At 43.3% G+C, this 144,179-nt stretch overlaps 3 protein-coding genes, 1 non-coding gene and 8 pseudogenes across 4 annotated transcripts; 9 read left to right on the top strand and 3 right to left on the bottom strand.

Moving 5' to 3' along the window:
* The first annotated feature begins 21,098 nt into the window (after window positions 1-21,098).
* On the top strand, window positions 21,099-21,527 carry LOC142451212 (small ribosomal subunit protein uS10-like). The gene has a single exon (XM_075553119.1). The coding sequence runs from the start codon at window positions 21,114-21,116 to the stop codon at window positions 21,471-21,473; it is 360 nt and encodes a 119-aa protein (XP_075409234.1). The 5' UTR covers window positions 21,099-21,113; the 3' UTR covers window positions 21,474-21,527.
* A 14,041-nt stretch (window positions 21,528-35,568) lies between these two features.
* On the top strand, window positions 35,569-46,774 carry C3AR1 (complement C3a receptor 1). Its single transcript, XM_075553118.1, has 3 exons — window positions 35,569-35,780; window positions 36,054-36,141; window positions 44,871-46,774. The coding sequence occupies exon 3, from the start codon at window positions 44,881-44,883 to the stop codon at window positions 46,273-46,275; it is 1,395 nt and encodes a 464-aa protein (XP_075409233.1). The 5' UTR covers window positions 35,569-35,780; window positions 36,054-36,141; window positions 44,871-44,880; the 3' UTR covers window positions 46,276-46,774.
* On the top strand, window positions 40,116-40,306 carry LOC142451973 (U2 spliceosomal RNA). The gene has a single exon (XR_012785065.1). It is a non-coding gene; the product is annotated as a U2 spliceosomal RNA (small nuclear RNA).
* Window positions 46,775-51,644: 4,870 nt separating the features above from the next.
* Window positions 51,645-52,205, bottom strand: LOC142451210 (translocon-associated protein subunit gamma pseudogene; annotated as a pseudogene).
* An 814-nt stretch (window positions 52,206-53,019) lies between these two features.
* On the top strand, window positions 53,020-53,335 carry LOC142451653 (HIG1 domain family member 1A, mitochondrial pseudogene; annotated as a pseudogene).
* A 1,242-nt stretch (window positions 53,336-54,577) lies between these two features.
* Window positions 54,578-75,510, bottom strand: FOXJ2 (forkhead box J2). Its single transcript, XM_075552095.1, has 11 exons — window positions 74,364-75,510; window positions 66,836-67,182; window positions 64,626-64,700; window positions 63,832-63,900; window positions 63,505-63,645; window positions 62,846-63,044; window positions 61,615-62,001; window positions 60,585-60,686; window positions 59,068-59,277; window positions 58,404-58,487; window positions 54,578-57,249 (listed from the first exon to the last, which is right to left on the bottom strand). The coding sequence occupies exons 2-11, from the start codon at window positions 67,166-67,168 to the stop codon at window positions 57,161-57,163; spliced, it is 1,689 nt and encodes a 562-aa protein (XP_075408210.1). The 5' UTR covers window positions 67,169-67,182; window positions 74,364-75,510; the 3' UTR covers window positions 54,578-57,160.
* LOC142451652 (transcription initiation factor IIA subunit 2 pseudogene) lies at window positions 74,917-78,328 on the top strand (annotated as a pseudogene).
* Window positions 78,329-88,131: 9,803 nt separating this feature from the next.
* On the top strand, window positions 88,132-89,241 carry LOC142451209 (mitochondrial glutathione transporter SLC25A39 pseudogene; annotated as a pseudogene).
* A 17,113-nt stretch (window positions 89,242-106,354) lies between these two features.
* LOC142451208 (eukaryotic translation initiation factor 3 subunit F pseudogene) lies at window positions 106,355-107,467 on the top strand (annotated as a pseudogene).
* Window positions 107,468-115,537: 8,070 nt separating this feature from the next.
* Window positions 115,538-115,944, top strand: LOC142451207 (large ribosomal subunit protein eL32-like; annotated as a pseudogene).
* A 15,070-nt stretch (window positions 115,945-131,014) lies between these two features.
* LOC142451651 (peptidyl-prolyl cis-trans isomerase FKBP3-like) lies at window positions 131,015-132,407 on the bottom strand (annotated as a pseudogene).
* Window positions 132,408-142,799: 10,392 nt separating this feature from the next.
* On the top strand, window positions 142,800-143,212 carry LOC142451206 (small ribosomal subunit protein eS17-like; annotated as a pseudogene).
* The last annotated feature ends 967 nt before the right edge of the window (window positions 143,213-144,179 follow it).

Here is a 144,179-nt window from a genome sequence, read left to right as displayed (position 1 = left end):
TTTTGTTCTTTACTATTTCTGTTGGGTTTACCAGTTTGTGAAGCACAAATGGAGTGGATGCATGTGTGGATGCATAACTGAGGCAAGGGTTTGTATGGGATGTAGGGGTTGGGGTCTGAGTTGGGGAGGGTGAGGGGACTTTGAGAGTAAACAGTGAAGGCAGGAGGGGTAGGGAGCAATAGAACTGAATGTGATTACACAATTCATTTTCAAGGTGATTTAATCATGGAGTGGGAAGGGAGAGAAAATGTTCTAAAGAAAAAATTCTGAGACTAGGGGGAAAAAATGGTTGTGAGGGACAGGATTGACTCTTCCATCTCAAAAGCTTGCCAACCTCTGGACTAGAGGGTGGGTGCTAACTTGCAAGAAAGGGAAGCTAGTATTCTGCAAGAGAGACTGATAAGGTAGGAGTTGGAGCAGGCTGGGAGTGGGCAGAAGGGGGTGATGTAGCTTGACAAGTGGTTAAATTGTTGAATACAAAATTGATATGATTCTAAACTCCTAACTAATTCACAATGTTTTTTTATTAAACGATACCCTCACACTTTTGAAAGCCACACTTTTAGACTTAGCCTCAAAGAGCAATAAAATGTCTAACCCTAAAAAAAAAAAAAAAAAGGAAGAATTGAGACCCTTGTTGAGGAAGATCAAGGATTGTAGCCTGTAACCTGGATTATGACTCAAAGTAAAATAAATCAATCTTCATAACTGAACCAATAGGTCACATCATGATGGAAAGAGAAAATATTGGGGCTGTTGGGGATGTTATCTTGCTTGGACCCACAGTGAATGCTCATGGAAGCTGAAGTCAAGAGATCAAAAGGAGGACAAATTGCATTTGGGTGTATCTGCTGTGCAAGACCTCTTTAGAGCATCGAAAGGCAGGGATGTTACTCTGAGAACGAAGTAACCTGACCCAGGTTATGGTATTTTCGATGGCCTTATATGCATGTGAAAGTTGGATGTGAAAGAAGGAAGACTAAAGTTGGACTGCCAAAGGACCAACCAATCTGTCTTGGAAGAAGTCTGCCTAGAGCGCTCCTAAGTGGCAAGGGTGGCAAGACTCTCACATACTATGCACATGTTGTCAGGAGAAACCAGTGCCTGGAAAAGGCCATCGTGCTTGGTATAACGTACAGAGGCAGTGAAAGAGAGGAAGAACCTCAATGAGCTGGACTGACAGAGCAGCTGCAACAATAGGCTCAGACATAGGAATAATTGTGAGGATGGAGTAGGACCAGGCAGTGTTTCATTCGGTTGCTGTGGGTCATAAATGATTCAAAGGCACCTAACAACAACAGTTTTAATAAGCATAATAATAATAATAATAAAATCCAACCATGATATATACCTTTCCTGATATTTAACTACGCAAGTATTCCCTTGTTCTGTTCAAACCATTGCATTTGGTCTATATTTTCCCAAGTTTGCCTTACTCTAGAAAGAAGCTCTGCTGAAACCTGTTCACCACGGGCTACACTGTTGGTCTTTGAAATACCTATGCCACTGTTAAACTTCATTGTAATAAAATGAAAGAAAAAAAAAGAAATACCTATGCCATAGTTTCCAACATCCACCGCAGAACAATAAACTGACAGGGAAGTGGTGGAAGGAGTCTCTCAGTGGTACAGATATTTAGTAAACTCAGCTGCTAAGAAAAGATTGGTATTCCAAATCTACCTCGACGCACCTCAAATAAGTAAAGAAGCATAAGCAACAACAACAAAACAACCATTGAAAGTCATATGGAGTGTAGTTCTATTCTGACACACATGAGTCACCATGAGTTGGAATTGACTCAGCAGCAACTGGTTAAGAAAGGTAAGCATAGCTGTACCTTATAATTCAGCAATTCCCACCCCTCATAGAGCAACTCTTGTAAATATGCACTAGGAAAAATGCTCCAGGATTTTCATTGCAACATGTTTATCATTTTTTTGTTTTTTTAATGTTTTATTAGGAGCTCATACAACTCTTTTTTTTTTTTACATTTTATTAGGGGCTCATACAACTCTCATCACAATCCACACATATACATACATCAATTGTATAAAGCACATCCGTACATTCTTTGCCCTCATCATTTTCTTTTTTTTTTATATTACATTTTATTAGGGGCTCATACAACTCTTATCACAATCCATACATAATGTTTATCATTCATAATTACAAGATACTCAAAACAGCTCAAATGTCTTTCAACATTAGAAAGAATAAATGGTGGTAGAGTCATATAATCTACCACTCATCTGTCATGAGTCAACAAGAGAAGAAACAGTTGCAAATGCCCATTAATAATGTGGATGTGCACAAAGAACTATTAGGAAACTAGATGCTTTCAAAAATGAAATGAAACCCAAAGACTGATCTCCTAGCTGTGTGGGATACAGAAGGTTTTTCCCCAGGTTGTGTCACCTGCTTGCTAGCGCATTGTGAGGTCAGCTGATTAGAAGTTTTCTCTCTGAGGGAATCAGCCATCCAGAGTAATCAGACTATGGTCTGTAGGTGGGGCCCACACCCTGCTGATAAGGATAATGAATTGCTTTCCTGAAGGAGAACTCAGAACAGATCAAGCCAACTCAAAGAGGACCAAGGTTAGGCTGCCATCTTGAGTCTAGAATCCCCCCTTCTTGTCATATGTGTACCCCTAGTCCCTCCCATCCCTATTATGTGTACACTCCTAGCTCATCCTGTGATGTGTATGCCTATTGTACAGCCCCTTCCTGTGACATCCGTGGTTACCTGTAATCAGCATATAGGCCTTGGTCAGAAACAAAGGGTCTCTCTCCTTCTCCCTCTCTCTGTGGGGACGTGGCTGTTGAGATCATGGCTGTTCCGGAGATGAGCACGCTACCATAAAATGTGTCTGACTCCTTTATTTCACTTTCTCTCCTATATCTCCTATCGTCTATGATTGTACTCTGATCTTTATATATTATCGCAGTCCAGTTGCACCTACGAACCCCATAAATGTTAGAGACTGGTTTACTCTAACATAGGTGAGCGAAAATGGAATCAGATGATCATTGGGTCTAATATGCTGGGAATGACTAACTGAAGAAGAATGACATACCAGTCATCGTGAAATGGACCATTTCAAGATCTATCGACAATATCTTGAAAGGTAGCCTGAATTATCCTTTGCTGAGAGCAATTTATTTATCTATTTTAACTGAGAGTAATTTAAAAGTGGTTGCAACAGGATGTTTAAGAAATGTAAGATGGGAAAGGGGAGTGGGGAACTAAGTGATATCAAGGGCTCAAGTAGAAAGAAAATGCTTTGAAAATGATGATGGCAACATACATACAAATTTGCTTGACACAATGGATGGATGGATGGATGGATGGATGGATGGATGGATGGATGGATGGACGGACGGACGGACGGACGGACGGACGGATGGATGGTGATAAGAGCTGTAAGAAGCCCCAAGAAAATGATTTTAAAAATTGAAAAAGAAATGTAAGCCAGATTCAGAAGAGGAAGGGCATGGAACAAAGACTATCATTGCCAATGTCAGATGGATCTTGGCTGAAAGAAAACACCAGAAAGATGTTTGCTTGTGCTTTATTGGCTACACAAAGACCTTTGATTGTGTGGATAATAACAAACTATGGGTAACACTGAGAAATGGGAATGCCACAATACTTCATTGTGCTCATTCAGAATGTGTAGAGCAAAAAACAGCCACGCAAATAGAACAAGAGAATACCGAGTTGCTTAAAGTCAGAGAAGGTCTGTGTCAAGTAGGCTTCCCCACAATTATTCAATCCGTGTACTGAACAAATAATCTGAGAAGCTAGACTATATGCAGAAGAATGTGGTGTCAGGATTGGAGGAAGGTTCCTTTACAACTAGTGATATGCAGGTGATTCAAACCTTGCTTGCTGAAAGCAAAGAGGATTTGAACCACCTGCTCTTGAAAATCAAAGACTCTGAATTTCTGCATATATTGCAGCTCAATGTAAAACACCAAAATCCTCACAATTGAAACATCAAGCCACATCATGACAAATGGAGAAAAGATTGATTGGAAAGGATTTCATTATGCTTGCAGCAATAAAAAAAACAAACAACATATTGCATTAGGCAAATTATAAGACTTTTTTTTAAGCAAAAGGGAAGAAATTTATTGGAGCCCATATGGGAAACCCTATATAGCCCCAGCATCCCCTACTCTGTAGGCATGCCCAGCAAAGGGTCACACCACTCAATGTACCTCCATGTCCCAGAGGGACTCTCCTTGAGAGGGGCCCCAAAGTCCCAGGACTGGCCAGGGGTGGGGATGCACAAGACATCTCTAAAGTGTACCTGAGCCAAGCCATGGTGTTTTCAGCAGCCTCAAACGCATATGAAAGTTGGACAATAAGTAAGGAAGGCTGCAAATGAATTGATCCATTTGGGTTATGATGTTGACAAATAATATTAAAAGTAGTGTTGAGTGACACGCAATTAATATGGCCCCTCTGATCATAATCCCTTATATAATAACGTTAGGTTCCCTACAGCTGTAGCTGTAGTCTCATTGAGGAGGGAATGATGTGCCAGCAGACAGGAATAGGATGAGATTAAGATCTGACCATAGTAGAGGGTATGAATCGGACCACACTCCGATGTTTACCTTGGTTACTGTTACTTATAATGGATGTAAGGAACTATATGCTTCAACTGAGAGGAAAAATAAACGTGTTTCTGAAGTAACCTGGGAAAAAGCCTGACAGATGAAGATCAGTTGGAGGCCAATGCCTATTGGAAACATCTTCCCAGAAATCACAGTCATATGAGCATAAATAAGACACAGTCCAGGAGTGGAGAACAGATTATTACATTGAGTGAAATCTGATTGCATCATGTAATACCCACCAAATGACCTTTCCCTGTATGGGTCTGGTAAGCTGGGGAAAGATACTGATTGGATTTACCTGTGAATAACTATGAGCAAGGTTCCCTGCAATGCTGTGCTGCCACATACAAAATGAGCCCACCAAGAAGCAGGGGGTATGATGATGTCATCAGCAAGCGCCAGGAGTGAATGGTATCCTGGGGCCCCAGCAACTGGTTGACCATGACTTGACTTTGAACTTTGGACTGAACTTTGGACTCATCATTGCATGAGACATTTCCTCAAACTTTCTTTTCGTTTTTAAAATCATTTTATTGGGGGCTCTCACAGCTCTACTAACAATCCATATATCCATGGTGTCAAGCACATTTGTACATACGTTGCCATCATCCTTTTCAAAACATTTTCTTTCTACTTGAGTCCTCATTTCTTTCCTCCCTCTACTACCCTCCCACCCTCATGACCCCTTGATAAATTATAAATTATTATTATTTTCAAATCTTACACCATCTGCTGTCAACCTTCACCCATGTTTCTTTTCTTTGTCACCTGGTTGGTGGTGGGGTGGTGGGTTATATGTTGATCATTGATATCAGTTCCCCCTTACTCCCTGGACCTTCTGCATACCCTCATGGTATCACTACTCCCATAATTGTTCCTGAGGAGTTTATCTGTCCTGGATTCTGTGTGTCAAGAGCTATCTGTACCAGTGTACATGCTCTGGTGTAACTACATGTGTAAGGTAGAACTAGGTATAAAGTTGAAGCTGAGGGACAGGGAGAGGGACAGACATAACTGACAGGACAAGGGAGAGTAGAAACAGAGATAGTTTTATTAGGGGGAGCTCTCGGACAAGGTTCCATGACCTAGGCCAACAGGTCAGGTGCTTAGCAGTTGAGGGCGTGGGGTTTTAAAGGGGTGGTGAGGAATGTATGGCAATTAGAATCTGGAGTGTGAGCACTCCAAGAATTGCTTGTTGACTTCTTGCGGCTTTCTTTCAACCTGGAGCATCTGGTTTCACTGGTTATCTTATCTGGGGACGTGCAGGGAAGCAGGTGCAGGGTCCTGACCTGCTTCAGCTCAGCCCAATCACTGGGGTCATGATAACATGGCGGGGGCAGGGGGTGGAAGAGGGGAGGAAACATTAAAGAACTAGAGCAGTGGTTCTCAACCTTCCTAATGCCGCGATCCTTTAATACAGTTCCTCATGTTGTGGTGACCTCCAAGCATAAACTTATTGTCGTTGCTACTTCTTAACTGTACTTTTGCTACTGTTATGAATTGGGTGGCCCCTGTGAAAGGGTCATTCAACCCACAAAGGGTCGCAACCCACAGGTTGAGAACCGCTGAACTAGAGGAATGTTTTATGTTTCACTGGTGTTATATTGCACTCTGGCTAACTCATCCCTTCCTTGTGACCCTTTTGTGAGGGTATGTCCAATTGTCTACAGATGGGCTTTAGATCTCTACTCTGCCCCCCACTTCTTTTGCATTACTATGATTGTTTGTTTTGGATCTTCTGATGCCTAATACCTGATCCTGTCGACACCTCATGATCACACAGGCCAGTGTGCTTCTTTCATGTGGGCTTTTTCGCTTCCCAGCTAGATGTCCATTTGTTTATCTTCAAGCCTTTAAGACCCCGGATGCTATATCTTTTAACACTGGCACCATCAGCTTTCTTCACCACATTTGCTTATGTACCCATTTTGCCTTCAGCGATCATGTTGGCAAGGTGAGCATCACAGAATGCCAGGTTATTAGAACAAAGTGTTCTTGCATTAAGGGAGTACTTGAGTAGAGGCCCAATGTCCACCTGCTACCTTAATACTTAACATATAAATATATATGACATAGATCTATGTGCCTATCATTATACATAAATATATTTACATATGCTCATGGCTATGTTTATACTTCTATAAATGTCCTTTGCCTCTTAGTTCTGTCCTCTATTTCCTTTTACTTTCCTCTTGTCCCACTATCATGCTCCACCTTCATTCTACTTCCAGTAATTCTTCTCAGCTACAATGCATCTGATCAAACTCCACCAGGCATTCTCCTCCCTCCTCGACATCGATTTTAGTTCACTTGTTGTTCCTTTGTCCCTGGGTTTGTTGGTGTCCCCCACCTCCCATTAGTCCCATTGTTTTCTCCTCTTCGAGATTGTTTATCTTGCCTATATTATATAGATAGATAGATATAGATATAGGGGGAAAAAGAAAGAAAGAAATGCCTATAAATAGTCCCAGGTCTGTTTGTTGACCTTAATGAACGTTTTCTGATTGAATCTGATGAGGTGCCAACCCTGCCCCCAAAGTCTATTTTTAGTATTCTTCTGGGACTTCTTTGCTTTGCTCCTCTTACTACTCCGTTGCACTCTCTCCATGTTTCGCCCTGGTGTGGGGGGATCAGACTTGACACAATTCCTACACTGTGTCTTCAGTGTTGTCCCCTGTAGCACTATGAGTCAGTGAGGGGATGCCATGCCTCATGGTGGGTCCAGCCCTACAGTCCTCTCTGTGCTATTGGCTGCTCTAAACAGGAATATTGTCCTTAGGGCTTGTTGGGCCAGGATATGGTCCACTCTCTCCCTCTCTTGCTCCCCTGTGTTCTGAGCAGACCCGTCCTCTCCCTGAGCTATATCTTCAGTCTTGTCCTCTGTAGTGCATTCTTCTGGGAAGGGGGCCCAAGTAACTGGGATTGGGGCCAACCCCACCGACCTCTGTGTTGTTTCACTGCTTCATGCCGGTATGTTGCCTTCAAGTCTTAGTGCACCAGGTTGAGGTCTGGTCTCTCTCTCCCTTTCATGTGGAAACAGAAACAATACCCTCCCTGTGGGTGTGTTAATGCACTGTTGCCCCCCTACCTATGTCCTCTTTGTTTTTTCTTTTCCCCTCCCTTTTAGTTGGCTACCATATGTAGCCCTGAGTTGGGTCTGACCCGTGCCAGAATGCCTGGATTTTGTCCTGGGAATATATGAATTTAGTAGCTCCTCAAACTTTCATGAGTTTGGGACACTACAATGATTCGCAGAACCCAGAGACTTGAGGCAATATTCTCCAGGGAGGAATCCACATGGAAATGGAAAAGGTTATCATCTTGTATGAGCTGGTCTTTTGAGACTTTTCTTCTTGGTTGGAAGTACAGCCTAACTGCTTCCTAGAAGAAAGGCTAGGAGAGTCTATCTCACTCACTTTGAACATGTTATGAGGAGAGAGCCGTCCTGCTTGGTAAAGTAGAGGGTTAGCAAAAAGAGGAACACCCTGGACAAGATGGATTGACACAGTTGCTCAGCACTGGGCTCAAACATTCTTTTTTGTTTTTTAACCAGCTGGTGGCAGAGAGGGCTTCACAGAGAAGAAAAAGGAGGTGCCGGTTGTTCCAAAGCCCTTAAGAAAAAGCAAAGGAATTTAGCCGAATTAAAGATAGAAACACTACTGATGTAGTGATTACACATTGGGCTTCTATCAGAAAGGTCAGCAATTCAAAACTACCAGCAGCTCTATGGAAGAAAGACTAGACCAGTAGTTCTCAACCTGTGGGTCATGACCCTTTCACAGGGTTTGCCTAAGACCATCAGAAAACACATATTTCCAATGGTTTTAAGAACTGAGACACCACTCCTCTATCCGTCTCCAGGAAGGTCAACCCACATGCAGAGACGCCCAGATACGTGTACCTGGCATGAAGACTGTTACCCATGCAGCACTGTGCTTCAAGACAAAATGTCATTGATTTATAATTAGAAATAAATATTTCACAATATATATTACATATTATTTTTGTGACTAATCACGATGCTTTGCTTATGTTCAATGTGTAACAATGAAAATACATCCTGCATATCAGATATTTACATGATGATTCATAACAATAGCAAAATGACAGTGATGAAGTAGCAAGAAAAATAATTTTATGATTGGAACTGTCTTAAATGGTCGTGGCATTAAAAAGGTTGAGAACCACTGGACTAGACTTTCTATTCCCGTGGACAGTTTCAGTCCTGGAAACTTGCAGGGGGTTACTATGAGTCAGCAATGACTCAATGGCATTGAGTAAGAATGATCAGGCACCAAAGAAAGAAGTTTGCTCCCCCCACTATCATGAGCACAATTCTACCTTACAAATCTGACTAGACCAGAGGATGTACATTGGTACAGATAGGAACTGGAAACACCAGGAATTCAGGACAGATAATCCCTTCAGGACCAATGGTGAAAGTGTCCATACCTGGAGGATGGGGTGGAAAGGGGGAACCGATTACAAGGATCTACATATAACCTCCTCCCTGGGGGGACAGACAACAGAAAAGTGGGTGAAGGGAGACGTCGAATAGTGTAAGATATGACAAAATAAAAATTTATAAATTATCAAGGGTTCGTGGGGGAGTAGGGAGGGGGAACCATGGAGGGATTGTGATAAGCATTGTGATAAGTATGGATTGTGATAAGAATTGTATGAGCCTCTTACATACATTGTGTCAAGCAAATGTGTAAGTTTGTTGCCATCATCATTCTCAAAACGTTTTCTTTCTGCTTGAGGCCCTGGCATCAGCTCCTCATTTTCAACCCTCCCTCCCTACTCCCCACTTCTCACTCCCTCATGAAGCCTTGATAATTTATAAATTATTATTTTGTCATGTCTTACACTGTCTCCCTTCACCCACTTATCTGTTGTCTGTCACCCAGGAAGGAGTTTATATGTAGATCCTTGTAATCGGTTCCCCCTTTCCATCCCACTCTCCCTCTACCTTCCCGGTATCACCACTCTCACCAATGGTCCTGAAGGGATCATCTGCCCTGGATTCCCTGAGTTTCCAGTTCCTATCTGTTCCAGTGTACATCCTCTGTTCTAGCATGACTTGTAAGGCAGAATTGGGATCATGATAGTGGGGGAAGCATTTAGGAGGAAAGCAACTAGAGGAAAGTTGTATGTTTCATCATTGCTTACACTGCGCCCTGACTGGCTCGTCTCCTCCCTGCGACCCTTCTGTAAGGGGATGTCCAATTGCATACAGATGGACTTTGGGTTTTCACTCTACACTCCCCCGCATTCACAATGATATGATTTTTTTGTTCTGATGATGCCTGATACCTGATCCCGTCGACACCTTGTGATCACACAGGCTGGTGTCCTTGCATGTGGGCTTTGTTGCTTCTCAGTTAGATGGACGTTTGTTTAGCTTTCTTCACCACATTTGCTTATGCACCCATTTGTCTTCAGCGATCTTATCAGGGAGGAGAGCACACAATGATATGATTTTTTGTTCTTTGATGCCTGATAACTGATCCTTTCAGCACCTGATAACTGATCCTTTCAGTACAGGCTGGTGTGCTTCTTCCATGTGGACTTTGTTGCTTCTGAGCTAGATGGCCCTTTGTTTACCTTCAAGCCATAAAGACCCCAGACACTATATCTTTTGATAGCCGGGCACCATCAGCTCTCTTCACCACATTTGCTTATGCACCTGTTTTGTCTTCAGCAATTGCGTCGGGAAGGTGAGCATCATGGAATGCCAGTTTAGTAGAACAAAGTATTCTTACATTGAGGGAGTACTTGAGTGGAGGCCCAATGACCATCTGCTACTGTAATACTAAATCTATACATATATGCACACAGACCTATTTCCACATCCTCATATATAAATATACTTGCATATGTACATGCCTTTATTTAGACCTCTGTAAATGCCCTTTACCTCCTAGCTCTTTCCTCTATTTCCTTTTACTTTCCTCTTGTCCCACTATCATGTTCAGCCTTCATTTGTGTTACAGTAATTCCTCTTGGTTACATTGCCCTTGGTCATGCCCTACCAGGCCTCCTACACCCTCCTTACCACTGATTTGGATCACTTGTTGTTCCCTTGTCCCTGGGTTTGTTATCAACATTTCATTTCTCCCCACCTCTGCCTCTCCCATGTCCCCCAGGAACTGTCAGTCCTGTTGTTTTCTCCTCCAGATTGTTCATCCAGCCTATCTTATTTAGACAGACCTGTGGAGGTAATAACATGCACAAAAACAAGACAGAGCAAAACTAAGCAATAAATTTAAAAAATAACAAAAACAACAAGCTAATGACCAAAAAAAAAAAAAAACAACAACAAGAAAGAAAAGCATGTAGTTAGTTCAAGGACTGTTTGTTGGTTTTTATGAGTGTTTTCCAGTCGAGTTTGTTGGGGCACAAAGCCCAGGACCCAAAGTCTATTTTTGGTATCCCCTGGAGACTTCATTGCTCTGCTCCCTTTGCTGTTCTGTTGCATGCCCTTAGTGTTTTGCCTTGGTGTGGTGGAATCAGATCGGGCAGAATTCCCACACTGTGTCTCTAGAGTTGTCCCTGGTAGGGCTATGGGTCAGTGAGGGATGTCCTGTCTCATAGTGGGGCTGGTCATGTGGTCTTCTTTATTGATTGGCTTCTCTGAGCAGGAATATCGTCCACAAGGCTTGGTGGGCCAGGAAGTGCTCCACTCTCTTATTCCCCCTTCATTTTCTCCCATGTGTTCTAATCAGATATGTCCCTCTCTCGGAGTTGCAGATTCAGTTCTATCCTCTGAAATAAATTCTTCTGGGGGGAGGGGCTGGTGTCCACGTAATTGGGATTGGGGACAGCTCCTCAGACCTCTCCGCTGGTTCCCTACTCCACACCGGTATGCTGCATTCACATCTTAGAGCACTAGGTTGCTGTCTGGTCCCTCTTTCCCTATGGAGATATAAACAATACCCTCCCCTTGGGTGGGTTAGTGCCCGGTGCCCCCCTACCCATTTTATTTCTGCCCCCCCCCTCCTTTTTAGTTGGCTCCCATATGTATCCCTGGATTTGGTCTATCTCCTGCCATACTACCTGGTCCTCACCCCAGGAATGTTTGTATACAGTAGCTTTTTCCGTATGCCCCTTTTGCATTTTTTTTAAAGCTTACCTCAGCAGACTCATGTTATACTTGTCCTTTTGTACTTGGCCTACTTTGCTTAGCAAGATTTCCTCCAGTTCTTCCCATGCTGCTATGTGCTTCATACGTTCATCACTGCCTTTAGTTATGCGTGGTGCTCCATTGTATGTATTACCACAGTTTTTTAATCCACTCGTCAGTTGATGGAAATTTGGGTTGTTTCTAACTCCTTGCAACTGTGCTGTGATGAACATTGGAGCACAGATGTGTGGCCTTGGTTTGTTTCTTGCCTTTTCTGGGTATATGGCCAGTAGGGGGATTGCTGGGTCATATGGTAACTCCATTTCCATCTGTTTTAGATATAGCCAAATCAATTTCCATAGTGGCTGTACATACTTACAGGTCCACCGGCAGTGAATGAGAGTTCCTGTCTCCCTACAGCCCCTCCAACAATTGTTGCTTTCTGATTTTTTAAATTGGGCTAACTTTGAGGGTGTCAGGTGGTACCTCATTGTTGTTTTAATTTGCATTTCTCTTATGGCTAAAGATCGGGAGCATTTTCTCATCTGTACATTGGCCATTCGGATGTATGTCCATGTTAAACTTCTCTTCAGGTCCTTTGCCCATCTCCTCAATGGCCAATTAGTTTTTTTAATTTTTGGAAGCTAGCAGAATATTGTAGATTTTAGTAATTAGATCTTTGTCTGATGTGTCATTGCTAAAGATGTTTTCCCAGTCCATGGTGTTTCTTATTACTCTCTTGGTGAATTCTTTCAATATACACAGGTGTTTTATCTTCAGTATATCCCACTTGTCAATTTGTGCCTCCTCTGTGTTTGTGTCTTTCCCTATTTCTGATAGTCTATGTATTCCCTGTGCCAAAGTTCTCAAATTGGTCCCAATTCCCTCATTGATGGCTCTAATAGTTTGGGGTTTAACTTGAAGGTCTGTGATCCACCTTGAGCTTATTCTTTTGCATGGAGTGGGATAAGGGTCTTGTTTCATATTTCTGCAGGTAGATATCAATTTTTCCCACACCACTTGTTAAAGAGGGCATCTGTTTTCCATTGGATATTTTTTGGGCCCTTACCAAAGATCAGTTGTCTGTATGCTGATGATTTTATTTCTGGGTTTTCAGTTCTTTTTCATTGATCTGAGTATCTGTCATTGCACCAATACCATGCTGTTTTGACAACTGTGGCTGTATAATACGTGCTAAAGTCAGGTAAAGCAAGCCCTCCCACTGTGTCCCTCTTCTTGAGGAGTTCTCTGCCAATTCTGGGCTTGTTCCCTCTCCATATGAAGTTGGTTATTGGTTTTTCCATTTCTTTGAAGAAAGATGAGGGTAATTGTATCCAGATTGCATTAAACTTACATATTGCCTTAGGCAGAACTGACATCTTTACTATATTGAGTCTTCTATTCCACGAGCATGGAATATTCTTCCATTTGTTGAGGTCACTCTTGGTTTCTTGTAATAGTGTTCTGTAGTTTTCCTCATATAAATTTTTTGTTCTTTTAGTCAGTATATCCTTAAATATTTCAATTTATGCTTGGTTATTTTGAAGGGTACCACTTTTTTGATATCCTCTTCTGTGGTCTTATCTGATGTGTATAACAGACCGATGGACTTCTGTTTGTTGATCTTGTATCCTGCCACCCTGCCAAGCTCCTCTATTGCTTCCAGTACTCCCTTTGTGGAGCTTTTGAGATTTCCATATATAAAATCATATCATCTGGAAGTAATGATAGTTTCACCTCTTCCTTCCCCAGATGAATACTTTTGATGTATTTTCTTTGCCTTATGCTGTTAGTTAAACCCTCCAGCACGATATTAAATAAGAGTGGGGACAAGGGAAATCCCTGTTTGGTCCCCTTTTTCAGTGGGATTGTATTGGGGACAAGGGACATCCTTGGTTGGTTCCCTTTTTCAGTGGGATTGTGTTGTCTTTTCTCCATTGACTAGCACATTGACTATTGGTTTTTCATATATAGCTTGTATTGTCTTGAGGAATTTTCCTTCTATTCCTATCTTCTCAAGTGTCTTAAACCGTAATTGGCATTGGATGTTGTCAAATGCTTTTTCTGAATCTATCAACATTATCATGTGGTTCTTATAGTTTTTCATGTCAATGTGACAAATGATACTAATGGTCTTTCGTATTCCTGGTATGAATCCCACTTGGTCATGGTGAATTATTTGTTTTATATACTTTTATATTTGATTGGCCGGTATTTTGTTAAGGATCTTTGCATCGATGTTCATTAGGGATATTGGTCTGTAGTTCTTGGTTCTTCCAGGATCCTTGCCAGGTTTTTGGTATCAGAGTTATACTAGCTTCATAGAAGGAGTTTGGGAGTTTGCCATCTTTTTCTATGTTCTGGAAGAGTTTGTGTAGGAGTGGTGCTTTGTAGAAATCTTCTGTGAAGTCATCTGTTCAGGGGATTTTTTTTTGTTGGTAATCCCTTAATAACCTCATCTATTTCTTCTGTTGCTATGGCTCTATTGAGATTCTTGACATCTTTTGGGGATAGTCTAGGCGGGGATTGTTGTCAAAGGATTTGTCCACGTCTTCAAAGTTGTTGAATTCCTTGGAGTACAATCCTTCATAGTACTGTGTAATTATCCTTTTGATTTCATTAGGGTCTGTTGTAATGTCCCCTCTTTCATCCCTCATTCTTGCTGTTGAAATGTGTTCCCTTTTTTCTTTGGTTGGGTTTTCCAGTGGTCTGTCAATTCTGTTTATTCTTTCAAAGAACCAAATTTTAGCAGCATTAATTTTTCCATAGTTTTCTTATTTTCCCTCTCCTGAATCTCAGTCCTGAATTTTATTATTTCTTTTCTTTTGCTATTAGTGGGATGATCCTGCTGTCTCTGCTCTAGTTACTGTACATTTTTTTGCCAGCATATCAATCATGACACTGTTTTTCTTTTTCAGGTGTGCATATATTGCTGTGAAATTTCCTCGGATAACTGCCTTTGCTGTGCCCCATAAGTTTTAATACATCGTGTTCTCATTTTCGTTGGTTTCTAGAAATTTCCTAATTTCATCTCTGATCTGTGCCAGTACACACTCCTTTTGCAGTAGAAAGTTATTCATCCTCCAATTGTTTGCTCTTGTTTTCTTTGTCTTCCTTGTGTTGATTTCCAGCCTTATGTCACAGTGGTCAGAGAGATCTGTATATCAATGTACTTAAATTTATGTAAATTCCCCTTATGCCCCTGCACGTGTCTATCTTCGAATATGTGCCATGTGGGCTTGAAAAGAATGTGAATTTCTTGTATTTGGATGAAAAGTTCTGTAAATAGCTATCAGGTCAAATTGGATCATTGTAGTATTTAGATCTCTAGCTTCCTTGTTGAGTTTCTTTCCCTGTGATCTATCTTTCTCAGAGAGCAGTGTATTGAAGTCACCCACTATAATTATTGAGGCTGTGATTTCTTTTTTCATCTTTTGGAGTGTTCGGTTTATGTATTCAACAGGTCTCTCATTCAGGGAATATATGTTTACAACGCTTAGTGGTTCTTTGTCTATTGCTCCCTTGAGCTTTATATAGTTTCACTCCTTATCTCTTTTTATGGTTTGCACTTTGAGGTCAATTTTATCCGAGATTAGGATTGCAACCCCTGCTTTTTTTTGGATTGCTCTTTCCCTGGTATGCCTTTCTCCAGCCTTTTTCCTCAGCCTATTTTTGTCTGTAGCATTGAGATATGTCTCCTGTAGGCAGCAGATTGATGGATTGTGTTTTCTAAGCCAGTGTGCAAGCCTCAATTTTTTAATGCCTGAGTTCAGGCCCTTGATATTCAGGGTTATTATCTCCATCTGCAGACTCTGTGATGTCATCGTGTGTTGTGTGTTTTCCTACCTTCCTTTCTTATTAGTGTGTTGTGCATGTGCGTATATCATTCTTGACTTATTTCCATCCTTAAACAAATGCTATCTTGGGGTCCATTTTCTCTTTGTTGGTCTCTGGGTAAGGTTGCTCTATGTGGTGGTCTCTTATTTATGCCTGGTGAGTGCTGTTCTTCATCCCATACTGGATCAGCAAGGATCTTTTGTAGGGCTGGGTTTCTTCTAATGTATCCTTTGAGTTTTCCCTTGTCTGGGAAGACTCTTACTTCTCCATCTATCTTGAATGATAATTTGACTAGGTAGAGCATTCTTAAGGTTTGTGTTGTTTTCCTTCAATTTTTGGTATATGTTACTCCACTCTCTCCTCCTCTTCATAGTTTCTGCTGATAGGTCTGAGCATATACTTATTTGGGAACCTTTATATGTGATTGCTTGTTTTTCCCTAGCTGCTCTCATGATTTTCACCTTTTCCTCAAATTTGGATAGTTTAACTATTATGTGCCTTGGTGACTTCTTCTTGGGATTCAGTCTAGCTGGTGTTGTTTGAGCCTCCTGAATGGTTGCCTGGTTTCCATTCATTAATCTGGGGAAGTTTTCCTCCAAGAATTCTCTTACTATTGTTGCAGATGACTACTTTGTTATGCCTTCCTCTGGTAATCCAATAATTCTAATGTTGTTCCCCTTCATAGCATCAGACATAGCTCTTTGGTTTTCTTCACCTTCTCTAATTATCTTATTAGGTTTTTGTTCACGTTTGTTAAAATATGCTTGGCTGTCCTCCAAGTCACTGGTGTGGTTCTCTCCTTCCTCCAGTCGATTCTAGAGGTCCGTGTATCTGCTACTGGTTTTTGTTATCTCCTCCCTAAACTCTTGTATTTCGCTTTGGTGTATGGACTTCATCTCTATAATTTCATCCTTTTCCTGTATTGTTTTCCTCATATCATGTATGACTCCAAGCAACATTCTGAAAATTTCTCTCTGTGGCAGCTCAATGTCTGCTTCGTCTATGCATGTCATTATGTTCAGGACATCTTCTGCCATTACCTTTTGTTTCTCCTGTTTTTTCATTGAGGTTGTTGGGGCTTATGGCTGTTTGTGTTGCGTTATTTTAGAGAAGCCAGGTGCCATTTTCCAGGGAGTCGTAGAGCACTGGCTCTATCTGGCAGACTTGTAGGAATGCTTCTTTGAACTGCCTACAGATAATTTCACTGTGGAATTACCACTTTATCCTCCCGTGGCTTCCCTTTCAGGGGAGTGTCCCAGAAGACTGGTGGGTTGCCTGATTTGGTGTAGAACACAGCAAATGGTGGGCAGAATTGCCCTGGCCAGGTAGAGCACTGCGGATGTTGGGCAGAGGTTGCTGCAGCTGCTTGGAATGTTGGTGAGTGTTGGCAGAGCTTCCTTAGCATGTGTGAGGCACTATGGCAGGTGGGAGGAAGCTTCCTCTGTCACATGGGACAACAGAGGAAAAATAGCGACTCCCCCAGGCACACAGGCAGGAATTCCCAAGTAAGAAGTTGGGTGGAGTATCACCTGATGGAAGTTAGCTGGGCTTTCTCCAGCCTTGGGCTACAGTGCATAGGGTGGAGCTCACCTAACTGGGTGAGGGGCAGGCATAATGCCCTAGGCTAAGAGGAGTGGCCTGGAGGTCAGCAGTGGAGTGTGAGAGAACAGGAAAGAAACAAAGTGGAGAAAAAAAATTTAAGACTGGTGAGACTGTGCGGGGATATAGAGAAGAGAAGGAAATAAAAGTAACAATATAGCTGAGCCCTGTTCCCTGCCCATGGAGCTACAAGGGTTTAATCCCTGCCTCAAGGCAGGAGGTGGTAAGCTATGGTTGTTTTGAGATAAAGCCCCTGTGCAGGCTCCAAATGGTCCCAGCTCCCGCCAAGACAGTGGCAGGGCTAAGGTCACACCCTAGCCGGCCTCCACTGTGGTAAGCCAAAAGCCCCCAGCCCCTCAAATCCTTGTGGATCTGTGCCTTCTTATCTTTATGATTCTCCTCCTGCGGTCCAGCAGTGTTGAGTTCCCTCTTAGTAACTCTCCTGGGCTGATATCTGCGGAGTCCTTCTGGTATGTGTTACTCAGTCGCCCCCAGTAAAATGATTTTTTTAAATAAATTTAAAAAAATTTTTTTAAAGAAGACGTTTTCTCAAAAAAATACTTGAAAAAGAAAGGAGGAAGCTTAGCCATGAAGAAGCTAAGCACTATCACAAAGAATATAGGTAGATGTACAGGACTGAAATTTGACTGGCTAGGATGGCAAGAAAAGCTGGAAACTTCTACGTACCTGGAGAACCTGTTGTGCATAGGGTCACTATGGGTTGGAACTGACTAGATAACACCTAACAACAGCAACAGAGACCCCAAGCTGGCATTTGTTATCAGGATCAGAAGTGTGAGCCCAAAGGTTTGAAATTAGTTGCAGCTTCTCTGCCTTCACCAGATGTTCAATGGCGCCTTTGTTCAGCTTAATAAGGCTTCAATTAACATGCTGAGGATTGTGGAACTGTACAATGCATGGGAGGGGGAGGGTGGGGAACCATATATTGCATGGGGTAGGGGGGGGGGAATGATACCCAAACTTGAAGTCAGTGAATAAACTGATCTATAAGCATGGTTATGGCAACATCAATAAGAAGTGAATTATCCTGACAGATACTACTTTGAATGCATGATACTTGGTAAATATGACATCATCATCATAGAGGATCTGATTCATGAGCTCTATACTATTGGGAAATGCTTCAAAGAACTAAAGAACTTCCTATGACCATTCAAATTATCTTTTCCACCAGGTGGAATTACAAAAAAGTCTGCCTATTGTGTCAAAGTCAGAGATGCTCGCAACCAGGAAGGCTAGAGCAACAGGGTTATTAGAAGGATGAACTAAGACGTCTACCATGATTATATTTCAAATCTGGCCAGTTAATAAAACAGTAACATAGGATTGCTATGAATTGGAGCCAACATGATGGCACCCAAGAATGATAAGAAAGACGAGCCAGGAGTGGAGCATGTCCTTTGAATGTGGGATCCTTGCACGGAGAAGCTCTTAAATCCAGAAGGAAGGACCTGTGACACCAGAGACAATGTGAAGCAGTGGAAGAGAAAAGATGGCAAAAGAGGCAAGGGTCTTCTGCATCCATGGAGGAGGAAAGCTAAGTGTGATGTCTCTGGACACTTATTATCAGAGTCAAAGAGCTTTATAACACATGGTCAAGCTTGAAAAAGATCAAGGTGTGGGGAACCGAAGAGGATGAAACCCAGAGAAAGCATATCTGCAAGCACTACTGAAAAGGGGCTGTCCTGTTTGAAGAACTGAATTGAACCTGTTGCTTTCTTAGGGAACTCCATAAGCATAAATATCTTCCATGCATTCTGTGTAGCCATTGCAATGAATTATTGAACCCAGCAAAGACGTAGAGCGTGCCATGAAAGGGACAGTTGGTATCAAGATTGGTAAAAAGTTTGGAGGGTAAAGACATGTCTGACCTGTGCCTCATAGGAACCAGCCATGGGCTGTTCACTGTGATCTTCCCTACTCTTGTGAAGTTAAAGGAGGTCAGATACCTCCTCCACTGTGTCATTTTTACATGGATAAGCAACAGCAGGAGAAACAAAAAAAAGATTGATGTTGTGAAGGATTTCATTTTATTTAGATCCACCATCAATACTCATGGAAGTAGCAATCAAGAAATAAAATAATGTATTGCATTGGGTAGGTATGCTGAAAGAGACCTCTATAAAGGGTTAAGAAGCCAAAATTCCACTTTCATGACTAAGGTGTGCCTGACCAAATCCATGTTTCCACTGCCTCATGTGCATGTGAAAGCCTGACAGTGAATAAAGATCATTGAAGAAGAACTAATGCATTTGAACTAGGATGTTGATGGAGACTATTAAATACACCATGGATTACCAGAAGAATTGACAAATTTATCTGAGAAGAAGGATAGCCAAAATGCTCCTTAGAAGAGATGATGATGAGACTTTGACTCAAATACTTTGGACCAGAGGGACCCGTTTCTGGAGAAGGCTATCATGCTTGGAAAAGTAACAGGTTAGTGAAAAAGAGGAGAGACTTAAATGAGATAGGTTGACACAGTAACTGAAACAATGGACTTAAACACAGGAATGGTTTTAAGCATGACACAGAGCCGGGCAGTGGTTCTCTCTTTGCATACAGGACTGTTATGGTTCAGAATTGACTTGATGGAATCTAATAACAACACGAATACAGTCCTTGAGTGGTGCAAATAGTTAAACACTGGACTACTGACCTTAAGGTTGGTGGTTCAAACTCATCCACAATTACTTTGAAAGCAATCTGCTTCTGAAAGGACACAACCTTGTAGTTCTATCCTGTCATTCTGGGTTAAGTCAACAGCAACTAACAACAAGATTTATAAAATAAGATTGTGTTCATAGGTCTTGCTGTGAATCAATGATTGCTGTGTGCATCTACCTGGACAGATCACAATGAAGCATAATGCTGAGCTAAGGCCAAAGCAGTAAATAAAAGATAAAACAAAATTCAATTTGCACAGTGTTCAAAACCAGATAAATCTAAAACTGAATATGTTGAAAAATAGGAGAAAAAATTTAAGTAAAAAAATGACCAAAGCAAAATTTATCATTGTAGCTACTTGTGGGGTAAGGCTGGAAGGTTCAGTCGCTAACTTTTATATGCCCTATCTAGCAATGATCTTGTAACCCCTGCCAAATAACTGGGTAGGACCATGCAAGCAAGGTACTTGTGGTCCACCAAGTGGATTGTACAGCTTATTAATAATGCAAATAAAGTACACGCTACCCTTGTGGGGGTGGGACCATGCAAACAAGGCATATAAAACCCTAACCAAGGGTTTTGCTGTTGCAATAAGCTTCAAATGAGTCTCAAAAAGCAAAATGGGGGGGGGGGGTCACCACCACCAAGAAGAGCCAGGAGTGGAGCATGTCCTTTGGACCTGGGGGCTCTGTGCTAAGAACCTCCTAGAGTCAGGAGCCAGAGAGAGCCCCAACAGCAGCTCCAGCATGGAATGGAGAGAAGCTATGTCAGAAATATGGCAGCAAGAGAGCCAAAAGATGCAAGTTGATATGGTGGGCTTCACAGCCCACAGAACCGAGTAAGTTCCAGTAGGTCCACTGACCCACAGAATGAGAGAGCTGAGCACTTTCAAGCTGACAGCTTCCTGGTGGAGTGGGTGCCTCCAGGCACTTTTCAGAGGAGTTCAAGGGTTTTTGTAATACTTGCAGAATGAGGCAGAGGCCATTCCAGAGGCTCCGGGCCTGAGGGTGGGGCCTGCCTGTGAGCAGGACTTGTGGAACTGATCTGAACTTGTAAGATAAGTAAAGGCTGCGGTATCGGGAAGGCTGGTGTCAGATTGGTACAAAAGATTGGAGCGCTCTCTTTGAGGAAGACTCGGCCGTCGTCCTGCCATGCTCCGTCCCCTGCTCCCATTCCTGATGACTCACCGCTGTTCGCTCTCACCGAGGAACAAGTCGGTCAAGAAGCGCCCCGCCGCCATGGCATTTAAGGACACGGGAAAGACACCTGTGGAACCAGAGGTGGCCATTCACCGAATTAGAATTACTCTGACCAGCCGCAACGTGAAATCCTTGGAGAAAGTGTGTGCTGACTTGATCAGAGGGGCTAAGGAGAAGAACCTGAACGTGAAGGGACCAGTTAGGATGCCCACCAAGACTCTGAGAATTACGACCAGGAAAACTCCCTGTGGGGAAGATTCTAAGACCTGGGATCGATTCCAGATGAGCATCCACAAGCGTCTCATTGACTTGCACAGTCCGTCTGAGATAGTGAAGCAGATCACTTCCATCAGTATTGAGCCTGGAGTAGAGGTTGAAGTCACCATTGCAGATGCTTAAATCAACTATTTTAATAAATTGATTTATCTGTTGGTAAAAAAAAAAAAAAAAAAAGATTGGAGCAAGGAGATAGGTCTGACCTCAGCTTAACAGGAATCAGCCTTAGCAGCTAACCCCTGAGTTGACCACATCACCATTTTCCCTGGCATTGGAGGGGCTTGAGAAACCCTGGTAGCGTTAGACTTCAAGCTGGGTGTGGAGTCAGGTGGGGAGGTTTATCCTTGTGTAAACGGGACATTTTCTTCTCAGCAGAACAGGACTCAAGTCCTCGGTTTGAGTGGTACGCCGCCTATATCTCAACATCCTTAACGGTAGAAAGAGCTTTCGAAACGGAGAGCAAGATGCACATTCTTTATGTGTGCACAGCGACATCAATGTAATGTTGGGTCAGGTACCAGTTGGAGGACCTTAGAGGAAGCCTGCCTGGCCCTACGGATAATTCCAATCCCAAAGGACAGCAAATCAAAGAGCTCTCTGCACTAAACAGAACGATCAAAACACCACCCTGCTTCGGAATTTTTACGGACCCATTTAGAGATCCCCGAAGCTGAGAATCCTCTCCCCTTCCTCTTTATTTGCCTACCTACGGTTTCTACCCACTCGCTTTATTGCTTTACCCTCTTTCCTGACCGGCTTTAAACTTGCTCTCCACCACAGATAAGTGCAACTTCTCGGGTACCCCCAATGGGGGCCGTCGAGTTCACCCAGGAGTTCAGGGCTCCCATCTCTTGCTCACCAATTCCCCTCTCGCCTCTCTCTCCCCCCGGCAGCTCAGATCCTCTGACTTCCCCAGGAAGCGCAGAATAAACTTCCCCTTTTCTTTCTTGTGGCCCTGGCCTCAGTTGATATATGCGGCAAACTGATTAAGCAACACATTTGTATTCTTCTTATTTCTTTCTCCCGTTTGTAGACATTACAGAGGATCCTTACAAGTTTTGGATTTCAAGGGCTTTTTGTTGTGTTTTTAATAAATCATTTTATTTGGGGTTCTTACAGTTCTTATAACAATCCATACATCCATTGGATCAAACACATGTGTACATCATCATTTCCAAAACATTTTCTTTCTACTTGAGCGCTTGGTATCAGCTCCTCTTTTTTCCCTCCCTGCCCCACATGCTCACCTTTGTGTGGGATTATAAAGAGACTTTTCCCCAGCTTTGTCTCCCCCAAAGACATGCCAAACATTAGAGGCTGTGTGCCAGCATCTGGTGGGAAAGCTTAGAGACATCCTCCTGAAGGCATTCAGTGGCCAGACCACTGTCTGGTCCCACCACAAGAGGCGCCCACTCCCTGCCATTAAGGACAATGGGCTACTTCTCCCTAAAGGCTTGGTCCCTGTAGGTGGGGTTTATACCCTACTGATAATGGTTTCTATGGAGATCCAAAGAACAGGTTAAACCTGCTTAGTAACATCCAAAGTCAGGCTGCTATTCTGAGTAGTCCAGGATCCACCCATCTTGTCACATGTGTGCCTCCAGTCCCTCTCCTTCCTACTGTGTGTATATATCCCTAGATTGCCCCCCTCTCATTGCTGTATAACCTATAGTGCAACCCCTTCCTGTGACGTATGTCTTTACCTGTAATTGGTGGGCTTGCATGCCCCTCAAAGATATACAAGCCTTGGTTAGCAATAAAGATTCTCTCCCACCCCCCTACTGTCCTCCCTCCCCTGTCCCCTTTCCCCTTGTCCTTCTTCCCCTCTCCTCACCTGCCCTCCAGTCTCCCATCTCCACGTGGACCACCAAGCGGGGCTGAGGTGAGCATGTTACCATGAAATGTGTCTGACTCCATTATTTCAATCTCTCTTTTATCTCTCATGCTCACTGTGACTTTATTGTAATCTTTATACATCTCAACCGTACAATTACACCTATCGAACCCACGATTAGTTGTGGGCGGCTGGCCTTTCCCCCACACTTCGTGAACCCTTGATAAATGATAAATTATTTTTATTTTCATATCTTATACCATCTGCTGTCTCCCTTCACCCACGTTTCTGTTGTTCATCCCCCTGTTGGGGGGAGGGTAATTATACTTGGATCATTGGAATCAGTTCCCCATTTCTCCCCTTTCTCCGCTCCCCCCACCTCTCCCCCCCCCCCCCGCTGCCCCAACCCTCATGATATCACTACTCCCATTACTGTTCCTGAGGTATTCATCTGTCCTAGAGTCCATGTGTCCAGAGCTCTTATCTGGATCACTGTGCATGTTTTGGGGGTGTTTTTTGTTGTTGTAGGGCTTTACTAATGACATTTTCTATTGGGAAGATAATCCAGAACTGGACAATGTTTTACTCTGTTATAACATAAGATCACCATTACTTAATGGCCACTGACAACAATGAAGACAGTTTAAAAGACTGTTGATGGTTCTGTGTTATGCTCGCCTTCGTGAAGAGATCACTGAAGATATGGGTACTACAGCAAAGTGTGGTGAAGAAAGTAGATGGTGCCCAGCTATCATAGATAGATACATACATGCATACATACATACATACATATGGCATCTGAGATCTTAAAGGCTTTCTTCAAACATGCCCCACTACATTCCCTGGAGGAAAAGACTGGTTCGAGACGGACAGGAAGTCTGCTGTCCTCCTTTGCTGGGTGCTGGGTGCAGGCCATGCTTTCTCTCCCAGTCACTGTAAGACTCAGCACTCCGGGAGCAAACAGAATGGATCAGACCAGGATCATAGCCCAAGCTTAACCTCACAGCAGGCAGTTTTAAACCACCAGCAGTTCTCGGGAGAAAGAACTGGACTTTCTACTCCTGTAAACAACTACAATCTCAGAAACCCACAGTGGGGGTGGTGTGTGTGTGGGGGGGTAGATATATAATCGTTTGTCAATTTGAGGATTAAGAGTGTAAGGGTGCAGTCTAGCTTGTCAATCTGGAGATAGCATATGAGACTTCTGTAGGCATGGCCTTCTCCTGAGAATTCTGGGAAATCTGGTACTTCCTCCTTGGAGGCAGAAGACACCTCTGTCTCTCTGCTACACCCTGGGAGACATTGCAGAAGACAAGCCACATGGATGCAACCAGACTTCTGAAGCCAGAGAAGCCACAGAGAGACCCCTGCCAGCACTGAGATGCTTACAGTATCACTGGAGCCAAAGACTTTCTACCCACTGGCTTGTGATCGTCCTACATCTGGCTTCACTGCATGTGTATCATGAGTCTGAAGAGGACTTTAGAGATTGGTATTGAACATGTAGACTAATATCAGACTTATGACCTTGGGCTGGCCTGGGCTGAGATGTTTTCTCAATGTTCAATTGCTCTTGTATAAAACCTCTTCCTTATGTGTGTGTCCATGGATTTCTCTAGTCTACCCAGACTAACACAGTGTGCGTCACTATGAGTCAACATTGACTCAACAGCAGTGAGTTTGCGAAGGAGACCTCGGGGGGGCCCAGTGGTTACACATTAGGCTGCTAATCACAGGTCAGCAGTTTGAAACCACCAGACATTCTGTGAGAAAAAGATGAGGCCTTTTTTTAAATATTCCCCTGAACAGTCAGGGAACTTTCACCTCTTTTATTTAGGTTTTCATTTTTTCAAATTCCAACTCCTGTAAAGAGTACCGTTTAGGAAACTCACATAAGCAGTTCTACCCTGCCCTATAAAGGTGCTATGAGATAGAATGGCAATGAATTTGGTTTGGGTTTTTTTTGGAAGAATTGTTCTACTTGCTTAGGTGCATTGTAGCATGAATCCATTCAGTGGATAAATAATATTACTATTATTATTTTTATGCCCACTTCACAGGTAAAGAAACTAACTGCTTAAGGTGTGATCAAACAAAGTGCCCATGATCACATTGGCAGACATAAATCTAATTATCGTCCAAGTCTTGCTCCTTAACTAATATGCAATACTGCCTCAGTAATTTGTTGCTCCCCCTAATCTGTCCACTTAGAAAATGGACAGAACATATCAAAGCCGTATCAATTATTTGCATTTTCAGAGCAGCATCGTAACTGACCATAAGCTCTGGAGGCCAGCGTTCTGGTCCGAATTCTTCTCTTTACATAGAGATGTGAGCTAAGGCAACTCATTAGCCTTTTTGTACTTTGGGGTCCTTGCTGACAAAAATAGACTCAAATGTTCTCAAAAAATGGGCTCAAACAAAGAAAAAATGTGAGGAGGCTGCAAGTCCAGGTGGTGCCCCGTTCCGTTGAGCATGGGATTACTGTGTGTCAGAAGCTTCTCCACGACCAATAGCAACAGTCACAAACAGGAGACTCGGCTACGAGGTAGTGAGTTGAGAGACATGGCCACTAAGGAGCTCTGTTTGTACTCAACTGACAGGCTGCTATGTCGCAAATCAAAGAAGCCTCGGAGCTTATCTAACCCAACTCTTTCATTTCAGCGTTGCTGTAGTTTCAGAGACATCTCTAGTCCCAGGTCAAGCTGTGCTTAGACAAACTGGAGCTCAAATCCGTGTCTCCTGATTCCTAGCCTAGCATTCCTGTCACCTGACTAATCTATTCTCCTTGAAAAACTCCCCTCCTAATTCTCACCGCCATCCGCCTGCCCTCTGCTGCCGACCCATAGCATCTGTCAGCCATTCATAGTTTTGTGAGCACGTAAATATATATGTTAGGGTACAACTCATAAAAATGTATCTAATAGGACTGAGAATTTCTCCTTGAGACAGCTTATGGACAGAGGAGGAGCAGCTTCATGGCAGGACAGGCATTTAAAAGTTTCTTCCCCTCTCTGCCTGAGCGTTGGTGGAAAGGAGCGCAGCCGAGACTGTACCCCAAAGGAGGCATTCGGCTTCCAGAAAAATCTTCAGGGAAAACCCATAAGCAACAGTAGTAGTTGTTGTTGAGTCTGGCGCTCATGGAAAGGGTGGAAAGACCCAACCAGTGAGTGTAAAAGTAGGGGATAAAGTTCTTCTGACCAAGAGTATTTCTTATCTAAAGATGGTGATATTCTTGGGGAGTATGTAGACGGGTATCAGTCACTGTAGACATGGCATCGTGTGGAACTGCCCATTCCATTAAAATCTTTTGTCATGTAGGTAATCCCCAAGTCTCTCTTTTATAACAAGCTAATGAAGCTCAGTGTCTCCAAAATTTGGTTTCACTGGATTAAAACATTTACAAATAAAACCTAGGATGAATCAGGGACTCCTAACACTCTTTAGAATGGCAGCACAGTGGGCGAATTCTTGGACCGCTAACTTATAAAAATCAGTAGTTCTAAGGAGCAGAGGTAAGGCAGCCTGTGTCTGTAAAGAATTACCAACTCACCTTCCCTCCGTTCCTCCGCCAATCCTGAACGTGGAGATGTCTTGACTTCACAGTGTCGTCTCTTAAGATTTTCAGGATCAAGAGATTGCTGGTCAAGAAACAAAAACAGAATTCCAATGGATTCGAATGAAAAGTGGTAATAAGATCAGGTACAACTCCAAGAGACGACATTGGAGAAGAAGCCAGCTGGGTCTGTGAGGAGCCCTCAGAGTGGTGGCTCGCACTTTACCAAGCTTCACTAGCCGGCTGGCATGCGGAGTGTAAGACTTGTCCACCATCTGATCAACTGAATTTGTATTGGAAATATCTGGTTTCTTCCTTGGTGTTTATGCTTCTGCATCAACAGTTTAACACTAAATGTGAGGACATTGGTTTGAAAAAAAAAATTTTTTTTAAGTCCTGCTTGGTCCTGTAGAATTTCTAAAAGCAAGAACAGATTTGAGGGCATGGGGATCTTTGTAATATACATTTACATTTTTACTTTTTCAAAGGTGTCCAATCTCTGGCTAGAAATTATATCTAGGTATATAAAAAGGAATAAAATAGAAATGAACTGCATACATTTCCTCAGCATGTTCCACAGTGTGCAGACCACAAAATAACTAGTATTTTGTAAGAAGTCACCCAGAAAGGGCAGTACTGTTCACGTATTAGATGATTTCCTTCTGGGACTGACGGTCCAAGGAAAATCACTGGCAGGACTCAGGCCGATTTTAATGGTTTCACTATCTTTAAAAGCAAATGAACAAGTGAAACGAAAGCCATATCAGAAGCCATTTTAAAGACAGATTCAAATGAATTGTTTTAATTACCGTATATTTAAAAGTTAACTTCTTTCCATGAAATAGGTGTTCATTCAGTCATTAATGACGCAAATATCCGGAATGATAGCAAGCATTGGGAGATAGGTGTTTAGCTAGCTGGGCCTCTAGAGAAGCAAAGCTAGGTGTGTGTGTGTGTGTCTGTGTGTGTCTGTGTGTATGTGTGTGTGTGTGTGTGTGTGTGTGTGAAATGTTTACCAAGAAATGGCTCACACAGTTGTAGAAATAAGTAAGACCAATTTGGTTCAAGTTCATGGGTCAGATGTTAAACTAGAGGCTCCTTATCACTGGCATAGCTTTGAGGGCAGATGAGCCAGGGAGCAAGAATACTGGTAGTGAAGTCTAAACAATCCTAGGACACAGACCTCTGATGGCTTCTGAGACTGGCAGACAATAGGGCAGGAGGTTGACAAATTAAGTTCAGGATCTAGACTCAGCAGAAGTAATAAGCTTTTCCACACAGTCTGCTTAGAAATGAGCAGGTCACACCCTGAGGAGTATTTCTTTCAATTGAATAAAGGATGTAACCTTGATTCAACACCTGGCTGCTCACAGAGTTCATTACATTAAGTTAGAGCAGTGATTCTCAATGTTGCCAATGCCATGACCCTCTCATACAGTTCCTCATATTGTGGCGACCCCCAACCATAAAATTATTTTCGCTGCTAATTCATAATTGTAATTTTGCTACTGTTGTGAATCATAATGTAAATATCTGATATGCAGGATGTATTGTCATTGTTACAAATTGAAAATAATGAAAGCATAGTGATTAATCACAAAAACAATATGTCATTATATATGGTGAAATATTTTTCTAATGACAAATAAATGAAATTTTGTCTTGAAGCATGGTGTAGTATGGGTAACAGGCTTCACACCGAGTACTCATATCTGGGTGTATCTGCATGTGGACGGACCCGCCTGGAGACAGATAGAGGAGTGGTGTCTTGGTTCCTAAGACCATCGGAAAAAAATGTATTTTCTGATGGTCTGAGGCAACCCCTGTGAAAGGGTCATTTGAACACCCCCCCCAAAGGGGTCGCAACTCACAGGTTGAGAACCTCTGGGTTAGAGCCTATCATGTAACTGATCACAATTGTACCAGATCACATCATGGGGGATTATTGTCAAACTACTGAGCACTCTGGCTCAGCCAAAGTGGAAATGAAACTATCACAGATATCAAGAGATTCACAGTGTAGTAGGACAAATAAACTAATTATTAGTTTACCACATCATCAGTGCCCATCAAAAGTAAGTCCATCTAACCCCCTCCCCGGGGGACAGCTGAAAAATGGGTGAAGGGAGACCCCTGTCAGTGTAAGAGATGAAAAAATAATATTTATAAATTACCAAAGTTTCATGAGGAAGGGAGGGAGGAGGAGGGAAAATGAGGAGCTGATACCAAGGACTCAAGTAGAAGGAAAATGTTTTGAAAATGATGATGGCAACAGATGAACAAATGTGCTTGACCCAATAGATGTATGGATGGATTGCGATAAGAGCTGTATGAACTCCTAATAAAATGATTTAAAAAACAAAACAGTGAATCCATACCTAAAACCCAGCTCAGTGCATCATCATCCTATTTGCCTCAGTGAGAACTAGTATTTACTCTTTCCTCTTCTGTGGTCTCCATGTAGACCGTGCCTTTTTAGCAGACAACTCATGGATGGTTATGTTGTGAAAAATAGCCATTCAAGAGCAGTTATTTGTGCTCCTCTACACCTGTACAGAAACCAAGAGACAGTCAATCAAATAGTACAAGGAGAAGGGGTGTTGTTTAAAAATCAGAAAAGATACATGTCAGGATTGTATCCTTTCACCATACTTATTCATTCAATATGGTGAGCAAATAATGCGAGAAGCTGGGCTTCGTGAAGAAGAACGTGGCATTGGCTTTGGAGAAAGACTCATTAACAGACTTCGATGTGCAGACGCCATCTCTGCTCTTGCTTACCGCAAGTGAAGAGGGCTTGAAGCCCTTGCTGATGAAGATCGAAGACTACCACATTCCATATGGATTACAACCTAACATCAAGAGAGCAAAATTCTAATGGGACCAATAAGGAACCTGATAAACAGAGGTAAGCTTTACAATGCCAAGGCTTTCATTTTCGTGGGAGCCACCATCAGTGACCAAGGAAACAGCAGTTGAGAAATCAAACTCCACAACGCATTGGGTAAATCTATGGCAGAAGATCTCTTTCGTGGGTTAGAAGCAAAATTGTCATTCTGAAGACAACAGTATGCCTGACCTAACTCCTGGTGTTTCAAGTAGCTTCATATGCATGTGAGAGCTAGACAATGAATAAGACGGCAAAAGATGCATCTGAATTATGGTGCTGGTTATGATAGTGGAAGGACCATTGAGGACCAGAGGAACAAAGGATCTGTTCCTCTATTCCTTTGGAGGGAGACTTCCTCTCACATACTTGGGACTTGTAATCAGGAGATATCAATCCCTGGGGGTGGTGGGGAGAGATCATACTTCATAAAATAGAGGATCAGAGTAACAGAGACCCATCAACAAGATGGATTGAGGCAATGTCTGCCACACTGGTGTGGCAGTTACATAATTTCACATCAACTTGATTTATAAAAGTGTAGGGGTGGAGTCCAGCCTGTCAATCAAGTCACAACCTGATGATACCTCCTTGTGGGCATGGCCCTGGGAACTCCACCCACCCACCCACCCTCTCTCTCTGCCTTCACCTTCCTGCTGGATGACCCTGATGTCTGGAGATGCGTCCTCCACCATTAGATCCACTAGACTTTGCACCACAGGTCTGTGACATTCCTGCATTCTGCATCATTGCTTGTGACTGCATGAATCTGAGCAGGGATTTATGGAGTAGTATTGGACTTATGGACTTGAGTTGGACTTAAGTTGGGATCGTTTCCTGGTATATAAAATTTGTTGATATAAAGCTCTTTCTCTTACTCACATATGAGTGTCACTGATTTGTTTCTCTGGTCAACCCAGCCTAACACAGTTGGACACAAACATAACAGTTGAGGATGGCACAGGACGGGAAAGTGCTTCCTTGTGTTGCACACAGATAGGGTCCCTGTGAGTTGAAACTGGCTAGATGACACCTACAACCACAACCACATGTACACTAAACTGCCTTTCACCTCCTTGTGCCTGTGGAGATCTTATTATCCTTTAAGGACTTGCTCAAAGCTTCTTTCGACCATAAGAATTTCCTAGATATCCCAAGGCTAAGTCTACTGCTATTTCTATTATATATCTTTAATTTTATTCTATAAAAATGGTGTTTATTATGTCATGTTTATTTCACTTGCCTCATATGCATGTGAAAGTTGGACATTTTATAAAGCAGACCAGAGAATTGACGCATTTGAATGGTGGGGCTGGTGAAGAATATTACCAGTATCATTTGCAGCCCAAAACCCCAACAAAAGAAATCTGTCTTTTTCTTTTAACTATATGCTTTTTTTCCCAATCATTTTACTGGGGGCTCGTACAACTCTTATCACAATCTATATATAATACATCTATGTATCAAGCAAATTTGTACATTTGTTCCCATCATCATTCTCAAAGTATTTGCTTTCTACTTGAGCCCTTGGTATCCACTCCTCATTTTTTAAAATAATTTTATTAGGGGCTCATACAACTCCTATCACAATTCATACATACATCAATTGTGTAAAGCACATTTGTACATTCGTTGCCCTCATCATTCTCAAAACATTTGCTCTCTACCCAAGCCCCTGGCATCAGGTCCTCATTTTTCCCCTCCCTTCTCCCTCCCCCCTCCCTCATGAACCCTTGATAATTTATAATTTATTATTTTGTCATATCTTGCTCTGTCCCATGTCTCCCTTCCTCTACTTTTCTGTTGTCTGTCCCCCAGGGAGGAGGTCACAGGTAGATCCTGGAAATCGGTTCCCCCTTTCCAACCCATCTTCCCTATCCCCTCCCAGTATCGCCACTCTCACCACTGGTCCTGAGGGGATCATCCACCCTGGCTTCCCTGTGTTTCTAGTTCCCATCTGTACCAGTGTACGTCCTCTGGTCTAGTTAGAAGAAGCACAGCCAGAAAATTTGTTAGAAGCAAGGATGAGAGGACTTCATCTCCCTTGCTTCGGAGATAATCTCAGGAGAGATCATTTCCTGATAAAGGATGTTATGCTTAGAAAAGTAGAGGGGCCTCAAAAAACAGGACGACCCTGGACAAAATGGATCGACACTGTGCTTTCAACAATGAAACAAACAGAAGAACAATTGTGAGGAAAATGCAGAGCCGGGTTTTTCTTTCAACCACTATGGGTCAGAACCGACTGGACAGTACCTGAGGACAAGTTCATTTCTAGTATTAGAGTCTGGCCTGTATTTCAAGTTTTTGTGTGTGAGTGCATCTTTCCAGCAGATGTGTATCTTTAGAGATGAGAACATAGTGCAAGTCATTTGATTTAGGCATGGCATAGTTCTTTATACACATTGAACATTTAAACCCACTCAACGCCATTGAGGCGATGTTGACTCATAGCGACCCCCATAGGATGGGACTGCCTCTGTGAGTTTCCAAGACTGTAACTCATTTTTTTATTGTTTTATTAGGGGCTCATACAACTCTGATGACAATTCAGACATACATCAATGTGTAAAGCACATTTGTACATTCATTGCCCTCATGATTCTCAAAATATTTGCTCTCCACTTAAGCCCCGGGCATCAGCTCCTCATTTTCCCCTCGCTCCCCGCCCCCCCCATTCCTCATGAGCCCATGAAAATTTATAATTTATTATTTTGTCTTATCTTGCCCTGTCCGACGTCTCCCTTAACCCACTTTTCTGTTGTCCATCCCCCAGGGAGAAGTTCACATGTATACTCGGTTCCCCCTTTCCAACCCACCCTCCTTCTACCCTCCCAGTATCACCACTCACACCACTGGTCCTGAAGAGCTCATCTGCCCTGGCTTCCCTATGTTTCCAGTTTCTATCTGTACCAGTGTACATCCTCTGGTCTAGCCAGACTTGCAAGGTGGAATTGGGATCATGATAGTGGGGGGTGGAAGAAGCATTTAGGAACTAGAAGTTGTATTTTTCATCATTGCTACATCGAACCCTGACTTGCTCATCTCCTCCCCGAAACTCTTCTGTAAGGGGATGTCCAGTAGCATACAAATGGACTTTGGGTCTCAGCTCCGCACTCCCCACCTCATTCACTATGGTAAGATTTTTTGTTCTGATGATGCTTGATACCTGATCCCATCGACACTTCATGATCACACAGGCTGTTGTGCTTCTCCCATGTGGGCTTTGTTACTTCTCAGCTAGATGGCCACTTGTTTACCTTCAAGCCTTTAAGACCCCAGACGATATATCTTTTGATAGCCAGGCACCATCAGTTTTCTTCACCACATTTTCTTTAAAAAAACAAACAAAACATTTTATTAGGGACTCATACAACTCTTATCACAATTCATACATACATCAATTGTGTAAAGCACATCAGTACATTCTTTGCCCTAATCATTTTCAAAGCATTTGCTCTCCACTTAAGCCCTTTGCATCAGGTCCTCTTTTTTTCCCCTCCCTCCCCTCTCTCCCCTCCCTCATGATACCTTGATAATTTATAAATTATTATTTTGTAATATCTTGCCCTGTACGACATCTCCCTTCACCCCCTTTTCTGTTGTCAGTCCCCCAGGGAGGAGGTCACATGTAGATTCTTGTAATCGGTTCCCTTTTTCCAACCCACTCACCTTTTACCCTCCCAGTATTGCCCCTCACAACCCTGGTCCTGAAGGTATCATCCGCCCTGGATTCCCTGTGCCTCCAGCTCCTATCTGCACCAGTGTACAACTTCTGCTCTATCCAGACTTGCAAGGTAGAATTCAGATCATGATAGTTGGGGGGGAAGAAGCATTTAGGAACTGGAGGAAAGCTGTATTCTTCAGCGGTGCTGCATTGCACCCTGACTGACTCATCTCCTCCCCTAGACCTCTCTACAAGGGGATCTCCAGTGGCCGATAAATGGGCTTTGGGTCTCCACTCTGCACTTCCCCCTTCATTGACTATGGTAAGATTTTTTTTTCTGATGATGCCTTATACCTGATCCCTTTGACACCTCGTGATCACACAGGCTGGTGAGCTTCTTCCATGTGGGCTTTATTGCTTCTGAGCTAGATGGCCGCTTGTTCACCTTCAAGCCTTTAAGACCCCAGACACTATCTCTTTTGATAGCCGGGCACCATCAGCTTTCTTCACCACATTTGCTTGTTCACCCGCTTTTCGCCACATTTACTTATGCACCCATTTGTCTTCAACGAGCGTGTCCTGGAAGTGAGCACACAATGATATGATTTTTTTGTTCTTTAATGCCTGATAACTGATCCCTTCGGATCCATGTGATCACACAGGCTGGTGTGTTCTTCCATCTTCTGAGCTAGATGGCCGCTTCTGAGCTAGATGGCTGCTTGTTTACCTTCAAGCCTTTAAGACCCCAGACACTATATCTTTTGATAGCCGGGCACCATCAGCTTTCTTCACCACATTTGCTTATTCACCCGCTTTGTCTTCAGTGGTTGTGTTGGAAAAGTGAGTATCATAGAATGTCAATTTAATAGAAGAAAGTATTCATGCATTGAGGGAGTACTTGAATGGAGGCCCAATGTCCTTCTGCTACTTTAATACTAAACCTATAAATATGCGCACATAGATCTATTTCCCCATCCTCATATAGAAATACGTTTGCATATGTACATGTTTTTATCTAGACCTCTATAAATGCCCTTTGCCTCCCAGCTCTTTCCTCTATTTCCCTTGACTTTCCTCCTGTCCTACTATCATGCTCAGTCTCCACCAGGGTTTCAGCAATTCCTCTTGGTTCCATTACTCTTGATCTGCCCTACCAGGCCTCCCACACCCTCCTCACCACCGATTTGGATCACTTGTTGTTCCCTTGTCCCTGGGTTTGTTAACACTACTACCTTTTCCCCCACCACCTCCTCTCCCATGTCCCCTGGAACTGTCAGTCCCGTTGTTTTCTCCTCCAGATTGTTCATCCAGCCTATCTTATTTAGACAGACCTGCGGAGATAATACCATGCACAAAAACAAGACAGAGCAAAACCAAGCAACAATATACAACAAAAAAACAAACCAATGACAAAAAAAACCAACAAGAAAGAAAAGCATGTAGTTAGTTCAAGGATTGTTTGTTGGCCTTTAGGAATGTTTTCCAGTCTGGTCTGTTCAGGCACCATGCCTTGGCCCCATGTCCACCTTCAGCATTCCCTGGGGAACCTCACTGCTCCATTCCCTTGCTGTTCTGTTGCACCCCCTTAGTGGTTTGCCTTGGTGTGGCAGGATCAGATCGGGTGCAATTCCCACACTGTGTCTCCGGTGTTGTCCCCTGTAGGGCTATGGGTCAGTGAGGAGCGTCATGTCTCATAGTTGGGCCGGCCATGTGGTCCTCTCTGAACTTTTTAAAATATTATTTAATTTATTTTTAATCATTTTATTGGGCACTCATACTACACTTCTCACAATCCAGCCATTCATCCATTGTGTCCAGCACATTTGCACATTTGTTGCCATGATCATTCTCAAAGCATTTGCTTTCTACTTCAGCCCTTGGTTCTAAGACTGTAACTCTTTAGAGAAATAGAAACTCCTGTCTTTCCCCCACTGATGGTGTTTATGAACTGCTGACCTCGCAGTTAGCAGCCCGAAGCGTAACCACTACATCACGAGGGCTCCTATAAAAAATTTCAGAGCTACTGTTTAAGATTAATTCAGTGAATTGTGTGCAGGTCAATTCCTCCCCTGAGCTACTCACTACTGCCATCCTCTTATCCCATAGAGCTGTTGTTTGGCATTTTTAAAAGCAAAACAAGACTCTGAGAAGTGAGAGTCTTTGTACAGTACCAGTCTCTCTATTGCCATACTCTGTGTCTCACAGAAAACCTCCCAACTTCTGCTTTCTTACTTTCCTTATCTAAGCATTATCTGGAAGCTTACAATGACTCATTTCCAAATTCTTCCGGTCAAATCAGACAGCGGTCAGTAGCATAGACTTAGTTAAGCCACCAAAACTAAGAGAGAGAGAGGAAAAAGAGGGATAGCTTAGCAGATTTCCTAAGTACACCTCAGGACTTGGCTTGTAGTGCAGTGAGGGCTAGCCAGGACTCTGCTGAGGACATCCAGGTTGGTGCTGCAGCCTTGAACTACGGCCTGTTTGGGGTAAGAAAGTCGATATTGACTAGCCTGTTTTGTTCATTAACTACAGACAATGGCTTGGAAGTGATTCTCTTCAACTTACTCCTAATATTCCTCCAATGTTTATTTATTTTCATTTCATCACCATATCCTTGTATATTTTTTCAAAATCTCCCACCATCTACTTATCTGTATGTTTGAATTTTTCATTCTGGAACTAATAATGAATTCTTCGTGTCATTTCTCCTTCTCAGACTGGTTTTGATTCCAACTTTCCCCATTACTTTTATTTTGTAGGAGTTCTGGTGGTGTTCTGGATTACACACTGGACTGGTAACCGGAGAGTCAGCATTTCATACCCATCAGCCACCTCCAGGGGGAAACGGTGAGGCTCGCTGTTTCCATAAAGCTTTGCTGAATTGGAAAGGCAACGGGGCAGATCTACCCGGGAGGGTCACTATGCGTTAGAATTGACGCAAGGCAGTGAGTGTGATTTGTTTGGTTTTGCAGACCCCCGCCTGTTTTTTCAATACATAGCTCTCCTGCTCATTCCTCATTGCTCGTCCATTCTTTTGCACAGTTCACATTGTTACTCATTCCAGCGTTCTCCAGTTAGCATTTGAACCTGGGATTTTCTTTTCCTTCCCTCTTATAGTTGAATTTTAGCTTCCAGATTTTACCTACCTTTTTAATTACTGTAGGTCAACTCAGTATTGAAAATAAAAATCCTTCATAATCTGAAACACAGAGATATTTTTTTCAACGGGAGGCACTGGCTTAATACAGATAACATGTAGTATTTCAAATACAGCTCGTTTTCAAATGTTCCCATTTTTTTCACATGGATATTCTGCTGTTTTTTTAGAATACTTACTTAAATCTGTGAATTCTTCCGTGTCTTCCCCTTTCTTAGCAATGCTGATGTTGCGAGTTGTCGTGGAGTCGGTTCGGACCACAGGAGACTGATCCCTGTGTACAGAGTATACCGCTCTAAGTCATCTTGAGGCTGTGAGCTTCCGGAAGCAGATCAGGCTTATCTTCCCAGACATCTCTGGGGGCTTTGAAGCACCAGCCATGCAGCTAGTAGTCCAGTGTTTAAGTCTTAGTGTCCCACAGATGCCCTTTGATTATCTATACCATGGGTTTTTTGGTAAAAGTATGTGATTCTTTATAATGAAAATAATTCACTCGGTTTGAGTTTTGTGAAAATTAATTTACTGAGTTCCTATGTCAAAACAATGACAGGCAGATGCAGTCCTGACATTGTCTGACTGTCTTTCGACTCTTTAGGGCTTTATGGACCTGTCGGATATGTGTTGGGGTGGGACGATTCATCAGGTAGCTGCCGAGTGCAGCAGGGAAAGAAAGATTTAGATGCTGTTAGCTAAATTCACTGAAAGGAAATAGAAATAAATCATCTGTTCTTCTTTTTTTTTCTTAGTACTTTGATGATTCATTTATTTAACTTCCACTAATAGCCCTGTGGCAATATTTGGTCAACTAAGCAGAACTATTTTTGAGTCACACAAATATCTGAGGCCTCCATAAATAAATATTGGGTGCCTCTATAAAAACAAGAAGCACACCCAAAATACTCCTTAAAAGTGAGGATGGCTAGACTTTCTCTCATGTACCTTGGACATGGTATCGGGAGAGATGGGCCCCTGGGAAAGGGCATCAGGCTTGGTAAAGCAGAGGGTCAGAGAAAATGAGGAAGGCCTTCGAGAGATAGACTGACACAGTGGCTGCAACAATGGACGCAAACAGCAGCAGTGGAAGGATGCTAGGCTCGGGCACTGTTTCGTTAGGTTGTGTGTGTCAGATTGCTGTGAGTTAGACAACATGATATAATAAAAACAAAAACAAATGTGTAAGTGGGGTGATGCCTGATAAAAACTAAAAACTGAAAAGGAAAAAACCATTTATAAAGGTCAGCATAGAGCTTGATGAAGCTACATAAACAAGAATTAAATTAATAAGGATTTTTAATTTACTGGGAAAAGAAAAAAACCAACTCTAAATACGATCCTAAATCCCGTGCAAGCAATTTTTAACCTTATGTCATATAAGGTGCTGTGTTAAACCCTGCTGAGCAAGTATTTATGAATACGACTCTTAAAAAACTATCCTGAAATTAAAGCTAGAATGGTAAAGAAAATTGCTATAATAATAATATAACATATAATAATAATATAACATGGTATTGTATGAAAACAAAGCTCACTGCCATCAAACTGATGTGACTCGTAGCAACCCTATTTGACAGGGTAATAATGCCCCTGTGAGCTTCTGAGACTAACTTCTTTATTTATTTCTTGGATCATTTTATTGGGGAATCCTATAGCTCTTATAACATTCCATACATCAATTGTATCAAGCATATTTGTATTTATGTTGCCATCATCATTTCCAAAGCATTTCTACTTGTGCTCTTGGTGAAACTAACTTTTTTTTTAAGGGATTAATAAGCTCTGTGTTTCTCCCTCAGAGCAGCTAGTGGTTTCCAACTGCTGACCTTGCGATTCGCAGTCCAACATGTAACATAAAAGCTGCCAGGACTCCTTGAGTATGAGAATATAAATCGAGGTTCGACCGCACACACAATTAAGAAGCCGAAGAGGTCATTTCTGATTGGAGTTATTGGACAGATTTCAAGGAAGACATAATCTTAAGAGTGGGTATGATTTCAACAGGTGGGAATTATGGATAGAGTGAAGAAGAGGTTCACATGAAGGACATATTCTGGATAAAAATAAACAAGGCATGAGTAATGCATAGCATTATTTGGAATATTAAGTTATTCAGGATAGCTATAAAACTCAAAAAACAAAAGTCATTGCCATTAGGTCTGTTTCAACTCATAGCAACCCTGTACGACAGAGTAGAACTGCCCCACAGGCTTTCCAAGGCCATAAATCTTTACAGAAGCAGACTGCAACATCTTTCTCTTGCAGACCAGCAGCAGGAAATGACTACTAATCTAAAGGTGAGTGGTTCAAATCCATCCAGCAATGCCTGGAAAGATGTCTCTAGTCATCTACTTCTGTAAAGATTCTAGTCAACAACACCCTATGAAGCAGTTCTACTCTGTCACACATGGGAAATAACTCGTGTGTGTGTGTGTGTGTGTGTGTGTGTTGTCACAGAAACCAAAAGAAGAGTGTTAATGAGTCAATGTATTAAACAATGACTATTGAGGAAGATGAGGCCAGGGAAAAGATGGTTGGGTTTGCTCATTAGAAATCATTTTGGCAGAAGCATAAGAACAGAAGACATAAGAAATTACACAAAGTTACAAAGTGAGTGATGGTGATAAGCCAGCCAATGTCCTTGAAACAGAAGAACTAGGCTAACCTTGAAAGAGGCTTAACCCCACGTGCCCCGAGGGGCACGGACATCGAAACGTGAGTAAAGGAAGACGGTGGTCAGTGTAAGATATAAAAATAATAATAATTTCTAATTTATCAAGAGTTCACGAGGGTAGAAGACAGAGAAAGAAGGGGGAAAACAGGAGCTGAGACCAAAGACTCAAATAGAAAGTAAATGCTTACAAAATGATGATGGCAACCTGTGTACAAATATGCTTGATACAATTGATGTATGGATTGTTATAAGACCTGGAAGAGCCCCAATAAAATGAGCTTTAAAAAGGGGGCATAACATGATAATGCAAGTGCAGTCCTAGATTGGTTATTGCTGTGGATGAACCTAGATTGGTTATTGCTGTGGATGAACCTAGATTGGTTATTGCTGTGGATGAACCTAGATTGGTTATTGCTGTGGATGAAGGCGTTGTCAGGGTTGTTTTGGACAGTGGGGGATAAATGGGGTAAAGACCGGGTATTTGTTGAGGTGCTGTCTTAGTGTGTAATGGGGAAACTGCTAGCAGAAAAATAGAGAAGATTTTATAAAGCAAGATGTGCGTGGCGATCTAATTTTGCCTAACAAGAAAGAAAATCTGTATATTCATTACTTACCCTTGCAAGTGCAAAAGCAGTGCTACAAAATCATTTAAAACTTTTTTACACAAAAAATATCAAAATGTGAAGCTCTTGTGTCTCAGTGTATCCTCTACCTAGGTCTGTGCACTTCTGAAAATGGTATTTCCAGCTCCCTACCTATCCTCAGGGAACTATGTGCTCTGCACGTAAACCACAATGGAGAGAGCCAGTTCTGCTTGCTTGAGGGACATACATTTTGTTCCTTTCAAATGTACTTTGAGTTTAGGGAACAAAAAAGGGTAGGAAGGGGAAAGGTTAAGGTTGTAGAAAGGTTTCTCAACAAAATTCCCATAGGACAACCCTTACTGTCTTCAAAGATTGGGTAGGTGGGCTGTCATGATGGGGGGAAAACAATGCTATCGCTTCTCAGCCTTTTGGCTAAGATCAAGTGTAGTATCTGTTCTGATCAGTTTATATCTGATACGTCCCCTATCTGAGGACAATGTATCAAATGGATTTGGGGGAGCAATGAGAGGGAATCAGAGCTTGCTCCATCCACTCCACATATTGATCTGGTATTGTGGTACCTCCAGGAATGGGGTGCACCTCCTCTAGAGAAATCTCAAAAAAAATTTTTTTAATTAAAAAAATGTCTCAGTGCAATTTTCCTAACCTTTTGTTCACCAATATGGTTTTCCATTTTCCTAAAACTTCTTCAGAGTAAGTCCCTTTGATTGTTCTGTGCCCTTCAAAAATTCTATCAAGATGACCCCTTTGCTGCCCCCCAAAACTCTTGCCATAACCTTCTGAGCTGGCCTCTCTGCCTTGAACTTAACTGGCCCAGCAGATCCCCACAGAAGCCATGGTCTCAATGGGACCTTCTTTGGAAGGTCCCATAACAAGACTAAAACAAGTGTCTTACTGAGAGATCTTGTCTGTAGCCATCTGCTGATCACAGACATGGTTAACTGTGTTTTCTTTGGAATAAATCTATGTATGAACTGGAAACTTAGAAGCAATAATTTTTCTTTCTTTCCTTCGGGCATCCGCATAAGAACTCCAGACTCATTGTAGTCAATTCTGACTCACAGCGACTCATGGCAACCCTAGAGATCTGCCCCTGTAGGTTTCTGAGACTAGAAATCTTAATAGAAGTAGAAAAATCTCTTGTGGAACAGCTGGTGGTTTTAAACTGCTGAGCTTGTGGTTGGTAGCCAAACACATAGTCGGTATGTCACCAGGGGTCCTGTATATCCATATGTATTTATATATATAAATATAGCTCTCTGTATATGCATGTGTGTATATGTGTGTCTATCTATCTATCAACCTATTTATCTATATGGAAAATCTTTTGAGGGATACACAAGTAAATTATTATGTTAAAAGTAATAATTCTTGACTGGTAGATATATTTTTATTTTCTTAATTTTGCCTATATTTTACCATTTTCTTTATGCATATATAATGCTTCTATAATAATAAAATTATTCTCCACAAGTTATATTCCTAAAATACAAGCAAGAGGTGAGGGTTTGATGCTGTTATCCGTCTTACTGTCTGGAAGATGCTTTCATTCCTTCCTATCCTATTTGGGCAAAACCTTTTGTGAAATGAACAAGGCTCCATGTGCACAAAATCGCTTTACAGGATAAAGTATACATTTTTTAAAAACTCATTTTGAGAAGCAACTTGACATGCCATACATTTCTGTCATCAGGAATCTGACTGTGACTGTAAAGTTCAGACATGCCTCTTTTCTTAAGAGAAAAAAAATCAAAGTACAACACACAATGAATTTATAGGGTGGGTATTTATGGTTTACAGTGTGATGTGTATTATATTAGCGTTGGATATGTTTGCAGAAGAGTAGGCGGTGCTTTAGAAGTAAGATTCCTAGTGCAGTTAGAAATGTTTTAGGGCAAAGACTGTACAGATGTGCTTTATACAATTGATGTATGTATATGTATGAACTGTGAAAAGAATTGTATGAGCCCCAATAAATTGTTAAAATAAAAAAATAAAAAATAAAAAAAGAAATGTAAGGCCATTTGGGGCTCCCTAGAGCTCCCCGGACTTCACCCCCCCACCACCACTAGTCCTGGGTATTCGTTTGTATCCGTTTCCAATGTGGCTCTGCCACAGCAGAAGTGAAGCACCCCACCGCCGCCCCTGCAAAGAAAAGGAGGCGGTGGAGAGACGTGGTGAAGGAGACTACCCTTCTGAAACTTGACAGAACCGAAATGAGATTTTTTTCTCAGGGATATTGGGGTTGCTGTAACTTCAAGTGAAGCGGACCCCAACTCCCGAGCGCCCCAGTGCGTTGAGTAAAACTGCCCCGTGGGAGGTTCGAGAAGCAGATCCCCAGACCTGTTTTCCAAGGTGCCTCTGGTGGGTTCGGCCCACCCACCTTCCAGCTCTGGGTGCTTCATCGCGGCGGTCCTTGCAGAGACCCCGTGGTCTGAGCACTTTCTCTGTGGCCAGTGCCTTCAAAACTCGGGTGAGGTGCGGGATGGACCTGTTGCATCCCAAACCATGACAATATGTACAGATGACATATACGTATCCTTTCAAATGGTTCTGACCCTTCCTCTAGCCCGCTCATGGACTAGCGCGGGGAATTTGTCCTCTAAGTCCCTGTTCGTTTAGCGTGTTTGTTCCTTGTTCACAGGGAACCTTCGTGTTAGCTGAGGAAAGGAACCAGTGGAGAATGCAAGATAGGAAAGGCAATACTGAGCAGAAAGTTACATTGATACGACTTCCAGATCGAGCTAGTCCTTGGATACAGACAAATCGATACAGTAGATTTCGATCTATCCGAGAATTTTTTTTTCAGTCATTGAAATTTTGAAGTGAAAGTTTCCACAGCAAATTTGGTTCTCAACCTAGCTGGTTCAGTGGCAGCGGTTACCTTCTTCACAGCATGTCCGCTTTCTCGTGCTTTCCATCCTGGATGCTCTGTTTCCGGTCATCTCGTTTCCCTGATCCTTGCCTTCTTGTCTTTGCTTGTGAGTAAATATCAACTATTGATATAACCGAAACCAAACGCGAACTGGCCACTGGGTCAAGGCTGACGCACAGCGTCCCGCTGTGGATTTCTGAGACTGTCCCTGTTGACGGGAGTGGAAAGCCCGGTCTTTCTCCCACGGAGCTGATGGTGGTCGCCGACTGCCGACCGCTCAACCCCTATGCCAGCAGGGCTCCTTATCTGGGATCTCGACCATTGCTAAAGGAGCGCAAACTTCACAACGTTAGATTGTTTATTTGGATAATTAAGTGGGCTCATCTGTTGTCTAACAGAAAAATGACCTCGGGGGCTAGTTTGGGGGTCACGATTTAAAGACTATCTCAAGGTTTAAAGAGTGTCTCCAGCAGTTCAGTCTCAACTCGTCCAGTAAGTCGGAACTTTATGAAAAACATTTTCCTTCCATCCTCTTAAAGCTCCTCCATTGTGTTCCTGATCAAAACTATCTGCGTTGGTAGCAGGCAGCGTTTCCTTCTTCTCGTCTCAGGAGCGATGCTCATGTCGACTCTTAGTCCATTAGTGGACTGGTTACTTCTTCGAATCTCTGTTTTTCTTCTATTTTACTCCTGACACACAGAGAGTTATGTCCTAGACAACCACTCAGAAGCTTTGAAGACTCCAGACACGACTGCCCAGACCAAAAATGTACATTTTTTTTAATGCTATGCCACTTAACTGAGTGGTCCTAAGCTTCCAGACCCTATACTCCAATTTTGTGAGGTATTTGGTTATGTCTAAGAAGTACCAAGAGAGACGGTGGTATAGTGGGTTGCATGTTGGGCTGTTAGCCACAAAGTAAGCAGTTTGAGACCACCAGCCAATCAGTGAAGCTCTCTAGGCCTGTCAAGAGTTACAGTCTAAGGAAGCCAAAGGACAGTCCTGCCCTGCACTATAGGATAGAATTGACTCAATGACAGTGAAGTTGGTTTCTTGGTTTAAGAAGTACACAAATACAGGTTTGTATTTTGATGTGCTTTGATTGTATGTATAGATGTTTGAATATATACTGATGCATATAATTACATATATAGACCTGCATATAGCTACCTTTATATATGCCCACATGTATACACATATACATACCCATACACTTATAGGCATACAAACATATAAATGCAACCATATTTTTTATGGTTTTCCTACAGCATTCATTGACAATGTCCTTTCATCTTGGGCAGTTGTAAATGTTATAGTATTTGTCCAACATGTCCTTTTTCTTGCATATTTTTAGGGAAACCATTTACCTTCACCAAGCTGTGCACACTGCGCCATCATTTGGTACTATCTTTCCCAACCTCAGAATAGCATCTACTATCTAGAACAGTGGCTCTCAACCTTCCTCATACCGCAACCCTTTCATACAGTTCCTTATGTTGTGGTGACCCCCCCCCAACCATAAAATGATTTTTGTTGCTACTTCATAACTGTAATTTTTCTATTGTTATGAATCGGGAGACCCCGGAGAAAGGGTCGTTCGACCCCAAAGGGGTCACGGCCCGCAGGTTGAGAACTGCTGATCTAGAGGGTATCTGCTGGCATAGTGGGCTCTGAGTTGGCCTGCTAGCCACAAGGTCATCAGGTGGTTCAAATCCACCCGATGCTCTGCAGGATGAAGATGAGGCTTTCTGCTCCCATGGATATGCATAGCCTCAGAAACTCAAAGAGGCAGTTCTACCCAATGCCAATGAGTTTGGTGTGGTCATTTTGCTATCTAGAGAGCAAGCTCCCATTTACCCCATTCTCAGCCCCATCTCTCACTGGTAACATCCACTGATCACTGGTTTCAATGTGTACCCCTATTCTTGTCTTTTTATAATAGTGAGATAATATAGTATTTATCCTGTTGTGTTTGACTTACTTCACTCAGCATAATGTTCTCCAGATTCATAAGCATTACAATTTAAGAATTGTTCTTTTTGATGGCTGTGTAGTATTCCATTGTGTGTACACAACCACAGTTTATTACCAGAGAATGTTTTTGTGTGGTCCAACATGCAGTAGAAAAATGCAAACTAAAATGATGTAAGATCTTTCTTGTTTCATAATTCTACATCATTGCATAGAGAGAAAGAAAAAATTAAGACTCTAAGAATATGCTTATCTTAAGAGATACTGATAGATTTAACATTTCCTTTTCTTATTTTTCAGAAGCTTGGCAATGGAGTCTTTCTCTAATGAGACCATTTCAATTGACCTGCTCTCCCCACTCTCAGAAAAACCCCACATCATTCTCTCCTTGATCATGATGGGCTTCACTTTCCTCTTGGGAGTACCAGGCAATGCACTGGTCTTGTGGGTGATGGGCCTAAAGATGAAGCAAACAGCAAACACGGTTTGGTTTCTCAACCTCACGGCTGCAGACTTTGTCTGCTGCCTGTCCCTACCCTTCTCCATGGCTCACTTGGTTCTTCAAGGATACTGGCCCTACGGCTGGCTCCTTTGCAAGCTCATCCCCTCCATCATCATCCTTAACATGTTTGCCAGCGTCTTCCTGCTTACTGCCATCAGTCTGGACCGCTGCCTTTTGGTAATCAAGCCAATCTGGTGCCAGAATCACCGCAATGTGAGGACATCCTACCTCTTTTGTGGGTGTATCTGGGTAGTGGCTCTCGCGATGTGTATGCCTGTGTTCATATACCGGGAAATGTCCACCGTGAACAACTATGATATGTGTGGCTACAGTTTTGACATCCACAGTTCACTAGATTACTCAGACTTCATCAATGTTCCACCGGAAGAGAGATTTCTTGATAACTTCACTGCTCAACTGCCTGGGAAAACAGATGATAAGTTCAATTCTTCTTTCCAAACAAATGACTCTCTTTGGCGGAGCGCTTCCACGATGAATTCGTTTACAACTCCCACTGGTCCCCATGCCCACACATCTCCAGTGGTCTCCCCTGGCCTTCCTAGGGGTCTGCCTGGGTTTCCCAGTGAGGATCGCAGGACCGACTTTCTGAATATCTCTAATGTTCTTCCCTCTACTGATTCCCCCAGTACTGCTAGCACCTTCTTAGACCTAGATGAGCTTTATTACTATTTCCAAAGTGGTAATTTTAGCCAATTCTCCTATTACGATCTAGTGCCAAAACCCTTAGTAGTAATAACCATAACTAGGCTAGCAGTGGGTTTCTTGTTGCCCTTTACTATCATCGTGGCCTGTTACACCCTCATTATCTGCCAAATGCAACAAAGACGCACCTCCACGTCTCGGGGCAAGACTTTGCATGTGGCCACATTGGTGGTGGTTGTCTTTCTTGTCTGCTGGACTCCATACCACGTTTTTGGAGTCCTGCATTTGTTTATTGATCCAGAAACTCCCGTTGGGGAAGCTCTGGTATCTTGGGACCATGTGTCTCTGGCTCTAGCATCTGCCAATAGCTGTTTCAATCCATTCCTCTATGCATTTCTGGGGAAAGATTTCAGAACGAAAGCAAAGCAGTCCATGCAGGGCATTCTGGAGGCAGCCTTCAGTGAGGAGCTCACACACTCCACCAGCTGCCACCAAAACAAAATCTCTCTAGAACGAAGTAGTGTCAATACAGCTGTGTAAAAATACGGAGTGGCCAACTGCAGCAGAGATTCTTAGTGAATGCATTCAGGGTCTGAGAGCATGAGACAGAAAGTGAACAGGGGAATTCAGGAACCATTAAAGAATCACAAGCAACACGTCAGTCCAACGATTCGCAAAGTGTGGTGCCCTGACTTGTGATACCAGCATCCCCCGAACACTTGTTAGCTCGGCAAACTCAAGCCTCCTGCCAGACTCGCAGAAATCAGGCTCTCGGAGATGTGGCTCGGCAAACCCTCTTGTTTTAACACACCCTCTTGCTTCTGATGCCTAATAACATTGAGACTTATGGTGGAAGTTGATCATAAGATAAATAAGAAGCTAAACTTTTTTTTCATTGTCATTCTTTTGACTGTTTTTGTACTTTGTCTTGTTTGTTCATATTGCATTATTTTATTTTTAAATAATTTTATTGACGTATGCCTCATAACACACACTTTAATTGTTCAACCATATTAAGAGCTGTGCGGTCATTATAATAAATTTCATGACATTTTCTTCTCGGACTCATTGTCTTTGTTTTGTTTATTTTTTTAATCATTTTTCTATCATTCTATTAGGGGCTTGTACAGTTCTTATGACAATCCATACACCCATCCATTGCATCAAGCACATAGAAACAAAACTTTTAAAAGTGTGTTTCTCCCATTATTTTTATTATTATTATTATCTAAGTCCCCTGCTAGAGTCCATGCAAACTCCTCTCTCCTAGTCCTACCTGTATGAGAAGTGGTGACTAATTTTTGTTTTGATGTGATGGTGATTTTTAAATGAAAAGAAAGTGCCCCCCACCCTCCTCAGCGCACACACACGTGTACACAGAATCCATAAAAATAACGCGCTCTTATGAGCCTGAAAAGGAGTCCTGGGGATGCAAGGGCTGAGAGCTCAGCTGAGAACTGAAAGGCTCAAACCCATCAGCAAGCTCTCTAGAGAAGACTTGAAGAGCTGATCCCATGAAGAATCCAGCCCAGGAAACCCTCTGGGGAAAATCCTACCCTGTCTTAGAGCATCGCTCTGAATTGTCATAGACTCAACGTTCTACGACACGAGCTGGAGTCTGGCGCAAAGGAAGATGCCAGCTGCCTGCTACCTGCAGCGTTCTTGGGAACAGGACATAGGGATACCAAGCTTCCATTCTTGCAACTAGGACAACATTGATTGGGTGAAGACAGACTACTCATGCATCTACACGCTTACTCATAAAATAGTATGCAAACTGCATTGTGGGGCGTTCTCAGGGCACCAGGCCAGTGGTAGAACCATCGACCTGCCTTCCTTTACTTGCTCTCTTGGGCTCCTTTATTCCTCCCATGCCTCGAAATATTCTCCCATGACATTTTGGCTCAAATAACCTCTCATTTAATAATATTTGAATTATTCCCTTCCTCTTGCTTCAAAATAACTTTCCAAAGACTACAAGGCAAGTGAAAGGAAGGGAGGAAAAGGTAGAAGGAACAGCGGTTATTGAAGCCACCGTAGAATGACTGACTCCCACAGCAGAAATACCACCAAACGTTTAAAAACCTGACGATCCTCATGCAAAAGTACGCATGCGTCTATCATGCCCAAGGTATTACATATGTATTGGGGGCTTTTTAATATTTGGTCTTACCAAAATTGCAAACAATATGCATAGTTTTAAAAGAATCACACGGAGCTAAAACACTTGTAATGAAATGTGAGCTCTCTGACGGCTGACAACTCTCCTCAAGCCCATGTCCCAGAGACAAGCCACCCTTGTCATCCTTGGAGCTGTTTCTAAATGATGTGTGGATGCTATTTTTTTTTTTTGGTATTTATTTATTTTTAAATTTTTAAAATCATTTTATTAGGGGCTCATACAACTCTTATCACAATCCATCCATCCATTGTGTCAAGCACATTTGTACATTTGTTGCATTAACATTTTCAAAACATTTGCTGTCTGCTTGAGCATTGGGATCAGCTCCTCATCCCCCCCACCACCCTTCCTGCTCACCAACCTCCCTCATGAACCCTTGATAATTTGTAAATTATTATTTCATCATATCTTACACTGTCCGACGTCACCCTTCACCCACTTTTCTGTTGTCCATCCCCCAGGGAGGAGGTCATATGTAGATCCTTATGATCGGTTCCCCCTTTCCACCCCACTCTCCCTCCACCCTCCGGGTGATGCTATTTTTTAAGACATGACAAAATGACTCTTGTTCTAGAAGATAAAGACTGTTATTTGAGCATCTTTGAATTTTTTTACTGTTGCTTGTCTACCATATACAACATTTATTAGTAATAACCATTATATCTTTTTTTACGTTTTATTAGGGGCTCATACAACTCTTATCACAATCCATACATATACATACATCAATTGTATAAAGCACATCTGTACATTCTTTGCCCTAATCACTCTCAAAGCATTTGCTCTCCACTTAAGCCCTTTGCATCAGGTCCTCTTTTTTTTTCCCCTCCCTCCCCGCTCCCCCCTCCCTCATGAGCCCTTGATAATTTATAGATTGTTATTTTGTCATATCTTGCCCTATCCGGAGTCTCCCTTCCCCCTCTTCTCTGCGGTCCATCTCCCAGGAAGGAGGTCACATGTGAATCCTTGTAATCAGTTCCCCCTTTCCAACCCACTCACCCTTCACTCTCCCAGTATCACCCCTCACACCCCTGGTCCTGAAGGTATCATCCACCCTGGATTCCCTGTGCCTCCAGCTCCCATATGCACCAGTGTACAACCTCTGCCCTATCCAGTCCTGCAAGGTAGAATTCGGATCATGGTAGTTGGGGGGAGGAAGCATCCAGGATCTGGGGGAAAGCTGTGTTCTTCATCGGTACTACATCACACCCTGATTGACCCATCTCCTCTCCTAAACCCCTCTGTGAGGGGATCTCCAGTGGCCGACACTTGGGCCTTGGGTCTCCACTCTGCACTTCCCCCTTCATTTACTATGGTATATATATATATATATATATATATATATATATATATATATATATATATATATATATATATATATATATATATACATACATACATATACAAACATATTAATATATACACATATATACACATACACATATATATTCTTTTTTTTTTTTGCATGATGCCTTATACCTGGTCCCTTTGGCACCTTGTGATCACACAGGCTGGTGTGCTTCTTCCATGTGGGTTTTATTGCTTCTGAGCTAAATGGCCGCTTGTTCACCTTCAAGCCTTTAAGACCCCAGTCACTATCTCTTTTGATAGCCGGGTACCATCAGCTTTCTTCACCACATTTACTTGTTTACACGCTTTGGCTTCAGCAGTAGTGTCGGGAGGGTGAGCATCGTAGAGTGCCAATTTAATAAAAGAAAGTATTCATGCATTGATGGAGTGCTTGAGTAGAGGCCCAAGGTCCTTCCACCACCTTAATACTAAACCTATAAATATAGACACATAAATCTATTTCCCCATCCTTATATATATATTTGCATGTACATGTCTTTGTCTAGACCTCCATAAATTCCCCTTGACTCCTAGCTCTTTCCTCCATCTCCCTTGACTTTCCTCCTGCCCTACTTCCATGCTCTGTCCCCACCTGGGCTACAGCTATACCTCTTCTCTACACAACCTTACCCTTGATCATTCTCCACCAGGCCTGCCACTACCCCCTCACTACCATTTTGGGTCCCATGTTGTTCCCTTGTCCCTGGGTTTGTTAACACCACTTCCTTACCCCTCTACCTCCCCCCACCCCAAGATCCCCCAGAACTGTTGGTCCCATTATTTTTCCTCCAGATAGTTCATCCAGCCTGTCCTATTCAGACAGACCTGTGGAGATAATAACATGCACAAAAACAAGACAGAGGAAAACAAAGCAATAGTATACAACCAGACAACAAAACAACAAAAATAAAGCACTGACAAAGAACAAAACAAAACACTTCATGAAAGAAAAGCTTGTAGTTAGTTCAAGGATCGTTTGTTGGCCCTTAGGAGTGTTTTCCAGTTCAGTCTGTTGGGGCACCACGCCCTGGCCCCAAAGTCCACTTTCAGCATTCCCTGGGGACCTTGCCGCTCCATTCCCTTGCTGTTCCGCTGCACTCCCCCAGTGCTTTGCCTCGGTGTGGTGGGATCAGGTCAGGTGCAATTCCCACACTGTGTCTCCAGTGCTGTCCCCTGTATCGCCCTTAGTCACTGAGGGGCATCATGTCTCATAGTAGGGCCAGCCATGTTGTTCTCTCTGTGGACTGGCTGTTCTACTCAGGAACATCATCCTCACGGCCTGGTGGGCCAGGCTGTGTTCCACTCTCTCCTCCTCCTCCTTCATCTGCTCCCGTGTGCTCTGATCAGATATGTCCCTCAATGTCGTCCTTTGAAACAAATTCTTCTCGGGGGAGATTACCATTATATCTTATATTTTTCTCTCTCCCTTGAACTACCCTTTTTTCTTGAATTTTTTCTATTTCATATCATTTTTCTTCATTTATACAGTTTCCCTCTGATCTCTTTTATTTTTTTTAAAAAAAGCATTACCCAACTCCTTACCACCTGCTCATTTTTCTGTGACAACTTTGTAAATATGATCTTATCTAAACTATGTACAATGACTTGATCTAAAAATCTAAAAGGAGATGTTCTGGACCTCCAAGGCAGGATGATTTCATCAGGACTTGAGGTGCGAGTCTGGACTACAAATCCATTGCAAGATTCTAAGCAGAAACATTCCAAAATCACGAAGAATTCCATCAGTTGTAAGATATTCTCTGGCCTGGCCGAGACTTTACATTGCTCTCATTCCAAGTTCATTTGCTATGTAGCCGATGTAAATAAACGCTTTTATCTCAGGGTTCTTGGAAAGGCTCAGAGATTCGTGGATCCTTGTTATTGGTTGATGTGGCAGTTAGATTTTATGTCAACGTGAGGAGAGCTGTGGGAGGAGCTGGGAACTCAGCGTCAGCCTCCAGGGATGGACCTGGAGAGCTGTGGGCACTCTGGCACTTACCACCATCCTTGGGTCCACACGACTGTGCACCCATCGGCCTGTGATCTCCCTGCTTCCACTATGGCTTTCTGGGTCATCGGCCTGCAGCCACATGAGGCTGGAGGGCCCGGCTAGGGTGAGGCCCATGCACTTGAGTTGGACTGGGCTGGGATGCCTCTTTGATACAAACTTCCTTCTTTCTTTCTTTTCTTTTTTTTTTTTTTCTTTCAAATCGTTTCATGTCAACAATTTGTCAAAAAGTAATCAATACACAAACACTGAGTTACATTTGGCTGGGTTTTGCAAACCCTCCCACTCCAGGACACGGTAATACCTGGGCCTGCTTCTCCATTCACAGTAGACCAGCCATCGAGAGCAAGCCGAGGGGGCCTGGGGGCCCTACTTGGAGCCGGTGGACAGCAGGGCAATGAGCCCCGATGAAGCACTGATGGACAAGATGGAGTTGACAGTGGGGTTGAAGTTCTTCAGGATGAAGAAGGAGGCAACAATGACCAGGAACAGGAACAGCGTGTTGTTATAGAAGACAAAAAAGGTGGTCGCTGCATAATCAGCAACTTCATTCTTCTTCCCCAGGATCCTTTCCTCGTTCTCCTTCCGAGACAGCTTCCTGTTGTCTGCCTCAGACAGTCCCCAAGTCACTTCTTTGGAAATGGCGTCCTCCCTCTTTTGTGCCATGTTGTGCTTGAGAACAAAGTTTACTTTCTTGTGTGCAAAGGCTACCAAATAAGTACTTACTAGGGCCCTCACACTATACGGAACAGCAGACCGGATAGGCTCCATCTGCCATATCCGCCAGTACAGCCAGGTGGGGATGGCCGACACGAGAAAGACGTTTCTGAAGAAAAGCGTGGAGGACTTGGCCGCCGACAGGTTTCGGCTGAAATCTTGCAGGAGCAGATCCTCCATGGACTGCTGCTTAGAGGCACCCTTGGGAGCCATGGCGGAGCGGAGCGGAGGACGCGGACCAAACTTACTTCTTGATATAAAGTTCCTCCTTATACATAAATGAGTGTCACTGGTTTGGGTTCTCTAGAGTCTAGACAATCCAGCGTAACACAGTTGATATTCAGAATATATCACAACCTATATGTAGTCAGTAAATACCCTTTAGTAGGCTTTCAGAGACCCTCCCAACACATCCCCAAAGACCGTGGGTGTTAACCCCAAATGACTGAGGTTCGGCTCTCAGAGTGAATAAACACTGAAATAGCACTGTTATAAAGACACAATGAGGAGCAAATTGTTGGCAAGTCATTGTCCGGCCTCCTTTTGAGAGTTTCGCTAATCTTGGAAATGCATTCTGAAGAAATCCTTTATTTCTGATGAAAAACTCTCATATGTATGATGGCTATTTTGTACCGTCTCATCTCCAGGATGTCCCCAAAGTGTAGTATCTCACATCTTGAAAATAGCCTGAGACTCAAGCAAAGTGCCCCCCCCCCCCATCTATACACAATACTGCAAGGGCTGACTATATTTGATAGCATTGGGAAGGTGAGATGTTAAAGGGGTGCTCTTACTTCTATCAATCCCACAAAAAAATTTCAAGTCTAACCCATTACTCTCAATAGCAGAGGAGGGACTAAAGGCCAATTAAAACATCTCTTCCTGCTTCCTACCAAGGCAAGGAGAAATTTGACACCAGTACCAGTAACATTGAAAAAAAAAAAAAGACAAGCCAGTGGGAGTTTAAGGTGGTCCTGTGCCTTGTGGAGAATTCTTCAATCTCAGAAAGATTCTTCAACCAATAACTATGTCATCCAACACAGCTATTTCTCTTTCTTCATATGATGAAGAGCAGAGATCCAAACGTATCAGAAAAGCTAGAGTCTTCATTTGTCCACATTGGAATTGTGGGCTTTACAGCCATCGTGGCCTATGGCTTATACAAACTGGGGAGCCGGGGAGACACTAAGCTGTCCATCCACCTGATCCACATGCGAGTGGCAGCACAAGGCTTTGTTGTGGGAGCCATGACTGTTGGGAAGATCTATTCCATGTATCAGGAATACTGGGTACAACCTAAGCCATTGAAGAGGTGCTGTTTCCAACTTGTTGGTGTCGCTTAATGAGACACATCCTAAGAAGCCCTGGTGGTGTAGTGGTTATGAACAGGCCTGCAATCCACCTGGTTGGCAGTGTGAAACCAACAGTGGCTCCAAGGGAGAAAGACTGGACTTTGTACTACTGAGATACCCCCTTTTGAGGTTCTGTTTATGTTGAAGATAAATGATTGACATGAGTTCACTGTTTTGATGACAGGCTTCTCTTTTGCAGGCTTGACTTCCCTGGTGACCAATAGCGTCTAGATCAGGCATCCTAAAACTATGGGCCCATTGCGGCCGGCCGAGGACATTTATCTGGCCCGCCGGGTGTTTTTGCCCCTTTTTTTTACTTCAAAATAAGGTATGTGCAGTGTGCATAGGGATTTGTTCATAGTTTTTTTTTTAAAACTATAGTCCGGCCCTCCAACAGGTCTTAGGCACAGTTAACTGGCCCCGTTTAAAAAGTTTGAGGACCCCTGGTCTAGCTCATAAACTAGGTCATTCCAGGGGATCCAGGCTGCAAAAAGAGGCAGGCCACCCAAATTCACTGGATGGTGACAAGATGGAATGCGGTTAGTTCTAAAACAGGTGGCGGGCCAAAGCTGCAGAACGTCCAGCTGCTGCAGAAGGCCACCCTCTTTGAGTACCATGCAGCGTGTTGTGGGCCCCAATGGACTGGCTCTTCTTTCTGCTTGCCTCATGGGCCGGTTGGATACCTCCCTTCCTAGGGCAAGTCTGTGCTCGAAGAACTCCTTCAGAAAAATGGGTGGAATGTAACCTACAGCTAAAAACGTGTGTTCAAATTAAACCTGAAAAATGAACAACAGCTGCTTAGCTAATTTATTTTAGAATCATACTTGTCTGCATGAGAATAACCTAATGATGAATTCGTTTAGCCCCTTTTGTAATTGCAGAGTTATATTTTTGCTGCTGTCATGTTAGGATAATTTCTAATTGTCATCCTCAAGTAAGAATTGTGCGTTTTAATTGCTAATCCAAGAGTAAAGAGCACTTTTAAAATGTGTACAGTGTCTTATTTTTTCTTTGTAAAAGCATACGGGTTGAAGTAAACACATTGCCTGTATTGGAAGTGATGTGATTAAGAGCTAACTGGTTTGGTCAGACATCATACACAGATTTTGAAATCCTATACAATATACTTGTGAAATTCTCTTGTCTAACCTAAATTTACATTCCATGGTAATAACATGGTTCGTGTATTCTTATTAAAAGTAAATGAAACACAAACACGCGCAAAACAAGTCATAAGCGTTCTTTTTTTTTAATTTTATTAAGAAAGCATGCAAAAAACAACTTGTGAGACCATACACCCCCTCCCCAGCCTGCACCAATGCAAAGCATTATGGGTGGTATGAAGAACTCACCAAACCAGAAACATGAGGGTTGAGGAAGACAGGGAGGGTGGATCTACACCACAGGGCTGCTCCTTCTTTCCCTCTCCTACACTTTCTCCCTTGTTTCCTCCTGAAGGCAGTGAGCTCCTGCAATTTTGTACACGTCACCCGATACAACAACAATGACTATACTTCAAGCCCAGCAAGGCCGGACCAACAAGAAAAAGTAGTATTCTTCCCACTTCGTGGGGGCGGGGGTGGGGTGGGGGGACTGAAGCCCAAGGAGGGCCAGGTTTGTCCTACGCCATTTAACAAGGCTGAGCTTAGCAAAGGGGAGCAGGAATCCCAAGAGGCCTGATGACCAATCTCCAGATCCAGCCCCAAACTTCAATTACTCTGGCTGCCCACCAGGCTTCTCAATGATACTGGTTTTCAGAAGACACTGGTGAATTATCCACAAAGGATATCTGCACGTATGATGTAGTCTGCCCTAGCCAATGTTGTATGGATCTGAGCAGGAGAGACGTTTAGAACGAGGAGTGATAATCTGCAGAGAGGGGAGTCGTGAGAAGAAATGACTGAAGTTATGTGTAGGAGGAACAGGGAAGAGATGCCTAAAACAGAAACATGTACAAAGGCATTTTGCCACCCTCTAAGAGAAATTCTCCTTTCCCCAGTGGGAAATGCATGTCAGACTTCAGTTGCACTAACTGCCCTCGAGGCAACGGGGGATTCGAGTCATCCACCCCATTGCTTTCCTGCAAAGGCTTCAAAGAAATAAAGTGCTCTTTAGCTCACTGTCCCTTGCTGCCCCTGACTTCAGAGTCACTGGACTTCAACAAACTCTCACATACAAGTGGTGGATGAAGGGAGAAAAACAGCAGAAAGCCAAATTTCCTAGAAACCATGGGTAAATAAAAGAATAGGAACAGAAATCCCCAAAGAGAAATCACGGAGTGCCTTGTCCATTCCACCCAGTTTGTCCCGCAGCTCCTAAAAAGTGAGAATGTCACGAAATGCAAACAGAAGTGACGCAGTTCCTCTTCCCCGAATACCCGATGTTAAATGTACATTGAGTACATTGTGGCAATACATCATGGCCACTTCTCGTTCAAGGAAATAAGTTACCCGGGAGTCCCCGTGACCTTCATGGAACTCTTGCCTTTACCCCAAAGCCTAATTACACAAGCTTCCATTCTAGTCAACTGGCTTGCTAGACAAGCACTGCCTAGAGAGTTAAGTAACTGAAACGCCCCTCACTCATCTCTCTGCCAGCTCCCTTCTCCTTCCCCCTCATCTGCCTGCCACCAACACCCTGGGGTTTGACTCAGCTAGGAGAGGTGAGAAAGACATTCCCATGTGTCTAAGGATCTGATGAAACGCAAGAGTGACAAAAAGATTACTCTGTCTTTCTGGAGAACCCTAGGAAAGAGAGAAAGAAAAACAGTTGTGTAGGCTATTTATCCCAAACAAGTAAGGAAAGAAAAAACAAATTGCTGGGTGGGGAAGAGGGTGGAAGATCGTAAATGCCACGGTGGGAGCTACAGTTCAGGGTACGGGAAAATGGCTCTTAAAAAAACCAAAATGGCTACGTTGAAATTGTCTCCAGGAAGGTACACCTTTGTACCTATGCTGACGTTGTCCTCATGCCCTCTGCCAGAGAAACAGAGTTCTGGCTAAAATCCACTCCATCCCCTCACACGCCCTCCCCCCACCCAAAAAAAAAAAAAGGCTAGGACAAATCCCGTGGCAGCTTGTTTCCTGTGGCAGTATCCATCCCACTTCAGATGGACTCGCATTCCGTCCACCACTCCACAGTGCTCTACCGGGGGGACCGGCCTGGGCCTCTCATTCCACTCTCCTCCACAACCTCTAGTGGGGAATGAGGATTGTCAGAAGTAAGGGTCGAAGGTAGGAAGGGACAAGGGAGAGGCCAGAGGGCAGAATTAGCACCACTGAGTAAAACCGGCAAACTCATGACTGCTAAGCAGTGTTTTAGACCCTGTCTACTTGAAAAAAGTGGCCTCTCCAGTCCTGGGTCGAAACTGATACGAATAAGAAACAATTTAGGGCCAGAAGGTGAGATCAGAATTGAAGTCTTCAAAGAGAAAGACAAATCAGAATTTATAATGGCCACATTTTCCAGCCTGGTAATTTTGAAATTAGCAAAGAGTGGACACGGTCCAAGGTGTAGGGACAGGAAACTGGGGACAGTACACAGCCCATAATAACAATAACAACAATAATATAATAATAAGAATAATGGAAGAATTCGGAAAGAACAGGAGGGAAGAGAGAAGAATGAGGCAGAAAAGAGGGGTATCTTCGGCAGCATCTTGCAGGTGGCTTCTCTGACAGAGAAAGAAAGGAGAGAGAGAGAGAGAATACATATCTCTATGCAGGCAGGGGAAGGGATGGGCTGGGGCTGCTGCTCCCCCGCCAGGCTTCACCACCCTGATCAAGCCCTGGGCTGACGTCCACACACTAGGAAGCACTAAGTGATCAAGTCCCAGTCGAAGTCATCAGGGATCTCCTCAGTGGCGCCCGGAGGTGGGCCTGGCGGCCGAGGGACCATGTGGGGTGCTGTAGGGAGAGAGGGGGTGTGAAAGGAGCGTGGCTGGGAGGCTAGCCTATCAGCCCAGATAGACTGTGCTAGGGTCTAAAGGAGAAGGCGAAACGGGCTTGCAGAGGATGGTCCCTACCAGCCCAGAGTCACTTTGGTGGCAGGTTATCATTCCCGGGAGTTCTCGGGGGGGGGGGGGGGGGGGGTAAACTAGGAGTCAGTGGTCACGTGGCAGTCAAATACTATACAGCCACAGTGGCATTTATGAAGACTGTGACAAATTTTAAACGCGATATTTAGGAAGACTCTGTAATTATGATAGGAAACATACAGAGGTCCAGCCATATGAAAAAGGACCTAATCCGTATGTTTTCATTTATAGTACATGGACCTTGAATGTGCAGACAAGGAGTCAGCTATTTCCCCCCAAAATGGAAAGTGCCTGTAGTTAGGTAAGCTTATACACAAACAAACAAATAAACAAAAACAGATTCCGTTGCCATGCAGGCAATTCGGACTCCCAGCAACCTATAGAACAAAGTGGAACTGCTCCCCAGGGAGCACGAGGCTGTAATCTTTATGGAAGCCGGCTGTCACCCCTTTCCCCTCACAGTGGCTGGCTGGCTTGAACTGCCGACCCCTTGATTAGCAGCCGAGTGCTTTAACAACTACTCCAATGTGACATTTCTAAAAAGAATTTAAATATAAAGGATCTTCTCATGTTAGACTGACTATCCGTGGCCACTTGGGTCCCCCACTTCCGCTAAAAGAGAGAGCTGCTTCCCAGGCTCCTGATACTGACTGCCAAGCGACCAGCGTGTAGACCCTGGCCCCAGGGAAGCTGGTCTGAGTAACACATTCATTTTCTTTCCCTCAGTTCATCATCATCTATATTCCAAGCTAGGCAAAAATGTACTCCACTATTTTTCTTTTCCTTATAATGATGCTTTTACTTCCTTTCCGTATCACAGAGATAAATTCATTTTCATGGAAATCTGCCTCTTTTACTTCGCTGGCATCCGCCTCCCTAGCAAGTGGCTCCCAGCCGGCCTTGGGAATCATGGAGTTCCGCCCATCCCTAGCAGGTGCAGGCACGGAGCCAGGAGAAAGTAAAACAACCCGTCTGGGAAGAAGGTGCTGTGGCTGGTGGTGAAGCAAGCTTCCTGGCTCTTACCTGGGCGATTGTACGCTGATGGCTCCTGGGTGGGGATCGGGTACATTGGGGATGGGCCAGGATAGAGGTGTCCATAGGAGTTCACTGCGGAAGCAAGAGAAGGGTTACTTGAGTGAGTCCCAACAGAGAGGGGGGAAATGCACCCTTCTATCCCTTAATATCCCTCCGTTGTCCTGGAGGCTTTCTGCACAGGCTCTCAGCCCTTACCACTTAGGGTATGAAGTGACTAGATACTAGAATTGCAAAATGACAAAGCAGACAGATGACAGACACAGGAACATGATCGTTGAGTGCCTCTCATTCCACCAGTTAGAAGATCATATAAACGCAGGGAATCACCACCCCACCTGATCCCATCCAGGTGCGGCTACTTAGACACAAATCCCAAACAGGGCATTTTTCCCTAACAAAGCACTCTCCGTTTCTTAAATAATTTTGATCTTCCAAATCCAGTTCTGAAAGGAATCTTATGGTCCATTTCTTTTGTGCTTTTTCCCGATATTATTATAGATGTTCAACCAATGTGGCTGAACAAACTATCCCCACCACTCAATGTGGGCCACTGCCCATGAAATGATTTCTCTTGATTCTCTTTAGCCCGCTCCTACCTGCCTCCCATCTCATCACCGTTGCTAGCTCCTGGATGACTTGCTCTGTGCAATACCTTGGTTCATGGTGGACTCCTGTTTCCCACTGGTGAGGGCGCAGGAGTCAGCAATTCGGGCAGAGGTTGGGGGCCGGTGGGAGCCACCTTGCGGGGGTACGTGACCAGTCTGGGTAAGGAAGTGGTTGAGGGAGTCGCAGAGATTGGCAATGTGATGCTGGTCCAGGCTCCAGTTCTTCTGCTCCGCCTGTCGCAGGCTCTCCATCAGTTCTACAACAGGAGGGCAGTCAGTCAACACTGGCCTTGTTGAGGCCCCCCAATCCCTAGCAGACGTCTCCCAAAAATGCGGCACAAACCAACACCACTAGCCACTCGGATTCGCACTAATCATTTACATGTTTTAAAGCCCTTTAGAGTGCTGCCACACTCCTTCTATCTGTTCCTTACTAAAGGCTTATGGTTTATTTCCATTTCCTTGATGAATACACTCCACTTGAAAGAAAAGGAACGAATCAGCCATCGTCACACTGGTCCGTAAAGAGTGGAAAATAATGTCCTGACATGGAAGTCCAGGGGCAGTGGTTTCAATTCTGGTGTAGGATTCTGATTTCCCAGGAAACTGCGGTTCGACGCCTAGGGAGTATACCTCAAGCATAGCAATCTCTGGCTGTCATGGGAAACGTGTATGTGTGTGGCTGCCGAAGTGATTTCAGCAGGGTTTTCAGACTAAAAGAGATTAGGAAGAAAGCCCTGGTGATCTACTTCCTCAAAACCAGGCAAGGAAACCCCTGTGGACCACAGCAGTCCCATCCTGTCATATAGCCGTGTGGTCGTGAGATACATGTATGTCGGTGGATCTACTCCTGGCTAGGGATGGAGCCAAACCTGTCAACCAAGTCACAGCCTGATGCCTCCTGGGTGGTAGAAGAGTGTGAGACACTGGGGACAGCTCGCTCTCTCCCTTCATCTTCCTGCTGGATGACCTCCCTGAGAGCTGCCCAAGCCCTTCCATGTTCACCTCAACCTGTACTCTGAATCACTGCTTGTGGCTGCATGAATCTGAAGCGGGACTAGTTTTGGACTTATGGGCTAGTATTGGATTTACGGACTTGAGTTGGGCTAGGCGGGGATGTTTTCTCCACATATAATGACTTCTTGATATGAAGCTTTCTTATCCATATATGAATGTCACTGGATATGTTTCTCTCCTCAGTCCGGCCTAACGTTGTGCTAACACAATGAGGTGACCATGAGTTGGAGGCTGGCTCTACGGCAGCAAACACCACCCCAAGGGTTTCCACATTCTGGAGAGCATTCCCGCTCTTAAAGATCACCATGACAAGGATAAAGCACGGCTGGATTGTAAGTTAAGGCAAAGGTAATGTATAAATAGCATGAAGATTGCCCATCTTATATAATCTGGAGGGGAAACCATGAAAGCCTCGCTCTCCGAGCTTCACACAGCCATGCCTCTGGCTGCTGTGCGTCTTCCATGCGTCCCTCCTTCCCTGCCTCTGGCTGCTGTGCGTCTTCCATGCATCCCTCCTTCCCTCCATTCATCGTCTTTGAGCACTGACCTGAGAACTGTGACTGCTCAATGCTGGACCAATTGAGCCGATTCACCATCTTGAAGCTTTCTTTCAAGGAGTCGATATTGGAGCACCAGTCGGAAGGAAATGCTGGAGGAGAGGATAACAAGATACAGTGTGGACACAGGCCAGCGGAGCATATGCAAGGCCTTTGCAGCCTTTGTACAGCCCTCTCTTCAAGATCCTCAAACCACTGCACTGTTCCGGGACGTGAAAGATGATGTGTCAATAAAACTGCTAGGGAAAAAAAATAGGCTTGCATCTACCCATTGCACGATGAAAGTAATTGTAGGATCTCCCTTCCTGGGTGGTCTAAATGGTTAATGTGCTTGGCTGCTAACCCGAAAAGTCAGAGGCTTGAGTGCGCACAGAGGCACCTCAAAAGAAAGGTCTGGTGATCAAACTTCCCCCAAAATCAGCGAGTGAAAATCCTTTAGAGATGTTCTCAGTGAGAGCACACATCATATAAATTACTTAAAAAGGAAAACAGGAAACCCTATGAAGTGCTCTGAAGCATATGGGGTCACCAGGAATCAGGATTTGCTTGACAGCAACTGAGAGCGACTTAGGTAGATGAAGCTACCCATGGTTGGCACCAATAGCTCAGTGTTCAACCCCCAACCAAAAGGTTGGCAGTTCGAACCCACCCAGAGACTCCTTGGAGACAAGCCTAGCAACCTGCTTCTTAAATGTTCCAGCCTTGACAACTTGGTAGAGCAGATCTGCACAGCGCACAGCGGTCGCACTGAATTGGAATCGCAATGGCAACTAACGACAGCATTTGTTAGGTACAGTTCAGCTTAGACGCAGGAGAATAGATCCGTATAAATTGTTTTTTTTTAAATCCCAATTTGGCCAGGGATTCTATAATATAGAGCTAGCTCTACAGAACAACTTTCTTCCTCTGCTGTAAGCTCTGACAGGAGGGTGAGGCAAAAACAGACCCTTCTAATCCAGGACGCCCATATCTAGATGCCCACTCCAGAGAGCCATGTCATTGCACGCCCATCCCACTCACCAAAGCCAGCAGTGTTCATGGGGGCCTGGCCTTGAGCCTGTTGCTGCGGTGGGGGTGGCTGCTGGGCAGCGTGGGAGTGGGGGTGGTGCTGGTGAGGGTGGTAGCCTCCATGCCGCAGTGGGGGTGGGTGCATGGCCATCACCGGGGGAGGCCCATAGCCTTCAGCCACAGCTTGCTTCCCCCCTGGGGGAGTACAACCATCTGGGCTTGGGGTGTGCAGTGGAGGAGCACCCCCCACGCTCGCGGGGCCCTGGGCTGGCGGCGGCGGCGGCTGTGACTGCTGGGGCGACGGCTGGGGCGGTGGCTGCTGCTGCTGCTGGGGCGGCGGCGGCTGGTACATGTAGTAGTTGTTGGATGGCGTCATGTCTCCCAGCAGAGTCGAAAAGCCTGTCGGGTAAAGCACACAAGTGACTGGTGGCAAATATTTTTCGCTGGACGGGATTTTCCCCGGGTTGAGATGGGAGGCCTCCGACAGACACTGCCGAGGGACAAAGGTCAAGTTGTGTGATACATGGAAAAATAAAGGAACAGAAACCAACAATAATGGTCATTAGGGAAAGGTGACTGTAGATACCATAGTAACTGACAGCAAAGTCATACAATTACTTGTGTTAGGCATACTACCGGCAAGGTGGGTAGCTGAAAGTCTTCATCGTTTCCGGATGCATACTGAAATAGTGTTTGTGGGTGGAACGACATGCTGTCTGGGAACTGCTTGTAAGTATTCAGATTTTTTAAGTGTTGATGAGTAAATGAAAAAATTAAATAAATTATTGGTAACTGTTAAAGTTAAGTGATAGGCACTCGGGGGTTATTATACTACTTCCTCTCTTTTTGCATCTCTTTTAAATCTTTCAGAAGAAATAGTAACATAACATACACTAAAAAGGAAAAGTCTAACACTGAAAGAGAGGGGTTCTTGGGGAGAGAAGACCGCTGCTGTCCCCTAGTGGCCATCTTATAAGTTGCTTGCTTGAAGTCAGAAAGGTCTGCCCTCAGTTCCGGAAGGGGGATTCCTCTAACTGACTTCCCGAAGCAAGTAACCCAGAGCAGGGCTCCTGAAACAGCTGCTCTCCGGAACTCACCCAGGAGAGCTCAGAGACTTGTTTCTCTGAGCAGAAAGTAACCCCTCCTTGCACCAAATATAAGAAAGCAGGTAGAGAAGAGACAGTCATCATCTGCCACCCCCACCCCAAGGCAAGGGCATCCCTGCTCCAGGCTCCAGCCTCACCATGCTGTGAGGAGGAAGACGACTTTTCCAGCATGGATTTGTAGAGGTTGCGGAAGGACCAGCTGAGGTCCTGAAAGTTGATCTCCGAGTAGGAGAATTTGAAGTCGTTGTTGGTGTTGTAGAGCGGAGGAGGGCCTTCGGCACTCTCTCGGCCAGGAGCCCCGGCTGCCACTGCTCCGCCATCCACAGACCCTGTGCCCTGCAAAAAGAGGCAAGGAGGACCAGATTCAGGGCCTTACTGAGGGACCAGTGCAAGCCCCTGCTGGCCGTCCCGCTCCCCCGCCTGCCCCTCTTCACCATTCCCCATTGGACTTCAAAGGCCCTGCATGATTTCCTCTTTAAGGATCCTTCTCTCCTCGCTCTCCATTTCTTCTTTCAAGGCCTTTTCTCTGTGATACATTCATGCCCTTCTTACACTTTTTAGCTCCCATTCTTTTTAAACTACTTTTCCCCTTCTTCTTTTTGATCTTTCTCAAAGTTCTGTTATGGCCTCTCTCCACGTGCGCGCCCTTTTTCTCTTTTGATGTCCACTTCTTTCTCAACGTAACCTGCCTGCTGTATCGCCCGTCATCAATAAAAAAAATTTTGAACAGGGAGATACACGCATCTACCCAAGCATCCACCCAAGCACCCATCTTTAGGCCACCTCTGCTTCCTACCTGGCTATAACTGGCGAGGGATGCAGGGCTCTGAAGGGACATCTGGGGATTGCCCTCTGGAGGCAGGGAGGCTTCGCCACTCCCAGGCATGCCTCCCCGTGGGCTTTTGCTTGCCTCCTGCTCGGGTGAGTCTTGGGAGAGCTGAAGGTTGTGAAGAAAAAGAAATCTATCAACAGAGGCTCAGAATCCTCCCAGTAGCCATGGGCGCACCTGTACCGGCATTCTGTCTGTACTCAAAATAGGAGAAAGGATTGAAAATGCAGGACAGGAGGTAGGGGAACAACTGGTTCAGAAATGGCAGCTCCCTGGGAAGTGGGAACAACTTACATCATCATCTGGAGGATGCCTTCTCTTCCGGGAAATGTCAGGGCAGGTGTCAATTGTCCAATAGGAGCCCTGGAAAGAGAACCCAACCCACAGAGAACATAATCACTATGTGCGGAAGTGCCTAGCTTGTGGCGAGTAGACAGTTTTGATTCCCACAAAAAAATAAGTCTTGATAAGAAGGTCAATTCCTGGAAAATTGCACAGACTCCTTGAAATGCTGGCTAATGCTGAGGAGAAGATGTGTCTCCAAAGCTCCGGGAGAAGCACAGGCAGACCTGCGGTCCATCCAACACAGGCCTCAACTGTCCCTGCTCAAAGAGCTGGAAAAGCCTAGCCTTGACCCTTGTCCTCCTTCATGACTTAGGAACGACCCCTTGGACTTGGACTTTAGCATCCACAACTGTCAAATGAAGACAATGATCCTGCTCATCACCCTTCTGACAGTTGTGAAGTAAAAATCACGGGGAGTTTAGAGATAACCATTTCCACAAAGGTTACTACAGAGGAGTGAGGGGGCAGCACAGGCCAACTTTAACAGAAATATGCCTATTAAAAACACAAAACAATTTCCCAAGAGTGTTTTTTTTTTAGTCACTTATTTCTAAGTGGCCACAGTTTGTCAACAAGCTCTTCCTAAAAAAAAAAACAAGCTCTTCCTTTAAGATAATATAGAGCTGCTTCCCTCATTAACAGGATTTCCTCTTTGGGTAGGTAATTAAAACCACCTCTGGGTTGATTACATTCAACTCTCTCCCTTTCCTGCTTCTCCCTCCAACATGGAAGCCACGTCTCACCTTCCCAGGGTCATCTCGAGGTCTGGGCACCTTCCGGAAACACTTGTTGAGGGAAAGGTTGTGCCGAATTGAATTCTGGAGAAGCAGAGAAGCAAGTTAGATCTGAGCATTATGGAAAGCAGAAAAATTCCCAATGGCACACCAAACAAACTTACTGTCACCCAGTGGATACCAACTCACAGAGACCCTATAGGACAGGGTAGAACTGCCTGCCCCTTGGTGTTTCCCAGGCAGTAGCTCTACTCTTTCCATGAGTAGAAAGCCCATCATTCTCCCTCAGGGCGGGCAGCGAGTGGTTTCAAACTGCCGAAGCTTGTGGCTACTAGCTCAACGTGCAACCACTGCGCCACCAGGTCTCGTCAGTGGAACGAGGGAGTCTAAAATACACGACGCGCTGACAACAAGCAGTATGAGAAAGGCGAAAATGCTCTGAAATGGACCGGTGGTGACTGCCCAGTTCTTCTTAATGTGTTTGAACCATTGCATTGTATGAGATGTGAATTATATGCCAAGAAAACTTGTAAAAACACACTACACGCTAAAGCAGCGGCTCTCAACCTGTGGGTCGCGACCCCCTCGGGGGTCTAACGACCCTTTCACAGGGGTCGCCCCATTCAGAACAGTAGCAAGATTACAGTGATGAAGTAGCAACGAAAATAACTATGGTTGGGGGTCACCATTTAAAGGGTCACAGCATTAGGGAGGTTGAGAACCACTGCTCCAAAGCCTAGTAAAGTAAGTTTTTAGCACCTTTTAACTATACTGATGGAGAACATTACCTTATCAGATAGTGTGCTCTGGACTGAACTCTGTCCTCCAGAAATATGCATTGTAAAGCATGCCATGACCCCTGCGCGCGTGGTTAGGATCCCATTTCAGAACGAGTTGCGTGTGTTACGCTAAGAAGGCACGCAGGGTGTAACTTGAATCGATCTCCTTTGAGCTACAGGTCTCAAAAGCAAGGGAAGCCCAGATGAGGGCAGCGAGGTGCCACACCACATGAGGCCGGTCCAGAAGCCGAAGCTCAGGAGAGACCAGGGCCAACAGAGAATACCTTCCCCCCGGAGTCAGCACTCCGAATTCAGACTTCCTCTGGCTTTCTGAACTGTGAGAAACCAAATTTCTGCTTGCGAAAGCCACGCTCTAGTATTTCAATTATAGCAGCTCCGGAGCTTGAAGGCCAGTGACAAGTGCAGTGATATAAGAAACATGTAGAAATTCAACTGTGGCCAGGTAATGGCTATGGATTTGATAACCAGGGGCTCCTGGAATGCTGATTATAGTGCTTCAACCTTCCCACCCAGCTGACAGCAGGGAAATAAATACCTTAACATCATACCTGCGTGGTTCCCCCGCTCATCCACAGCAAAGAAAGACCAATGTTTTAAGGTTCTTAGAAATTAGGAGGGGAACAGGGGCACAGATCACCTCTGTTACCTTCCCGGGCCCCACACATTAGGAGGGAAGAAGCATTGCCATGTGTATGCAGGGGTTGTGGTAGCTGAGGAGCAAAGTGACACAGGGAAAGCTGCATGCTCTCAGGAGTCTCTGGGTCGTCAGCTGGTTAATATGTCAACTGGTGATTTTCAGGATGAGCGTCTACATTAAATCCCCAAGCCTGCTCAACAACGGGCAAACGTGGGGCTGCTTCAAGGACTGACAGCATCAGTCTTCCTTCTCTGATGGAAGAAGAGCCCCTTCTTCCTTCACCTGTGGCCAAGCAGTGCGTCCTATCATTACTGGCACGGTGGATGAGCTGTGGCTGAAGGGCCTAATTAAATCTTTATGTTTTCTCAGGCGATGATGACTATGCTCAACGAGGCTATGCAAATCTGATGAGATTCCTACCACTTGGTAGGAAAGAGTAACATCATGCCTCGGAGAGTGGCTTGAAGCCAGCAGAGTGGCAATAGATCTCTGTGAAATGAATGTCCCTTCTGAGGAATTGGAAGCTTCGAGGGCCTATGACGAGGATGAGGGCCTGCCATCCCCACAGCCCTGCCCAGCATGTGGCATCACCAGAGTTTTCCCTGGTGCTGTTTCTGAAAATTGTTCATCTCTGGGAAAAACATTGGACCCGGGAGATTTTAAGAAGGTCACCTGTCTGTGAGACAGGTCAGAGTAAAGTGAACTGTCATAGGAAGGGACAAAAGTAGAGAAAAAGATGATCAAATGTTAAAAATAACCCCAAGTAATGGCAATAACCGCACCTTCCAGCCAATGCCAGCATTCTTGTAGTAGGGGAAGTTATCACAGATCCAGCGGTAAATCTCACTGAGGGTCATCTTCTTGGCTGGAGAGGAGTTGATGGCGTAAGTGATGAGGGTCGCATAGCTGTATCTCGGCTTGCCATCCTGGTGGACTGCTGCCTCGTCTTTGCTCAGGGTGGCATTGGGATCCGTGGGTGAACCCGGTGGACACTTGCGGCTGCCCCCTGGAGGCCCAGCCTGCGAGGCACTTCCAAGCTTCTCAATGGTCGCCCGGAGGGTTAGCTGAGGGAGCCAGTCTATGGAGGTGAGGCTACTCTCTAGGTCAGAAGCCATGGTACTTCTGGGTTCTGTAGAGAAGAAGAGGACAAAGGGGAGAGGGAAACAGAATAGTTAAGTGTGATCTCAGATTCTAGAGACAAGCAATATTCACATCCTAGTCCTTTAAAGGAAGTAGACTTTCTTCCCAGCATAGTTTCTGTAGGAGACTCCTTTCCCGGGACAACGCTGAGCAAGATGTTCCCTGACCCACCTCCACCCAATCTGATACACTGTCAATCATCTACCAGGCAACAAGCTAGTTCAACTTTTCTAGTGTTGAGGCTAAAGGGCTTCTTCCTTCAAATAAGATGAACGGCGCCTGGTGGCATAGTGGGAATCTATGGCAGGTTGGGTTGCTCACCCCAAGGTCTGCAATTCAAACTCACCAGTCGCTCTGCAAGAGAAAGATGAGGCTGTCTGCTCCCCTTAAGACTAACCATCGTGGAAGCCCAAAGAGGCGGCCCTACTCCGTCCTCCAAGGCTGTTGAAGGGTCAGAATCAACTGGATGGCAGTGGGTTTGTTTGGGAGGTATAGCCCTACACCATAATATTTTATAACTGTATCTTTTACAGAATATATGTATTCTATATCATACTTATGAATGGGACTTCACAAAGTTTGTGGCAAAATTCCATTATCTTCATATTACATTTTTCCACAAACTTCTTGAACCAAGCCCCAAGCAAACGCACTGCCCTCGATGAATTCTGACTCGTGACAGTTCTATAGGGCAGGGTAGAACTGCCCCTGTGGATTTCCCAGACTGCAACTCTTTCTGGGAATAGAAAGCCTAGTCTTTTTCCCAAACTTCTTGAAGATACATAAAATCAAACCAATTCCCGTCAAGTGGTCTCTGACTCATGGTGAACCTCTGTGTTATAGAGTAGACGCTCACTCGAGTTCTCGAGACTGTGACAGCTCACAGGCAGATCACCACCACTGTCTTTGGAGGTGCTTCAGGTGGGTTCAAATAACTGACCTTTCAGTTAGTTGGCAAGCACTAAACCATATGGGCCACCCACGGGTCCCCTGTAGAAACATGGTTATAACTGTGTGTGCATAATACAATATATATAATCCATATATCTATATAATGAGCCCTGGTGGTGTAGTAGTTACGAGTTGAGCTGTGATCCACATGGTTAGCAGTTCAAAACCACCAGCAGCTCCGAGAGAGAAAGACTAGGCTTTCTACTCCTGTAAACAGTTACAGTCTCAAGCCCACGGGGCCTCCCTATGAGTCAGCACACACACAGAGTACAATAAAATAAAAGATACTTAGATACCAGGTACAATTAGCCAAGACCTATTTTCCAATTATTTGAAGATTATCCGATTTACATCCATCCATAGCAATATGCCACAAGCGGACTCTTAAGAGAAACCGTCTGAGTAAACACAGTGTATACTAACGCAGCACATGCCAACCCTTGGGGGGGGGGGGGAGCCACTGCCATGGAGTGGGTCCTGACTCAGCGACAACAGGGCAGAACTGCCCATGGGGCTTCAGGCAATCTTGAGGGCAGCTGACTGCCGCATCTTTCGCCCGCGGCGCAGCTGGTGCCTTCTAAATCAGAAGCACACACTCTTCTTAGCGCATGCACATGTGCACACGAGGTACGGCAGCGGCAGCCCAGGTAGACATTCTGTAAGGCAACCAGCCAAGGGCAGGTACAAGACCGACCCAGAAGCAGTGGGCCACACAGGATCACAATCGAGATCTATAGCATACATGACCAACAGAGCACAATGTCACACCCAGACATAACAGATCCTGAGCACGCGGAGGCCCTCGCACCTTAGAGCTTCCCCCTTTGCTCCCGCCCACAGACGCCCACACCAGGAAGAAGTCATCAGAAAGGGCCACCCCCCTCCCAGCCTGCTGGGCTTCACCGACAGGGGAGGGGGGAGACACCCAGCTGTGTGAGCACGGTAACAATCCGATAGCCTGGCTAAAAATAGCCACTCCAGGCGAAACGCTGACTCCCTTCGCCCGCCCTCCTCCTCCCTCCTTCCTTCCCAGCCTGGCACGCACGCTCGCTGCACCTCCATGCAAACTCCTGGCGCTGCCAGACCGCCCACGCCTGATGTTTGCACGCCCTGCCACCACCCACACAGCCCGGGCGCTCTTGCTGGCGGAGAGGTGTGGCTAGAGTGACATCTTGGTGGGAGAAGGTGCCGACTGATGGATGGTATCTGTATGGCAGGGGCCGGAAAGGCTGGCAGGAACCACTTGGTAGCCACTGACACTCCCCTGCAGCTGATGCCAGCAACCCCCTGAGCCTCTGCTGCCTAACAGGTTGGTGCCTGCTGCAGCCTCGGGATTCCAGCTAGCAGTTCTTCGGTGCGGCTGTGGACCATCCCATCCCGCCAGGGCATTTCTCTGGCAGAGTCAGGGATAAGATGGCTTGCAGCTCACTGTCTTGGGCAGGAACACATGTGGGTCTGTGCTCGCTAATCCAAACCCAGAGATACACACACATGCACACTTTGCGGTCCAGAGCTCGGGTCCAGCTTTGGAGCTGCCTCCCTCTTTCTCCTGATCCCAACAAATCCTTCGGGCTGTCGCTCTGCCCACGTTTCTGTCCTCGCTCAGTCTACTCCCATGACACTTAACCCATCCTCCTGAAGGGTGAACATCGACCCGACTTTCCGACTTCGCATGTACACACATGTGCGCCTGCCCTGCACCACCAACACACCCACTCCACACCACACTGAAGGAAACACCTTAGTGCCCGAGAGGCGAGGGCAGCAAGATAGCCAGTTGCAACCCAAGATTGTTTGACAAGAGAAAGGAAAAGGGGTGGGGGGACATCTTAAAAATAGATGCACGAAGGGGTTTTCTCTTACTCCTCAGCTCCTCTCCCCACCTAAACCACGGAAACTTGGAAACGAATAGGGACATTAAATCATCCTAAGATACTCCAGAGCTTCAAGCGCTTATACTAAGTCACAACCTCTGGGATCTAGCTGGGATCCTGGCCCTATAGCTGGCTTATCCCAGAGAACTCTTACATGCCAACGAACGGGTTTTTCGTGGTGAGAGAGTTCGGCTGGATCCCCTCCGGAAGAGAATCCCCAAACCCGCTGTCACGGAATCAATCCCCACTCACAGCAGCCCTCTGGGGAGGACTAGAACTGGTCCCTGGGGTTCCTGAGGCTGCCCATCTTCACAGCTCAGCAAGCACCCAACTGGCGCTGTTCTGCGACCTGTGGTTAGCAGCCCACGCCATCAACAGGGCTCCGGTCCCCAAAAGAAGCCTATCCAAAAGTTTTAAACGATTTCCTTCTGACCTCCCTTGGAAAACTCATCTGAGAAGCGCAGAAGCTACCAGGACTCTTTCCTTTGAAACTTCCCTACGTGGGACAAGGATAGTAGAATTTCAAGTGTTGAGTGCTCCTAAGAAGGGGCTTCGAAAAGTTGATGGGGGAAATTCCATTATCTTTTAACTCTATTTTCCCACAAATCTCTTGACGCTCCCTTGTGGAACCTATGTGGCACACCAATCGGCATGAATTCCTGAAAGGAAAGCCCTCTCAGCTTTTTGCTAATTGCTCGATGCCCATACCTACTCTAACACCAGGTTAGGGACAAAACCAACCAACCCAAAACCCACTGCCACCAAGTGGATCCTGGCTCAGGGGACAGAGTGGAACTGCTCCTGCGGGTTTCAAACCTTTACAGAGAGTAGCTGGTGGCTTCAGACCCTAACCTGTGGCAGTCTACTTAACTGCTGTGCCCCCACCCACCCAGGGCCCTTTCTGGGTCTTCTCCAGCACCCTCCCTGTCAGCCCTCCAGTTACCTGCCCGCGGAGCACTAAACAAATCTTCCTATCTCACCAGGTCCGAGAAGCTTGTGGAAGCCTGATCCTTCAGACCTTTCAGCGCCACTCTCTTTAACCCATCCCACTTCCTCAGCCCCTTCACTTCCCCATTCTTGAAGGGCAGCCCAGGTGTCAGAGCCCTCACCGCAACCCTCCCACTGAGTCACTAAGCATCCCTAACCAGCCCTTGCTCCCTCTGAATGCCTCAGTTTCCCCTTCAGTACAAGGGATACAGTCCCAAGCCCTGCCAAAGCTTCATCCCCAGAGGGCAGTGATTGGAGCTTAATGAGCTCTCTGCTGCCACACATTCCACGCTCCCCAAAATAATGGTGCGGGGCTAAAGCTCATGGCTATTATTAGAAGGACAAGTAAGAGGTACCTCCAGTTCTCAGTTCCAAGCAACCTAGTTACCCAGACCTCTCTGCAGGTGGGCCTCATGCCACTGGGCTCGGCAGAACCTGAGTCAGGCCACATTCTCCACGCGCTGGAAGACTGAAAGGAAATACCCATAAGAAACTGGGAAAGGCAGCCAAAGGGCAGGCTCCATCACATCCACAGGACGTCTACAAAGACTGCAGCCCGGGGAGGAAGACAGAGAAACAGAGGGTAAGCCTTCTGTGGAGGGGAAGGCAGACCCTGGATAAGACATGCAAGATTCAAAATAACAAGCACAGCTTTCTTCCTGTTTTATCTGAAAAGCTAGTAATTGTTTTCTCTCGGGTGCCAAGGTCAGGTATTAAGGAGTGAAAACTTCCTGACCTGTATCCAATGCCAAGACCAATATGGCTGTGGCTAAGTCAACCACATGAGGAATCGAGAGGCCTGCATTTCAATCCTGGCTCCACAACCTCAGGCAAGTTACTTAACCTCTTGGTGCCTTCGTTTCTTCACCTGTAAAGTACAGATGTCTAGACTCCACCATAAGCCTGTTAGGAGGATTGCCCTGTGAGTTCATATTTGTAAAGTGCCAAGTAAGTGCAGCTATGACTGTTCTTGGGTTAAGGAAAAAAGATCCAAAGTTTGGACATGAAACTTTAGAAAAGTGACAGACATTAGCGATAAGAAAGGAAGCAGCAAGTACCAGAGTTTGCTTTACAAAGCCAGCAGGGAGCCTGAAACTGTTTTCAGGCCATCAGCATCTCAAACTTTTCCTTTGGAGATAGTATCACCCCAGGATAGGCCAACCCGGAAAATCTCCAAGTATGTAGGAGTGGAGGAATATCACTTCTTATCTTCCAGAGGGAACTGTGCCTAGTCATAGGACATGGCTTGGAAAATAGCATTTTCTAAGTCACACTTAGCCCAACCCCAAAACCACTTGCTTCTGACTGATTCCATAAAAGGTGGGTTGGGGGAACTCAGGCTGAGCAGGACACCTGCAGCCCTTGGAGTTGGTATACCTGTAGGTGTCGTGAGATAGTTCAACCTGAGCCATGCAAGAAGTTGCTTTTCTGCATCTGATAAAGAATTTTTTAACAAGTCGGCTGCTGTTTCATTAAGGTTGGGTATTAAAAAAAAAAAAAAAGCAGGGGAGGAGACTTTTGGGGAAAACTAGACCAGTGTTTCCCAAAGTGGGGACATTAAAGGACACTGGAATGATCCAGGGGGACAGGTGTGGCAAAAGCAGATACCTACACTTTAGGCTAGATGATAGGCTATCGTAAAAATATTTTTAATTGCCAGGAAGATGCTGAGTAATTTGTTTTTTCTGAAAGGGGTGGTAAGCCAAATGAGTTTGGGAACTTGTATCTACAGTGAAAAGACTTTTGAGACCAAAGGCATCTGAAGTAAAGCTCTCTCGGTAGCCCTAGAAGAAGTGGGCCTCCCTGCCAGAGGGGGCCAAGCCTTTGCCCAAACTGGACATCCTTACTGGCAACTTCTCCAGGCCGTTGCACAGAGGCAGCTGCTTGTAGAGAAAGCTCCCCTCCCCCTCCAAAACCATACAATTCTAGACAGGTGGAGACTTCGCCGAAGAGCACACATATACCTATCTCTGCTCACATACCCTCTCCAAACATCGAGATAGAGCTACAGACACTTAACCTGAGAAACACATGCACACTGTTCTGTAACCTAGCCCCACTAACCTGTGGATTATTACCCTATCTTGTATACCACTACCAACAAGTAGATTCCAGGACCAAGTCGATGCACTTGGAGGCTATGGCAGGAAGCCACACACACAGAGGAGGAGGAAACAAAAAAGCCAGAGTAAGGGGAAACCTCCCACTTGGCCTTGCAGAAGAGAAGGTGTTTCTGAGCGGCAAGGCAGGAAGGCCATCATCCAACTAGTGCCCCAAGATTGGAAGGCAGGGCCGGGGGCTCCGCTAGAAGGATTTCCTAGCACTTTCCCCGGACTTTTCCTGAAGACTCCGGCTCCTATCTGGTGAAAGAAAACTTAAAAACAAAGTTTCAGGACCCCTGAAGCAAACAATCAACGGGAAGGGAAAGAATAGGATTCGTAGGTGCTTTTCCATCAGGGATCTCTAGCATATGGAAAGACGGGATTCAAAGATAAAGCAATGTTTCCATACATTTTTTTTGAAGTCCGTGTATCCACGTAAAAGACTCCTCAGAGATCAAATCTCCCCATTTCCTTGAGGGTCAGTTAATTTTGAAGGCTGGCTGGGAGGACGCTGGCACAACCAGTCTTCTCTTTCTATCAGGTCAGAAGCCCTGCAGGGCAGTGGGAAGGGCTACACGGGCAACATCAGAAAAGGACTTTAACCTGGCGGAGCTGCCATCCCGGGTCTTCTCCCCTCAGGATCTAGAGGATGTCTACTGGCCCTGTGGGCTTTATGGGTAGAGGGACACACCTGGCCAGCCATGGGCGGGTCTACAGGCGGTCTCCTGGTGTCTGCGATGGCGTGAGCAGAGGCACGCTACCCTTCTTGACAACCAATGACAGCGGGGTTGGAGAGAGGAGCTGAGGTGAAAGTTCTATGGGCCCAAGGTTACTGATAAGAAGATGTACACCAACAGGGGTCCTGGACAAGGCCAGGCTACATGATGCCGCAGTTAAGTTTTAAGGAGACCGGCTCTGCGAGTGACATGGTGGGGATGTGTCGCTCTTGGTACGCACTACGCATAGACTTCTGAAAAGGCAACCCCTTGGCCTTCGTCGCGGCAATATCCGCCTCCCTAGGGATTTCAAGTAACCCTCATTTCTTTTGGCCCCAACACCCGGAAACCCATGTCACCGAGGCTCTGCAGCAAAATACGAGTTCTAATCCAGAAGCTTCCTCAGAACACAGTTCCCAGAGGATTCGAAAGTGTCACGCCACCTTTCACAGCAACGAACCTCAGGAGCCAGCCGTCCAGTCCCCTACACCCACTGCTAGTGCCCAAAATTTGACAGCGAGAATGGAAGAAAACACTAACCTGTCTCCAAGGTCCCTCCGGCAAAGGGCGGGAACCACCTGGTTCTGGAGTTTGGGGTGGGAGGGAGACCCCTCTTCAGTGGCAGATGGCTGGTCTCATCCTCAGTGGCTCTTCCTGGGCCTGGCTGAGCCTCCCAAGCTGGGGAGGGAAACTGGGTCCCCAGAGGATGAAGAGCTGAGGCAGGAGGAGGAGGAGGAGGTGGTGGAGAAGGGAGAGGAGGAGGAGGAGGAGGAGAAGGAGGTCCAACCTGGGGAAGGTGGCACACCCCCCACACCCTGCCTGTTACCCTCGGGAGGAGGGGAGGAGCCTCTCCCAACCAGGAGCTGTCTCCTCCCCTTTGGGGGAGTCCCCCTCCCCCCCAAGCTGGATCTTTCGGGGGTGGAGGGCTCTTCCTGTCAGCTGGAGCTCCGAGCGGAGGGGCTCGGCCCTGTTCCACTGTCTAGGTACAAGGAAGTTGAGGGGGCGCGTCTTCCCCTCTCCTGAATGCCGGACGCCGGTTCTCCTCCTCCGCTCCTGAAAGTTAGGGCGCTCTCCCCCGTGAGTACCGGCTACGATGGACGGCGCCTACTCCACAGGCATGGCCCGCTCTCTCTTTGCGGCCAAAGTCCTGAACTGCCCGGAGTGTGTGTTTGGAGGGGTGGAGGCGCGCTGGCAGGGTCTCCCCGTGCTTCCTTTAGGAAGGATCACCCCTTGCCACTTTTAGGGCGCTCCGCCCGGGCCAGGCGAGGGATTTTCCTCTAGCAGAGAGGCGCGTCCCCTACAGGGGGGGTTCTTCTTTCTCCCGCTCAAGTGGTCGGGGTCTTCTCTTCCCCGGGAGGAGGGGGATGCTCCCGCCTCCGGCGGCTGGGGTGCCCCAGAGGGTGGGGTTTGTCGTACTCCCCGCTCTCCCAGAGCTGGCCTGGGCAGTAGGGGCCGGGAGGCCGCGGCTCCCGACTCCCGGCACTGGCTGCTGCGGCCCCGGCAGCGCCTCCTCGAGTCCCGGGCCGTCCGCTCCCCTCCGGCGCGTGGGGGCTCCCCGCGCTCGCCACCTCTCGGGCTGCGGCCAGTCGGGGCTCCCGGGAGCCAGCAGGCGGCCGGGCTGCGTCGGGGCTCGGCTCGGGCTCGGCTCGGCTCCGCTGCAGGCCCCGGCTCCTCCCCGGCCGCCGCGCCGCGCGCCGCGCCCCTCCCCCTCCCCGCCCGCCGGGCCGCCGCCGCCGCCGCCTCCCAGCGCGGGTTAAGGAGGAGCCGCGCGGCGCCCAGGCCGGGCCCGCCGCGCTCGCGCCCGGGAGCGGGGAGGTGGCTGCGCAGCCCCGGAGGCGCCCACCGCCCCGCACTCGCCTCCCGGCCGCTCGGCCCGGCGCGACTCACCGTCTACGCGCGAGAAGCCCCCACGGCTCTGCACCTGGAGACTCCGGGGAGCACGGCGAGCCCTGCACGGCCCGGCTCCCAGCTTACCGACTCCCCGGCTCTGGAACGCCTGAGCTTCGCTTTTCTATTGTATTCTATGCAGATGAGCACCCTTAGGAGTTACCCAAGGGTGTTTTGGATGGACTTCTGTCTGCCCCCGCCCCAAATAATGTGTGCGGCCTTGTGGGAGCTGGGGCGCAGTTAAGGTTACCTTGAGAGCATCCTGGAGTTTGGTGGAGACTTGTGGAATGAGTGGGTGCATACAAGGGATAAAGTTAACATGTCATGGAAAAACCATTGGATATTTATATCAGAAGATTTAAGTCCTAATCCTTGGTCCAGTTTTGTAAACTTGTGTGGATCACTTGTCTCTCTCAAATCTTGCTTAATAAAGAGGGGACTTGACCTGAACTCAGTGAAGTCTCTTGCAAGGGTCAAACGAGATGACTTAGTGACAGTGCTTTGCCAACGGTACAATAAAAGGATATGAAATAAGTCTGGTGTTCAGTTTGCTTGACACACTTTTCACATACCATCCAGAGTCTACCATCACCGCGTATAGAATGTCCTTGTAGCTCACAGCACACCCCTCTCTGCTCCAGGCATGCCTTTACAAAACCCTCTTTAGCGGGACAGAAAACGGGAATGCCTGCCTCCACTTTTCCTCCCGAAGGCTTTTTATTCCCTTGCAAATCTTTATACGAACATTCCATCCTATAGCCTGTTAAGCTTTTCTCTAACCATCTTAACTATTTTATCAATAAAATAATACTAAGGCAAAACTATCCTCTTTTAAAGAAAGACTGCATAACCAGGATTACAACTGGATGATCACCTTTCACCTGTAATCGGTAAAATATTTTCTCTTAATGATGGCAACAAATGTGCTTGACACAATGGATGGATGGATGGACTGTGGTGAGTTGTACGATCCCCCAATAAAATGATTAAAAGTTTTTTTTCTCTTGACTCAGTCTGTGATACTAGATTTGATTTCTTAGGTGTATATGTTATATATTTATATGTTTATATTTTATATTTGCAGTGTGCCGGTTATTGAGCTTTGTACACACTATCATTTAATTCTTGTAGCAATACCTTGACGACAACAACAAAAAGCCAAGCCCATTGCACTGAGTATAATCCAACTCATAGTGGCCCTACGGGACAGAGTTGAACGGCCCCAGAGAGATCCAAAGCTGTAAAGCCAGACCATCACATCTTTATCTCAAGCTGTAGCCGGAGGGCTCCAATCCCCCCATCTTTCAGTGAGCAGCTACGTGCTTCAGTAGTGCACGACCAAGGTTTCTAGCAATAGAATACTGTCTTGTTTGTTCGAGGCAGTTGGTCGTAATGCATGCACAGCAGAATGAAACACTGCTCAGTCTTGGGCCATCCTCCCAATCTCTGCTAGGTTTCACCCACTGTACCCATCATATCTATCCATCTTAAGGGTCTTGTGTCTTTAACTGAGCTTATACTTAGCATGGTGTCCTTCTCAAGGGACTGGGCCCTTCTGATAACACGTCCAAAGTACAAAGCAGGTCCAAAGCCATCCTCGATTCCAAGATGCATTCTGCATGTACTTTTTCCATGATAGATTTGTTCTTGTTCAATATTCTTCACCAACACAATTCAAATGTATCAGTTCTTTAGTCTTTTTTTATTCCTGGTCAGGCTTTTGCATGATTACTTTGATCCCACCCTTGCCTAGAGCTGGCTGGGTCAAGTCATCCTCCAATCCAGTCAGCCCTTTTCTTCCTTGTGACCTTTCCAATATCCTTCCAGGTGTCATACTGTAGTTTCCCCCTCTCTTTGAGGCATTAATTCATTCCTTCACATGCTATTACAGGCGGGGGGGGGGGGGGTGGATTTGGTAATGAATGGTTTTCTATATATTGGGTGTTTTGTTTCTTTTTCCAACTCTTGGCATTAACTATACACAATGGGAAATTGAGGGATGAATTATGATCTCCTTTCCTGGAGGCATGGAAAGATGAAAAGCTCAAGAATTTATTTGATGTGTATATGATGGTTGCTGCCATATTATTTGTAGCTAGAAAATGAGACACAACCAACATGGTATAGCTATATAATAGAATAGTATGGGGAAGTAGGCTCCTCCCCTGACCTTCTGTCTTCACTGCTGACAGGCACGGGTTCTCCACAGGAGCCTGAATGAGAAGAACAGCGCCTTCCACCTAAGCCTCAGTTACACAGAAATGCTACTCTGGGGAGCAGTTTTCAGGAGAGCCTAGAGAGACTCATCGAGTCTCGAGGATCACCTCCACCTTGCCCTTCAAGTTCTTCAGTTTGATAAGGCTATAAATTCAGCATTGGCTCAGAGCCTCAGGAACAGAGTCAATTGCAGGGGCTCTCCAAAGACCTACAGGTTCAGCGATACCATGTGGAGTTTTCGTTTGGGATGACATTGAGTGCAGACAGGTGAAGAGCTTCGGAAAGCGGACAGGGTGAAAATTGTAACCTGTGATGGTAAAAACACTGGCTCCCATACTAAAGGATCAAAAAAGGGGGGGGCGTTTTCATGCCATCTTCTGTTATTACGAAGAGAAACATAGAAGAGACATTTTAAATTCATATTTAGTAATGCGGAAATGTGCTAGGCTAGGCATGAATTCCCATAGAAAGATGCGTCTGACTTTAGCCTCTTATATTCCCTTTATTACGCAGCATGGAAAAATGGAACTTTCAAAAAATGACATGTCAGAAGTTATTTCCTATAAGCATTCTGTAAGAAACTCATTTGCAAACTTAAAAAATAATATTATTAGTTTTTAAAGAGTAGTTGTTATTTACTCTTGAATGGAGAATGATGAGTTGTTTTTCTTTTAAATATCCTTTTACTATCTAGACAATTTGTTAATAGCCATGGATTATTTTAAAATCAATTGTTTTCATCTGTGTGAGTAGATTTAAGTGAGAAAATACTATTAAAAAACGTTTGTATAATATAATGATATAGTTGCTTTTTCAAATGAGGGGACCTCAAAAAGCTTATGGGAAATTTAATTTAAAGATAAAAATTTTACATTTATTTCTCAAAATATGCCCCATTGAGTTCAAGACACTTTTGTAAGTGGTGATCCCAGCCAGCCATTTAGTCCATCTCTAAAGTACTGAAGATCGTGGGAATTTCACCATGCCAATACCATCTTTTTTTACATTATTAACTGAAGACAAAAGATGCCATTTTAGGATTTTTTTCCTTAAAGATTAGAAAACAAAAAAATCAGGATGAGTCAAATCAGAATCATAAGGTGCATGCTTGAAGATTGAACTTTTCACCAAATTACCTGTGTCGATAAGAGGAATGAGCAGGAGCATTGTTGACTTAGAGAAAGACTCTCTGGGGAAGATTTCCAGAGTGCTTTACTGCTGAAGCTTTGGTTAACTTGCTCAAAACACTCACATACAAACAGATGTTATCGTTTTTTTCGGCCCTCCAGAAATTCCACAGGCAACATGTCTAGAGCATCCCAATAATCTGTTGACATGACCTTTGCTCTTGATCAGTCTTGTTTTGCTTTGACTGGACTGGTCCCACCTCTTCTTTTTTTTTCTTCCCTAGTCCCACCTTTTGCTAGCCATTGCTTTGTCTTCAGGATCATACTGGTAAAGCCATATTTCATCTCATTTTACAATGATTTACACAAATGCTCTAGGATCTTGATCCCACAAGTTTACATTTTCTCTGGAAAGTTCTGCTTTTGTCTTTTGTCAATAGCTTATCTGAATCATATGGGCACTCGTTAAGCAGCAAGTTTGCGCTACATTAATTTTTTGTCAGAATTGTGTAAGTTGAACCAACTGAGATGTCCATCGTGCGGGCTATTGTTGCTATTGTTAATCATTGGTCTTCTTCAATTAGGGCATGGGCAAGGTTAATACCTTTCTCAAACATTAATATGGGTGGTCTGCCACGGTCGGCTTCATCTTCAACATGGTTTTATCCCTCCTTAAAATGAAGCATATAAACTACATTGTAAACTACTGATTTCTGTGAGGCATTGTCCCCAGGCACTTTTTGTAAAGTATCAGTGATTTCACCTGTCTTCCACTCAAGCTCCAAACTCATTGCCCTCCAGTGAGTTCTCACGGTGACCCTCTAAGGCAGGCTAGAACTGCCCTGGTGGGTTTCCAAGACTGTAAACTCTTATCAGGAGTAGAAAGTCCATCTTTCTCCGGAGAAGTGGGTGGTCGTTTTGAACTGCTGACCTTTATGTTATAAGCAGGCCAACAAATAGACAGGTGGTTAAGCAATGGGCAGGGATCCACAAAGTCGAAACTACCACCAGCTCTTGGGAAGAAAGATGGGGCTTTCTATTCCTACAAACAGTTGCAGTCTGGGAAACGTATAGGGGTAGTTCCACCCTGCCCTATGAGGGCGCTATGGGTAGGCAGCTACTTGATGACAGCGAGATCAAGCCCACCTAAGATTCGCCACAAATTTCCTGTTTGTTCTTGCTTCCATTATAGCAGAATTCATGGTACAGCAAGTTCAGCAGCTCTGGTGGTGACTTTGTACAAACTGATGCCTTATCCTTCTCAGTGCCTCAAACTAGAATCTGTTCAGACATGTTATAGCACGTTAGTACAAGTTTAGTTTGGTGTCCCCCTATTCCAACCAAAACCCAAACCCAAAATATCCAAATCCATCCTTAGTTTTTTCATAGTTCACATTCTCCATGAACTTTTTGGAGACCCCTCACATACAGATGGATATGCATCCAATATGTGAGACTAAAGATGAATTTATATTTCTGCTTTATCATTAGTGCTTTATGGGTTTCACTTATGCGATTTTTTTAAGTTAAGAAATAACTGCCATTGTTTGGTTTGGTTTCTACTCTAAGAATGAGAAGTCTGTGCACTCATTCTCCCTTTGTGGAGGATAAAAAACAGTGGCACTGAAACATGCAGAGAATCAAAACACTTTGTAAGGGAACAGAAAATGTGTGAGGAGTTAGTCTACTTTGAGCAAAACTCTTCTCCATACGATTGATACAGGACCAGGCATCCTTTCGCTCTGCTGTACTTAGAGGCTCACCATGAATTGGAGCTGATTCCACCGCTCCGACACAGTAACAATATGCTGCGATACATACTTTTATAGCACCTGTGATAGGACACATTGTAGAGTGGGTAAGAGTACAGCCTCCATGGATTAAAATCCCAGGTTTTATACCATATCCTTGAGTAACTCACTTAACTGCTTTGTGACTCTGTTTCCTCATCAGTGAAAACGTCAAGACCTACTTTACTTCCAGTAAAAATGGAAGCACTTACTGCATAGTATTGTGGAGGAATTATATGACTTTATACGTGCAACATTTAAATAAGTCCCTGAGAGAAGAGGAACCTAAAAATAGAGAAGCTTAATAGATATATCGACCAGTACTATTTAAGTGAACCTTTTAAGGGATCCTGATTTGATAAACAAAGTAATGGGTGGGTGGGGACGGGGGTGGGGGGGAGGATATTATAGGATAGTTGGTTAAATTTCAACATATTAACTTGACAATTAAGGTATTATTGTTATCTTGTGTGTTCATGGTATCCGGTTTTGTTTTCAATGATCTTTATCATCTGGAGATGCATACTGAAGTATTTAGGGATGAAATGCCTGAAAGTTGCTTCAAAACAACCACCTTTGAGGTGAGGTAAATGGGGGCTTTAGAAATGATTACTCCATGTGGTTTTAAAATCCTATTCCCTTTATATCCGTATGCGTTTGAACTTTTGCAAAGTAAAGTTTAAAAAGAACTGTTACCCAAAAAACCACCTGGAACATTGTACAGATGTTTACTATTAACTATAATTATGGAATGTATATTACCTAATGTTTATTTACACCAATCAGATTACAAGGTCCTTTCACTTACACTGTACCTTTTAGTACTCAAAGGAAACTCATTAAGTCATAGTACCTGTTTCCCTGAAAGTAAGACATCCCCGAAAATAAGACCTACTTACAGTTTTGCCTCTCACTGAAATATAAGGCATCTCCCCCCAAAAAATAAGACCTCCCCGAAAATAAGGGTTTGGGTTGTTATGATGATGTTCCAGAAGATGATGACATGACTGTCATTGGATAAATGAGTACCATAGATGGTTGTACATGGAAATAATGGCAGTAACAAGAAGTTCTTGATACTGTAGAATTCAGTTTGTCTGGTTATGCTGGTTTGTGATGACAACTACTACCTTACCGTATACAGGTAATAAATTTCCTTTTTTGTTCAACAATAAATGTGTACCGCATTCTTCTTCATGGAAAAATAAGACATCCCCTGAAAACAAGACCTAGCGCATCTTTGGGAGCAAAAATTAATATAAGACACTGTCTTATTTTGGGGGAAACAGGGTAGTATCCCAATTTACAAATGAGAAAACAGAATCTTGCAATACTCCACCTTCACACTTCCAGCTTTTCTGGGACGGGTAATAAAGGGAGTCTGAGGTTACCCCAGGCCACTAGAAACTGGGTCCTTTCTCCCTGAATTGGGTGTCAGATCTAGTAGGGAGAGACACCCCAACATACAAACGATTCCTTTAGGTATATGAAGCACACAAAGTTTGAGCTCCTAGTTAACATCCGAAAAATCCAAGCTGCCACATTAAAAGGTGATCTCAGCAGAAGAGTAGACAACTGCAGAAGAGCTTAAATCATAAAGGATTCCCTATCCCATCTGTAAAAACGTGTTCCCTACCTCATTTTATTTCCTTTGCCTGACCCGCGTATTTGGGACACCCGCCCAGCGGGTGCGGGGAGCTAAGGAGCGGACCTCGGCTCCGGAGCGGTAAGTCAGGCGAAGGCAGGGAAAGGCGGGGTGGCCCGGCGGCCCGGACGCGTCGCAGGCCTGGTCCACCTTAACAAGTGGGAGCCGCGGGCGCGCGGAGCGGGCGCCCGGCCCCGCCCCCTCCCGTGGCGGCTCCGGCGGGGAACGTGGGCCCGGGAGGAGGCACGCAGGCTGGTCGCGCAGGCAGGCGCCCCGGGCCCCCGGGCCCCGCTCCGCCAGCCCTGCCCGCGCGACGCGTGGGGACGCGCGCACCGACCCCTGGGCCTGGTTCTCTCCCGGAACGGGGCCGTGCGCTACTGAAACGGGGGGGGGGGTTAGGGGGGGCGGCAAGAGCCCCCCTTGGGGTGGGGCTAAAGGTGGGCAGAGTGAGGTCTGCGATAGGCGCGCTCTTAGGTCGAACGCGCCTCGGGTGCCGTCGCACCTCTTCAATTTACTTCCAAAAGCAGGGGCGAGTTTTCCATCCTGCGTCTCGACTCCCCGTCTTCGTGGTAATTGGCTGGGCGCAGGGTAGGCTGGGCCCCAGGCTGCTTGTTGATTGGCTACGCGCCTCATCCATCACGGGGTGAAGCGCGGGGAGGGCTGTTTGGGAGAGGAAGTGAAGGCGATTGGGGTACCTCCTACCTCCGGCTGCTGATTGGTCGGGGCTTGCAGTGACGTCAAACTAGACATCAAAACGTCTGGGAATGGCAAGGGCCTATTGGCCACTCTTTGGCGGAGGCGTTCGAGGGTGGGGCCGAGGAGACAGCCCTCGGTGGTAGAGCCACCTTCCCCCGACCCACCCACCCCACTCCCCAAAGGAAAAAACCTGCCGTCGCAGTCCGACTCTTAACGACCTACAGCGTTGTCCCTTAGGATTTCCAAGCTGGTGAATCTTGATGGAAACTGACCGCCACGTTCTCTTGCTGAGTAAAACCGCTGACCTTGTGGCTACCAGCCGGAACGCTTTAGCCACTGCGCTACTAGGGTTCCTTTGTCGAAGATAAGAACCAAATTAGACCCCGGAAATGAAGAGAGCTCAAGGAAAATAGGGGGGCGGGGGGAAGGGGAAACCCGCGCCACCTTCGTTGCCTTCAAGCAAGGTCATTTCCTGTGTGGGGCTGATGATAGTTTCCTGTTTACTCTTTCAAAGTCGTGTATACGCTGGCTTTTGGCAGTATACGCGATCGGTACATTCCTACGATTCTTTGGTCCTAGACTACCATGTACTTATGTTACATAATAGACTGAATGGGGTGGAGGAGAACCTCGCCTTTTGGGAAAGAGAGCTACTACACTCGTTGCCATCCAGTTGGTAGTGACTCATAGTGACCCTGAATCGGGTTTCCAAGACGGTAAATCTGTGCAGCCTCCCCACTCACCCGCTGGACCATAGTCTTTGGCCTTGGCCGCCCAACACCAGTAACCCACAGTGCCATCAGCATAGGGATGTAAAAAGCTAAAGACTGCGTGGTAATGTGCAAGCAGGTGGGTGTTTATAGAAGCCACTCATGTAGTACTTTTATTTGCTAGTTTTTGTTGTTATTGTTTGCTTTTGCAGTTCTATAGCATTATTTGGTAATCAGCCATTTGTTTCTTCCATATTGACTAGGTTTTTAAAAGTAGTGACAGGCACTGTGTTTGTCCAGGTAGACTAGAGAAACAAATCCAGATAAACTCTTGTGTATACAATAGATGGATGCATGGATTGTGTTGAGTTGTATGAGCCCCAATAAAATGATTTTAAAAGAAAAATAAAACCAAAAAAAGAGAAACTCGTTTGTGTAAGAGAGTGATTTATATAAAGGGTACTGGTACATTAAGAAAGCATCCCAACCCAGTCCAGTCCAAGCCCATAAGTCTGATATTAGCCGATATGTCCATAGGGACTCTTCAGACTATAAAGTCCTCTTCAGACTGATGAAACATATGCAATGATGCCAAGTGCAGGATGACCACAGACCAGTGGGTAGAAAGTCTTTGGATCCAGTGGCATTATAAGCATCTCGGCTCTGGCAGGGGTCTCTATGGGCTTCTCCAGCACCCAAGGCTGCATGAGGGTAGGTCCATGTGGCTTCTCCTCAGGGATGTCTTACAGGAAGTAAGCAGAGAGAGTCTCTCCAAAGAGGAAATACCAGAGTTCCCAGAATTTTCAGGAGAAGGCCAAGCCCACACAGAGGCCTCATTGCTTATATCTTGATGGACAGGCCAGACTCCACCCCTTCACTTATAATCCTCTCAAATTGACACCAGATGATACAACTACTACAGGCACATAGGTAATCAATGTGTAAAGCTTCTTTGATGAATTTTCAAACTCCTTACGTTTTCTCTGGACAAACATACACAGATATGGTATGGAACATACCTCATTCCTTTGTCCTAGACAGCTTTCTTGAGCCTCGTACCCTTTCATACATCTGGCAGCCCTATCTCCTTCATGGTAAAATCAGAATCTACTTGAGGCCCAAGGAGCCTGCTTTTTGAAGCTCACACCATGGATGCATTTGTGAATATTGATGGTGTACTGTGGTCATAACTTCATTAATAACCAAATGACTTCTTCTCATCGTCCTTCTTTGCAGGAACCATAGCTCTGAGATCAGGTTGCCAGACTTATTTCTTAGAGCCACATTTTAGCAATATTTTTACCTTTTTCTAAAAAGCCTACTCTTTGTCCAAAAAAGGTACCTATCTTTATTATGATTTCCTAGGCTCTAATAGGCCTAGTGGTTTAAGAATGTGTATCACGCTGGCTATTCATTATCACTGTAACAATCAATGGTTTCAAACCAAGCAAGGAAGAGTACCGTGGACAAATTATTGCTCAGGTGGCACAAATGAGTAACCCAAAGATTGGCTGTTCGAATCTACCCAGTAGTGCTTCAGAATAAAGATCTGGTAATCTACTTCTCAAAAAGTCAAAACCATTGAAAACCATACATTCGTTTTGTTTGGCTTTTCTGGCTGAGGATCTACTGTTGCTACTACTACTTCAACAGCCTTCCGGAGCCAGAAGCTAGCAAGTGGACCTTGGAAAACTGCTGCAGAAAAACTAAACCTTTCCACGACAGCAGCAGCAACAGCCAAAGCGGCAGGGAGATGGCCATCGCCTCCCTTTAAAAAAAATTGGTTTCCATGTTTTGAGAATGAGGGCAAGGAGTGTACAAATGTGCGTGACACAGTTGATGGGTGTATGGATTGTGATAAAAGTTGTATGAGCCCCCAATAAAATGATTGAAAAGAAAAGGAAAAAAACACATTTAAATATTTTTAAAACTCTGTATATTTACAGAACTATAGGGAACTAGGTAGATTTGTTAAGTGATAAAAGGGAAATTGAAAATATTGAAATGAGCCAATACTGATTTGAAAAGTACTGTTGGACATGTCACCGAGTTCTGTCAGTGAGAGAGTGGAGATGATGCACGACTTGAAAGGAAACTTTTAGAGCTTGTGTTATTTCTCATTAGCCCAGAAGAAGACCCTGGCCTTCTTTGTCATCAGTTTCACACCTGTAACAGCAAGATGTACAAGTAACATGCAAATCCTTCACTTTGTGCTTGGCTCAATAAATGGCAGTACTCATCAGCATTGTTAAAAAAAAAAAAAAGCTGGTTTTCTTGTGGTAAAAATATACACAACCAAACATGCCAATGTGACAATTTCTACATGTATCATTCATGTGTTAGTCTGAGTACTTTAGAGAAACAAATCCATAGAAACTCATGTATAAGAGAGTTTTATATAAAGGGTGAGTGTACATCAAGAAAACATCCCAACCCAGTGCAGCCCAAGCCCACAAGTTCAACATTAACTCATTAACAATCCACAAAGTCCTCCTCCATCTCACAAAACAAACTCAGTGATGATGACTGCAGGAGGAGAGCCGAGTCAGTAAATGTGTAAGCATCTTAGCACTGTCAGGGGTCTCCACATGGCTGTTCCAGCTCCTAGGGCTGCATCAGGGTAGGTCCATGTGGCTTTTCCTTGGGGATGTCCTGCAGGAAGTGAGATTTGCCAACTGAAGCAGAGAACTGCCTAGGGCAGCTGCACTCTGGTCTGATCATCACAAAGCCAGAGACCTGAGAACTAGAAAGGCGAGGCTCACCGAGCCATTTATCTCTCTGCCCTTCAATTAACCCCACATGTGTTTATTGGCCAGGTTGGCACAATAAACTAACTACCTCAATTCAGTAATGTTGAGTTCTTCAATTTGTATAATCCTGAATAAACAATACTTTCCCCAATTTTTCCACCACCCTTTGCCTTTTATTTTTAAATCCCAAGACAGAGCTGGTGGTGCATATGGGTAAGCACTTGACTTATCAGGTGGAAAGGTTGGCAGTTCAAGCCCCCAGCAGGTCCCTCAGAAGACAGGCTAGTGATAGACTTCTGAAAGGTCACAGCCTTGAAAACCTACTCTGCACAGATGGCGACACCAGGTGGTGGAATTGACTCACTAGCAATGGTAACAGGGTGAATAAATAACTGGTGGGGAATAACTTATAACCAAAAGCATAGATGCTCTGAGAAATATAGTTTGAGATTTTTCAGTCTCTACAATAAAGGAGGGCTTATCAGAAGTAGATGTGAATCTCCATTCTAAAACTTTGCTTGGTAACAACTAGAAAGAAATTCTGAGCCCAAGAACACAAGAATGAAGCAACTGTCTGTTCCATAGACTTTCATCTGTAACATAATAAAATATATGTATATTATATAAGCATATTATAAAGCCTATGTACACATAGGCTACAGATGTCATAATTTTGTTATGGCCTAAAAAATTTGTAATAGGTAAGTCCAGAATTCGAGGCTAATTGATAAGTGGGGAAACGGAATTTGGCCAATTGTGTCATATAAATTTGCATATATTTTATTATTTAAATCTAATTATTATAAATTTATATTATAATGTGTTAGGCCAGGTTACTAGAGAAACAAATCCAGAGATAGTCATAGATGTGTAAAAAAGAGCTTTATCAGTGATGAAACATACAACTTTCCTCTAGTTCCTAAATGCTTCCTCCCCCCACTATCATGATCCCAATTCTACCTTACGAATCATGCTAGACCAGAGGATATACACTGTTACAGAAAGGAACTGGAAACACAGGGAATCCAGGACAGATGATCCCTTTAGGACCAGTGCTGAGAGTGGAGATACCAAGAGGGTGGAGGGAGGGTGAGGTGGAAAGGGGAAACCTATTACAAGGATCTACATATAAACTCCTCCCTGGGGGACGGACAACAGAAAAGTGGGTTAAGGGAGATGTCGGACAGTGTAAAACATGGCAAAATAATAATTTATAAATTATTGAAGGTTCATGAGGGAGGGGGAAAATGAGTTGATACCAAGGGCTCAAGTAGAAAGCAAAATTTTGAGATTGATGGCAACAAATGTACAAATGTGCTTGAAACAATGGGTGTATATGTGGATTGTAATAAGAGAGGTATGAGCCCCCAATAAAATGATTTTTTTTTAAAAGAAAAAAGAGGGCCAGCCCGACCGCTCTAAGCAAGCGGAGGCCTCTGAGCGCCCGTGGACCGTGCACCGGCAGCAGCCCCTATGGGCCCGCCAGGTTCCCAGCGCCTCGCCGCGCGAGCACCGGCCTAGAGTCAGGATTGAGAGCGCAAGATGGCTGACCAGGACCCGGGGGGCATTAGCCCCCTCCAACAAATGGTGGCCTCGGGCGCTGGAGCAGTGGTCACCTCTCTCTTCATGACGCCCCTGGACGTGGTGAAGGTGCGTCTGCAGTCCCAGCGCCCCTCGGTGGCCCCCGAACTGAAGCCGCCCTCTAGCCTCTGGAGCGCCTCCGACACCAAATGGACGTGCCTCCTGCACTGCAACGGTGTCCTGGAGCCCCTCTACCTGTGCCCACACAGCGCGCGCTGCACCACCTGGTTTCATGACCCCACCCAGTTCACCGGCACCACGGATGCCTTTGTGAAGATTGTGCGGCACGAGGGCGCCAGGACCCTGTGGAGTGGCCTCCCAGCCACCCTGGTGATGACTGTGCCTGCCACTGCCATCTACTTCACCTCTTATGACCAACTCAAGACCTTCCTGTGCGACCGAGCCTTGACCTCTGACCGCTATGCCCCCATGGTGGCTGGCACTCTGGCCCGCTTGGGCACTGTGACTGTGGTCAGCCCCTTGGAGCTGGTGAGGACGAAGCTACAGGCTCAGCATGTGTCCTACCGGGAGCTGGGCGCCTCTGTGCAGGCTGCAGTGGCTAGGGGCGGCTGGCCTCCCTGTGGCTGGGCTGGGGCCCACTGCCCTGCGGGATGTGCCCTTCTCAGCCCCGTATTGGTTCAACTACGAGCTGGTGAAGAGCTGGCTGAGTGGGCCCAGGCCAAAGGACCAGACATCCGTGGGCATCAGCTTTGTGGCTGGCGGAATCTCAGGGAAGGTGGCAGCCATCCTGACTCTGCCCTTCGATGTGGTGAAGACTCAGCGCCAAGTCGCGCTGGGCACAGCGCAGGCTCTGAGAGTGAGGCCACCACGGGTTGACTCCACCTGGGTGCTGCTGCGGAGGATCTAGGCCCAGTCGGGCACCAAGGGGCTCTTTGCAGGCTTCCTACCCCGGATCATCAAGGCCGCCCCTTCCTGTGCCATTATGATCAGCACTTAGGAGTTCGGCAAAAGCTTCTTCCAGAAGCTCAATCAGCAGGGGCTGCCAGGCCCTTGAAAAGGGCTCAGGGACTCCCATCTCCTCGGGTGGGCTGTGGGCTGAAGGAGACTGAGCCAAGTGCCTTTTCCTAAGCACCGAGGGGCAGGCCCTGTGGCTTCCCCCCACTGGACCATCCTCAGTCCCTCCTCAGACCGGGTCTTCTTCCTGCTGTACCCCACACCCCAGACTCAAGGATCCTCACTTTCTTACCCCCCCAAGTTCAAGACCAAATTTGCTACTTTCTCCCCACCTCCCTGCCCCTGTATGTTTGCTGTAACTGGGCCTGCCTCAGTCTCCCCTACCTCTATTAATTCCTTACATCTGAAGATGATAAAAAAAAAGAAAAAAGAGCTTTATATCAAGAAGTAATTATATATCAAGAAAACATCCCAGCTCAGCCCAACTCAATTCCATAATTTCAATACTAATCCATCAGTCCCTCTTCAGACTTACACAGCCACATGCAATGATGCAGAATGCAGGAAGATCACAGGTTGGTGGGTGGAAAGTCCTGTGGATCCAACGGTGGTGATAACATCACAGGGCTCTGGCAGCAACCAGGGTCAGCCAGCAGGAAGGTGAAGGCAGAGAGAGCAGAGGAGCTTCCCTTCCTCTTGAGAAGGCCATGCCCGCAAGGAGGCACCATCAGGCCCTGACCTGATTGACAGGTTGAACACCATCCCGACACTTTTATATATCTTCAAATTGACATGAGATTATGTAAATACCACATATAGCAATCCATGTAAATATATTTAAATTATATACATCTATAGTCCTTAAGATCAATGGAAAGTCAAAGGAGGGCATGGCTTTTCTTCTAGAATCCTTAATAAGTAGGAAAGTATAGATAATATATTATATAATATCCAGGCCTCCTCATAATAAAAACACATGCTTGATAAATTTGAAAATATTTTTGTTTATTGTCAGTCAAAGTTCATTATTATAAGTAATTAGCCTACTATAACTTGATCTTCTCTTTTGTTATCTCTTTTATAGTAATGCAATGAAAATGAAAGAATAGCAATATATTATTTTGTAAAGCCCCTCTTGGACTTATAATTAGGTTAACTGATTTATGTATAAGATGTATTACAGAGTTGGCCACTAACCTAAACTAAATATGAATTACGTGTTTAATATGAAAAAAATAAACCAACATGTTTGTGAATTTCTCTAGCAAATTTCATGGCCTTCCTGGAAAAAGGAAATAAGTAACCACCAAGAAGATGCCTTGGTTCTTTGAATGACTCTTATTGAGACGTTGTAGGATTCAATAGTTTGTTCTTTATAATCCAGACATTGTTACCTATGTGATATTCAAGATGAGCTTTGATGGGGGGAGGGGAGAGTCTATCCCAGACATATTAAAAAAACAAACAAAACCAGTGGGCAGATAAAGGATGGGGTGTGGGAAGGAGCAGGAAATCATCATAATGCTGTCGACTTCATATTGACCTAGAGAGACATCACGAATTACCATTAACCACGACCATCATTCTGTGAAGGATGTAACATTTTTAAGACCAGAAAGGCAGAAATGATATCATCTCAGAATTTAAGTATTGAATAACTGTAGCCTCAAGTACAATGGCATTTGATCTTTTTCTCAGGAAAAACTTAGTTCCAGGGTGGCAGGGCTATGAGTTCTGCCTCATAGTGACCCTATGTACAACAGAACGAAACACTGCGGGGTCCCGCACCGTCTTCACAATTGTCAGTGTGTTAGTGCCCACGGTTGGTATCGTCCTCTTTTCCCTACCCATCCACTTCACCAAACACGATGTCCTTGTCCGCAGACGGGTCTCTCCTGATAACAGGAGCATATGAGACAGTCTCACCATCTTGCTTCTAGCGAGCACTCTGGCTGTACTTCTTCCAACTACATGTGTTCCTTCTTCTGGCAGCCCATGACATAATGAACATGCTTCACCTACACAATGATAAATGTAACTCAAATGCATTCAGTGTTTCTTATGTATTGTTATTGTCCAGGTTTTTGTATGCATATGAGGTGATTGCTAATAAAATGCCTTTTGCCAGGCACACCTCAGTCCACCAGAGGACACCTTTGCTTTTTAATACTTTAATACAGTAACGTGTGTAGTTCAGTGTCCTGACTGCTGCTTCCATGGATGTTTGTGATGCTAAGTAAAATGAAATCCTTGACTGCTTCCGTCTCTTCTCCATTCACTTTGATTCTGCTTATTGGTCATTGTGATAAACTTTTGTTTCAACCTGGCAGAACCAAGAGTCTCAGTGCTCTGGCACTTATGACATAGTAATCCCCCACCCCCACCCCCATGATGAGTTCACCTCAGGAAGCCTGCTTCCAATATAAGTGGATGCTATGGAAAAGCTTGGTTGCTTTTTGCTGAGTCTGGATCCTACTCCAAGTTATTCATCCGACCTCGTTATTTGAACTTGAGCCAGTTGCCAGATATTGGGAGTCAGCAACAGTCTGCCAACTTACCTGTCACATTGGGATTCATTAGCCTCTGCAACCAGAAGCCTGATGGCTGATCTGCCCCTGCAGTTCATGAATCAGGAGACATCTCCAGGGTAGCATCTAACTCATGGACTTGGGATTTGTCAGCCTCTACAACTGTGCGAGCCACTTCCTTGATATAAACACTGGAATGTACTGGCTGCTTTGCTAGAGAGCCTAGCCTAAAGTAGAGTGATTGTGAGGTTTTAATTCTGTCATGTTTAAGTGGACTCCATGTCGAAGAATGTAGTCTTTGGTCTACTTTTAGCAAACAAAGTGATGTTATCTAAATATCACAGGTTTTTGGGGGGCTGGCCCCAATCCCAAATACTAAGTGGACACCTGTCCCTCCCCCAGAAGAATTTATTTCAAAGGATGGCATTGAATCTGTAGCTCTGGAAGAGGAACATATCTGATCAGAGCACACGGGAGTAGATGAAGGGGGAGGAGGAGAGAGTGGAGCACATCCTGGCCCACCAGGCCGTGAGGATGATGTTCCCAATTAGAGCAGCCAATGCACAGAAAGGACCACATGGCCAGCCCCACTATGAGACATGACAGCCCTCACTGACGCATGGTCCCGTGGGGGACAGCACTGGAGACAGTGTGGGAATTGCCACACCAAGGCAAAACACTAAGGGGTGCAACAGAACAGCAATGGAAGGAGTGGCGAGGTCCACAGGGAAAGCTGAAGGTGGACTTTATGGCCAGGGCATGGTGCCCCAACAGACTGGACTGGAATACACTCCTAAAAGGCAACAAAAAATTCTTGAACTTACTACAAGCTTTTCTTTCTTATTGTGTTTGTTTGTTTTTTGTCATGGATATGTTGTTGTTGTTTTGTTGTATATTGTTGCTTGGTTTTGCTCTGTCTTGTTTTTGCGCAAGTTAATCTCTATTCAGATCTATCTAAATAAGATAGGCTGGATGAACAATCTGGAGGAGAAAAAAATGAGACCAACACTTTTGAGGGGACATGGGAGAAGGGGAGGTGGGGGGAAAGGTAGTGGTGTTAACAAACCCAGGTACAAAGGAACAACAAGTGATCCAAATCGGTAGTGAGGTGGGTGTGGGAGGCCTGGTAGGGCATGATCAAGGGTAGCCAAGAGGAATTGCTGAAACCCTGGTGGGGATTGAGCATGATAGTGGGACAGGAGGAAAGTCAAGGGAAATAGAGGAAAGAGCTGGGAGGCAAAGGGCATTTGTAGAGGTCTAGATAAACACATGTACATATGCAAATATATTTATATATGAGGACGGAGAAATATATTTATGTGCATATATTTATAGGTTTAGTACTAAGGTAGCAGAAAGACATTGGGCCTCCACTCAAGTGCTCCCTCAATGCAAGAATATTTTCTTCTATTAAATTGGCATTCTATGATGCTCACCTTCCCTACAGAACTGCTGAAGCCAAAGCGGGTGAATAAGCAAATGTGGTGAAGAAAGCTGATGATGCCTGGCTATCAAAAGATATAGCATCTGGGGTCTTAATGACTTGAAGGTAAATAAGCGGCCATCTAGCTTAGAAGCAACAAAGCCCACATGGAAGAACACACCAGCCTGTGTGATCATGAGGTGCCAAAGGGATCAGTTATCAGGCATCAAAGAACAGAAAATCATATCATTGTGTGCTCACCTCCATTATACGATCGCTGACGCCAAAGAGGGTGGATAAGCAAATGTGGCAAAGAAAGCTGATGGTGCCCGGCTATCAAAAGATATAGTGTCTGGGGTCTTAAAGGCTTGGAGCTAAACAAGCAGCCATCTAGCTGAGAAGCATCAAAGTCCACATGGAAGAAACACACCAGCCTGTGCTTTCACGAGGTGTCGAAGGGATCAGGTATCAGGCATCATCAGAACAAAAAATCTTATAGTGAATGAGAGGGGGAATATGGAGTGGAGACCCAAAACCCATTTGTAGGCCACTGGACATCCCCTTACAGAAGGGTTTTCAGGACGAGAGGAGCCAGTCAGGGTGTGATGTAGCAACGATGAAAAATACAACTTTCCTCTAGTTCCAAAATGCTTCCTCCCCGCTCCCCTCACTATCATGATCCGAATTCTACCTTGCAAGTCTGGCTAGACCAGAGGTTGTACACTGGTACAGATAGGAGCTGGAAACACAGGGAATCCAGGGCAGATGATCCCTTCAGGACTAGTGGTGTGAGTGATGATACTAGGAGGGTGGAGGGCAGGTGGGCTGAAAAGGGGGGACCGATTACAAGGATCTACGTGTGACCTCCTCCTTGGGGACAGACAACAAAAAAGTGGGTTAAGAGAGATGTTGGACAGGTCAAGATATGACAAAATAATAATGTATAAATTATCAAGAGTTCATGAAGGAGGGGGAAGCAGGGAGGGAGGGGAAAAATGAGGACCTGATGCAAGAGGCTTAAGTGGAGAGCAAATATTTTGAGAATAATGAGGGCAATGATGTACAAAAAGAAAGAGAGAGAGAGAAAAGGGACCCATCATAGCAGATCCATTCAAGGATGCCACACAATATCATAAAAAGGGAAGTCAACCAATAAATGAATAAGTAAATAGTACAGGTTGTTGGTGAGCCTTTCTCCAATTCTGTTGCTGAATTCTTCTTCATTTAGTTCCACTGCTCATATTAAAAAAACAAACCACAGCAGCAAAAACCAACTGACACTGAGAGATGGGAGAGAGAGAGCCGGCAGGCAGACTGAGGGAAAAGAGGCCCAGCAATGGGAAGCATTGGCAACAGCAGGATGTCTGTTTGATTTCAACAGCCCAGAACAATTTAAATGGAAAGCCAGTAGGAATCAGACCCCTAGGCTGATTTTAAACTCCAAAGTCAGTAAACCCCAAACTCCTTTTGCACCCATTGCATGCTTACTTCTCTGTCCACACTGGTGCAAGCCTGGCCAATAGGAGAGCATGGCCGTGGGTGGCAGCTGCATAATCTGTCAACTTGTGAAGGGTGGAGGCTAGCCTGTGAATCACATCACAGCTTGATGAGCTCATTTGGAATCGAGGAGATAAAAGAGCTCACTGGAGGCCAGATACACTCTCTCTGCTTCATCATCCTGCTGATAAGTCACATGGCACTCTGCTAGAGTCCTGGAGCTGGAGGGGCACATGGGGACCCCTGCCACGGTAGCACTGGGATGCTTCCACTGCCACTGGATCCATAAGACTTTCCAGCCACTGGCCTTCATTCGGTGATCTTCCTTCATTCGGTGTCATTGCGTATTTTGCGTGAGTCTGAAGAGGAATTTATAGACTGGTATCAGACATATGAGTTAATATCAGACTTATGGATTGATCTGGTTGGGCTGGGATGTTTTCTTAATAAACAATTGCTTTTTATATATATAAAGCTCTTTCTTATACACACTTAAGCATCTATGAATTTGTTTTTCTAGTCAACCCAGACTAACACACCAGGCCTATGACTGGACCTGAGAAATAGGACCAGACCTGAGATCGATCCATTCATAACCTGGAGAGACAGACAGGCCAAGTACCTCACACCTGGCATAAAACCCCTAGAGAGTTCATTCAGCTGCAAGTCACTTGAGCTGCGTCAGGAGCTTTTCTTTTCTTTCCAAGTAAACTCGCTTTCTGCTTGTCATTTGTGACCTGTGAGTCCTTTCTTCGTTTCAAGTGACCAAGAGCCCCTGGACACATCAGAGCAGTTGCACTAACATTACCTGGATACATGCTTTTGATTCGATTACTTTTTCCTCTATTTCAAGAAAGCTTCACTGAACTTACTGAGCTAGATTCTGTGATGGATACGTTAGCAGATGTGAAGACTCATCGGGCTCAGTTCCTCCTACAGTCATCAGTTCTCAGGTGCCCCACAACTATCCTAGATCTAGTACAGAAGTCCAGCACCCCGGGGAAACCCTCAGTCCTTGGCAAACAGTTGCTTTCCTGCCCCCCCAAACCTTAGGACCATCTTAAAAATCTGTTCTGCCTGGATAAATATTCCCCCACCCCACTTTTTCCCATGGAAAAGTATTTTGGTCTCCCAGAACAATTAGTATAGTATCAGGGAATATTCTCAAGCAATGACTTTTACATTTGTGTCTATTAGCTTGCGAATCCCTACAGGCAAAGATGTCTTTCTGGGCTTCCACAGTGCCTTGTATATAGTAATTGTAAAATTCATGTACCCTGAATTAAGATGAACTTGGACAAACTAATACTTCAGACATTTAAAAAAAAAACCTTTTAAAGTAAGACATAGAAAAATGTCGTGTGGTGATGCTCTTTACAAATCCATCAAGACCTAAATCAAGCCACAGAGCAGATTTCAGATGTTCGTGTATTCCCCTCCCACTCGCAATCCTCCAACGGGAAACCACATCGAGATGTTTAACACAATGGATTTGTTTTGCCTCACTTTTATCTTTATATAAAGTCATATGTTTTCTTTCACGCAGTTTTATGAGTCATCCGTCCAGTTGCATGAAGCTATAATACAATCTTATTGCTATACGAGATTCCATGTGTGAATATACTTTGTAATACATTTAATCCAGTCTTATGTTCATGGCCATTTGGATTGCTTCCAGTGTGGAGTTTTCATGAATAGTGCTGCTATGAACCTTCTAGTATTTATTTTTTTTGGTGACATATGTATTTGTGTTGAGTATACTACTAAGAGAGAATTGTTGGGTCATACGGTAGGCCTATGTTCTGCTTTAATAAATATTGCCAAATTATTTTCTAGAATGGTTGGATTAATTTATCCCCATTCCTGATACACACACGCTAACAGCATATAAAAAGTTCAAGATAGACAAAATAATAATCATTTATGAATGATGAAGGGTTCATGAGGTAGGGGGAGTGGGGAGGGAGGGGGAAATGAGCAGAAGATATTAAGGGCGCAAGTAGAAGGCAAATGTTTTGAGAATGATGATGGCAACAAATGTACATATATTCTTGACACAATGGATGGATGGATGGATTATGATGAGAATCGTATGAGCTCCAATAAAATGATTTAAAAGAAAAAAAAGTTCAGGATAGTCTTATCCCCCTCCCCCAAGTTTGGCATTCTCTTTTCTGCCCCATTTCAGCCATTCTGATGGGTGTGTGGTGTGCTATGGCTTTAATGTCAAGTTTTCTCAGGACCACTGCAGTTGCGCACCTTTGCACGTGTTTACTGTCCACTGGAGCATCCTCCTTGAAGCAGGCAATGCCCCTGTGGACCATTTAAAAAGCCCGGAAACTTGTGCCAGTCCCATCCAGAAGATGAAGATTGGCACTTTTTATTACAAAAGAGCCCCGAGGCCCAAAATAACTCTGAGAAATCGCCCAAGTCTTCTCAGCCGGGTCTCCGAGCTGCTTCTCCAAGATTTCGCGGGGATACTTAACCAGGGGACCAAGAGACGACGAGGGGAGGGGGCCCAGCTATTTCTTAAAGCAGAAATGTTAACACCCTCCTTGACTGCAGCCTGCAGATGGTGGGCCCCCAGCCGGTTTCCCCTTGAAACGCCCCCGCGCTCTCGGCCGGCGGGCGCGCCGCGTGCGTGCGGCGGCGCGAAGGTGAGCCGGGAGGAGCGGCCGAGGCGCGCGCGAGGCTGCCTCCCGGGCCGCGAGTGGGCGCGTGTGTCGGTCGCCGAGGGAGCCCGCAGAGCCGAGCCCCGGGGTGCAACCGCAGCAACGGACGGACGGGCCGTTGGGGGTAGAATCCGTGGAATTTTGAGGCGGCCAGGGCTCCTAACGGCTGCTCCCCCCGGCGGCGGACAGGCGGACAGTCCCTCCGGACGCGGCGGCCTGAGCCCACGGAGCGGCGAGTGGCGCAGCGATAGGCGGTAGTCGGAGCCGAGGCGCCCATCCAAGCGGTGGGTGCGCTGCGCTCTCCCCGTCGGCCGGCGGGGCGGGGTGGGGGGTGGCAATGGCGGAGGTTAGACGGACTGCGGCGGTCCCGAGGAAACGGTCCAGCAGCCAGGTGGCCTGGGAGAGCGTCCTCGCCATCTCCGTGGGGTCAGCCAGCCGAGGCCCTGCCCTCTGGGAGCGTGGAGTCTAGACAGGCACCTAAGAAAATCCACAGCACAAACCGCTAAGAGGGCGACGCTGCGCCGGGAGAAACCCGTTAGTTAGGGCATGGAGAGCGGCCCTCCGGGAAGGCCTTTCTGAGGCCGTGACCTTTCATCCCGTCCCCCACCCCTGGGCAGAGGAGCCTGCACTGAGGCGGAGGGGTCCTGTTGGCCATGACAGAGAGATGGCTAGCACCAGGACTCTGTCCCGCACATGAGAGCAGCGTAGGGGATGTTCTAAAGGAGAAAATTGGAAATGGGTGAGCCAATTAGAGATTGTTGATTCATTCACCGCTGACTTCACTCGGCGCTTTAATCCTCGAAGAGGAGGAGGAATACCACCGAGTGCCCTTGACAGAAGATACTTAGAATTTCCATTGACTTTCCAAAAGAGTTCGTGTGGGTTTATTTTTAAATTTTTTTTCTTTGTGTAAATAACCAAATAGCATCCTGCTATTTAGGAAAAGATTGTTTATTGGAGCTAATTTTTTTTTAAACCCAGTGAGAACCTACTAGAAGAGAACTAGAAGATGGGGGAGAGAGATGGCTATGGGGGCTAAGAATTCAGAAAGTAGCAGAATGAAAGGAGACTGGGGAAGTATTAAGACACAGTTGGTCCTCCTCCTAGGAAACTCAGGAAAGACTAGGAGTGCTTCGAGCCTAGCACCTCAGTTACCTCGAGTACACATCCTCAACACTTAACATTCAAGCTGATACTGGAAGAAACAGACTTGGTAACTAATTAAGCAGAGCCTTGACTTCCAATTTCACTGCAGCTCACTGAAACAGCTGAGGCTGAGGCATATGTATGATGGAGTAGCTTGCTGCAAATATTTTAAGTTTTATATAGCAAAATAAACTCGAAACTCACTGTCACCAAATCAATCCCATTCACTGTGGCCCTATAGGACAGGGTTTCTGATACTGTTGCTGTTTACAGGATTAGGAGGCCTATTAAATCACAGCATTTTATCACCATGAGATCACTTATTCCAATTCCTGATGATTTGCAGTTGGAGAAACTGGGTTCATTAGTTGGTGAAAGAGCAATGACATAAATGCAGAGACACTGTTCTCCCCACATTCAACCGCCTTTCTCATTTCTCTACCCAGGACTCTAGCTTGAGAAAACCCCTCCCACTGGTCTATCCGACAAGTAGAAGCTTGATTGAGTACCCTAAAATGGAGCTGAAATCCAAACCCACTGCCATCGAGTCGATTCTGACTCATAGCCATCCTATAGGACAGTGTAGAACTTCCCCTTTGGGTTCCCTAGACTTTAAGGCTCTGCAGGAATGGACAGCCTCACCTTTCCCAAGCAGTGTGCTGGTGGGGTCAGACCATGGATCTTACTGGTAACAGTTCAATGAGTAACCCTCTCTGTCACCAAGACTCTTGAACATTGGGTTCCAAAATTTCCACAGATATTTACAGGAGTGCCCATTGGCCAAGAAACTAAATCACATTGCCCTTGTGCTGACATGATGGCGAGAATAAATAACTAGTAAATTACAATTTACAGGAAGCAGCACCTTGAAGAGGAATTGGAGAGTCAGCTGTACTGCAGAGAAATGGAGAACGAAAAACGGGCGAGTATTAAGAATTGATATCAGATTGGTATCCAATTGATTTGTCATCATGATGTTGCTGATCACAATGCATATTATCTTCCAAGACTTGCATTGCTTGATAATATGCCACGTAAGTGGTGGTGGTAGAGCATCTTAGTATGTGCTCATATTCTCTATTCACAATTAGCTAGTATTTGCTATAGGGTCACCATGAGTTGTAAATAGTTGTAAACAGACCTCAATAAAGTACATAACTGGTCTTGAGGGGATCTGCTGGGGGATGGGGGTGTCTAGGAACATGACTATAGATATGAAGCATATATACACAATAAGAATTATTCCTAAAGAACAGACTTTGGAGAACAACTGTCACATTACTTCTAAACCATTGCAATGAAGGATCCATAAAAAGTACTAAGTGTAAGAAAGAAAGTACTAAGTGTGAGCCTTAGAAATAGTCTGGGGGCAGGCATCATGCAGTGTATATTTTGCTTGAAGTCATGGGTTTACTATAAGGTGACCAGATTTTAACATTGGTAAAGTGGGACACCATAGACAAGGGGGGGTGGGGGGATCCGGGGGGGCTTCTTGATTAAAAATTTGGCTTATATGGAGCAGCAAAAATTTTCATAGACCGCAAAAATAGTATTGTAATATATATTTTTTACAATTTCAACATAAGTACAATTTACAAATATAATACATTAAAAAGTATGTATAGTATTATTTTATTCTTTGGCATATTTCTCATTTGAGTGATTTTTTTAGTAGATTGCTGTCATTGTTTAAAAGGTCATGAAATTTTTCACAAGAATTTGTTAAATTATATTTCACACATAAAATGACTTTCAAAGTCTCAACACTTAATTGTGATTTTTCTGATGTCCACACTTTATTTACCATAGAAAAAACACATTTAGTTGCAGCATTAGTTCCTGGTAAGGACAGCACGTATTCCACAATTTTTAGTGCATTGTATGGAACATGATTTGTTTCAAAATGATTAAATATGTCTAACCATTTGTTCTCTATTGTGATTTTTGCTGATGCCCAAGATTTAACCTTTTCCTTATCAATGTATATATTTTGAATAATGATATCTCATTTAAAAGATCATTTTTGGAAATATTACTATATGGGAAATTTGAGTAATATGATTGAATGATTTTCACACATTATTCCAATTAAGTCCTAGTTTTAATGTAACCCAATGAAAATGTTCAATATCATTGTAATATACCGTCCACTCTTCTAAATAATCTATGCAGTTACTATAGAGCTTTTTAACATGATTCATGATATCTGCATGAATTATTGCACCTTGTTCTTCTAGCTGGCTTATACTATTACGGAGAGTTAATGGAAGAAAATTATTTTCTAACTGTTTTTGACACTGGACACTGAAATTTTAAATTATTAACTTAATTTGCTACTTGATTACCAAAATTTCGTCACCTTCAATAAGTTTTATAGCATTTTGAAAAAGAGCTGCTTGGTTGTGTACAAACTCTAACCAAATTTTTGAAGATCCTTTTTCAAAAAACTCTTTTAAAATTCTAGAACATTTATCCTGTGATAGAAAGTAGGGTTTCAAAGGATCATATATTTTCAAATTCCTTTGACAGCTGTTAAAAGAGCTAACCACGTTTTACTGTATCCAAGTATTTTCTAATATTCGACTTCCGCAGTTTCACAAACTTCTTTAAGCATTTCAATGCGCACAGTGTATATCTATAAGAATACAGAATATATTATAAAAGAAGAATATATTTTAGTAACAATATTTTCCACATCTACGGGCAACAACTCAGCAGGTGTTTTAATGGCGTTATGTATTATGTGCGCTGTACAACCAACACCAATAATGTTTTGATTAAGGTTTTTGTTTAATTTATAAAAAATATTATTTGTACCTCTTCTCGCTTTTCCTCCAAAATTTGCATTCTTGTTGTCAGCACAATATGCAATCATTTTATGTTTTAAATTGTTTTTTTCCAAAATATTAATGATGGAACTGAAAATTATTTCAGAAGTTTCGCTGGGCACAGAAACAAAATCTAAAATTCTAATTTTTATTCCAGTTTCCAAATTAAAAAAATCTAATAATGGTTCAAAATAACTTTATATCATTATGATTAGATGGCGTCAGAATATATGGATATAAAATTAATTTTTTCTAGATTTTTGTTTAATTCTGAAAATGCATATGGGGAAAGCACATTATACACAATTGCCTCGGATTTTGTTCTAGCACAGGCAATTTTTTTTTATTAATATTTTGACAACTTGTGATGTACAGTCCATAGATCTGAAGGAATAATTGTGATCAATAGCATAAAAAGATGTAAGTCCTTCTAATGCTAATTTATTTTCTTAGTTTCCATAAGTTGTTTTCCAAAAAAAAATTCATGTATTTTGGAGGAAGATACAGCAGTATTCAAATATCTTTTATGTTTCTGTGTCTCCAAGTGCTTTGAAATATCATTCTTCTCACTGTGCGAAATAGAAAATTCACCATTACATTTCTCAAATTTTACCATGCAATCACTTTTGGTTTTTTTAATAAAAGGAAATTCACTTCTTAGATAATCGTTGAATTTTCATCCTCTTTTCTTACTCATTATGTTAAAAATCTAAAGAATAATTTAAAATTATATTATAAATTATTATATACATATTGCTTAAAAACACAGCAAGTAACTACATAATTACATGGACATATTTTATTGTTAGTTTATAAATTAAATTAATTTGATTGTTATAAAGTAACTATATTTTAAATTATTTTAATTTTAACCTTATATTTCTTTCTAAATAATAACAATACTAACTTGTATTATTTTTTTCTCTGAATTTGCCGTAACGTAAGTTGTAAGTGTCACTTTCAAGGCTGGCGCTAGACTTTTATGGGTGTCTGCTAAATTCAAGAAAATTTATGTATTTATTTCTTTCCTAAATTATCTGAATAGCTGATTTGTTGACATCACTTGTTTAACTAGTATTAGCACGCAGTACATGTATCGTCTGAGAGACAGTTACAAAATGTTTTCGTCGTTGCCAATGCCAAAAAATGCCATTGTTCATTAAGTCCAAACAATGGTGGTCGAATTCTAACAACTGATCAGCAATATGAACTTTGATAAGCATTTCTGGATAATCAGTTCTCAACAATTATTTGTTATGATTAAAGTTTAACATTATAAAATTAACAAAAATAATATAAAACTCATATCCTGACGAAGTAGCCACATGGCAGCCGCAAACCGAACATTCCCTTCCCGTTCTCCCGCCATTCCCTTGCTTGTCGTGCATTCTTTCCAAAAATTGGGACTTTTTTAAAACACCGCAGGATGTGGAACAAATTGTTTTGTTTTGTATCACATCTCAAAAGTATCCTTTATTTTTTGACAAATTGTTAAAAATCAGACTGCCCTGCCAAAAGCAGGACGTCTGGTCACCTTATTTTACTATGGACGATGTTAAAATTGTTGTCTGAGATTTCACTGGTATCTCTACTGGCTTGCATCATGGACTTGACGTTTTTTTCCTGAACGCTTTAATGTGCATACTTAGACATTACTAAGATATATCATTTGGACAATTAAAATACTAGTAGACTTTAAAAGATATGTGTACATGACAACTGTCAAGACTATTTTGGAAAGACAATACAGGAAGCATTGTAATATAAGCAAGATATGAGCCTCAGAAATTAGTTTAAGAGTGACATTTCTAATGTGTTCATCCTTCCACGAACCAAGTGCACTGTAGCCCAACTCAGCTCTCCAACCTCCCCCATCTGTAGATCCTATGTTTTGCCATACTTACTTAACTTAAAATAGATTTCACTGCTTTTATAAATAAAACAATTATTTTGTTTCCCTTCTACTGTTTGTGATTTTACAAATTATGCCAAATATAAGGTATTATTTATCAGTATTAAGTTGGTTTTCATTTTGTTTTTTATTTTAAATCAAGTACATAATTGTGAGCAAAACAAATTAGAGGACAAAGTCCCCCTGAAATTTGGTGGAAATTAAGGATAAATAGAGGCTAAAGGTGTTTGTTGCTAAGATGACTGACAATTTAAAAACAGTAATTTTACTTTTGAAGAGACTGGATAAAGAGGACTGAAAAATTGTACTCCTTATTGACATAAGACTGTGTATTCTAAGCATTTAGCAAAGCAGCTTGCCTATAAAACCCATTGCCATTAAGTCAGTTCCAACCTTATATAGGATTTCCCAGACCCTAAATCTTTACCAAAACGGACAGCCTCATCTTCCTTCTGGGATCAGCTGGACTGTTTGAACTACTGACCTTGTAGTTAACAGCACAACACCTGACTCAGAACATGATCAGGGTTATAAAGTGCCCTCAAAATGCAAGAGCAATTATGAATCAAGATAGTGTGGTATTGGCATGAAAACAGACATAGATAAATGGAATAGAACTGAGAGTCCAGAAATAAGCCCATATATATCTAAGGTGAACTGATTTTTTTTTACAAGATTCCCAAGACCAGTACTTGTAGATGTCATGATAGGAGTCATACTAATGGTTCTTGAGAGGAAAAAAAAAATTATTTTCAACAAACGATGTAGACAACTGAGTAGCCACAGATAAAAGAAGGAAGTTGGACCCTTACCTCACACCATACACAAATATTACTCCAAATGGATCAAAGAGTTACATGTTAAAAGTTAAAACCATAAAATCTAACATGGAAAAAAACTAACATGAAAACATAGCCCTAAATATCTGTGATCTTGGTATTAGGCAATGGTTACCTAAACATGACACCAAGAGTATACAGAACAAAAGAGAAACAATAGGTAAATTTGACATAATCAGAATTAAAGACTGATGTCCCTCAAAAGACAGCAGCAAGAAAGTGAACAGATAATCCACATGGAGACAGTAGGAGATAGTTTGAAAAGTCATTCAGATGTGGGTGTTGTATATAAAACATAGAGAGGATTCTTGCAACACAGTAATAAAAGGACAATCCAATTTTTTTTTTTAAAAATAGGCAAAACCCAATTTTTACACAAAAGTCAAAAGAGATGACTTAATTTTTAGAAATACGGAGACATTTCTCAGAAGATGTACAAATGGTCAATAAACCCATGAAAAATGTTCAGCATTGTTTTCCACCAGGAAAATTCAAATCAATACCACACTGAGATACCACTTCACATCCACTAGCTTGTCCAATCGCAGGTGCTGGTAAGAATGTAGAGAAACTGAAATGTTTACAGGGTGGGTAGGCTGGTAGGAAAGTAAGATGATGAAAAATAGTCCATCAGTGTCTCCAAAGGTTAAACATAGAGCTGCTGTTACACTTGATAAGGGTGGTTGCCCTGGAGCAGCAAAGGCAAATTCACTAACTGCAAGTTAGAGAGAAGTAGAGTTTATTAGGTGACACCAACAGGGAGTTTGAGGACATCGTGGGTTATCTTGATGGAATCCGGTTTGAAGTTAGAATGTGGAGAGATTATATATTATTTTACTTTGAAATCCATACCCTAGGGAGTCACGTACAGATATTTTACTTTAACTCTGGTTTCAGGATAATTATAGGATGCAAACAGACGGAGCAATAAGGTTCCTCAAGTCTTAGAGCAATCTGAGGCTGCCTCTGTTGACAAGCCAGATAACTAGGAATTAGCTTTTTGGCTACTAATACGGGAGGCAAATAAGAGATATGCTTTTGATGTTGAAGCAGTCCTCTCTGACATATTAACTATATCTGGCCCTTCGAGGACACATCTGTATCTAACATGCTTATCTCTGAGCAATATAGAAAATTATTAAAATTCCAAATAAATTGAGAGACAATGGGAAAATATGGGGTAAGTTAGGCTAGGTGCAGTAAATGAAAATATGGCATGATTTAGTCTAAAGTTAAAAGTTAGGTTATATCAATAATAATAATAAAACCTCTTTCATTGGGTCTAATCTGACTCATAGCAAGCCTATCTAGGATTTCTAAGACTATGACTCTTTATGCAAGGAGACAGCCTTATCTTTCTTCCACAAAGTGGTTGGTAGATTTGAACAATGAACCTTGCAGTAAGCAGCCTAATATATAACCCCCTATACTATCAAGACTCTTTAGTTTTAGAACTCAGCAATTCCACTCTTAAGTATATACCCGAGAGAAATGAATTTTTTTAAATTAAAAACAATTTTTATAAATCATTTTATTGGGGCTCATACAACTCATATCACAATCCATACATACATCAGTTGAGTAAAGCACCCTTATACATTCGTTGACCTCATCATTCTCAAAATTCGCCTTCCGCTTGGGTTCCTGAAATCAGCTCGTTTTCCTTTTTTCCCTCCCCCTCCTTCCCCTCTCCCCTTCCCAATTTTTAATTTTATTATTATTATTTATTTATTTTATTTTTAATTTTTTAATCCTTTTATTGAGAAATGAAAATTTATGTCTAATCAGAATCATAATAGAAAATCCTAGACAGAATGGGAGAAAGATGTAGACCAAAATTCAAAATTATATAAAAGACTAAACTTGATGGCCTAGTGCAAACTGTCGGAACTCCCAAGAGTATGGCTCCTGGGCACTCTTAACCTAGAACTGACACCAGCCACATCACCTTTCAGTCAAATCATAGAACTTCAAAGCAAACAATAACATCTATTAGAAATATAATTCTCAAGACCAAAAGAGCAGCATGTGCCCCAAAACAAAGCTCAGAAGACAGGAAGGAGCAGGAAAGGAGGGTGAATCCAGGAAGGAAGTAGGGAAAATGCTGTTCGATTGTGGGAATTGCACCTAATGCCACAAAACAAAAAATGCTTGCTCTGTAAACCTTCACACAAACCACAATAAATAAAACTTATCTACCCCAAAACCTGTATACAAGTGCCCAGAGCATTATTCATGGTAAGGGAAACAACCCAAATGCCTATCAACTAGTGGTTGGATTAGAAGAATGTGCTGCTTCCATACAATGGAATATTATTCAACAATAAAAAGTACCGATACCCCCCTCGGCTCCTTCTTTTTCAACAAGATGGCCACACCGACTCCACCAGCGGCGAGTGTTCCTCCCGCCACTCCGGCCCCCGCGCCGGTGGCCGCCCCCGCCCGGGCCCCGGTTCCAGCCCCAGCCCCGGTTCCTGCCCCACCGCCAGCGCAGACCCCCGCCTCGGCTCCAGGTCCCACTCAGCCTCCGGCTCCCGCCGCGGCGTCGGACCCCACGGCGGTAGCGTCAACAACCGCGGCCTCGGGCCAGAACCCGGCCTCTGTGCAAGCCCCCACGCAGACCCCCGCGCCGCCGCCGCCTGCGCTCCCGGGGCCCTTCCCTGGCGGCCGCGTGGTCCGCCTGCACCTGGTCATCTTAGCCTCCATCGTGGACAGCTACGAACGACGCAACGAGGGCGCTGCCCGGGTTATCGGGACCCTGCTGGGCACCGTGGACAAGCACTCGGTGGAAGTGACCAACTGCTTTTCAGTGCCTCACAATGAGTCTGAAGACGAGGTGGCCGTGGACATGGAATTCGCAAAGAACATGTATGAATTGCACAAGAAAGTCTCTCCAAATGAGCTCATCCTGGGCTGGTACGCTACAGGCCATGACATCACCGAGCACTCGGTGCTGATCCATGAGTACTACAGCCGAGAGGCCCCCCACCCCATTCACCTCACTGTGGACACCAGCCTCCAGAACGGCCGCATGAGCATCAGGGCCTATGTCAGCACTTTACTGGGTGTCCCTGGCAGGACCATGGGGGTGATGTTCACACCTCTGACCGTGAGGTCTGCGTATTACGACACGGAACGCATCGGAGTTGACCTGATAATGAAGACCTGTTTCAGCCCCAACCGGGTGATCGGGCTCTCCAGTGACCTGCAGCAAGTCGGAGGGGCGTCGGCCCGCATCCAGGATGCCCTCAGCACAGTGCTGCAGTATGCAGAGAACGTGCTGTCTGGAAAGGTGTCGGCGGACAATACCGTGGGCCGCTTCTTGATGAGCCTGGTTAACCAAGTACCCAAAATCGTTCCCGATGACTTCGAGACCATGCTCAACAGCAACATCAACGACCCTGCTGATGGTGACCTATCTGACCAACCTTACGCCGTCACAGATTGCCCTCAACGAGAAACTTGTCAACCTGTGAATGGGTCCCAGGAAGCACTCCTGCCGCTGGGCCCCATGACAGCGGAGCAATGTTTGTTTGTTTTTTTGTGGTCTTGAGTCACATTGAACCAGGCGACTTATGTGACTGAATAAACAGAGCCTACCTTTAAAAAAAAAAAAAGTACTGATAAAAAAATAGTACTGATATTTTGAGAATGATGGGGGCAACGAATGTAAAAATGTGCTTGGGGTATGTATGGATTGTGATAAGAGTTGTATGAGCCCCCAATAAAATGATTGAAAAAAAGCAAACAAAAAAGTACCGATATATGTTACAACATGGATAAATTGTGAAAATACACACAAGTCACAAAAGAGTGCGTAGCATATACTTCTATTTATGTGAAATTTCCCGGAATAGGAAATAAAAAAAAGTGGATTGACTGATTTCTGTTTGGGGCTTCAAACCTGGAGGTAGAAAAAGTGAGACGATAGTTTAGAACAGAGGAGTGGAGCAAGAACCTGGAATTCAAGCAAGTGTCTCAGCATATTAAGGTTCTGGTTCTTGGCCTTGTCAGGTGACCCAAATATTCATTCCTGATGGATTTGGGCCACCATTAAGTAGTCATGTTGGAATTGGATTACAGTAGTTTACCACTGACTTTAATCACAGAGCCTGATTGTACTGAGATGTCGTAAGAATTCTCCTGGATGCCAGACATATTCTTCTTCACCTCCGTTATATAATCTCTATCTGATTTCCCCTTTGTAATCAAGTTAAGTCATAACCCTCAATACAGCAACTCCCTTCTTTACCTGTTGATTCAGAGACATTCCCAAAATAACTGGGAGTCATCTTTAACTTCTAGTTCAATAAAATCACTGTTGTGGCTCCAAGTGGGAATGTTCCTCCCTTTGGAACTAAGACCTCCGCACCCAAGGAGTATAGGGTCTCAAGGACAGGAAACAAAAGTGTTGCAAGTGGATCACTAGAAATAGCGATTCCACCCCCATTTTTATCCCTTGATTCCTAGACCCATGAATCCTGGCTACTGGGGAAACAGTACCACCATACATTGGACCCTACCTCGTTTAGAACACATGCAGTTCCTGGAGAACAGTGCCTCAGTCCTGCCATGAATTTGCACCTACTTGGTGCTCTAATTATGTCTTTGGAGACCATTTCATCATTTTATGAAGTCATCTGTTTCAGGATAATGTGTCAGGGGAACATGGTAAGACCAGTGAATCACATGTGCCTGGGCTCATCACATTTCATTTGCTGTGAGGTTAGTTCCTCGATCCAAGGTGATGCTGTATGTGATACCATACCAATGGATAAGTAAGTCCACCGGTGATCGTTTGGGCAGAAGCATTGAAGGGCAGGGAAGGCAATTTTGTATCTAGAGCAAATGACTATTCCAGTAAGAACAAAAATGTTCATTTTTGTTATTCTTTCCAAAAACAAAACCACAATTCTTCCCATGATGAAAATGGTCAGATGTAGTCAACCTCACACCAAGTTGCTGGTTGGCCTCTCTGTGGAATGGCCCCATATCATCAGCTCAGTCCTGATCTCAGCTGCTAGTAATTCGAGCACTCAGAAGTGGCAGTAACCATGTCAGCTTTGGTGAGTGGAAGTCCATGTTGCTGAGCTCATAAATAACTTCCATCCCTCACACTATGACCATGTTGTTCATGCGAGCATTGGACAATGACAGGAGTAGCTGGAGAAACTGGATGACTGGTTTCCACAGATCATGTCATCCTACCCACCCTCTGCAGAGATAACCCTTTGATCAGCATACATATAAGATACAAATATCTTCACTTTTTGGCCTGTGCAGAGAGGTCTGTCCACAAACTTCTCATCTGTTTTCTAATCATGATCCTTCCAAGTCCCTGACCATCCAGCCAAACCACTGGGCACATCCCATGAATCAATATATAGCTGCAGATCTGACCATTTCTTCTAAGTAAAATTAACAACCAGGTAGGTACATTACTCAAAGTCCTGCCCATTGGAAGGATTTCTCTCTACCATTGTCCTTCAGGGAAGTGCTAGAAAAGGGCTGTAGTGCCACTGCTGTCCACTTTTGAGTGGTACCTGCATTTTGTGCAGAAGCATCTGTAAATCAAGTATGAGGTTTCTCTTCCTCAATCCACTGATCATAAGGAATTCCTCATGAGTCCACAGGTGCAGATTGGGAGAAGGAAGGAGTGAAGACCATGGGTATTTGGACCAAATCTTCATGCAACTAATTCAACTAATTTGTACCTTCAAGTCACAGTAGAGCCCGATCTCATGTAGATGACTTGTTTAATAATGAAGTGCTGCTGTGCATGCCCAACTAATGAGTCTGTGCGTCAGACAACCCCAGTTCATGATGGGAGCCCATCCCTCATGGTGACGTGGTTCAGTCTCCACTAAGGCCCAATAACAAGCCAAAAACTCTTTCTCAAAAGGAGAATATTTATCTGCAGAGGATAGCAGGGTTCTGCTCCAAAATCCTAAGGGTCTGTACTGTGATTCACTCTAGGGGCCTGCCAAAGACACCAAACTCACTCTCTCCGTCACTGACACTTCCAATGCCATTGTATCACTGGTGGCACAGCAGCTTGCACCTCAGTCAGATCCTGTTACAGAGCCTTTTCTTGTCCTAGATCCACTCAAAGCTGGTAGCTTTTTTTCAGTCACTTGGTAAATAGACCAAAATAGCACAGACAAATGAAGGATAGATTGCCTCCAAAATCCAGAGGCCTGTGGTCATAGTGCCTCCTTTTGGTTGTTGAGGGGTGGGGAGAAGACACAATAGAGCATCCTTCACTTTAGTACAAATACTTCAACGTGCTCCACACCACTAAACCCCTTGAAATATCACTAAAGTGGAAGGCTCTTGATTTTTTTCAGCTTAATTTCCCACTCTCTCAGTGCTGACTCATAGCAACCCCCTGTGGGTTTCCAATACTGTGAATGTTTACAGGAGCAAAAAGCCCAGCCTTTCTCAGAGCTGCTGGTGGTTTGAACTGCTGACCACTTCAACACGGTAACCACCAGGCCTCTATTGCTCCCACACTAGCAAACAGATATTTTACCAATAAGTCTGGCGTCATTGATACTTTTCCCTTATTAGATGCAGTCAGCATAATGCCATCAATCTAATGAACCAGTGTGACTTCGTGTGAAAGGGAAAGATGAACACGGTTCCTATAGACTCAATTTTGACATAGTGCTGGAGAGTTGCTATGTCGCTAGGTAGAATGATGAAGGTGTATTATTGTCCTTAGCAACAGCTGCGTCTGGTGATGCGTTGAAATCAGAATTGAGAGAAGTCTTTGGCCAGATCAATAGCTTCATGCCAGGTCCCAGAAGATGTGTTAATTTGCTCAAGCATTGAAACTTCCTTGGAAACAGCAGCTTTGCTTGGAGCCACAGCCTGGTTAAGTTTAATGAGAATCCACAGTCATTCTCCAAATTCCATCTGTTTTTTTGCACAGGCCAAATAGGCAAGTCACATGGGGGTGTGGTGCCTCCTTCAATAGATGATAACACTGACTTCTTCAGTCCCTCCAGGAATGTGATATTGCTATCAGTTTATTATTTTCCTAGATAGAGGCAGTTTTAATGACTTTCACTTGGCTTTTACTACCATAACAGATCTTATTCCACATGCCTGGCATCTGATATAGGGTCTCTGCTATTACTGAATACATCTACTTCATTTATGAATTCTGGAACTGGGGAATGACTGCAGGATGGATTTAGGGGCCCCTTGGACCCACTGTGAGATGATCCTGCACTGACTCCATTAATAACTTAACCTCCTTATAACTCCACATGATTGGTGGACCACAGTGACATGTTGTATCTTTTGGAATTAGTGTCAATTCAGAGCCAGTGTCCAGTAATGCCCCTAAATTCTGATTAATTCATTTTCCCCAGTGAATGGTTACTCTTGTAAAAAGCCATAGATCCTTTTGAGGAAGGCTGGCAGAAAGATGAACACTGTAAAATTTTGGCTTCTACCAAGAAGTTGCTAGATAAGAGGTGATGGTCAGTGTTTGGTGCACAAAATAATGATTTTGGGTAGAAAACTAATGTTTTAGAATGATCATGGCAACAAATGTACAAATGTGCTTGACACACGGATATATGTATGGATCGTGATAAGAGTTATTGTACAAGCCCCCAATAAAATAATTTTTTAAAAATCGAGATTTTGGAAGGGATATATTATTTCTGTGTATTCCATCTGGAGAAATCCATTTGTATAGACATCTTTTGTATTATTGAAAAAAGGTATTTGCTATGACCAAGTCTTTGGTTTTGCAACTTTATTTTTCTTTCATTTTGCAACTTCTGTCAGCTTCATTTCTATCACCAGGACCACGTTTTCAAACTTCTATTCCTTCCTCTTTCTTCCCAACTTTTGCATTGCAATCACCAATAATTTTCAATGCATCTTGATTACATGTTTGATCAATTTCCAACAGAAGTCATTGATAGAATTCTTCAATCTCTGTGCTCTGTATTCTGTGTATCCCCAGATGGAATATACAGAAATCAAATTGCGTCTGTGGGAAAATATGATGGAGAAGCTCAATATCAGCAACTAACAGCAGACCAGGAGTTGACAGTGCACATATATAATTTCAGGATAAAGCTGAAGAAAATTAAAACAATTCCATAGAACCAAAATATAACCTTGAGTCTATCCCACCTGAATTTTGAGAACATCTCAAGAACAGATTTGATGCATTCAATACTAAAGACAGAATACCTGATGAGCTGTTGGAGGACATGAAGATCATCATTCATGAAGAAAGCAGGTCATTAAAAAGACAGGAAAGAAAGAAAAGATCAAAGTGGATGTCAGAGAAACTCTGAAACTTGTTCTTTTTTTTCTCTCAAACTTGTTCTTAATGGTGGAGTAGTTAAAACAAATGGAAAAAAGGATGAAGTCTAAGAGATGAATAGAAAATATAGCCTGGATGAACAATCTGGAGGAGAAAACAATGGGACCGATGGCTCCAGGGGATATGGGAGAGGGGAGGTGGGGGAAAGGAAGTGGTGTTATCAATCCCAGGGACAAGGGAACAACAAGGGACCCAAATTGGTGATGAGGAGGGTGTAGGAGGCCTGGTAGGGCGTGATCATGGGTAATGTAACCGAGAGGAATTCTGAAACCAAATTAAGGCTGAGCATGATAGTGGGACAGGAGGAAAGTGAAAGAGAAGAAAGAGCTAAGAGGCAAAGGGGATTTATAGAGGTCTAAATAAAGGCATGTACATATGTAGATATATTAATATATGGGGATGGGAAATAGATCTATGCATATATTTATAGGTTTAGTATTAAGGTAGCAGATGGACATTGGGCCTCCACTCAAGTACTCCCTCAATGTAAGAATAATTTGTTCCGTTATACTGGCATTCCATGATGCTCACCTTTCCGACATGATCGCTGAAGACAAAGTAGGTGCATAAGCAAATGTGGTGAAGAAAGTTAATGGAGCCCAACTATCGAAAGGTATAGCATCTGGGGTCTTAAAGACTTGAAGGTAAACAAGCGGCCATGTAGCTCAGAAGCAACAAAGCCCACATGGAAGAAGCACACCAGCCTATGTGATCAAGAGGTGTCGAATGGATCAGGTATCAGACATCAAAGAACAAAAAAATCATATCATTGTAAATGAGGGGGAGTGCAGAGTGGGGACCCAAGTCCATCTGTAGGCAACTGGACATCCTCTTACGGAAGGGTTGGAGGGAGGAGACGAGCCGTCAGGGTGCGATGTGGCAAGGATGAAACATACAACTTTCCTCTAGTTCCTAAATGCTTCCCGCCTTGCTCTCTCCACTTACAAATTGTGCTAGACCAGGGGATGTACACTGATACAGATAGGAACTGGAAATACAGGGAATCCAGGACAGATGATCCCTTCAGGACCAGTGGTGAGAGGGGCGATACCAGGAAAATGGGGTGGAAAGGGGGAACCGATTACAAAGATCTAGATATAACCTACTCCATGATGGATGGACAACAGAAAAGTGGGTGAAGGGAGATGTTGGATAGTGTAAGATATGTCAAAATAATGTATAAATTATCAAGGGTTCATAAGAGAGGGGGGAACGGAGAGGGAGGGGGAAAACTGTGCTGATGCCAAGGGCTTAAGTGGAGAGCAAATGTTTTGAGAACGATGAGGACAATGAATGTACAAATGTGCTTTACACAATTAATATATGTGTAGATTGTGATAAGAGTTGTATGAGCCCCCAATAAAATGATACAAAAAAATAGAAAATATCATAGCACAGCTCAAAAAGAAAGGCAAATATTATGAGAGGTGCAAAGACCTAGAATTAGAAAACCAAAGGGAAGAACATGCTCAGCATATCTGAAACTAATAGAACTCAAGAAAAATTCAAGCTGCAATCTTGAAAGATTCAATGGGCAAAATATTGAATGATTAAAGAAGCATGAAGAGAAACTAGAACATAGAGACACTCTACCAAAAGGAAATGGTTGATAGTCTACCATTTCAGGAGGTAGCATATGAGCAAGAACCAACGGTGTAAAGGAAGAAGTTCATTCACCACTGAATGCATTAGCTAAAGGCATTCCAGGAACTGATGAACCACTGGAAGCACTCACTTGTTTATGCCAGGGAATTTGGAAACAGCTTTGACCAACTCACTGGAAGCGATACTTATGCCCATTCCAAAGAAAGGTGACCCAGCAAAATGCTCAAAAAACACAACAGTCTCATTGATATCTCACACAAGTAAAATTGTGCTAGAGATCATTCAATAACGACTGCAGGGAGCTGGCAGAAATTCAGTCTGGATTCAGAAGAAGATGTAGAACAGAGATATCATTGCTGATATCAGATGGGCCTTGGCTCAAAGCAGAGAACACCAGAAAGATGTTTACTTGTGTTTTATTGTCTATGCCAAGGCATTCCACTGTGTGGATCATAACGAACTATGGATAGCCTTGAGAAGAATGGAGATTGCAGAACACTTCACTGCGCTCTTGCAGAACTTTTGCATGGTCCAAGAGAGAGTTGTGTGAACAACACAGGGAAATACTACATGGTTTAAAATCAGGAGAGGTGTGTGCCAAGGTTATAGCCTTTCACCATACTCCTTCAATTCTGTATGGTGAGCAAATCATCAGAGAAACCGGCTTATATAAAGAAGAATGTGGCATCAGAATTGGAGGATGTCTTATTAACAACTTGCAATATGGCGACACAACCATGCTTGCTGAAAGTGAGGAGGACTTGAATCATTTGCTGATGAAAATAAAAACCGCAGCCTTCAGTGTGGATTATAGCTCAATGTTAAGAAGACCAAAGTCCTCACAATTGGACTAATAGGTAACATCATGATAAATGGAGAAATGGTTGAAGTTGTCAAGGATTTTATCTTGCTTGGATCCACAATCAATACTCATGGAAGCAGCAGTCAAGAGATGAAAAGATGTGTTGTATTAGGTGTATCTGCTGCACAAAACCTTTTTAGCGTACTGGAAACAAGGATGTCATTTTGAGGAGTAAGGTGTGCTTGACCCAAACCATGGTATTTTCCATTGTCTCGTAGGCATACGAAAGCAAGAGATTGAAAAAGGGAGAATATTGAAAAGTACCGTGAACTGCTAAAAGGACAAATCAATCTGTGTTGGAAGAAGTAAGGCCAGAGTGCTCCTTAAAGGCAAGGATGACAAGACTTAGTCTTAGATTCTTTGGACATATTGTCAAGAGAAATCAATCCTTGGAGAAGATCATACTTCGTAAAGTGGAAGTGAGACTGAACAAGAGGAAGGCCCTCAATGGGAAGGATTGACCCGTAGCTACAACAATGGATTCAGGCATAGGAACAATTGCAAGGGTGGTGTAGGACCTTGCAGTGTTTCATTCTGTTCTTGCATGGGGTTGCTATGGGTTAGTCAACATATTTATAATTAATAGAGCAGGGTGAAAATAAGTGACTGAGATGTTGTGGAGAAAAGCATGATTGGAAAGAGTGGCCAAGGAACCAGGAAACTAGTGTAGTTTTATAGATTGAATTGTGTCTCCTAAAAATAAGTATTCTCTCTTCTTCGGCACCGGCATCATGGCTGCCTTCAGACCCTTGGTGAAGGCTAAAATTGTAAAAAAGAGGACCAAGAAGTTAATCCGGCACCAGTCCGGCCGCTATGTCAAGATTAAGCGCAACTGGCGCAAGCCCAGAGGCATTGACAACAGGGTTCGGAGAAGATTCAAGGGCCAGATCTTGATGCCCAACATTGGTTACGGAGCAACAAGAACACCAAGCACATGCTGCCCAGTGGCTTCCGCAAGTTTCTGGTCCACAACGTCAAAGAGCTGGCAGTGCTGCTGATGTGCAACAAGTCGTATTGTGCGGAGATTGCTCACAACTTTTCCTCCAAGAATCGAAAAGCCATTGTAGAAAGAGCAGCCCAGCAGGCCATCAGAGTCACCAATCCCAACGCTAGGCTGTGCAGCGAAGAAAATGAGTAGATGGCCCATTTGCGAGTTTTATTTGTGCTAAATAAAACCATAAATGAAAAAAAAATAAAATAAAAAGTATTCTCAATCTTAACCTCTGTTGTCTAAATTTGGGCGGGGGGGGGGGGCTGTTATTGGTGGTAGTGGTGGAGGATTGTCTATGTTATGTTAATTAGACAGGATTATTGTAGGGTATGTCTTATAATCATCTCTTTTAAGATGCAGAAGAGATTAAACAACTAAGAGAAAGAAAGGTGGGGTGGGGTGGGGGGTCGTGCGGAGGGAAGACTCATGCAAACCACATGAAGATTGCCTAGGAAAAGAAGCTCCGAAGAGATAAGGACATTCCTCCATAGCTAAGAGACAGAAATCCTTCCCCTAGAGCTGGCACCCGGCATTCTAACTTACTGTGCTCAACCGTGAGAAACTAAGTTTCTTTTTGATAAAATCACCCACGTGTGCTATTTTTGTTATAGTAGCACTAGATAATTAAGACAGTCTTGACCAAATTATCTCCATGAATAGTGACATTACCAAGAAAGATGATAGTGAAATGGCACAAATTGAGAGACTGAATTAGCTTTGAAAACTTCTGTGAGAAGTACCTTTAGCACAGTGATTCTCAACCTTCCTAAGGCCATGACCCTTTCATACAGCTCCTCGTGCTGTGGTGACCCCTCCTCCAAGCATAAATTATTTTCATTGCTACTTCATCACTGTCATTTTGCTACTCTTATGGTTCAGGCGACACCTGTGAAAGGGTCATTCAACCCTCAAAGGTGTTGTGACCCACAGGTTGAGAACCACTGCTCTAGAAGATCATTAAATGATTGCAATGTTCCATTGGCATGTCCTTCAAGGAGCTAATTTATTTGGAATAGATAATAAGGAACTGTATAAGAGTTACAAATAAAATTTCAAATCTACTCTGTATGAAAGTGAGTTACTTGAGGACATGGAAAAAGTGATGTTTACATTGGATTATAAAATAATTTTAAAAGAAATTGATTTGGAAAGATAATTTCAGGAAGGAAAATTGCTGTTATGAAAGTAGGAGCTCCCCTTGTCACTCTCCCCCCATATTTTATCAAATCTGTCTTCGGAGCTAGTTGCTATGAAGCTCAAAGCATCCTTAGTCTTGCCAGGCCTATTTAGTAGTAGGTCACCAGGTGGCAGTGTTTGCCTTTGAAGCTTCCCTCCCACTAGCTCCAGACCAAAGCCGTCAGGTTAATCCCCCGCTCATAGTGACCCTCTAGGACAGAATAGAACTTCTCTGTGAGAAAATGAGTTTAGTTTTGATAAAACCACCCACGTGTGCAATCTTTCCCCCTCCAATTCAACAGCTTCTACATGTATAATTCAGTGCTATTGATTATACTCTTTATTATACTCTTCATGTTGTACAACCATTATTGATATCCTCTTCCAAATTATCCCACACTCATTAACATAAACTCAGTGCAAAACTCTTCCTCCTTCACCCATGGTAACCATTAGTCAAGTTTGATTTCTTTCTTATTCTTTTTTTAATCATTTTATTGGGGGCTCGTATAGCTCTTACCACAATCCATTCATACATCCATTGTGTCGAGCACATCTTTACATTTGTTGCCATCATCATTCTCAAAACATCTGCTTTCTACTTGAGCCCTTGATATCAGCTTCTCAACTTTTTCCCCCTCCCTCCCCACGCCCCCTCCCTTCATGAACCCTTGATAATTTATAAATTATTATTTTATCATATCTTACACTGTCGGACGTCTCCTTTCACCCATTTCTCTGTTGTCCATCCCCCAGGGAGGAGGTTATATGTAGATCCTTGTAATGGGTTCCCCTTCTTCTTTTTTATTAAAGTAGTTTTCTTGTTATAGTATTTGCATATCATGCACTTTAATGCTTAAATCTTTTATATAAGTTCCAATGCTCCCTTCCCATTTATTCATTGTTTGTTCCCCAAACCCCCTCCTCTGCCACCCCACTCCATGTCCCCAATAAACCATTGCATCAGTTATGTTTCACAAAATGAGAAATCCAACAGAAACAAGACAAAAAACAAAATGGAAAAAGAATATATTAATAATATAAAGATAAAAATAAAGAGGAAAAAATAAAAGACCACCATCAATATTTTAAAACTCAGAGAAGAAATTTCTTTTCTGAAACAAATATTTGAACCTAGAGCAAATTTTGGTTGGGTCAAGAGGGCGATCTACTGACCAAATATCATATTATACCATGTTTGATCTACCAATATCAAGTTTATAATCATCTCTGTCTGATAGTAAAGCTGTTACAGTCCCTCAACTGTGGCCAGAGGGGGATCTGCCAGAAGTTTAATCTGAGTAGAGAGTCTGCAGATGGATCTGGGGTGCACACTGACTCCATAGCCTTCTACAAATTGGGGGTTCACAATTTAAGCTCTGATACTTCTCCTTTCATCATATTTGGATTTTGTTATTGTCACCTTTGGCTCGCACAGGTTGGTGTGCTTCTTCATTGTGAACTTAGCTGATACCTCAATTAGATGGCTGCTTGTTTGAACATGAGCCTTTAAGACCCCAGACATTATTCTGATTGATAGCCAGGCACTATCTGCTTTCTTCCACACACTTTGCTGTAGCACCATTATCTTCATTGATCTATTTATGAAGGTGAGTATCAATCAGGGCCATGCTAGAAAAACTAACTGTTCTTGAATTGGGGCTAGAGTTAAGTTGGAGCTCATAATACACCTGCTTGTTCACAAGTTATGAACGACTCTAGTTTACTTTGCCAGTCATATTGTGACAAAAACCAACAAGAACCACCACCAAAAAACAAACAAAAGACAGAAAAAAAAAACAAAAAAATCTTGTCAATCATCCTCTTGGTGCATAAGGCGATTGCCCTGCATTGATAACATCAATAATTTATCCAGTGATACAGAATGTGATATTGTTGATACGCCTATAAATCTTTACAAGAGTAAAAAGGTTCATCTTTCTCTTGCATAGCAACGAGTGGTTTTAAACACTGACTTTACAATTAGCAGCCCAGCACTTATTCCACTCTATTACCAGGGCTCCTTCTCGATTAGGAAACCAGCTGTTTGCTTATATAACCTAAGGAAAAGGCTGGATATGAGTTGAGGCAAATGATGGATGGATTATGGTAAAAAATTATTCTGGAAATTGTTGTCCTGGTCCTAGCAATGAAGGGTGATGTCATCAAATAACAATCAGCTAAGCAACATTTACAGGAAAGATCAGAAGGTAAAAGGAAAGGAAGTTACCTGGTCTGAGGGGGACAATGGAATTTGTAAGACGTAAAGTTTGAAAGGCGGAAGAGATGTACCACTTGCAGTCAAGGGTGAGGAGAGGAGTAAGTAGATTTGCAACTCGAAAGAGCAGTAATCTTCCAACTTTTTTCTCTCTTGTGTAACCCCCAAATAATTTGGAAATACTATGTCTACTCACACATACTTAAGTTAATATTTAAAATTTTATTTTGTATGTTTAAGTACTTGTCTGGCATTCATTTCTGTTGTCTAGGATATTATACATACACTTTGGGGACTGTTGCCTGCCTTTCTTATACCTTTGTGTAAATCCGGAAAGCATGGCCTCCTGGGGAAGGGTAGAGTACATAGGTTTTCTATGCGCAAAAAAAAAGGGTGCTACTTCATCTAGGTGGGGAGCAGGGCCCAGGGTATGGACTGTAGAGTTACTCCAAGAAGCTGCACAACCAGATTTCAGCTTCCACTTATTCTCCAAACTACACAGCCTCAACCAAAGGCTTTGTGACCCTGTGCGACAGAGTAAAACTGCCCGTGAAAGGTTTTCTAGACTGTAGTAACCATTACGATATAGATCAGCAGGTCTTTCACCTACGGAGCTGGTACGGTTGCTGTTGTCAGGTGGCCATGAGTGGCTTCTGACTAATAGTGTCCCTAGAGAGCAAATAATTCTTAGTCATGAGGTTTGCAGTATTTGACAGTGTCCACCTGCTATCCATAGTTTTTAGTGACCAATTCCTCTGAAGTGGACAGCCTGTTCTTTCCTTACAATCTGTTCTCAGTCAAGAAGGTCTACTGTAACCTGTTCACTTTGGGTAACCCACTGGTATTATTTGAAATACCAGTGACATAGCTTCCAGCATCACAGCAACACACAAGCTACCAAATTACAACACACTGAAGCCGTCAAGAATTTCATTTCACTTGGATCAACACTCAAGAAAGCAATAGTCAGGAAATGAAATCACGTAGTGTATTGGGTAAATCGGCTACAAAAAAACCTCTTCAGTGTTAAGAGAGCAAAGATGTCACTTTCCTCACTGAAGTGTGTCTGATCCAAGTCATGGTGTTTTAATTGCCTCACATGCATGCAAAATCTGTATGATTAATACAGAAGACTGGAGGAAAAAATTTTTAAATTTGAATTTGTAGTTGAAGTATATTGAAAGAACCATGGAATTCCTGAAGAACAAACAAATCTGTCTTGGACGGAGCACAGACAGAATGTTGCTAGAAGCAAGGAAGGCAAGACTCAGTCTCACATACTTTGGCCATGTTAGACATGAAGGACCCCTTCCTAGAGAATTTTATACTCAATAAAATAGAAAACTGAAGCCAAACTCAGTGCCATCTAGTCAATACTGATGCATAGCGATCCTTCAGGATAGGGTTGAATTGCCCTGTGAATTTCTCTGTAAAGTCCAAAGTCAACAAAAAAGAGGAAGATCCTCAGTGCGATGGAGTGACACAATGGCGCCTTCTATGAGCTCAAACTTAGCAACAATTGTCAAAAGGCCGAAGGTTGGGCAGGGTTTCATCCTTTTGTACATAGGGTTGTTATGAGTCATAATTGAGTCAAAAGCACCAAACAACAACAAACTCAGAGAGAAAAATATGTCTGCTAAAGCCATTGACTTGTGGCATTTCTATTATAACAACATTACATAACTAAGAAGTGATAGAATCATCTTACTGAGCAAATGACAGTCATTTTTTTTCTTAACCTCTTATACAGAGAAGTGACATCCAGGAAGGCCACTGGGCAGTGGTACAAAGTATTGCATTACCTCTATTTCCTTCCTAAACAGTGTGAGATTATATAAAATAACTATTTAGTACTTTACAATTTATAAAGAATGTTAATAATGTGTATTATTTAATCATCCCTTACCTCAACGCCCATCACCTTTCTGCACATGCAAACCTTAAAACACAGGTTGGCAAAGCTTTTATAATTTGTAATAAGACTTCCACTTTACCCAACAAATTCTTAGGTTCCAGTATAATGTAGCTTTTTCAATTAATAGAAGCTATTGTATAAATAAGCCATAGAACTTTTAAAATATCCACTGGCAAATTTCCTTTCCTAATTATGTTTTATCCAGTACTATGTATGATTTTTTTCATTTCTGTAGCTAAGACAAATGAACAGTTGGGAAAAATTGATTTGTTTATGAACAGTGTGTATATGGATAATTAAATTAACAATATCATATTCTCCAGACTAAGGAAAGGAGAAAAGGGCTTTTATTTAATAGCAGTGTTAGGTACTTCCTCTACTCTACATGATTTAATTGTCCTAAATAATCTATAAGGTAGGATTCGACTTTAGCAACTTCTGGTAGGGTTGCCAGATAAAATGATATTGTAGTTCATATGAATCTTTCTGATGTGTGTCCCATGCAGTAAAAACAAAAACAACAACAACAAAAAACCCTGTTAATTTAAAATTCCGATGTAACTTGGAATGCTAGATTTTGTTGTTGTTGTTGTTGTTTTAGGGTGAGGCAGAAGGTTTTTTGTTGTTAATTTGTAAATCCTGCCGCTGATTTATTTACCTTTCTATTTACCTTCAAAACAAACTCATTAGCTAATACTTTTTTGTCTTACTGAAGATGTTTAGATTATAAGAGGAGACAGAAGCTGAGTTAGAGAAGGCTGTTAATGTTTTAGGAGCCCTGGTGGTGTAGCGGTTATGAGTTAGGCTGCATTCCTCATGTTTGGCAGTTTGAAGCCACCAGAAGCTCCTTGGAATAAAGATAGGGCTTTTACTCCTGTGCACAATTTCAATCTCAGAAACCGACAGGGGTCAGCATTGACTCCATGGCAGTGAGTTTGTTTTTGTTTTTTTGGTTAATGTTTTGGGTAACTTACAGGATTCTACTGAAGGAACTATAAGAAGTCTTAGAAATTTCACTTAAAAAATCATTTTATTGGGGGCTTGTACAGCTCTTACCACAATCCACATTACACACATCCAGTGTGTCATGCACATTTGTGCATTTGTTGCCATCATCATTTCCAAAACATTTTTCTACTTGAACCCTTCGTATCGGCTTCCATTTTTCCCCTCCCTCCTTCACCTTCCATTCTAAATGAACACTTGATAATTTATAAATTACTATTTTTTATGTCTTAAACTGACCAATGTCTCCCTTCACCCACTTCTCTGTTGTACATCCCCCTGGGAGGGAATTATATGTAGATCATTGTGATCGGTTTCCCCTTTAGCCTCCCACCTTCCCTTTCCCCTTCTGATATCTCTGTTCTCATTATTGGTCCTGAGCGATTTATCTGTCTTGGATTCCCTGTTTCCAGCTCTTATCTGTACCCATGTATATGCTCTAGTCTAGCTGGATTTGTAAGGTAGAATTGGGGTCATGCTAGTGGAGGAGAGGAAGCATTAAAGAACTAGAGGAAAGTTATATGTTTCCTCTGTGCTATTCTGCACCCTGAGTGGCTATACGTACCCTGATGGGCTTGTCTCTACCGTGTGACCCTTTTGTAAGGGGATGTCCAATTGTCTACAGATGAGCTTTGGGTCTCTACTCCACACTCACCCTCAAACACAGTGATATTGATTTTTTGTTCTGGGTCTTTGATGCATGCTACCTGTTCGCATTGACACCTCATGATCACACAGGCTGCTGTGCTTCTTCCATGTGGACTTTGTTGCTTCTCAACTAGGTGTCCACTTGTTTATCTTCAGGCCTTTAAGTGACCAGAAGCAAGGTAACTGAGAGGAATTACTGAAACCAGAATGAAGGGTGAACCTGGTAGTGGGACAGACGGAAAGAGTAAGGAAATAGAGGAAAGGAGTAAGAGGAAAAGGGCATACAGAGAAGCCTAAATACAGACATGTACATATGTAAATATATTTATGATTATGGGGGAAATAGACCTATGTGCATATATTTATAGGTTCAGTAGTAGGGTAGCAGGTGGACATTGGGCCTCCTCACGCACACTTCCTCAATACAATAGCATCTTGCCCAGCTAAACGGTCATTCCATGATACCCACCTTCCTGACATGATCACTGAAGACAGACGTGTGTGTAAGCAAACGTGATGAAGAAAGCTGACGGTGCCCGGCTATCAAAAAGATATAGCGTGTGGGGTCTTAAAGGCTTGAAGGCAAACAAGCGGCCATCTAGCTCAGAAGCAACAAAGCCCACAGAGAAGCAGCACACAGCCTAAGTGAATACAGGTGTTGAATGGACCAGGTAGCAGACACCAAGGAACAAAAACAATCATGTGATCACCTTCCTCACATAAACGTTGAAGAGGAAGGTGTGCATAAGCAAGTGTGGTGAAGAAGGCTGATGGTGCCCAGCTATTGAGAGATATAGCATCCGGGGACTTAAAGGCTTGAAAGTAAGCAAGCGGCCATCTAGCCCAGAAGCAACAAAGCCCACATGGAAGCAGCACACCAACATGTGTGATCGTGAAGGGCAGAGGGGACCAGGTCTCAAATAACAAAGGCAGGGGTGGGGGGCGGGAAATGACATCACCGTGAATGAGGGGAAGTGCGTGATGGGGACCCAATGCCCATCTGTAGACAGCTGGACATCCCTTGCAGAGGGGTAGTGGGGAGGAGATGAGTCACTCAGGGTTCAGTGTAGCAACAGTGAAACTCAAAACCTTCCTCTAGTTCTTGAATGCTTCCTCCCCTCCCAGTTATCATAATCCCAATTCTGCCTTGCGGACCTGGTTAGACCAGAGGATCCACAGCGGGGCAGTGGGGATCTGGAAACACAGGGAATATAGGATGGATGAACCCCTCGGGACCAGCGGTGGGAGTGGCGACACCGGGAGGGAAGGGGGTGTAGAAAGGGAGAACCGATCTTGGGGATCTACGTGTAACCTCCTCTCTGGGAGATGGGCAATGGGGAGGTGGGTGAGGGGAGACGCCAGGCTGTGTAAGATAAGATAAAACAATTATTTATAAACTATTAATGGCGCAGGGGGAAGGGGGGAGCAGGGAGGGAGGGGAAGGGAAAAAGGGAAACCGAGCTGATTCCAGGAACCCAAGTGGAAGGCGAATTTTGAGAATGACGAGGGCAACGAATGTATAAGGGTGCTTTACTCAATTGATGTATGTATGGATTGTGATAAGAGTTGTATGAGCCCCAATAAAAAGATTTATTAATTAAAAAAAAAAGACTCCAGATGCTATCTTTTTTAATAACTAGGCATCATCAGCTGTCTTATGCACACATTTTGTCTTCAGCCATCCTGTCAAGAAGCTGAGCATCATGGAATGCCAGATTATTAGAACAAAGTGTTCTTATGTCAAGGGAGGCCTTGAGTAGGAGCACAGTGTCCAACTGTCTGCTACCTTAATACTTAACATATAAATATATGTACATAGATCTATTTCCTTATCATTATATATAAATATATCTACATATGTACATGCCTGTATTTAGATCTATATAAATGCCCTTTTACCTCCTATTTCTTTCCTCTATTTACTTTTACTTTCCTCTCATCCACTATCATGTTCGGCCTTCATTCATATTTCAGTAATTCCTCTCAGTTACATTGCCCCTGATCCACCCCTACCAGACATCCTATGCTCTCCTCACCAACAATTTTATATCACTTGTTGTTCCCTTGTCCCTTCCATATCCTTATCCTCCTTATCCTCCCCCTGTCCCATGTACCTCCAGAACGTCTGTCCCATTGTTTTCTCCTCGGATTATTTATCCCTCCTATCTTATCTAGATAGACATGCAGAGACAATAATAAGCACAAAAACAAGACAGAGCAAAATGAAACAACAAAAGAAAACAAAAATTAAAACAAAAAACTCAATGACCAAGAAATAAATAAAGTCTGTAAATAGTTCCAGGTCTGTTTGTTGACCTTTAGGAGTGTTTGCCAGTCCAGTCTGAAGGGGTACCACGCCCTGGCTCCAAAGTCTATTTTTGGTACTTCCCGTAATTGTTCTGAAATTGATCTAGGAGTCTTAAGTCATCAATCCTAATTTTCAGTAAGGATTATTTAATTATCTTTCTAAATCAAACTTTCAAATACATATGTTAGATTTCTTGAGTGGGAAATACCTTGTTTCTTGGCATCTCATGGGAAAGAATTCACGCGGAAGCCTGATTTGTGATTCAAGTGAGTTTTTCCTTTCTCTTTTCTTTTTTGACATTTTATTAGGGACTCATACAACTCTTATCACAATCCATACATATACATACATCAATTGTATAAAGCACATATGTACATTCTTTGCCCTCATCATTTTCAAAGCATTTGCTCTCCACTTAAGCCCTTTGCATCAAGTCCTCTTTTCTCCCCTCCCTCCCCAATCCCCCCTCCCTCATGAACCCTTGATAATTTATAAATTATTTTGTCATATCTTGCCCTATCCAGTGTCTCCCTTCACCCCCTTTTCTGTTATCCGTCCCCCGGGAGGTCACATGTAGATCCTTGTAATCAGTTCCCCCTTTCCAACCCACTCACCCTCTACCCTCCCAGTATCACCCCTCACACACCTGGTCCTAAAGGTATCATCCACCCTGGATTCCCTGTGCCTCCAGCTCCTATCTGGACCAGTGTACAACCTCTGCCCTATCCAGACTTGCAAGGTAGAATTCGGATCATGGTAGTGGGGGAGGGGGGGAGGAAGCATTTAGGAACTGGAGGAAAGCTGTATTCTTCATCGGTGCTACGTTGCGCCCTGACTTACTCATCTCCAGTGGCTGACAAATGGGCTTTGGGTCTCCACTCTGCACTGCCCCCTTCATTCACTATGGTGAGGACGGAAGAAGCTTCAGGTATGAGTTTCTGAACACGGCAGCCTCATGGGACGGCACACCCACAGGTGGTAGCCTGAGGCCAGGGAGACAGAGGCGTGGCCTCCTGGACACAGGACAGGAGACAAAGGGCTGAGAGAAAGGAGGGGTGGTGATCCTCGGTCAAGGTAATTGAGGCTCTGACTGGTAGGCGTAGTCGGAGGTATTGGTTAACCTCATTGGCTGAATTAAGCCCACCTGGGCCTAGTTTGGGCTGCCCTGGTGTACTGCCCACCTGCCATAGGGGCCGGAGTTTGGAGCATGCCCAGTTAGTTTTTATGATTGGCCTTAGGGCTGCCCTTATTCCCTTCCAACCTCCTATAGGGGCCTTCAGGCATGGAGAGGAACAACCCGCTATCTCTGCCTCTTCTTACCTAGCAAATATATTTGTGAAATCTTATCATGAAAATTGATTTTTTTTTTTAACTGGAAGACACCTTGGAGATCATCTCATTAAGTTGTCAAAATCTAACTCTGAAACCTTAAGTAGAAAGCAGTGAGTGTCCTCTGGTAATGAGAGGTTTTCATAGTTGGGATTTTTTTGTGCCTACTGCTGAGTAGTATCACCTACCTCACTTTTCTCCCTTTTTTGCCTAAGCTTTCTTCCAGACACCATTCCTTGTCTGAGTAACTAACATTCCAAATGCCTTTGTTCCTAGGTTGTACAATCTTATCTGTGGCTCCAAAGTGGTGGTGATAAAAACCACGCTGGAGAGGGAATGTGATACGGAACAATTAGAAATGAAAATAAATACAACCCAGACCCGGGGAGATTCTGTTGGTGAAACTGTGCTGGGCCTGAAAAATAGTTCATTCCAACATGGGAGAGGGGAAAGGTTAACCTCCACAGGCTTCTTGTAGTGGTTAGATATGAGGTTATTCTCCCAAGACCAACAGAAGTCAAGGTCAAGAAGACTAAAGAGGAGCAAACGGCAAATTAGTCAGCACTTGGTATAATGCATATTTAACCTTCCTTCTGTTCTGGGGATTCACTGAAATATTCTCTGGAAGACAAATTTTTCCTGAAAGGCTTTTCTCTATGACCAGATGGACATATCTAAAATGGATCCCTGAGTGTCAAAGCAGTGGTGAGGTTCTCCTTTGCTACCCACAGCCCAAGCCCACCCAGAAGGCCCTTAGAAGACAGGCCTGACAATTCGTTTCCAAAAATGACCACCATGAAACAGTTGTACACATGGGGTCACTATGAGTCAGAATTGACTGTATGGCAACTAACAACACATCTAGAAGCTTAGTGTAGTGGGTTTAAGCCTTAAGAATATGATATCTTTATGTAAACATGGAGAGAATGGTGCAGAAAGGGCCAAACACGTAGTAGTTGATCAATAAATATTTATTGAGTTAATGCTCCAAGGTCAGGTTCTGCATTATTTTTTGCTTTGCCACAGCTATTTCTATGCCTTATTTGTACCACCTGTGGTTGAGGGGGGTAGGGGATCATGTAAGAAACCATTGGCACTGCCTTTCAAGGAGGTTTATTTGAAAATAAAGCTTTGGATTATGTGGTGTTTATAAGCCCTTTTGATACCTGCTATTCTGAGCCCATGGCCAGTACCTTTCTTCAACGTCTCATCATCTCTTAGTTTAATAACCTCCCGACCATCTCTGCCATTGGTCATGCTCTTTACCAGCCCTTCATCTACAGTGCAGGCAGTGATCATAAAATTCAAGCCTGGTCATATCATGGCTGTGTTTGAACTACTACCCGTCTGTAGCACTCAGAATAAAGCCCCAAGGCAGTCGCCTAGCATACTGGGCCATTGGTGATATGATCCCTGCTTACCTTCCATTCTCTTTTCACCTTTTGGTCCTCTCTACATTTTTGTCTGATTGAAATTCTTGAAAGATCACAAACATGCCATAATTCTTTCTACAAGCCCTTTTTATATTATGCCCTAAACCTAGAACACTTTCTTCTCATTTGTAAAGGTAACTAATACTGAGCCTTCAGGTCTTTCTCAACTTCAAAGAGGAAGTTTTTCCAGACACCCCCCCCACCCCTAGCCCCACCCCCACCTCACTGCTTTGTGATATATATGACCCTCCTCCAGGGAGCTTATGCAAGACCAGAAGTGCTCTGCTCAGTGCAGGAAGCCCGTTCTGATGTGAATGGTCATGTCTGTTTAAGAAGCAGTGGGTTACAGTTTCTGGTGATCATTATGGCTGCTGGTTACACGGCATGGTAAATAATAGATATCACTGAATTATATACCTGAAAAAATGTTGGATGGGCAAATGTTGTATTTTATATACATATACATTTACAAAAGTTAATCTAGTAAGCTATAAAGCAGTGTTTCCCATAGTGGGTGATACTGCCCCCCTCCCATGGGGTGGGTGCTGAACCAATCTAGGGGACTGCTAAGCAGATACCTACCCTTCATCCTCATTTATTATGGCCTAGAGTTCAAAAGTTGTTCACATTGCTGGGGGGAGTGGGGGTGTTTATTTTCTGAAAAGAGGTGGTAGGCCAAATACGTTTGTTAACTTTAGAGTATACAGACACAGGAGAGGAATATTGAAAGTGTCCAGAGGAGCCCTAGTGTCTCGGTGATTTAGTGCTCGGCTGCTATCCAAAAAGTTGACAGTTCAAACCCACGAAACACAGGAAAAACATGTGGCCATCTGTTTCCATAAAGATTACCACCTTGGAAACCTCTGAAGCAGTTCTGCTTTGACCCAGAGTCTTCCTGTGAGTTAGAATTGCCTTCTCATCAAATGTCCTACACTTCCTACTCTCATAAAACTAATACTTTAAATAAAAAAACTAATATTTTACATTGACATTGCCTATTACGATTTTCCTTTACACACCTCTAGTTTTACAATTCTCTGCTCCATACTGGGTGCTGGAAGAAAAGACTGGGACTAAAGAGTTAACATAGATGTGCACCTATACATAACAAGATGATTAACGTCAGGCCTAGAATACATCTTAAGAAAGAAAAAAAACAGACCAAAAGCACATCATGTGAACAGTCAGGAGAACATGATTAATGAATGGCTTTTGAGGATTACAAAGAAGGCAAGTGATTTGCTTGGGCCAACAAGCAGCAATGGTGAGCCGCCACATCTCAGGCAGAAGGAAGCACAGGAAAACAGCAAAGGCAGTATTGTGTAACCAGATTAAATAGGAGTGAACGGGAAGGATGGCCATTCAAAAAACCTATGTAAGGCCTTTGATTGCTATGTTAACTAATATAAAGGTTGAAAAGCTTTTGGCACAAGAGTGGTATAATCAGATCTGTGTTTAAAACATTTTCTCGCTGTTATTTCTGACTACAAAGTTCTTTTCTTTTTTAAAAAGTTTATTACAGAAAAACATATATAAAGTGGAAGATTTATTTACTCTTACTCATAAAGTTAAGAGTTCTTAATGTAGTTAGTATATTTTAACTATTCATATTTTCATAAGGGTATATATATACACACAATTTATAAGAATGAGATAATTCTAAACATATCTTTGCCACCGCTTTTATTCAAGTGTAGACGCAAATGACACAAACATTCTCAACTAAAAGAAAAATATATGGGGTGGGGTAGGAGATAGGGAGGGTGAGGGGCTTGGGGGAGCAAACAGTGTATGTGGGAGGGGAAGGTGTAAAGTAAAACTGAGGCACAGGAAGATAGACATAACTGACAGGTCAAAGGTGAGCAGAAATAGAAATAGCTTTATTAGGGTGAAGCTCCTGGAGGACGTTCCCTAACCTAGGCCCACAGGTCAGGGAAGTCCTGCCCAGAAGTTGGGGGAACGGGATTTCAAAGGGGTTTGTGAGGAATGTCCTGTATTTATGGCAATTAGCATATGGGGTCTGGTGGTCACTCTGAGAATTGCTAGTCACCTCCTTGAAGCTTTCTTTGAACCCGGAACATCTGGTCTCACCAGTTTTCTTACCTGGTGCCCTCTGTTCTGGCTTGCTTTTGATCCTTGGTCTGGGCGCTGGTGGGGGGGTAGGGGACACGCAGGAGGGGGACTCAGCAGCCCTTGCCTTCTCGCTCCAGTCCAGACAGAAGGGAGCACACTCTAGAACTGTTGATTACACAACACATTTTAAAAGTGATTTTACCATGCAGGGAGGGGGGAGAGAATATTCTAAAATTGATTTTGGTAATAATTGTATAATTCATCTTGATATGATTGACTAAATATTGAATTTTGTGATGTATGGATTACGTGCCATTAAAAATATTTAAAAACAGAAACACCTCAGTAGAGGTGGCCTCACTCCATAAGAAAAAACAAAAAGAAAGAAAAATATAAGCATGTATAAATGTATTCCACTTCACTAATAATTAATATAAAATGAAATACTTACCTATAAGAGTGGACAAATTAAAAAGAATGCACCAATTCATTACTAATAATTAGGTTACCAAACCAAATCATGTTGTGAAAAATCAGCTTTATCTGGAAAATGACCAAAAATGGAGAATGGCTACATGATGACCTAACTACCAAACTGGTGAGTAGCTTGGTCCAGCCAGTCTGCCGCACAACATTAACCATCACAGCCCGTATAACTGCACCTTGCACCTCAGTGTTTGTTACTGCTGTCAATGTGAAAACATAGATTTTTTTGCTGTTATTGAAAATGCAGAATGTCAGAAAACAAGCTAGACAATAAGTAAGAAATATATATATTAAAACTTAAATATAAAAACTTAAACAAAAATATTGAAATACCCATACTTTTATTTATTTGTTTTTTTAGTGAATAAGTTGAATTGAGTCTTTTAGTTTACGGCACGAGGTAAAAAGTAAACCATTTCTCTTTAACCAGTAATTCACAGAATTGTAGTAAAATAGTTTAGATTTCGAGGATATGGGATTGCATTTCTCAAAAGTCCAGGATCAAGTAAACAGGTTTTAACCTCTTACCAACATAATAATAGTCACCAGCTCTAGTTACATGAAGTTTCTTCAAGGGCAGTTATTATCGTTGTTGCTGTTGTCTTTAGACTTGAAGTGCTGCCGTTTCAATCAATATCCACTAATTCTACTTCAAAATAAGTTTTGTGGAATTTGGGCATCAGTCTGTCCTTTCTTTCCATAACCCATTCTGGTTCAGTCTCAGGTCGAGCCTTTCTCCCTTACAGTCCGTCTCTGGTAATCTTGCTAACTCTAATCTTAAAGCTTAAAAACTTGGCATTAGAAAATAATAATAATAAATAGATCAACTTGGCATTTTTTCTTTTTGGCAATTGTTTAAATAATAGTATCAAAAACAGTCCCCTCCAGTAGTATTCTTGTAGACCAATGTTCTCAACCTTCCTCCTGCTGCAACCCTTTCAGACAGCTCCTCATGTGGTGAACCCCCCAACCATAACATTATTTTCGTTGCTACTTCATCACTGTCATTTTGCTACTGTTATGAATCAGGTGATCCTGTGAAAGGGTCTTTCGACCACAAAAAGGGTCGTGACCTACAGGTTGAGACCCACAGCTGTAGACCCACAATGAACAACATCACCCTTTTGGGGAAAGTTGATTTTATCTCCTTTTTTAAGGACAGATTTTGTATATTTTGTTGGACCCTCTTCAAGAGTCTCTTGAGACTTATTTTCCTTGGGTTTGTCATCAATAACCTTCCCATTTTTCACCTGCTCACACACTTTCTTTATGCTTTAGGCATCTTTGAGCTGCTTAGCTTCAAAAATAATGGTTTTAGGCTGTAACCAAATGATCCTTGGTAGCTATTTTAGCCACAGTTTTGATATTTCCTAATAGTTTATGTTCTGCAAGAAATGAGTGTGAACCCTGAACTTGATGATGTCCATACTTCTTGACCCACAGTTTCCAATCTTACAAAATACTGTCATAGTACATACAGATGGTTACTACAGATTTTATGTCATAAGAAAAGTTTGGGAAAAACTTAAATGTCTAAGAGGAAATAGATTTTTAAAAGTGATATTCACAACTTTACCTTGGATTACTGTTTCCCCCTGTCTACCAGTTCCAAGCAGCCACACTGATCATCTGCTCCTTTGCCTCAAATACTTCTTTCACTCACAGCTAGGCTATTCCTCTAAGTCTCCGCTTCAGCATCACTGAAAAGGCCTTCCTTTGCAATCCTTCTGAAACAGGTCCCTCTCTGCTAATTTCTTTTCCAAGTGCCATCCTTTCCTTCAGTCCCTAGTTATATGCCTATTAGAGAGTAGGCTTCCAATATTTACCAGACGAGTAAATGGTCTAGCCACATAATTAAAAATGTATAGCTATATATATTGACTGTGTCCAGGTATATATTTCTTCATAGTATCTTTCAAAAATAATAGCTAATCCTCATTATTCACAGATTCTGTATTTGTGAATTTTCCCACTTGCTAAAATGTATCACTCTAAAATCAATACTTGTGGTGCTGTCATGGTCGCCTGCAGATATGTGCTTACAGTCAGTTCCTACCCTCAGCGACTGTACAACAGAACGAAATGCCACCTGTGCTGTCCTCATCACTTTTATGTTTGAGACCATTGTTGCAGCAACCATGCCAATCCATCTTCTCGAGGGTCTTCCCTTTTTCTCTGCCCGCTACTTTACCAAGCATGAGGTCCTTCTCCAGGGACTGGTCCCTCCTGATAACGTGTCCAAAGTACACGAGATGAAGTCTCACCATCCTTGTTTCTAAGAAGCATTCTGGTTGTACTTCTTTCAAGACAGATTTGTTTGTTCTTTTGGAAAACCATGATACTTCTAGTATTCTTCGCCAGCACCATAATTCTATGCAACATTTCTTCCTTGGTCTTTCATATTCAATGTGTAACTTTCATACACAACATACATAGTGGCAAAAAAAAAAAGATGAGAGGGAGCGTGTAAAAGGGGGCTAATGTTAAGGAATTCAAGAAGGAAGAGAATATTTTGAAACATTGTGGTAGCAATTATACAATGCTGCTTTATGCGATTGAACTATGGAACAATATATCTGTATTAGCTCCCAATAAAATTATTTTGGAAAAAATTAAATATTTTTTAAAACTTGACTCATCTGACACACATCATCTTAGCTGAGGTCAAGCTAGGCCTTATTTCACATCTCATATTGTAAACAAGTGTACTTCTTTTAGTCTATTTAGTGCCAATCTTGTGTGTGTGTGTGTGTGTGGTTTTTCTCGGTGATTTGTGTATATAAAATAGCTCCCAAGTAGGGTAGTTCAGTGCTATTCAGTCTTCCTAAGTGTAAGAAAGTTGTGATGTACCTTACAGAGTGAACCATGTATTGGGGGCGGGGGCTGGCTGGGGGCGCAAAAGAAAAAGAGTGAACATGTACATCTTTTTTATCACCAACTGTCTCATCACCTGACATTTCACAGTTGTAACAACTTTTATGGGGGAGCTTAAGACCACTGAGGGGAAGCTGTCTTTGATAAAATGAAGATAAGTTCAAAGAGAAATAGGTAATTTAAGATTCATTGAGGAAGGAGAGTCAACAAAAAAGAGGAATTAAGAACTTAACGAATAAAGATTAGTGAGTCATTAACTCATTAAGAAGTTGGGTCTAAAAAAAAAGAAAAAGAAGTTGGGACTCATTTGTAGTTTAATTGATAAGCAGAGGTTGAAATGGATAATAGTAAAGAAGGTCAGTGGCTTTGCAATTAGATTACAGGTGTCTTTTGCAAAGGAAGTTTCTCTAAAGAGGTTAATAGGTGCAGTGAAATAAAAGGAACATATTTGAACCTTTAAGAGCCTAGAGAGGTGAGTGAGAGCCAGATAATTTTTTTATAACTCTCTGGAGAATGCCTTGCATATTTCACTACGTAGGATAAGACAACTCGAGGCAGGAATAAATTTGCTAAACTTGGGGGAGAATGGTTGTAAAAGCAGAAATGACTTAAAGGGGACTAAAGGCCATAACTACCAGATTGGAAACCTAAGGGACAGAAGATAAGGAGGCAGAATACTTTCCTTTAATTATGGCCAGTATTCTCTTACTCTCAAGACAGCTGAGACAAACCTGGAATTTTGTAGCAAGACTTTCCAAAGACTAGGTAGATATATATTTGATATTTTTCTTTTTTAACAGAGTATATTTTACTATTTATTTTTCTCCCTGGGAAGCTCCTGGACAGGTTTAGAGAGTAACACTACCTCTTGTGGTTTTGTCATTATTGTGTTGTTACATGCCATCAAGTTGGTTGACAGAACAACTTTTCTGGAAGAGGAAAGGAGCAAGTGATAAAATGAGAATAAGGTCAATGATTAATTGATATTTATGATCCATTGAGGAGGGAGATGGCATTACCCAAACTGGTGCCACTCTCACATCGGTTCCTATGTTTGAGCCGATGGCTTTATCCCCTGTGGCAGTTCATCTCGGTCAGGCCTGCCTGCTTTGGGTTGACCATCTACTTTACCAAGCATGATGTCCTTTTCCAGGAACTACTCTCTCCTGATAACATGTTCAAAGTATGTGAGACAAAGTTTCAGCATCCTCCCGCGTAGCATTCTGATTATACTTCTTCCAAGACAGATTTGTTCATTCTTCTGGAAGCTCCTAGTATATTCAATATTATTTACCAACACCATGGTAAATGGGGGACTGGTTTAGCCACTACGCAATGCACCTGCTCATGCAGCCATCTTAGTGTGCCAGTTTTGGGCAAAAACACCATGCCTCTCTTGTCCTACACACCTTACTCCATTCAACTCACTTCATGCAACTTCTTTTTGTCAGCCATCCAAACAGATGAGTTTGAAAAATGTTTCCAAGAACGGGATCGCAGATCCGACAAATGTATTAAGTGTAATGGAGAGTACTTTGAAGGTGATAAGGTTTTTTTGTAAAACAATTTAAATACATAACTTGGGGTGGGGGAGAATTCCGTCTTTGAAGGGGCACTCCCTCATAAATACACTTATCTATAAGAATTTTGTTTTAATAGACCCACTTTTCCCAAAAATATGGGAGACTCTACTTCTTTCAGGGCAACTTTACCTACTTTCAGGGGTGAGGTTATAGAAAGTAATCTTTTTTGGGGAAGTAATCGTTATAAATAACAAAAAAAGAAAGGAAAGAATACCAGCCATACCAAAGGTATTGTTAGTAGCGGGTATATAATTTTCATCTAGAAGTCTGAATTTCTGTGAAGATCTCTAGATATTCTGAAATATGTTAATGCTGTGTAACAGCCATTTTCAATGTGGGGGTTGCAACCCTTTGCTCTGCTCCTCTTGCAGTTCTGTTGCACGCCCTTAGTGTTTTGCCTCAGTGTGGTGGGGTCAGATTGGGCATAATTCCTGCACTGTCTCCAGTATTGTCCCCTGTAGGGCTATTTGTCAGTGAGAGATGCCACGTCTCATAGTAGGGCTAGCCATATGGTCCTCTCTGTACATTGGCGACTCTGAGCAGGAATATCTTGCTCAGGGCTTGGTGGGCCAGGATGTGCTCCACTCTCTCTCCTTCCCCCTTCATTGGTTCCTCTGTGCTCTGATCAGACATGTCCCTATCCTCTTAAGTAAATTCTTCTGGGTGGAGGGGTGGCTGTCCACATAGTTGGGATTGGGGCCCGGCCCCTTGCCACCTGTTTTGTAATAAAATTTTATTAGCACTTGGTACTGTCTGTAGTTGTTTTCACAATATTACAGCCAAATTGAATAATTGCAAGAGAGTCTATTGCTTGCTAAACCCAAAATATTTACTCTCTGACCCTTTACAGAAAGTGGACCAACTCCTGTCTTATAATACCTTGCCCAGTAGACCTTTTCTTTCATGTACATCAACCCCTCTGCCCCACCAGGATTACTGAGCTTTCTTTGGTGCTGCTCATAGGATGCTGGGGAGAGGAGTGGGAGAATTCCTACAGCTATGCAACTAGACAGAGGATTAAAAATAAATAAAAGTTCATAGTCACAAATCTCATTGGGTTATCAATAGTGTTCAACAATTTGCAATCATCTATCCAATTTCCTATCCGATTTCCTATCCAATGTATGGGCAATTATCAGGCTCATCTATGTGATTTATTTATATGATATTTAATTTTATGTGTCAGCTTGGCTGGGCCTAATTTGTACTTCTAGCCTCCAGAAGAGTGAGAAAATAAATTTCTGTTGTTTAAGGCCACTCATTTGTGATATTTGTGTTATAGTAGCACTAAGTCTAAGATAATTTTATTATTCACTTAGTCAAAATGTTAATTGATCACCTGCTATGTATTAAACAGTTTCTTTCTAGTCATTAAGGATATAGACTAATGTAGCTATAAAGGTCCTTACTATAATGGAAATAAAACTCATTTTCATTGAGTTGATTTTGTCTAATGAGGAAAGCTATAAAAAAGGAATTAAAAAAATAAAAATTAAAACAGGCTATCTTTGCTTGTTAACACCTCAAAAGAGGTCTATTGCAACAAATTTGTTTGACCAATGCAATACTTGGTTTGATTTCTTGACTGATACATCCAAGAGCATTGATTGTGGATCCAAGTAAAATGAAATCCTTGACAACTTTAATCTGGTCTCTATTTATCATAATGTTGTCTACTTGTCCATTTGTGAGGATTTTCATTTTATTTACGTTGAGTTGCAATCCAGGAGAAACTCAATTCCCCACCACCACCACCACTTATCTGTTAGTTTGTTGTATTGTGGTGGGTTGTGTATGACTGTGGCGATGGGTGATATCAAGTCCAAGTGAAATAAGTCAGTCACCTCCCCCACACACAACAACCATATGAAATGACATGGGCAAGTAAATATACAGGAGATAATGTTCATTAGGTGTTATCAAAAACAGGGAGAAGTGAGGGAAAAGTAGATTCACTCTCTAGATAGTAGACACTTGCTATTTTTGGTGATGAGAACAATAGTAACATATACACAAGAACCAAGGGCCTATTGGTAATTACAATAACATGTAATTTGTCAACAACAGCAACAACAATATATGGATGTATGTGGTATGTGTGTGTGTGTGTGTTTCAAAATGTTTGTGTACCATATATATGGATCCCTGGTGATACTGTTGAGTAAGCATTAGACTCATTAGACTGATAACTTCAAAGTCAACAGTTCAAACTCACCAGCTGCTTCTTGGAGGAAGATGGCAGTGTGTGTGTGTGTGTGTGTGTGTGTGTGTGTGTTCATATATATGTATATTTATGCCTGAAGCAGTTTCAAAATATTTGGAAAAAATTCCATTATCTTTTCATTCTATTTTACCATGAATTTTGTGTAACCTACTATATTTGGTATATATGTGTGACTATATATGTGTATGCATATGTCTGTGCATCTATATGATCATATACATATTCATATGTACAATAAAGTACATAGCTGACATGTATGCTTCTTACCCATATCCAAATACATTGCAACATTGCTTTCCTGCCTTTGAAGGATTAGGACTATAGTCTTGTGGGAAAGCTCTGTCAATGGCATCATATAGTTCATAAAGTTATGTTCTACATCCTAGTTTGATGAGTAGTGTCTGGGGGCTTCACATCTTGGGAGTAGCATTCTAGGGTACAACTAATTGTCTTTACACCTGGGAGGAAAACAGAAAAATTATGTTAAAAACAAATATTCAAAGAAGAAACTAGTTATGGGACCACGAGTCCAGAAACACTAGGCAGTGCCTACCTACCACCACTGACAATTCAAACCAGGGCCGCAATGAATGGAACCTGATAGAAGGGGAGTAAAGCATGGAACAGAGCCTAAACTTCCTGAAAAAATTCAAAATAAATAAAAGAAACCAGACTTCCTGGACCAATTGAGACTGGAGGTCTTCTGGGGAATATCATCATGAAATACTCTTCAAACCCTGAACCAAAACTAACCCCTGAGGTCACCATGTAGTTAATAACAAACTTGCCCACAAGTACTGTACTCTTTCAAAAAAATCAACAACAATTACTTTACAACAAAAATGAGAATGTAAGGATGCAGGGAAACTTGATTAATGCAAGTAGAACAACATGAATGGGAATAATGAGCATATTCACTCATTGTAAAGAATATTACTGAACAATCTGTGTAGCAATTGTTGCATGTGACCCTAAACTACTGTATAAACCTTCACAAAAAACAATAAAATATTTTAAGAAATTACTATAGCTGAAAAATAAGTTTGATACCCCTAAAATTATATTTTTAGAAACACATTAAGATTAGAAATGATAACCATGTTCTCTTTCAGCATCTTTTATGCTTTAAGCTGAAAAACTCTTCATTGTTTTTTGAGTTGCTTTCTATAACCTTATTTCTACACACTTCATCATTCCATTTATATATTAAAAATAATTTATTTTTGTAATTGTGTTGAATATATACACATTAGAACATAGACCAATTCAACAGTTTCTACATGTACAACTCTGTAACATTGATTACATTCCTCTGAGTTATTCTCATTAACATAATTCCACTGCCTCCTAATTTTCCCATTAACCTTTGACTTGTTGTGGTCACTATGATTCTATGTAGATAGATCCTAAAAGACCATAATACTCCCAGCCAGCATTCTTTATTAGTCAAGTTAAGCTGTTGTTTGGTATGAGAAATGTAAAGGGACATTCTTTTTATTATTATTATTAAATACTTTTATTGGGGGCTCTTACATCTCATCACAATCCATACATTCATCCATGTGTCAAGCACATTTGTACATATGTTACCATCATTTCCCAAGCATTTTCTTTCTACTTGAGCCCTTGATATTAGTTTATTTTCCCCCTCCCTCTCCCAACCTCCCTCCCTCATGAACCTTTGAAAAGTTATAGATTATTATTTTCATATATTACATTGTCCTCTGTCACCCTTCACCCACTTTTCTGTTGTTCATCACTCTTGGAGGGGGTTATATGTTGATCCTTGTGATCAGTTCCCCCTTCCTCCCCTCCCCTTCCCCTTATCCTCCTGGTATCTCTATTCTCATTATTGGTTCTGACGGGTTTATCTTCCTGGATTCCCTATGTTTCTGGCTCTTATCTATACCTGTATACATGCTCTGGTCTTGCCAGATTTGTAAGGTAGAATTGGGGTCATGATAGTTAGGGGGGTGGGGGAAAGCATTAAAGAATTAATGGAAAGTTTTATGTTTCATCGGAGCTATACTGCACCCTGACTGGCTCATCTCTTCCTTGTGACCCTTCTGTAAGGGGATGTCCAATTGTCTACAGATGGGCTTTGGATCTCCACTCCACACTCCCCCTTGCCCCCCATTCACACTGGTATGATTTTGTTCTGGGTCTTTGATGCCTGATAACTGATCCCATAGATACCTCATGATCACACATGCTGGTGTGCTTCTTCCATGTGGGCTTTGTTGCTTCTCAGCTGGATGGCCACTTGTTTATCTCCAAGCTTTTTAGACCCCAGACACTATATCCTTTGACAGTTGGGTACCATCAGCCTTCTTCACCACATTTGCTTATGCGTTCATTTTGTTTTCAGCGATTGATCGTGTCACGAAGGTGAGTATCACAGAATGCCTGGTTATTAGAACAAAGTGTGCTTGCATTGAGGGAGGACTTGAGTAGAGGCCTGTAAAAAGTTGGATTGTCAAGAGATGTGTGTTACATATATTTATAAGAAGAAGCGTGACTGCTAAAGCTAATTATGCACCATCAAACATCTGTGAGTTTCTTGGTTTGGAGGTTTAGGGTTATGGCTTTATGTGACCTACCAGTTAATTGGCCTAATAACATGGTGCTTGGTGTCTTTGTTCTACTTCCTATTTTGTTGCATTGTGCCTGGGGGTTAATAAGCTGGTAAACCCTCAAATAGGTTTCTATTTGCCAGAAGCAACAGTGAAAGGAAAGCCAGGAAAATGAGGAAATGGCACGTGCAGCTGATTATCTCCTCTTCCATGAAACCAGAATTGGCTGGTGCTCAGCTACCATGACTGAACATTTTGATTAAAGAGTCCACAGAGTAGGAACCTGATAGAAAGAGGGAGAGTGCAGAACAGAATTTCAAATTCTCATTGACTCTAGATTATCTGGAGCCATCAAGGCTGCCAAACACCAAAATGATTGTCTTGCAATCATCTTTAAACAATGAACGAAGAATATCCTGTCCTGTGCACTTCTGTATGTTAAGAACTAAGGTAGCAGCTAGACATTGGGAACACTCCACTCCATGACCCCGCCCCGCCGCCCGACTTCAATGGATATGGTTTTGGTCTGGGTCTTTGATGCCTGATACCTGATCCCAATTTATCAACAGCATTAACATTAATGAACTGCGCAGCCTTATGCTTAATCGATGCAATTTTTCTATCACCATAATCCAAAATAGCCATCTACTTTTTTAAAGTTGGATGCCAAAAATTAATGTAGCCTGAATAGCGCGCGCGCACACACACACACACACACACACACACACACACAAAATGTTGGGCTATTTGTAGCTCTCTGATATTCTCAAATGTTAACTTTTTCATACTTTGCTTTATATCATTAACTTGCGAGGGCCCTGTCTATGGCATTCCAGATCTCTTCTCACTTGTAGTTGGATTTGAATATTAGATAACCAGTTTATAAAATGTTTGAGAGTGTCAGATGTAACATTTTGCTTTGTATATTTTGAATATTACATAATAATAAGAGAAAGAAAGTACATGTAACCCTGAGAAGAACCCAAGAAACCTTCCTAAGAGTAACACTCTGAATTTTAGTAAGGAAAATTCCACCACCACCACTTTGTTTTTCTAATCTGTCCAAAATCATTACATTTTCCAAATATATGTGTATCAGATGGGTAAATCATTTTGTTATTACATATAAATATATTAGCTATATCTCAGATAGTCTGCTTAAATCAAGATGTATAATGTCTTAGGCAGTAGTTCTTAGCAATGGTTCTCAGCCAGTAGTGAGTCTGTCTCCTGCCTACCACTTCCGGCACACATTTTTAAATGTCTGGAGCTATCTTTGGTTGCTACAACTTGGGATATCTGTGCTCCTGACACCTGTCAGGTACCTGCTAAACATCCATAAGGTACAGGGCAAACCTGATTTAAACTTAATTCTGTCTCCAAATAATCACTGTTCTCCTTTTGTCATCTCAGTAACTTATCTAAAATATGATGGAGGTAATAAGGAAGTACTATCTTTTTCTGTTTTTCTGGCTCCTCTCCAAAATTTAGTAACCCCTTCTCCAGGGTTTAGTGATCAGATTTGTGCATTATTTCCATATACTGTTACTTAAAGCAGAATTTGATTCTCACATATCTTACTCTTTCTGGCCTTATATTTTTCTCTTCCATTCTTTTCAGATGAAAGTTCATTTTTCTTGAGAAGGTGAATAATCCAGCCTTTATTTTTGTCATTTTTAACAATAGAAAAATACAACTTAAACTAGAAGCTTTGTTCTTATCTTTCAGGAGCCTCAGTGAGGTATGTGGCCATACTAATGATCGCCACTGTTAACTGTTCGTTTAAAAGTTAGTTGCAATGGACTAAGTGTTGCACTGCTGACTGAAAGGTGTCAGATTTAAACCCCCCAGCTACTCTGGGATAAATGTCAAGCTGTCTGTATCCATAAAGACTTATAGCCTAGAAACACTATGGGGGAGTTCCGCCTTGTCCTATAGGATCACTATGAGTCAAAATAGATTGATTCCATGCCATAGAGAGGTGTGGGTGAAACGGAGGATCGTGCTCATTGCATGTCCTCCATGCCTGGGATCCTGTGAGTTGTTCTCTGAAGCGGTTTTATCTGTTTTCATTGAGTGCAGCTGTCAAGATCAAAGAGAGAATAATGAGACAGAGCAAATAGCTTCAATCTTGGGAGTATTTGAAGAAGTTGGGCTGATGGCAATGAAAAGGTGAAAGGGGAGAAATAAATTCTTTGCTCAGTCACACCCAGAAACTGCAACCTAGGTAACTTCAGATTTTTCTAATTTTCCAAATTCCAACTATGTTACCCTCAGAATCTAGTGGCAAAAATAACCATTTCTTCATACAATTGATGTATGGATTGTTATAAGAGCTGTAAGAACTCCCAGTAAATTATTTATAATTTTTTAAAAAGAATTCTATACTCATAAAAAAATAACCATTTCCCAATGCCTTTACATTTTGAGTTGGAGAAATATTAATGAATGTACTTATATATACCAGTCATATAAATGAACTGGAAGAAAAAAGATAAATGAACTAGGGAGGTTTCTAAAACTTGGAAATTTCAAGCATATATTTGAAAGAGGAATAAGTAAATATCTAACCAGTGGCCAAAATATTTCTACAATGGAGCCATAAGAGCTGCCAATAAAATTATTTTTGAAAAATATGTATATGATGTAGCAACTTCCTTCCATGTTGTGATGATTGCTATTTATACATGGGAATTTGCACAATGTGTGTATAGTATTTTTGATATTGCAAAGAACAAACTGCCTAAGGTCTTTCTCCTTCAGCCTTAAACCACCTTTGAACCAAGGGCTGAAATAGAAAGTAAATGTTTAGAAAATGATGATGGCAACATATGTACAAATATGCTTGATACAATTGATGTATGGAATGTTATAAGATATGTAAGAGCCCCAGTAAAATGATTTTTTAAAAACCCAAAACCTTTGAGAAGTAGACAGCTGAAATACAGAGATTTCGTGGCTTATCTTTTTTCTCAAAAAAAGAAGAAGAAGATTGATGATTGCTTGCATAATGCATACTATCATACCAAGTTGTTCTATCCGGAAACTTTCTGGAGACAAAGGGTAGAATAGTGCAGTGAAGCATCTGAGTTGGACCTCAGAATTGAGCTCAAGGAGAGCAATAAGAAAGAAGAGAGAGCTCTTTTATCACGGACCTGCCAACATGGGCCGCGTTCGCTCCAAAACCGTGAAGAAGGCGGCCCGGGTCATCATTGAGAAATACTACACACGCCTGGGTAACGACTTCCACACCAACAAGCGCGTGTGCGAGGAGATCGCCATTATTCCCAGCAAGAAGCTCCGCAACAAGAGAGCGGGCTAGGTCACGCACTTGATGAAGGGGATTCAAGGGGCCCTGTGAGAGGGATCTCCATCAAGCTGCAGGAGGAGGAGAGAGAACGGAGGGATAATTACGTCCCCGAGGTCTCAGCCTTGGACCAGGAGATTATTGAAGTGGATCTAGACACTAAAGAAATGCTGAAGCTTTGGGACTTTGGCAGTCTGTCCAACCTGCAGGTCACTCAGCCCACAGTTGGAATGAATTTCAAAACACCACGTGGAGCCATTTGAATCTTATCCACAATGCTGTAATACTTTCAATAAACCTGGGACATGCCAAAAAAAAAAAAGAAAGAAAGAAGAGAGAGAGAAAGCACAAAGTATTTTAACTGAGCAAAGCATAGAAGATAAAATGACTATATAATAGATTGAATTTTGCCCCCTCAAAACATGAGTTATAAAACCTAACCTCTATGCTAGCAGTTACAATCCCATTTGGACATGATTTATATTTGTTATGTTAATTAGTCAAGATTAGTGTAGGGTGTGTCTTGAGTCAATCTCATTTCAGATATAGAAATACCCACTGTTGTTAAGAGTCCAATGAGTAACTAATTATGTCACCAGGGCTCCTATGTGACATGAAGCAAGAAAGCAAACGAAGTTGAAGACAGAGCTGGGAAGATATTTGCCTAGTCACATACAGTTTACTCAGAAGAAGCTCAGAAGAGACAAAGCTCTTCATGCCGCGGTAGGGTGTCTCTACCTAGAGATCTAAGCACCCCGGTGGTCCGATGGCTCAAGCTGCTAACCAAAAGCTCAGCATTCCCGTAGTAGAGCGGGTGCCCGGATTTTGGACTTCAAGTCTCCTTCCTAATCTTTGAGCACATACATTACTGTATGCTCAATCCGCCCACTGTGGTATGTCTGTGGTGATACTGGTGTTGCAACACTAGCTAATTAAGACAGTGTCAAACAACATTTTTGGAGTGCCAGCAGTATGCAGATGTTTTTTTTAAATACATTAACATTTTAGTACATTCCCCACCAGAGTGCTTATTCTCAAAATAACACCACTGGTATTCAAGACTGCTGTAACACAGCCCCACTTTGTTTTACCAGCATTGCCTCTCAGTGTTACCGCATATCTTTGAGTTGATTCTGATTCACAGTGACCCCATATAACCAGGTACACCTGGCCCCTGGGGTTTCCTAGGCTGAAATTATAGGAACAGATAGCCAGGTCTTTTCATCACCT

Source organism: Tenrec ecaudatus, chromosome 6, assembly GCF_050624435.1.
Source record: "Tenrec ecaudatus isolate mTenEca1 chromosome 6, mTenEca1.hap1, whole genome shotgun sequence".
Taxonomy (NCBI): Eukaryota; Metazoa; Chordata; class Mammalia; order Afrosoricida; family Tenrecidae; genus Tenrec; species Tenrec ecaudatus.
This window is presented reverse-complemented; position numbering and strand designations above follow the sequence as displayed.

Bases quoted from the DNA above. Each gene is read 5' to 3' on its own strand.
- C3AR1 (XM_075553118.1), top strand. From the start codon at position 44,881: ATGGAGTCTTTCTCTAATGAGACCATTTCAATTGACCTGCTCTCCCCA.
- FOXJ2 (XM_075552095.1), bottom strand. From the start codon at position 67,168: ATGGCTTCTGACCTAGAGAGTAGCCTCACCTCCATAGACTGGCTCCCT. The intron at 60,687-61,614 runs GTGAGTGGGATG...CCTCTCCTCCAG, and splicing joins CATGAACACTGCTGGCTTTG to CATTTCCTTCCGACTGGTGC. The intron at 58,488-59,067 runs GTATTGCACAGA...TTGCTTCCGCAG, and splicing joins GGAGTCCACCATGAACCAAG to TGAACTCCTATGGACACCTC.
- LOC142451212 (XM_075553119.1), top strand. From the start codon at position 21,114: ATGGCATTTAAGGACACGGGAAAGACACCTGTGGAACCAGAGGTGGCC.